Source organism: Bufo bufo, chromosome 8 (genome assembly GCF_905171765.1).
Source record: "Bufo bufo chromosome 8, aBufBuf1.1, whole genome shotgun sequence".
Classification (NCBI taxonomy): Eukaryota; Metazoa; Chordata; class Amphibia; order Anura; family Bufonidae; genus Bufo; species Bufo bufo.
In genome coordinates this window covers 132,592,643-132,724,023 of record NC_053396.1, presented here as the reverse complement: position 1 = coordinate 132,724,023, position 131,381 = coordinate 132,592,643, and the positions used below count along the sequence as shown (strand labels likewise).

Sequence of the window (131,381 nt, the reverse complement as noted above, 5' to 3'; positions counted from 1 at the left end):
CCTAATTTACATACTAACGGCAGACACAAATCTATCAAAAAATTATCAGAGCAGAAGCAGCAAAACAGAAATGTAAATGGTATATTTATTAACCATCAGTATAGTCAGAGGAGTGATGTCTCTAGATGGAGGCCGGGGGGCGCCAGTCACAACCAGGGGGATTGATCTTCACCACTAGTGGGCGCTTTTTTGGATGCAGCTTGTAAACCTTTGGGTCACGGCTCTCACGGCGGCTCTAATCCTCTGCCGCATGGAGGAGATGATGTTGCGTCGGTGTTTCTGTAGGTTCCGATCTTTCTCCTTGGCCTCCTCCATTACACGCTTGGCCTTCATCGCCCTTTCGGCCTCCTCTTCCTCTTTGGCAGCGATGTATTGCTCTATATCAATTTCATAGTCGCTGATGTCCATGTTTCGGAGGTTTTTGCCCATCTTGATCATCTTATCGCCGCTCACTTTCATCCACTTTATTGTAGCCTCCATTTCACTTTCCTTTGGGCCCATATAATCTTCCAGGTTCTGGAGACTTTTGCTTATATCTCAGAGGAGGGCGCCGAGGCTCTCTGGGCCGTAGTGGGCGATCACCGTCATGTGCGTGTTCACCTTTTCTTGCAGATCTTTTTTGCAATTTTCTGCCATGTCCAGTAGACAGGCTCTCCTGCAGCGCGGATGCTTTGTGCTGCAGGGAGTGGAGCTCCTGAGGGGCTCCGGCACCTCCATTGAGGAGGGCCCGATAAGTCTTGGACCTCGGATGAGGAAAGACAAGAGAGAAGTCCTGGTAATACCAGGAAAAATATCCAAAAAACGCCAAAATGTGGCAGTAGCACTGATCGTACAGAAGAGCAGACCAGCAATGGTCGCAGAGCCGTCCAGCCAGCTAGGTTCTAGAAGTGCGTTGTCCTAGGAGCCATTATGACATCATAGCCTGACATGTTCCTACTATTGGAATAAACTTTATTGGCAGGAGCAAAACCTTACAGCATTACCAGAACACAGGGTATTGATGGGGGGTGGACGGTAGTCTAGAGCAGGGGTACTCAACTAGTTTTATTAAAGGTCCACATACCTGGGTCTGCAGTCAGGTGAAGGTCCGAGCTGAACGCCAACAGTAAAGATGCCATCTTTTTAATGTCTTGCAAACTTTGTAGAACTATTTACATTCAGATTTATAATTGTTTTTAGTGTGAAAATTGGCATTTTTTCTCTTTCACCAGCCCTTTGAAATTCGGTACAAAGGGGGTGACTGCCATTCGAACACACTGGTGCAAATGCTCATCTGTGATCTGAGTGCGGTATCTGTTCTTCACCAGACTCATAGTGGAGAATGCAGATTCACAAGTGTATGTAGAACCAAACATAGTAAGGACATGGATTGTTATTTTTTGTATAAGTGGATATTTAGCTGGAATAACCAGTTTTGTCCAGAAGAAAACGGGGTCACAATCATTCAACTGAACTTTTAAAACAGCATCTTCTTGCAGATCAATTAGCTCCATCTGTAGGGTAGCAGAATTTGCCCAGGTAAAAGCATGATGGGCCTCAGTAGCAAAACGCCCAATGTTTTTTTACCAGATATGGATTTTTAATACATAGCAAAACTTCTTGGCCAATTGTGAAGTCTTGGAAGCGACTTTTAAAATTGTCAATTAGGCCTTGCATGAAGTCCCCATGGTTGGAGAATACACTTTCTTTGGTATTTTCTTGTTGGCTATATTCATCAAGCTTTGGAAAATGAAGCAAGTTCTCTTTAAGATCACTTTGAAAAACTTCTAATTTCTTCTGAAAAGCCCTCACTGCTTCCACAAAGTCAAAAATAGTTTGATTTTTGCCTTGTAGTTTTATATTTAAAGCATTTAAATGACTTGTAATATCTGCCAGGAAAGCAACGATTTCCATTTTGTCTTTGTTGCTCATACATGTCAAATATGCTTTTGCTTTTTCTGTCTTCTGTTCATCTAAAAACTTTTCCAGCTCTTTCCGAATCCTCCAAAAGCGTTCTAAAACTCTGCCCTTACGAAGCCACCTTACATTGTTGTGGACAAGTAGATCACTGAAGGCAGCATTGACATCAGTTAAAAAGTCTTTCAGCAGACGATGTTGAAGTGCTGAAGAGGCCCGGAGAAAATGAATCAGCTTCATGACATTTTCCAGGACATTTGCATGTTTTTCTCCAAGGTTAGCACACAAGATAGACTGGTGTATTATCCAATGGTAAGAAATCAAACTAGGATTGAGCACTTTCAAGCGTGGCACCAACCCTTTCTCTTTTCCTACCATAGCAGGAGCTTCATCCGTTACAACTGAAATAACTGAATTCAAGTTAATGTCCCTTTTCTTCAGCATTTCTGTAATTGCTCCATAAAGATCTTCACCTCTTGTGTGAGCATGGAGGGCAGTCATGCCAAGTAGATCTTCACAAAAATCTTTTTGTGTGTCGTCATAAAATCTAACAAATACCATGAGCTGGGCATTATCAGTTGCATCACACGATTCATCCACAGCTAATGAAAGGCAATCTGCCTTTTTCATTTTCACCTCAAGCTGGGAGAGCAGATCTTCTGAAATTATTTCAGTTCGGCGTGCTGCCGTGGAATCAGACAAGGGAATTTGTTAGATTTTTTTTCCCTTGAAATTCTTCTTTCTGTTTACCATCAAACATGGCGTCTACAACTTCTACCATACATTCTTTAACAATCTCTGCATCTGAAAATGCTTTTTTGTGTCCTCCTAAAATCCAAGCAACCCTCAGTGATGATTCAGTAGTTTTTTCCTGCTGGGACATTGAACTAACAAGACGCTTAGTAGAAGCTTGATATGATGCAGTTAACGAAGCAATTTTTTTTTTTCGTATCTCAGAATTTTGTGGATAATTCTGTTCAAAACTTTTATGTTTTGTTTCATAATGTCGTTTTACATTACTACTTTTTATAAGGGCCACTGTTTCGTTGCATATTAAACACATTGGCTTTTGGTTGGCAACATTCATAAGAATGAAACAATATTTCGCAGTCCATTCATCTTTGAAATCTCGATTTTCTGAGTCTACTTTTCTTTTTTTTGATGTGCTAGCCATGGCTTATTATATTGTGTTTGTAACAGTGGACAAATGTGGTGTCTATCTTGCCTGGGGCAGTGATGTATGGCTGGAGGATACCAGTCTCCTCAGCCAGAGTGTGGCTTGACTGGTAGGGCAATGCTTGGCTCAACTAGGCAACAATTGTTGTCTCCTACAGACCTGCTGCTAGATTTTCAAGTTGTTTCCTGAGCTGTCTTGTCTCTGTTGCTCCTCCTGGCAGCACTTTGATACTCCCCCTAGCAGCACTCTGATGCTCGCTCTGGCAGCACTTTGATACTCCCCCTAGCAGCACTCTGATGCTCGCTCTGGCAGCACTTTGATACTCCCCCTAGCAGCACTCTGATGCTCGATCTGGCAGCACTCTGATACTCCCCCTAGCAGCACTCTGATGCTCGCTCTGGCAGCACTCTGATACTCCCCCTAGCAGCACTCTGAAGCTCGCTCTGGCAGCACTTTGATACTCCCCCTAGCAGCACTCTGATGCTCGCTCTGGCAGCACTCTGATACTCCCCCTAGCAGCACTCTGAAGCTCGCTCTGGCAGCACTTTGATACTCCCCCTAGCAGCACTCTGATGCTCGCTCTGGCAGCACTCTGATACTCCCCCTAGCAGCACTCTGATGCTCGCTCTGGCAGCACTTTGATACTCCCCCTAGCAGCACTCTGATGCTCGCTCTGGCAGCACTTTGATACTCCCCCTAGCAGCACTCTGATGCTCGCTCTGGCAGCACTCTGATACTCCCCCTAGCAGCACTCTGATGCTCGCTCTGGCAGCACTTTGATACTCCCCCTAGCAGCACTCTGATGCTCGCTCTGGCAGCACTCTGATACTCCCCCTAGCAGCACTCTGATGCTCGCTCTGGCAGCACTCTGATACTCCCCCTAGCAGCACTCTGATGCTCGCTCTGGCAGCACTCTGATACTCTTCTGCTCCCTCTTGAAGCACTGTGCTACTCTGAAACTTTCCTGCTCCTTCTGTCTGAGCGTTGGTGTTCTATCTTAGGCTACATTCTCTCCCTCATAAGCCTAGGGCTGGATGATATGACCTAAAAATAAAATTTTGATGATCTTTAAATATTGCAACAGAATGAGATAATAGTACACGAAGGTCTCCATTAAAAATACACACTAGCTTCTAGTGGTTTTTATTTTTGGTTCACGAATCCCATGGATTTCACGTGTTTTTCACAAATTTTTTAGTTTTTTTATATGTTCTTACATTTCTATTACAACGGATATGTCAAAAATGTCAAAAAGTATGACTTGGAGCATACTGCATTTTAAACATCTCCAATGAACCAAATAAAAAAAGGTTGTCCAGTTTCAGAAAGTATCCGGACAACACTGAAGATTAGCCTGAATAAAGAATAGGATGGTACTTACCCTGCAACTCTAGAACTGACGCTCAAGTTTTCCAATCTGGGTTCTGTTTTCTCAGCTGCGATGGTGATGTCATGTCCATAACATGTGATCACTGCAGCCAAGCTGGCCTCTTGGCTGCAGCGGTCACTTGTGAAGTTGCTGTTGCACCCAAGTAAACAGAGCCTAGTAGGGAGAACCAGAACAGCAGTGCTGGATTTTCTAGGTAGGTACTGCTCTGTTCTTTATTGCATCCTATTCCTAAGTGTTGTCTGGTTTCTTATTCAAACTGAACAGCCCATTTAATGGCCAGACACTTTTTTGTGATTTAGCGATTTGGTGGTGTAATGGGCCACTTTTATTTTTTGGGATGCCAAAATAATTTTGGATTTTTTTTTATTTTTACATGACTCAATTTTTTGTGACACTTTCTTTGTTATTAAGTTTTATCACAGATTTTTTTTTTCCCTGCAGGGGGGAAGACCAAAGAATTTTTAATGTCTTTTAGAGTATTTTTACACCTGTGGCATGGCTATCCGGCAGGCTGTTCTGGCAGGTGAACAGCCCGCCGGATCCACCATGCCGCAAGTGCCCGTGTGCTGCCGCTCCGTCCCCATTGACTGTAATAGGGGCAGGGGGCGGAGCTACGGCACAGCACGGCCAGAGATTGCTGGTCTAAAAGTCCTGCATGTCCAACTTTTTAGTGTGGCGATCACTGCCGTGCTGCGCCATAGCTCCGCCCCCACCCCATTATAGTTAATGGGGATGGAGCGGCAGCACAGCAGTGCACGGTTAATTGCGGCATGGCGGATCCGGCGGATAGCCATGCCGAAGGTGTGAAAGTACCCTTAGCTTGCAAATTGACACTAACAGTGCTTTAACTCGCCAGATTTTGTGGCAGAAAATTTTGCAACTGAAAATCAGTTCCATTCATTTCAATGGGGCGGCAAGCACATGGATTTTTCCATGACTTCAGGTGGAACTGGTTTTCAGTCACGGAATTTTCTGCCACAAAATCTGCCACTTGTGTAGGTGCCCTATAATACATTATTAAAATAGGTTCCCTATTCTGTGTTGGTCATTTTGATATTTATGTAGTCTTGTGTGAATGGCGAGGATGTTTATTACAGTTTTGGGGAATTTTTTGTTTTAGTTTGTATGTGGTTCGACATGGTGCAGATTAGGTCAATTTCTGCACCTAAAGCAGAGTGTAAATGAAATTTGAGTAATCTCATTTACACTCTGGTGGTACTGTATTACGCTGTGGCTTATACGTATGAAAATCTGTGAGGGAAAAAAACGCACTTAGGGTGCTTTCACACTTGCGTTGTGAGGATCCGGCAGGCTGTTCCGTCCCGCTGGATCCGTCACACCGCATGACAACTGAAAGCATTTGTAGACTGATCCGGCTTGCGGATCCATCTACAAATGCATTGCAAGTGCGGATCCGTCTCGCCGTTTGCCGTGCGGAGAGACGGATCCGTCTTGTATTTTTTTTTCACAGTTTTAAAGGTCTGTGCATGCGCAGACCGGATGGACGGATCCGTCTTTCAGTCTTTTCTTAATGCCGGATCCGGCGTTCAGTCATGTGTTCCGGCATTTCAGGACGGAGATAAAACCGCACCATGCTGCGGTATTATCTCCGTCCTGAAATGTCAAAAAGACTGAACTGAAGACATCCTGATGCATCCTGAACGGATTTCTCTCCATTCAGAATGCATTGGGATAATCCTGATCAGTTTCTTTCCGGCATAGAGACCCGAGGAGAGATCTCTACGACGGAAAGGAAAAACGCCAGTGTGAAAGTACCCTAAGGCCTCTTTCACATTGGCGTTGTGAGGATCCAGGGTGCACTTCCGTCGCCGGAAATGTCCGCTGGATCCGTCACAACGCCACACACCTGAAAGCATTTGAAGACTGATCAGTCTTAAAAATGCTTTCAGTGTTACCATGGCAGCCAGGACGCTACTAAAGTCCCAGCTGCCATGGTAAAGTAGTGGGGAGCCGGGGGAGAAGATACTTACCATCCGTGCCCCTCCCGGGGTGCTCCACAATGACGTCACAACGCCCCTACGTTACACGGATCACGTGATCCATGCGATCATGTGATCCATGCGCGTGGGGCGCTCTGACATTATAGTGGAGCACCCCGGGTAAGTCCCAGAATTAGTAATCGCCACATTAGTGCCCCAGTAAGAATAATGCCCCCAGTAAGAATAATGTCCCCATTAGTGCCCCCTGTAAGAGTAATGCCCCCATTAGTGCCCCCCTTCTCTGCTTTTGCAAAAAATAAAAAATAAAATTTGCATTCACCTGGCTGCGGTGAACATTCGCTGCTGACTGCAAGCTCAGGACCGGTGCTCCAACGTGATGACGTCTTGTAGGTCCTGTCCTGAGCTTCTAGTCAGCAGGGAGTGTTCTCCACAGTGTGAGCAAATGGAGGTGGAGGTACCGTAATTTTATTTATTTTTTTACTAGCACAAGTAGCGGTGGAGCTAAAGGCTGTACTAATGGGCGTTCCATGATGGAAGCGCTCATTAGTAAGGGTACTTTCACACTTGCAGCAGGACGGATCCGACAGGCTGCTCACCCTGTCAGATCCATCTTGCCACTACTTCGCCGTGCCGCTGCTCTGTGCCAATCGACTATAATGGGGATGGGGGCAGAGCTACGGCGCAGCACGGTGAGAGGCCGCCAGACTAAAAGTACTACATGTCCGACTTTTTCGTCTGGGGGCCTCACGCCGTGCACTGCCATGCTGCGCCGTAGCTCCACTCCCGCTATAGTCAATAGGGAATGGCAGTCCGGCGAAATAGCGGCAGGACGGATCTGACAGGGTGAACAGCCTGTCGGATCCGTCCTGCCGCAAGTGTGAAAGGAGCCTAACAGTCCTTACAGGAAAATTCTGGCACCGGCAAGGGAACTAAAATACCAGCCTTGCTGGTGAACTACTGGCCGGGTGGCAACCCAAGCCACAGAACAGACATATGATAGTTTTGTTCCGCATCCAATTCCCATTATTGGGGGATTGGATGCGGCCCCTTAATTACAATGGGGCCACAAGAGATGCACAGGGCCGTCTTTAATATTGATTGGACCCTGGGCAAAAATTTACTTGGGCCCCCTGGATCCCGCCTTCCCACACCTTAGGCAATCACGCCCTCCACCACAACACACACACAAAAAATCCACACATCTGGTAGAGTACAGTGAATGACTGTAAATACTTCCAGTTCTGAAGACTCCAGCGGGTCAGGATCAGTGCTCTGGGCAGCTGGGCTCAGGCTGGAAGTGGGCACCGCTCTGCAGGAAGGAGACCAGGGCTCGGCTCACCCTAGTGTTACAGTGCACCCCAGCACCCCACAGTATGCAGTATAGCACCCTATAGTATACAGCAACCCACAGTATACAGTATAGCACCCTATAGTATACAGCAACCCACAGTATGCAGTATAGCACCCTATACTATACAGCACCACACAGTATGCAGTTTAGCACCCCACACTATACAGTACCCCACAGTATATAGTAGAGCAGTATAGCAGCCCACAGTATACAGCCCCCCACACAGTATACAACCCCCAGACAGTATACAGGCCCCCACACAGTATACAGTCCCACACAGTATACAGCCCACCACACAGTATACAGCCCACCACACAGTATACAGCCCCCCCCACAGTATACAGGCCCCCCCCCACAGTATACAGGCCCGCACACAGTATACAGCCCACCACACAGTATACAGCCTACCACACAGTATACAGCCCCCCCCAGTATACAGGCCCCCACACAGTATACAGCCCACCACACAGTATACAGCCCACCACACAGTATACAGCCCCCACAGTATACAGGCCCCCACACAGTATACAGCCCACCACACAGTATACAGCCCCCCCTCCACAGTATACAGGCCCCCCCCCCACAGTATACAGCCCCCCCCCCACAGTATACAGAGCCCCCACAGTATACAGAGCCCCCACACAGTATACAGCCCGCCCCCCCACAGTATACAGGCCCCCCCACAGTATACAGAGCCCCCCACACAGTATACAGCCCACCACACAGTATACAACCCACCACACAGTATACAGCCCCCCCCCCCACAGTATACAGCCCCCCCCCCCCACAGTATACAGGCCCCCACACAGTATACAGCCCACCACACAGTATACAGCCCACCACACAGTATACAGGCCCCCACACAATATACAGGCCCCCACACAATATACAGGCCCCCCACAGTATACAGGCCCCCACACAGTATACAGCCCACCACTATACAGTAGTTTACAGTATATTAACATAACAGCCCCTGTCACCTTTTTCTGATGTAATGTTCACACAAAAAAGCTCCACAGCAACACTCCTGGTAGGACCTGTGATGACCTCATAGCCATGTGACCAGTAATTGCTAGGTTACTGGTCACATGGTGATGATGTCATTAAGGTCCTGAAGTGATCACACACAACTTTAACACAGTACGATCATGATGCCTGGACCCCTGTGTAGCTGACAGCTTGACACCCGGGGCAGTGGCTAGCAGGGCTCAAGAGGCAGCTGCCTTGGGCCCCCCAGGAGCAACTGGGCCCGGGGCAGCTGCCCCTTTTGCCCCTTGGTAAAGACGGCCCTGGAGATGCAGACAGCACACTGTCTGCACACTGAAGCTCCGCCTCCTGCACGTACCAGAGTGTGCAGGAGAGGAGGAGCGCTACATGTCTCACTGCGCTCAGCGCTCTGGGAGTGGGACAGGAGGAAGTGCGCCGGTAAGCTCCTCCTCCTGCACGGTACAGTGTGCAGGAGGAGGAGCGCTCTGAAGGATGGCCGGGGTCCGGACAACTGGCGGCCGCGGTCCGTATTTGGACCGCGGTGCGCCAGTTGAGTACCCCTGCCCATGGTTGTCTAATTATGCAAATAGTATGCCATCTGGGGGTAAATTCTCATTCCTGGGCTGCCATACAGTCTGAAAGACAACAAAGGCCCAGTTGGCCAATCTGGCAACTTTTAATGTGTAAAAACTGAAATGGGCAAGCCCTAGATCTGAATTTGTAGTTTACAAAACCCTATAAAACCTATACATTGAGCAGGGGTACTGTTCTGCTTGTGAAACAATTGCTGAACACAAATATGAGTGTTTTTTTTGCTGTAAAAGCAAACAGTATTATGACAATCACTTTTAAAATGCCATGCAGAAGCAGAACTAAGAAAATAACATTTAATTTCTCACATTTTTTTATTTATTTTTTTACTCATATTAAATTATGTTCCATATATAAATATTTGTGAGCTTTTTCTCATGAACAAAATAATATATAATAAGTGTGGGTGCACTTCATATGACAAAATCTCCTTACTTTTCAGAGTTGTAAACATCCATTCATAAAAAATAAAAAAACAATGCAACATTTTCACACATGGCAATATAACAAATTCTCCCACCATATAGCTGCCAATTAATTAATACGTCTACAACTTTCATGTAGGTAGTGCTTTTCCAAAACCCCAAGACCTCTGTACCTTAGCCTTATTTATCTACCTCTTTTACATCACACATCAAACATAGTTGAAATTTGTAGTCATTCTAATTTATGTACAAAGCAATATACAAAAAAGGAAATATCGAAGATAAATGCTCAAATCACCAGGTGTTTCACTCAAAACCACACGGAGTGCAACAAATAAAATGAAATAGATAGTATGATGAGAGCATATAAAGTAGTGTATAAAACAATGTATAAAACATGCAATTTACCAGTGGCGTACCGTCAATAGAGGCAGACCACGCACTGGCTATGGGGCCCGTGAGGTTAGGGGGCCCGGCCAGGCTGCATGGCTCCGCCCCCTTTCCGACCTGAATACACGCTGCATTAGTTAACAGTAGAGGGATAAATACTGGCAATGGGGCGTTTGGGTCGGCAGCCCGGGGCCCAGTGTCAATGAGGGGTGTACATTGCCACCCCAAACGCCCCAGTGCCATTACATATTTACATTTGGCATTATACACAGCGCTAGTGCTGCGCTGACAACAGCAGGCTGGAAGGAGAGAAGGAGCAGGGAGAGTGAGCAGCCGCTTCCTCCAATCAGGAAGCAGCTCACTGCCTGATGTGCCCGCCCCTCTGTGAGGTCTTTGGTGGAAGTTTGCTCCCACAGCTAGCAGCGCGGTAAGTACCAGCCCTGCATTTACTGTTATCAGCAGTGATGCCCCACATGCTGACCCTCCTCTGGGTCTTCCTGCCTTCTCTATGCTTGTTAACCCCCAGCACTGCCTTCACCATTCCTAGGCTGTGTGAGAGGGCAGAAGGAAGCAGAAGCGCTCTGCATGATGGAGCTGAGGTGAGAGGAGCTGACAGCAGTGGGACTGTACTTACAGCTGTCAGGGTCAGACAGGAGCCTCTGTTCTGCTCACTGTAGTGCATACATTCTTTCATATGGGACCTGTGGCATGTGCTGGATGCTCCAGATAGACGACCTCTGAGTGAAGGATGGGACATGACTAAAATTGCTCAGCTCTGCTCCCTGTTAATAACAAAGGGAGAAGTTGAGCTGTGAGACCGAGATCTGATGCTGTGGATCTGCAGAAGATCAGTCCCAGGGGTCACATTGACCAGTGTGGACAGTCCTGCTGCAGTAATTAACCCTATAGGCTCTCCTCTGATTTACACCTATCATAAAATAAATAAAACTTAAAGGGTAAGGCCGAGTTCATGTCCTGTTTTTTCCATCCGTTTCATGTACATACAGTGGCATCTTTCATCATAGAGTTTGAAAGAAAAATGTATATGTTAACCTATACGTTTTTTCTACTGGACTCTGCAGGATAGAAAAGCATAGGGTGCAGCACTTTTTTATCCCCCCCCAACATTTAAGTAAAAACGGATGGCAAAAACGTGATGTGACCACAGCCTAACCTTTTATTTAGCTCCTAATGTACCCCGCACCTTCAGTAATCAGCTTTAATTATTAAACTTTTTATTGGGGGGGCCCAATTCTGAGTTTTGCTATGGGGCCCCATGATTTCTATGTATGCCCCTGCAATTTACCATGTATCTGGGTACTTCCTATAAGTATAAAACACAATACATAGTATAGCCTGTATATAATGTAAATAAATTATACGAGAAGAAAATGTCCCACTCACGTGGTGCTGAGCCGTTAGAAAGTGGCTCAGACTATCAGTGCATTTACCAATATATGTTTTGGAGATCAAATGCTGGAAACCAGATGTAAGTGTTCGCTGAAGAATCACTACTTCCCTTTGTGTTGCCAAGATAGACGCCAAATGAAGGGGTAGTTGCAGGAACAAAATACTTTAATGGTATTGGTAAAATATATATATATAAATATAGACAACATATACTGAATCTCCAAATAAAAGCCAACTGCACTCAGTGTCTTAACCACCTCAGCCCCCCTAGCTTAAACACCCTTAACCGCCTCCGGACCGCCTAACGCACGGATGCGTCCTGGAGGCGGTCGATTCATTCCTCCTGGACGCATCCGTGTGTCATCTCGCGAGACGCGAGATTTCCTGTGAACGCGCGCACACAGGCGCGCGCGTTCACAGGATCGAAAGGTAAGCGAGTGGATCTCCAGCCTGCCAGCGGCGATCGTTCGCTGGCAGGCTGGAGATGCGATTTTTTTAACCCCTAACAGGTATATTAGACGCTGTTTTGATAACAGCGTCTAATATACCTGCTACCTGGTCCTCTGGTGGTCCCTTTTGCTTGGATCGACCACCAGAGGACACAGGCAGCTCAGTAATAAGTAGCACCAAACACCACTACACTACACCCCCCCCGTCACTTATTAACCCCTTATTAACCCCTGATCACCCCATATAGACTCCCTGATCAGTTCACCCCCCTGTCATTGATCACCCCCCTGTCATTGATCACCCCCCTGTAAGGCTCCAATCAGACGTCCGTATGTTTTTTACGGATCCACGGATACATGGATCGGATCCACAAAACACATACGGACGTCTGAATGGAGCCTTACAGGGGGGTGATCAATGACAGGGGGGTGATCACCCCATATAGACTCCCTGATCACCCCCCTGTCATTGATCACCCCCCTGTAAGGCTCCATTCAGACGTCCATATGTTTTTTACATATCCACGGATACATGGATCGGATCCGCAAAACACATACGGACGTCTGAATGGAGCCTTACAGGGGGGTGATCAATGACAGGGGGGTGATCACCGCATATAGACTCCCTGATCACCCCCCTGTCATTGATCACCCCCCTGTAAGGCTCCATTCAGACGTCTGTATGTTTTTTACGGATCCACGGATACATTGATCGGATCCACAAAACACATACGGACGTCTGAATGGAGCCTTACAGGGGGGTGATCAATGATGGGGGTGATCACCCCATATAGACTCCCTGATCACCCCCCTGTCATTGATCACCCCCCTGTAAGGCTCCATTCAGACGTCCGTATGTTTTTTACGGATCCACGGATACATGGATCGGATCCACAAAACACATACGGACGTCTGAATGGAGCCTTACAGGGGGGTGATCAATGACAGGGGGGTGATCAGGGAGTCTATATGGGGTGATCACCCCCGTCATTGATCACCCCCCTGTAAGGCTCCATTCAGACGTCCGTATGTGTTTTGCGGATCCGATCCATGTATCCGTGGATCCGTAAAAAACATACAGACGTCTGCATGGAGCCTTACAGGGGGGTGATCAATGACAGGGGGGTGATCAGGGAGTCTATATGGGGTGATCACCCCCCTGTCATTGATCACCCCCCCCTGTAAGGCTCCATTCAGACGTCCGTATGTGTTTTGCGGATCCGATCCATGTATCCGTGGATATGTAAAAAACATATGTACGTCTGAATGGAGCCTTACAGGGGGGTGATCAATGACAGGGGGGTGATCAGGGAGTCTATATGGGGTGATCACCCCCCTGTCATTGATCACCCCCCTGTAAGGCTCCATTCAGACGTCCGTATGTGTTTTGCGGATCCGATCCATGTATCCGTGGATCCGTAAAAAACATACGGACGTCTGAATGGAGCCTTACAGGGGGGTGATCAATGACAGGGGGGTGAACTGATCAGGGAGTCTATATGGGGTGATCAGGGGTGAATAAGGGGTTAATAAGTGACGGGGGGGGGGGTGTAGTGTAGTGTGGTGTTTGGTGCTACTTATAACTGAGCTGCCTGTGTCCTCTGGTGGTCGATCCAAGCAAAAGGGACCACCAGAGGACCAGGTAGCAGGTATATTAGACGCTGTTATCAAAACAGCGTCTAATATACCTGTTAGGGGTTAAAAAAAATCGCATCTCCAGCCTGCCAGCGAACGATCGCCGCTGGCAGGCTGGAGATCCACTCGCTTACCTTCCGATCCTGTGAACGCGCGCGCCTGTGTGCACGCGTTCACAGGAAATCTCGCATCTCGTGAGATGACGCACGGATGCGTCCAGGAGGAATGAATCGACCGCCTCCAGGACGCATCCGTGCGTTAGGCGGTTAATTATATATATATTTTATCGATACCATTAAAGTATTTTGTTCCTGCAACTACCCCTTCATTTGGCGTCTATCTTGGCAACATGGAGGGGGACCACGGGAGGGGGACGCCGAGGGTGGGGGCACCCTCAGAGCACTATAGTGTCAGGAAAACCGCTTTGTTGAGAGTCACAGTCCACAGGCTCAGAAACAGTAATTGTCCATAAATCATAACAGCACTATGATTGCCCTCCCTTCCAACTGGATGAGGTTTATCTGATACCTGCAGCCTCCAGAAGCTGCTGCTGTCTCGCTGGCTGGTGTTTTAACTTGTACACAGCGCAACGTGCAGGAGGGATAACCGCGGGCGCACTGAGGTCATATCCGGCGGGCCGGCATTACAGGAACCGCACCAGCTGCTCTGACGTCCTGCCGCCGGATATCCTGTGATGTGCATCCGGCGGCAGGACGCCAGAGCAGCTAGTGCTGTTCCTGTAATGCCGCGGCCCGCCGGATATGACCTCTGTGCGCCCGTACAAGTTACAATAGAGGACCTTTAGCTCGGGCCGCTCCCGACGGCCTTTTGGCTGGCGGATGGGCCTATTTTATGGTAGGGGCCTGGAGCTGCAGCTCCATCAGCCCCTACGTTAATCCGGCCCTGGGTCTAGGATATTATTAAAAGTTACGTTGTAAGCTATTTAGGCTACTTTCACACTTGCCTTTGGGGTTCCGCTTGTGAGATCCGTTTGAGGGTTCTCACAAGCGGCCCCAAACGGATCCGTTCATCCCCAATGCATTCTGAATGAATAACGATCTGTTCAGAATGCATCAGTTTAGCTCCGTTCCGCCTCCATTCCGCTCTGGAGGCGGACACCAAAACGCAGCTTGCAGCGTTTTGGTGTCCGCCTGGCCGTGCGAAGCCAAACGGATCCGTCCTGACTTACAATGCAAGTCAATGGGGACGGATCCGTTTGACGTTGACAGAATATGGTGCAATTGCAAACAGATCCGTCCCCTATTCACTTTCAATATAAAGTCAGTAGTCCCTATTAATATACCATTGGATCAGAGTTTTCTCCAATCCGATGGTATATTTTAACTTGAAGCGTCCCCATCACCATGGGAACGCCTCTATGTTAGAATATACCATCGGATTTGAGTTAGATCGTGAAAACTCAGATCCGACAGTATATTCTAACACATAGGCGTTCCCATAGTGATGGAGATGCTTCAAGTTAGAATATACTAAGAACTGTGTACATAACTGCCCCCTGCTGCCTGGCAGCACCCGATCTCTTACAGGGGGCTGTGATCCGCACAATTAACCCCTCAGGTGCTGCACCTGAGGGGTTGATTGTGCGGATCTCAGCCCCCTGATCGGGTGCTGCCAGGCAGCAGGGGCCAGACCCCCCTCCCTCCCCAGTATTAAAAGCATTGGTGGCCAGTGCGGCCCCCCCCTCCCTCCCCAGTATTAAAAGCATTGGTGGCCAGTGCGGCCCCCCCTCCCTCCCCAGTATTAAAAGCATTGGTGGCCAGTGCGCCCCCCCCCCCCTCCCCAGTATTAAAAGCATTGGTGGCAGTGGCCACAGGCTAACAACCCCCCTCCCCCCATCCACCATACTGGGGAGGGAGGGGGATCTGGCAGCACCCGATCAGGGGGCTGAGATCCGCACAATTAACCGCTCAGGTGCGGCACTGAGGGGTTAATTGTGCGGATCACAGCCCCCTGTAAGAGATCGGGTGCTGCCAGGCAGCAGGGGGCAGTTATGTACACAGTTCTTAGTATATTCTAACTTGAAGCGTCCCCATCACCATGGGAACACCTCTGTGTTAGAATATACTGTCGGATCTGAGTTTTCACGATAGTGAAAACTCAGATCTGAAAAAACTGTTATGCAGACGGATCCGCACTGAACGGATACCATTGTTTGCATTTATAGGTGCGGATCCGTCTGTGCAGATACCAGACAGATCCGCACCTAACGTGAGTGTGAAAGTAGCCTTACTTGTAACCCTAAGGGTACTTTCACACCAGTTTTTTTCTTTTCCGGTGTTGAGTTCCGTCCTAGGGGCTCAATACCGGAAAAGAACTGATCAGTTTTATCCCCATGCATTCTGAATGGAGAGCAATCCGTTCAGGATACATCAGGATGTATCCAGTTCAGTCTTTTTGACTGATCAGGACGGAGATAATACCGCAGCATGCTACGGTTTTATCTCCGGCCCAAAAATCTGAAGACTTGCCTGAATGCAGAGGAATGTATAGTTAGTGCCGGAAATAAATACCGGAATGCCGGATCCATCCTTCCGGATGACACTGGAAAGACGGATCCGGCATTTCAATGCATTTTTCTGACTGATCACGATCCTGATCAGTCGGCATACATTTTGCCGGATCACTCTGCCGGGTGGTGTTGTTTTTAAGTAGTTATGCATTGAGTAGAGTTAGCATAAAAAAAAAAAAAAGTGATTTTGTGCCTCTTTCTGATCTAATAACAGTGGGTGGCAGATTGGGGGGTACAGTACTGTGGTGAATCCTTGCCCAGGGTGCCAGAAAGCCCAACTACACTCTGCCTACTGCACACAGTACAGGGCGGTCATGCTGCCCTCCGCTTGAAGCTTGAAGCGACTGTACACAAGTCTCCCTTTCTGTGGGAGTGGAGCAGCTGCACCACTGGGGGGACACCGTCCCGTCGCCTCCATAGATAGCAGCAGGAAGACACCCGGCGACTCTGCTTACAGCGCGACACCCGCAACACTTGTCATTCACAAAGCTACAGCCGTGTGCGATTGGTCGGCGTTCGTAGAAGGGGCGGTGCTTATCGCCCCATTGCCCAATGACAAGGAAGAGAACACCGAGCTGCTGTCAGCCAATCAAACACTTGCATCCAAAGCTCTACTGACAACCCAGGTTCTAAAAGACGGCAGGAGCGGCATGTGGCGGCTGGGCGTGCGTGTGCCGGCGGCTGGGCTGGTGTGCGGGAGCTGCGCCTAGCGGCTCGGTGCCAGTGCTGTACGGGCTATGGCCACCTTAAAGCGGGACTCCAGGCTCACCTCCTGGCAGAGCACGCTCTGTGGAGGACTGGCCGGGGTGCTGAGCCGCACCGCCACTGCCCCCCTGGACGTGGTGAAGATCCTCACACAGGTGGGGACCTTCCACTCCAAGCAGGGCTTCCTGGGCACTTTCCCGGCGCTGTACAGGGCGGAGGGGCTGAAGGCTTTTTGGAAGGGTAACCTGACTGCCTGTGTGCGCCTGTTCCCTTACAGTGCTGTGCAGCTGTCCGCCTACCACAGGTAAGTGACGCCCCCAGGTTCGGGGGTAGAGTGGTTGATGACGTGAATATAAGCTGGTGGGTCCCTCTACCCATGTGTGACTGGTATGAGTGGTGCGTTCTGTGCACATGGGCTGATGTGTGGGTACAAGCTCCTCATTGGATTGTATGTGTATTTATTGATATCGATTTTTGTGCCCTTGTGATACATAAATGTCTAATGACATGTCAATCCCCAGAAGGTGCCGTACTGAGGCCGTTCATGTGTGTAAGGGCTCTTTCACACTTGCGTTCTTGTCTTCCGGCATAGAGTTCCGTCGTCGGGGCTCTATGCCGGAAGAATCCTGATCAGGATTATCCTAATGCATTCTGAATGGAGAGTAATCCGTTCAGGATGCATCAGGATGTCTTCAGTTCCGGTACGGAACGTTTGTTGGCCGGAGAAAATACCGCAGCATGCTGCGCTTTTTGCTCCGGCCAAAAATCCGGAACACTTGCCGCAAGGCCGGATCCGGAATTAATGCCCATTGGAAGGCATTGATCCGGATCCGGCTTTAAGCTAAACGTTGTTTCGGCGCATTGCCGGAGCCGACATTTAGCTTTTTCAGAGTGGTTACCATGGCTGCCGGGACGCTAAAGTCCTGACAGCCATGGTAAGTGTAGTGGGGAGCGGGGGAGCAGTGTACTTACCGTCCGTGCGGCTCCCCGGGCGCTCCAGAGTGACGTCAGGGCGCCCCAAGCGCATGGATCACGTGATCCATGTAATCACGTCATCCATGCGCATGGGGCGCTCTGACGTCATTCTGGAGCGCCCCGGGAGCCGCACGGACTGTAAGTATACCGCTCCCCACTACTACTATGGCAACCAGGACCTTAATAGCGTCCTGGGTGCCATAGTAACACTGAAAGCATTTGGAAGACGGTTCCGTCTTCAAATGCTTTCAGTACACTTGCGTTTTTCCGGATCCGGCAGGCACCTCCGGCAACGGAAGTGCATGCCGGATCCCAACAACGCAAGTGTGAAAGAGGCCTAAATGTGCACGGATTTGTGGTCCTTTTAGGGCACTTTCACACTAGCGTTATTCTTTTCCGGCATTGAGTTCCGTCCTAGGGGCTCAATACCGGAAAAGAACTGATCAGTTTCATCCCCATGCATTCTGAATGGAGAGCAATCCGTTCAGGATGTCTTCAGTTCAGTGTTTTTGACTGTTCAGGACGGAGATAATACAGCAGCATGCTACGGTTTTATCTCCATCCACAATTCCGGAACACTTGCCTGAATTCCTGTTGAAATGCCAGATCCGTCTCTGTTGTCATCTGGAAAAACTGATCAGTTTTTGCGGTCTGCGCATGCTCAGACCACAAAAAAAATAAAAATAAATGCCAGATCTGTTTTTCCAGATGACACAGGAGAGACGGATCCGGCATTTCAATGCATTTGTCATACAGGTCAGGATCATGATCCGTCTGACAAATGCCATCCGTTTGCATACGTTTTGACGGATCCGGCAGGCAGTTCTGGCGACGGAACTGCCTGTTGGAATTCTCTGCTGCAAGTGTGAAAGTACCCTTACGGAAACAGTCTGTATGATGGCCGCATCTCCTGGGCCCAGCACGGATCCTCTGACCTGACTGTACCATACATATATTAGTAATGATATTTTTTATTGGATTATACTATGCTGATATTGTTTAAAAAATAAGTTTTAGTTAAAAAAAAAAGTGAAAAAAAACTAATTGTGGTACAGTCAGTTTGTATCTGATCCTGGGGCTATTGTGGTGTACTTGCATCATGTGAGAACACCAGAGACTGACTATCCTATCATGCTTAGGCAGCAAAATAAGAGATGAACACAATCTGGGCAATTTTTTTTATGATTTCATTTTACTCATATTGGGCTAAAAAGACTTTTTTTTTTTTTTTTTTTTTTTTTTACAGATTTTAGTTTATCTGCAGAGCATCTTGCGTTGAGTTTCAAATCTGAACCCATCAGGGAGCTGCTCTTTCATCTCATGCATAGTCCTTAGCTCTGAACTTCTGACAGCTCATAGCTAAATTCTTATGAAACCGATAATGTGACTAAGGCTGCTTTCACACTATCATTTCTATTTTCCGGTATTGAGACTCGTCGTAGGGTCTCAATACCGGAAAAAACACTTCCGTTTTGTCCCCATTCATAGTCAATTGGGACAAAACGTACTGAACAGAATGCTCCGAAATGCGTTCCGTTCTCATAGCAGAGAGCATGCGGTTTGCTTTCTGTCCTGGAATGCAGAGCAAGACGGAACCGGCATGACCCACAATGCAAGTCAATGGGGACGGATCCGTTTTCTCTGCCACAATAGAAAACAGATCCGTCCTCCATTGACCTTCAATGGAGTTCATGACGGATCCGTCTTGGCAATGTTACAGATAATAGAACCGGATCTGTTCAGAATTGATGCAGACGGTTGTATTATCAGTAACTGAAGCGTTCAGGATAGGTCATCAGTATCTGATCAGTGGGAGTCCGACACCCGGGGCAGCGGCTTTCTCACAGCTTTGCCTAGGCCAGTGGTGGGCAAACTTTTTTTAGTCAACTGAGCCAAATATCAACAAAACCGTGATTGAAATGTCTTTTAAGAGCCAAATTCTTTTCCCTACCTGGGAACTTTCACTACCCTCGTCACTTCCTGTTGTGACGCAGCACGTTCCGACGTTTGGAAGGAGGAGGTTCCTAATAGTGGGAGAAAATATGGGTGATATGAGATGTACACGCCCTCTCCAGCTTTGCTAGGTGAAATGGGGCCCAGGGGCAAAAAACAATAAGGGCCCCCCCAATGCACATTTCTCCAGTCCAAACAGAACCAGGGCGGCCGCGGCCCCATGGCACATTTCTCCAGCAGTGCCAGTGACTGCACATGCGCAGACATCTCTCTCATGACACAATGGAAACCGGACGGGTAGTTGGGGGGGCGGCACAGAATGGCACAATGAGCCACATGTGCCGCCACAGGCTGTAGGTTGTACACCCCCTGCTATAAGCCCCTAACAATATCTGCTTACACCACATCCAATCTGTAGTTAAGTGCAACAGGGGATGTAACAGTTTATTGCCGTGCACCATTGTATCATACATTGTTATATATTCCTGTTATTACTATGGTTATGTATATAAACCCAGGTCCTGGATCAGTATGTGCTTGTCCGTTCTGTGTATCGCCCCCATGTTTCTGGGTTACTGTAGGTTAAGCCTGTGTGCCAGTGAGGGAGGGGCAGAAATCGGGACGCCTTCCTGCCCTCTAATCCTGATCTCAGCCGTATCATGTGAGGGAGACATCACCCACGCAGTATGCAGCTCAGGCGGTGCTGCCTGCAGGCCTTCTACCAGGTCACGGGGACATCATGTAAAGGCATTTCTTCTGCAGGAACCATAAGATGATACCGTCAAGTCGTTGGTGTGATAAAATACAACCGTTACGGCATCTGCATGTGAGGCAGGGGCTGCACGGAGCTCATGTGACCTCTGTGAACAGCTGGATATTACTAGGATTGGTCACTTGTTATGTAATGGATGTAATGACACCGTGCTAGTAGTCAGTGAAAATAAGGGCTGACTCAAATTTGCTAAACGACGGCAGAGGAACAGCCTGCCAGACTTCCCCGGACACGGCCGTGCACCGCCAGACCCCCTTGACTATAATGGGATCCAACAGCGATTTGGCAGCTTTCTGTATAAGAGTCTGCTTCGTCTGGACAAAAAGCCGTGCATGCAGGACTCTTTGACCGACCAAAGCTGGCAGTTGTGCCAGAAAGCTGCCGGATCCTATTATAGTCAGTGGGTTTCGGCGGTGCACGGCCAAATATTACTGCCTCCGCCTTGTATCTCTTTTCTGATGGCTTCTCTTTAAACTGCTTGGACATATGTGCATATACTGTACATACAAGCGCAGATCTCTTTATGGCAATGGGAATTATGTAAAGTGGTGCTTGAAAGTTTGTGAACCCTTCAGAATTTTCTATATACAGTCCTGATCAAAAGTTTAAGACCACTTGAAAAATGGCAAAAAATCATATTTAGCATGGCTGGATCTTAACAAGGTTGCAAGTAGAGCTTCAACATGCAACAAGAAGAAATGGAAGTGAGACAAAACATTTTTTGAGCATTCAATTAATTGAAAATAACGATTAAACTGAAACAGGCTGTTTTTCAGCTGATCCAAATTTTAGGACCACATGTCTTTAAAAGGCCAAATCTGTGCAAAGATGTGGATTCATTGTCATTTTCTGTCAGGTAGTCACACGTTGTGATGGCAAAGGCAAAGAAACTCTCCCTTTTTGAACGTGGTCGGGTTGTTGAACTGCATAAGCAGGGTCTCTCACAGCGCGCCATCGCTGCTGAGGTGGGACGCAGTAAGTCATTTGGAATTTAAATGATCCTGAGGGTTATGGAACAAAAAGTGGAAGACCCAACAAAAATTTCATCAGCACTGAGCCGGAGGATCCAATTGGCTGTCCGGCAAGACACTGGACGATCCTCGACCCAAATTAAGGCCCTTACTGGTTCTGACTGCAGCCCCATAACCATCAGACGGCATCTGAGACTGAAGGGCTTCAAGAACAAAAAACGTTTTCAAAAACCTTGTCTCCTTGAACGCCACAGAACTGCTCGTTTGGAATTTGCAAGAGAGCACCAAACATGGGACATTCAAAGGTGGAAGAAAGTTTTATTCTCTGATGAGAAAAAATTTAACCTTGATGTTTTCCAATGTTACTGGCATGACAAGCAGATCCCACCTGAGATGTTTTCTACGCGCCACAGCGGAGGGGGCGCCATAATGGTCTGGGGTGCTTTTTCCTTCAGTGGAACAATGGAGCTTCAGGAAGTGCAGGGGCGTCAAACGGCCGCTGGCTATGTCCAGATGTTGCAGAGAGCATTCCTCATGACTGAGGGCCCTCGTCTGTGTGGTAACGACTGGGTTTTTCAACAGGACAATGCTACAGTACACAATGCCCGCAGGACAAGGGACTTCTTCCAGGAGAATAACATCACTCTTTTGGCCCATCCTGCGTGTTTCCCCGATCTAAATCCAATTGAGAACCTTTGGGGATGGATGGCAAGGGAAGTTTACAAAAATGGACAACAGTTCCAGACAGTAGATGGCCTTCGTGCGGCCGTCTTCACCACTTGGAGAAATGTTCCCACTCACCTCATGGAAACCCTTGTTTGGAAGTTGGATTTCTGTTTTTGTGGGGTGTGGGGGGGGGTTTAGTCCTAAACTTTTGATCAGCTGAAAAACAGCCCGTTTGTTTGTTCGTCGTTTTCATTAAATTGAATGCTCAAAAAATGTTTTGTCTCACTCCCATTTCTTCTTGTTGCATGTTGAAGCTCTACTTGCTAAGATCCAACAATGTAAAATATGATTATTTTTTTTTTGCCATTTTTCAAGTGGTCTTAAACTTTTGATCAGGACTGTATCTGCATACATTTGACCTAAAACTATATCCGATTTTTACATACATCCTAAAAAAGGGGCGCACTGGGGGGAAAAAATAAGTGGCCCCTTGTTGTAGACGGCTCCAGATTGACAGAAGGTGGGGCAACAGGTGGGATCAGCAATACCATAGCACAAAATACTGTCTCGGCAGAACCACACATACCACAGAGCAGCACAATATACTGCCCCGAAAGCTGTCCCTGTATGGTGTCCATCAATAGATGCCATTTTTTGTCCTCCTCCAGTTTTATCTGATTAAAGGGATTCTGTCACCAGGATTTCACTTACTGAGCTATTAACATGACCATCAGTCTTCATAATTTATATTACAATCTACTAGTATTACTGCCCTGTGTCTTGTAATTTCTCTGTAAAATCGCTTTTATTAATATGCAATTTACCTAAATAAGGGTCGGACAGCTGTCCGTTGGAGCCCAGCCGCACCCCTTCTCCTTGAGCCAACACCGCCCCACTGCCAATTTATTCACTTCTTATCGCCGACCTCATATGCCTGGTGCGCCGTAATCTCGCGCATGCTCTGTGGATAGACCTGTGAGCGCCCGCGCGGTGTCCTGACATCGGCCTCACAACACATTGCGCATGCGCTGACTGGTCTTTCTACGGTGCATGCACGAGATTACGGCGCACCAGGCATATAAGGTCAGCGATGAGGAGTGAATAAATTGGCAGTGGGGCGGTTTTGGGCTCAAGGAGCGTCCTGACTGCCATGGTAACCGATCAGAGCCCTGGGATTACACGGCTGGGGCTCTGATCAGAAGCTGCCACTGCCACCAATGAAGAGGGGACGGGAACCTGTGGCAACTGCCACCAATGATTTTAATACTGGGGGGTTGAGGGGGGCACTGCTCCACCAATTATTTTAACCGCCTCCAGACCGCCTAACGCAGGATCGCGTTCCGGAGGCGGCAGCCTGGCGCAGAGTCACGCATATATGCGTCATCTCGCGAGACTTCCTGTGAACGCGCGCACACAGGCGCGCGCGTTCACAGGATCGGAAGGTAAGCGAGTGGATCTCCAGCCTGCCAGCGGCGATCGTTCGCTGGCAGGCTGGAGATGTGATTTTTTTAACCCCTAACAGGTATATTAGACGCTGTTTTGATAACAGCGTCTAATATACTTGCTACCTGGTCCTCTGGTTGGATCGACCACCAGAGGACACAGGTAGCTCAGTAAAGTAGCACCAAACACCACTACACTACACTACACCCCCCCCCCCCCGTCACTTATTAACCCCTTATTAGCCCCTGATCACCCCATATAGACTCCCTGATTACCCCCCCTGTCATTGATTACCCCCCCTGTCATTGATTACCCCCCCTGTCATTGATTACCCCCCCTGTCATTGATTACCCCCCCTGTCATTGATTACCCCCCCTGTCATTGATTACCCCCCCTGTCAAGCTCCATTCAGACGTCCGCATGATTTTTACGGATCCACTGATAGATGGATCGGATCCGCAAAACGCATACGGACGTCTGAATGGAGCCTTACAGGGGCGTGATCAATGACTGTGGTGATCACCCCATATAGACTCCCTGATCACCCCCCTGTCATTGATCACCCCCCTGTCAGGCTGCATTCAGATGTCCGTATGATTTTTACGGATACATGGATCGGATCCGCAAAACACATACAGACATCTGAATGGAGCCTTATAGGGGGGTGATCAATGACACGGGGGTGATCAATGACAGGGGGGTGATCATGGAGTCTATATGGGGTGATCACCCCCCTGTCATTGATCACCCCATATAGACTCCTTGATCACCCCCCCTGTCAGGCTCCATTCAGACATATTTTTTTTTGGCCCAAGTTAGCGGAAATTATAATTTTTTTTTTTACAAAGTCTCATATTCCACTAACTTGTGTCAAAAAATAAAATCTCACATGAACTCACCATACCCCTCACGGAATCCAAATGCGTAAAATTTTTTAGACATTTATATTCCAGACTTCTTCTCACGCTTTAGGGCCCCTAGAATGCCAGGGCAGTATAAATACCCCACATGTGACCCCATTTCGGAAAGAAGACACCCCAAGGTATTCCGTGAGGGGCATATTGAGTCCATGAAAGATTGAAATTTTTGTCCCAAGTTAGCGGAAAGGGAGACTTTGTGAGAAAAAAATAAATAAAATCAATTTCCACTAAGGCTACTTTCACACTAGCGTTCGGAGCGGATCCGTCTGATGTTTCATCAGACGGATCCGCTCCGATAATGCAGACGTTCGGATGCATTAAAACTTAGAAAATTTTCTAAGTGTGAAAGTTGTCTGAGCGGATCCGTTCAGACTTTACATTGAAAGTCAATGGGGAACGGATCCGCTTGAAGATTGAGCCATATTGTGTCATCTTCAAGCGGATCCGTCCCCATTGACTTACATTGTAAGTGTGGACGGATCCGCTCGCCTCCGCACGGCCAGGCGGACACGCAAGCAGCGTTCAGGTGTCCGCTCACTGAGCGGAGCGGAGGCTGAACGCTGGCAGGCGGATGCATTCTCAGTGGATCCGCCTCCACTGAGAATGCATTGGGGCCAGACGGATGTGTTCGGGGCCGCTCGTGAGCCCCTTCAAACGGTGCGCACGAGCAGACACCCGAACGCTAGTGTGAAAGTAGCCTAACTTGTGCCAAAAAAAAAAAATTTCTATGAACTCGCCATGCCCCTCATTGAATACCTTGGGGTGTCTTCTTTCCAAAATGGGGTCACATGTGGGGTATTTATACTGCCCTGGCATTCTAGGGGCCCTAAAGCTTGAGAAGAAGTCTGGGATCCAAATGTCTAAAAATGCCCTCATAAAAGGAATGTGGGCCCCTTTGCGCATCTAGGCTGCAAAAAAGTGTCACACATCTGGTATCTCCGTACTCGGGAGAAGTTGGGCAATGTGTTTTGGGGTGTCATTTTACATATACCCATGCTGGGTGAGCTAAATATCTTGGTCAAATGCCAACTTTGTATAAAAAAAAATGGGAAAAGTTGTCTTTTGCCAAGATATTTCTCTCACCCAGCATGGGTATATGTAAAAAGACACCCCAAAACACATTGCCCAACTTCTCCTGAGTACGGGGATACCAGATGTGTGACACTTTTTTGCAGCCTAGGTGGGCAAAGGGGCCCACATTCCAAAGAGCACCTTTCGGATTTCACCGGCCATTTTTTACAGATTTTGATTCCAAACTACTTTGCACGCATTTGGGCCCCTAAAATGCCAGGGCAGTATAACTACCCCACAAGTGACCCCATTTTGGAAAGACACCCCAAGCTATTTCATGATGGGCATAGTGAGTTCATGGAAGTTTTTATTTTTTGTCACAAGTTAGTGGAATATGAGACTTTGTAAGAAAAAAAAATAAAATCATCATTTTCCGCTAACTTGTGACAAAAAATAAAAAGTTCTATGAACTCACTATGCCCATCAGCGAATACCTTAGGGTGTCTACTTTCCGAAATGGGGTCATTTGTGGGGTGTTTGTACTGTCTGGCCATTGTAGAACCTCAGGAAACATGACAGGTGCTCAGAAAGTCAGAGCTGCTTCAAAAAGCGGAAATTCACATTTTTGTACCATAGTTTGTAAACGCTATAACTTTTACCCAAACCATTTTTTTTTTACCCAAACATTTTTTTTTATCAAAGACATGTAGAACAATAAATTTAGAGAAATTTATATATGGATGTCGTTTTTTTTTGCAAAATTTTACAACTGAAAGTGAAATTTCTTTTTTTTTTGCAAAAAAATCGTTAAATTTTGATTAATAACAAAAAAGTAAAAATGTCAGCAGCAATGAAATACCACCAAATGAAAGCTCTATTAGTGAGAAGAAAAGGAGGTAAAATTCATTTGGGTGGTAAGTTGCATGACCGAGCAATAAACGGTGAAAGTAGTGTAGGTCAGAAGTGTAAAGTGGCCTGGTCTTTAAGGGTGTTTAAGCTATGGGGGCTGAGGTGGTTAAAACTGAGGGGGGGTGGACTGCGCCACCAATGATAATTAACCTTAATACAGGAGGTGGGTGCCGGCAGCTGAATCGCATAGCTGGGAGCTGGGTGGGATCAGCGGCAGTTAACCCCTTAGGTGCCGCACCTGAGGGGTTAACTGCTGCTGATCGCGGCTATGTGATTCTGCTGCCGACACCTGTATTTGTATTAAACGTTAACTTTCATTGTTGGCGCAGTGCGCCCACCCCTCCTCCACCCCTCTCTTCCTATTGGCAGCAGTGGCACAGGGGGAGGGAGAGAGTGACTCCTTCTCCCCTGTGCTGCTGAGGAGAACACTGCGCGCTCATGTTCTGACTGCACTGCCTAGTATCGATTTAAATGTCAAATCCCGGTATCGTATCGGTACCGGGACAAAAGTATCGATTGGGTATCTATATTTTGATACCCCCAACAACACTAGAATGCAGCTCTCACTAGTGCCACAGCCCCTTCAAACAGCGGTGGTGCTGAGAGTTGGACCTCCGCCAATCTGATATTAATGACCAAGGCCTCATTCACACATATGTGGATTTTTACAGACCACAGTCCGTGAAAACCCGTCCTGCTGAGTGCATGAGCACACGTCGTGCGATTCGTGCCTCCACTGTACAGTAATACACTCGTATAGATCATACGAGTGATTACTGTATGGAGGCAGCGGCATGAAGCGCACGGGATCATAGCAACCAATGACTCCGTGCACTCAGGACGGGTTTTCACGGAACGTGGTCCGTGAAAATCCACATGTGTGGCTAGGTCATCAATTTCATGAAACTGAAATACCCCTTTAAGCACGATAAGTCACTTACTTATATATATTTATTACTGCTTCAGTCAGTATGTCCCCTGCTGATCTGGTTTTTCACACTACATTTCGGTCCAGTCCCAACACAGCTGCTGATGGAGAGACATGAGACCAGACCCGTCCATCATCTGCCTCCATTAAATGACACGGAGCATGGCACAGGAGGCTATGGCATTCGCTGTGTTTAATGGAGGCTGGCGCTGCTCAGCAGAGGACTCCTGGCAGTAACTGTAATAATGTATTAGTAAGTGGCCTATTGTGCTGTTATTAAAGTGATGGTATTGCAGCCAACCCCTAAAATATAGGCGAAGTGTTCAGTTATATGTACCTGATGGTGGCGGGAAAACTACCGCTGCACAAAAATATACATAATGTCCACATTACACCAAAAATGATGGTGCATGGAGAAAAGAGGGCCTCCATCCATCCTACAGCATGAAGGGTTGGTTCAACCACAAGAGGTCATAAGACTTGGGACTCCTCTCAGAACGACAGTGCCATTAACCCCTTCCCACCCAGCTCCATACATGTAAACACATTGCTAACCTTTTGTTGGGGAAAAAACACTATTCGTAGAATATTTTTCTCAAGGGTAGTGTTTCCCCTTGCGGAGATGTCTGCTGGCATAGGGAGTCTTATAGGTAGTGAGAAGGTATGGAAATGAGCCCTTTTCCAAAAGGAAGAAAACTGTCTCTGCAAAGCCACCTATAGGTACTTACCGTGTAAGTCCATATCCAGCCTGTTAGAGAGCCTTGAAACATGACTACGGATTGTACTCAGTTATCCTAAAACAGTAGTTTCCTAGAGCTGCCTACCCGGGAAACTGGATCATGGTGAGGGCTCCTGCACGTGACAAAACACTGAAACTAATAGAACAGACCTATATTAGTCCGTAATGTGGACAAGAATAGGACGTGGACATGTGCTATAATTTTTCGAGCGGCACCGAACCGATGCAGAAAGTGAATGGGTCCGCATCCGACTCACAAAAAATGCCGATTGGATGCAGACCCAAACCACTCCGTGTGCCTGAGCCCTAACCATGTAAAAGCTGCCATCGTTGTTTTTTGCATGCTGCAGGTTTTCTCCGTGAAATGGAGATGAATACTCCAACTGCTAAATCACAGGGAGGATGTGAACTCTTCCTTATACGTGACTTAACTTTTTTTTTTCCTAGGCTAACTGTGATGTTTATGGATGACTTGGGGCAGATATCACAGTGGCAAGCTATAGTTGCTGGGAGTGTGGCAGGGATGTTGGCGGCTGTTGTAATCTACCCGACCGATGTCGTCAAGACTCGTCTGATTGTCCAGAACAGCATGGAGCCCACGTATAGAGGGATAATTCACGCTCTGTGTTGTGTGTATTATCAGGAAGGATTCCGCTCTTTATACCGAGGGGTTTCTCTTTCCGTACTTGGTAAGATGTAAAAGAAGCCCTTTCATCATTCATTGTTTTAGTTTATTACTGTTAACCCCTTTCACAGCTACGATCCATGCTCTTTTACTTGTGCCCTTGACAAGTTCAGACTTTGCAGGATCTTTTGGTTAGTCCTCATGCACATGGCTGGCCTATGGCTATCTATATTGAGGCTATCCAGTCTTGTGTAGATAAAGCTTATTCGTTGTCACAACTTTCTAATATAACGTTTTGGGTATTTTTTTTTTTTTTTTAATCCTTCTCAAGTTCTCTGCTTCCTGTCAATGTGAACAGAAGTTTTCTTGTACACATTTAGTAGCTGAAAACAGATGCAATTTAAAACACTGTTAGCAAAAGTAAGAGCAAAAAGCAAGAAGGTATGTTCAGTTGTCTGTCTGTGGCTTGCCTGTCAGGAAGCGGTACTAGCTAATGGGGAAATGGTAAGTAATTAAAGTGCAAAGTTTCATAACTTTTTTTTTTTTTTTTTTGTCTACAATTCTTAAAGGGGTTCTCTCATTTCAGTAAGTGGCATTTATCATGTGGAGCACTTCCTAATGTATTGTAATTGTCCATATTGTCTCCTTTGCTGGCTTGATTCATTTTTCCATCACATTATACACTGCTCATTCTCGTTCATTCCATTGGGGGACACAGACCATGGGTATAGCTTAGAGATATTACTAGGAGGGACACTATGCAAAAAAAGAAGCTCCTCCTCCTCGGGCTATACCCCCAGGCACCTCCAGGAGAACTTCAGTCTTTGCTTAGTGTCCGTTCAAGGAGGTTGACATTTATTCTTCTCCTGTTTGTTATTTTTTTCTGGTTTCAGATGGGGACGCAGGTCAGCATTGCGCTTTCCTGGCCCCTGTGGAGGGTCTGCCACGGTCTTCTGAAGGTTCCTGGCTACCTCCCATTCCCCCACAGAAGAAAAGTGGATCCAGGCTCGACATGTTAGCTCTGGCATCCCACCAGCTGCTGGGACACCTGCTGCCTACCCTCCACCAGAGCACTGCTCTCCTTGATTGGAGTCAGACGTCTGAAGAGGTGAATCCCTGCTGGTCTGGACATCGAGGGAGCATGCTGTGCAGATAAGTATTGCCTGCTTCAATCTCCCTCCTTTCCCCCCCCTCCCCCCACCCCTTCATGTCGTCTGTCTGGCGCTCTGTGACCTGAGGTGAGCTAGAGAAGGACCGGCTGGGGGCATTTTTTCCCGTTGGGAGGGGGCCTTTCTGGGGAGGGCTGGTGATTCCACTGATACCTGCCTGCAGCTCAGACTATGGCCGCATCGGCGGCAATCTTGGCACTGAAGGAGTGTATTTTATCTTATGGCCGCTGCGCTCTCTGCAGCTCCCGCCGGCCTGCTCCTCCCGATATTAACCCCCGCTGCGCCGTTTCTGGCGAAGGGGTGTATTTGAAATGCGCGCGCGCGCGCTTATTTCGCGCGCTTATTTCGCGCCGCAATGACGCGTCCAAGGGGGCGGAGCCTCGGCGTCCAGCTCTGTCTCTCCCTACGCCGGAGACTCTGCTGGATTGCGGCCGTGCAGCTCCTCAGTTCTCGGTGACCGGAGACTTCTGCTGTTGCCTGGGTGGTAGGAATTGCAGCAACCTGGTAGGAAATCTTTTTTGGAATACCATCATGCCTAAACCTGGGGCCCCTAAGCCTTCCAAGGCTTCCTCTCAGGCTCCACTGGAGTCATGTAAAATATGCCTTAGGCCTTTTTCTGTCACTGGTTCCTGTGACTCATGCCCTGCTCCCGGACAGGATCAGCCTCCTTCTCTTGCTCAGCCCGGTCCTCCCTCTGCCCCTGCGGATCCAGCGGTACCCGCCTGGGCCTCCGCCATGTCTAATGCGGCAGCTGATCTGGCCTTAGTTGCCAAGGCAGCCATGTCCTTCATGGAGCGCATGGCGGCTACTACTCCAGTGGCATCCACCACTCCATCCCCTCTCAGCGACTCTCACAGAGGGCGTCTGACTTCTAAAAGGCAGCGTGAGCGGCAGCATTCCTCCTCGGATGACTCCGCTTCTCCCCCTCGCCTTGAGGCATGCCCGGTTGACTCTCCCCCTCGCAGGGAGCGCAAATCCGATGGGGAATTGTCCGGATCGGACGAAGTCACGGAGCGGGAACCCCTGCCTAAGCTTTCCACCATGGTAACCGAGTTGGTGGCAGCTGTCCGTGACACTTTTAATATACAAGGGGATTCTCCTCCCTCCACTAGTCGGGAGTTCTCCCTTTTTCCACCCAAAAAACAGGAGTCCGCCGTGTTCCCTATTCACGAGGAATTCACTGCGGTCCTATCAAAAGCTTGGGATCGTCCTAATCAAAAATTTTCGGCCACCAAGCGTATGGATACGCTTTATCCTTTTCCAGCTGACACAGTGGAAAAGTGGACTTCTTCCCCTAAGGTAGATCCTCCGGTGGCCAGGTTAGCCAAGAACACGGCCCTTCCCGTCCTAGACGGTTCCTCTCTGCAGGATGCGGTGGACAGACGTTTGGATTCACTTTCCAAGTCCATCTTCTCGCTGGCGGGCGCTTCCCTGCGACCGGCCTTTGCGTCGGCTTGGGTCGCCAGAGCCCTTACAACGTGGTTGCAGCGCCACCACCAGGATCTGTCAGAGCAGGACGCCTCTGCAGATACTCTGGATTTTATCATCCAGATGTCTCAAGCGTCTAAATATCTCTGTGAGGCTTCAATGGACATCGGCTCCCTCTTTGCCCGTATTTCGGCCCTCTCTGTCATTCAGCGCAGGGAGGTCTGGCTGAAGGTGTGGGATGCTGATGCCTCATCCAAGCGATCCCTCGCTAACCTTCCCTTTGAAGGGTCCAGGCTCTTTGGGGCTCAACTAGATGAATTCATTTCTGCCGCAACAGGGGGCAAGAGCACTCATCTACCCCAGCCCAGGACCAAGCGTCCCTTTCGGTCTCGGCCTTCAGGTTTCCGGGGCCAGTCCTTTCGTCGCTTCTCCACTGCCAGGACGCCGTCATCCTCATCGGCAGGGGGGTCCCAGGACTCCCGCAAGAAGCCTTTCTTCAAGCCCCAGCCTTCTTGGCGGCCTCGGGCGCAGTCAGCCCGTCCTCCTGCTCCCAAGCAACCCTCCGCATGAAGGGGTGCCCCCACCCCTCGTGGTGGGGGGCCGTCTGCTCTCCTTTCAACAGGTCTGGAGGGCTCACGTTCAGGACGCCTGGGCTCTGGAAGTGGTGACGTCCGGCTACAAGTTGGAGTTCGCGTCCAGCCCGCCGGAACGTTTTTTCCCTTCTCGCGTTCCGGGGGATCCAGCCAGGGCCTCGGACCTCTTTTTTGCGGTCTCCTCTCTTCTGGACCGTGGTGTCATTTCCCCCGTTCCCCCAGAAGAGCAAGGGACAGGTTTTTACTCAAACCTGTTCGTTGTTCCAAAGAAAGAGGGGTCAGTGCGTCCAATCTTGGATCTAAAACTTCTCAACAAGTTTCTACGGGTGCGGAAGTTTCGCATGGAGTCCCTTCGCTCCGTTATTGCTTCTCTGCTTCCAGGAGAATTTCTCGCGTCTGTGGACATTCAAGACGCCTACTTGCACGTCCCTATTGCAGAGTCCCACCATCGCTTTCTGCGCTTTGCCATAGGGGGGCGTCATTACCAGTTCGTCGCCCTACCTTTTGGGTTGGCAACCGCCCCTCGAGTTTTTACGAAGATTCTGGCGCCTCTCATGGCGCTTCTTCGCACCAGGGGCATCTCTTTGTTACCATACCTAGACGACATCTTGATAAAAGCTCCGTCTTTTCCACAGGCCGAGGACAGCATCCGAATCACGGTTCAATCCCTGGAACGGTTCGGATGGCTGATCAATCTCCCCAAGTCCTCTCTGCACCCCTCCCAGAGACTTTCGTTCCTGGGGATGATCTTGGACACCTCGATTTCTCGGGTGTTTCTTCCAGATTCCAAGGCTTCCCAGATTCGTCTGGCAATGGTGCTCCTTCTACGCTCTCCACGTCCCACCATTCGGGAGTGCATGCGGGTGCTGGGCCTTATGGTCTCCTCTTTCGAGGCGATTCCGTACGCCCAATTTCACACTCGTCCGCTACAACAGATGATCCTTGCCCTCTGGAACAAGAACCCTCGGGGTCTAGACACTCCTGTTCGTCTGTCCCGGCAAGTTCGAGCGTCTCTCCCTTGGTGGCAGTCTCCCCTGAACCTGAAGTCCTTCCTTCCGTTCTCCTGGACGATAGTCACCACCGACGCCAGCCTCATCGGTTGGGGAGGTGTTCTCCGGAACCTCACAGTTCAGGGTGTCTGGTCGACGGAGGAATCCCGTCTCCCGATAAACGTTTTGGAATTGAGGGCGATTTTCCACTCCCTCTCCCATTGGACTCCTCTCCTGGCGACTCGCCCGGTGCGGGTTCAGTCGGACAATGCCACGGCTGTGGCTTATGTCAACCATCAGGGCGGGACTCGCAGTCGGGCAGTAATGCGGGAAGTAGCGAGGATCCTCTTATGGGCGGAGTCTCATGTTCCAGTATTGTCGGCAGTGTACATCCCGGGAGTCGACAATTGGACGGCGGATTTTCTGAGTCGCACCAAGGTGGATCCGGGAGAGTGGTCTCTCCATCCGGAGGTGTTCGAGGACATCTGCCACCGATGGGGCCGTCCGGACGTAGATTTGATGGCTTCCCGGCTCAACCACAAGGTGCCGGTGTATCTTGCCCGCGCTCGAGACCCACGGGCGGACGGGGTGGACGCGCTGGTATTTCCATGGCAGCGGTTCAGCCTCCTTTACGTCTTCCCTCCGATTCCTCTGTTGCCGAAGGTGCTGCGCAAGATCGAGGCGGAGGGGATACCAACCATTCTCGTCGCTCCGGATTGGCCTCGTCGCGCCTGGTTCTCCAGCGTCGCTCGTATGTTGGCGGACGTCCCGTGGCCTCTGCCCGACAGAGAGGATCTCTTGTCTCAGGGGCCGCTCTTCCACCAGAATTCACGGCAGCTGCGTTTAACGGCGTGGCTGTTGAGACCGCCATCCTGAGGAAGAGAGGCTTCTCTGATGCGGTGGTAAGAACCATGATCAGGGCTCGAAAGCCGGCTTCTTCACGAATCTATTATCGCACCTGGAAGGCCTTCCTGGTGTTTTGTGAGAAATCGGGCTACTCGCCCCTACGTTTCTCTGTCCCAGTGGTGCTGTCTTTTCTCCAGTCCGGCCTCGACATGGGTCTGTCGCTCAGTTCTTTAAAGGGTCAGGTTTCTGCTTTGGCTATCTTTTTTCAGAGGTCCATTGCCTTTTTGAGACCTGTAAAAACCTTCCTGCAGGGGGTGGCGCATTCGGTTCCTCCGTATGTGCCTCCCTTGCCCCCCTGGGATCTCAACTTGGTTCTGCGCGCCCTTCAGGCGGCGCCTTTTGAACCTCTGAGGGAGATCTCTCTGGTTTTACTCACCTGGAAGGTAGTTTTTCTGGTGGCCATAACCTCCATCAGGCGAGTTTCGGAGCTGGCCGCACTTTCCTGCCGGGAACCTTTTCTGGTCTTTCACCAGGATAAGGTGGTGCTCAGGCCGGTGCCTTCTTTTTTGCCCAAGGTGGTTTCTCCCTTCCACCTTAACGAGGATCTTGTCCTGCCCTCTTTTTGTCCTTCTCCGGTGAACCCCAAGGAATGTGCTCTCCACTCTCTGGACGTCGTCAGGGCCCTGAAGGTGTACCTGGGGGCTACCGCTTCCTTCCGGCGTTCAGACTCTCTCTTTGTGATTCCTGAAGGGTCCCGTAAGGGCCTGGCGGCTTCCAAGGTCACCGTGGCGCGGTGGATCCGTTCCGCTCTTGCTGCGGCATATCGCGCTCGCGGCCACGTTCCGCCGTCGCGGATTACCACTCACTCCACAAGGGCAGTGGGTGCTTCCTGGGCTAGACGCAATCGCGCATCCGTTTCCCAGTTGTGTAAGGCGGCCACTTGGTCGTCCTTACATACTTTCACAAAGTTTTATCAGTTACACTCTCTGGCCTCGGCTGATGCTGCTCTTGGGCGCAGGGTATTGCAGGCTGTGGTTCCGGTTTGACTACTGGACGTTTATTCCTGGCGGTGTTGGATTTGTTCTTTTTTCCCACCCCATGGACTGCTTTGGGACGTCCCATGGTCTGTGTCCCCCAATGGAATGAACGAGAAAAGGAGATTTTTGTGAAACTCACCTGTAAAATCTTTTTCTCGTAATTTCCATTGGGGGACACAGCTCCCGCCCCCTTTTTTGGTTTACGCCTTAGGGTGTGCTGTGTGATGGTTTCCATAATGTTTTGTTTCCGTTCTCCTTCTCCTACTGCTTTTGCAACGACTGAAGTTCTCCTGGAGGTGCCTGGGGGTATAGCCCGAGGAGGAGGAGCTTCTTTTTTTGCATAGTGTCCCTCCTAGTAATATCTCTAAGCTATACCCATGGTCTGTGTCCCCCAATGGAAATTACGAGAAAAAGATTTTACAGGTGAGTTTCACAAAAATCTCCTTTTTCCAAGGTTACGACCACCTTACAATCAAGCAATGGTGGTCGTGCTTGCACACTGTAGGAAAAAGCGCTGTCTTATGGGTACTCCCGCCTGCCCACCCACCAGAGAGGCCAGTGCCTTTTCCTATAGTGTGCAAGCACGACCACACGGTGGTCATAACCATGGAAGCGAGAAGCGTGTAATGTGATGGAAAAATGAATCCAGCCAGCAAAGTAGGCAATGTGGAGAGTCACATACATTAGTAAGTGCCTTGCATTAACTTTCTCTACATGATAAATGTTATTTGTTGAAGTGAGACAGCCCTTTAAGCTTTATATACATAAGACTTGAACACTTCCACCAATTCAGCAAGGAGGTGTATCCACAGAAAGGGAAAGTAGTCCGTCCACACTTAATCTTGATATTTACTTCCTCTTGCTTATAAATGCAACTAAACATGTAAAGTATACAGAGAATGCTGCTCCTTTTATTCCGGCTAGAAGTTAGGGTCCATTCACACGTCCGCAAAATGGGTCTGCATCCGTTCCGCAATTTTGTAGAACAGGTGCTGACCCCTTCACTTTCAATGGGGCCAGAATGTGCTGTCCACATTTGCGGATCCATGCTTCCGTTCCGCAAAAAAATAGAACATGTCCTATTCTTGTCCACAATTGTGGACAAAAAAAGGCATTTTTATGAGCGTGCCGGCGATGTGCGGTCCGCAAAATGCGGAATGCACATTACCGGTGTCTGTGTTTTGCGGATCTGCAAAATTCATACGGTCGTGTGAATGGATCCTTATAAATGAATTACTAGCAGTTTTCAATTTTGGTTCAGTTGGGTGTTACCAGTTTGGGGTGTGTCCCTGCACAGTTTGACACTGGCAGTACTGATTGAATAGTGTTAAGCCTCATTCACATGTCAGTGTTTGGTCAGTGATTCCGTCAGTGATTGTGAGCCAAAACCAGGATTGGAGCCTCCAAAGACATAGGGAAAGATCTGTACCTGTTCTGTGTTTAGACCAACCTGGTTTTGGCTCACAATCACTGATGGAAATCACTGACCAAAACACTGACTCTGTGAATAAGGCATTAGACTGGGCAGGCCCCCCCCACCCCACCCCCCCAACTTGTAATACCCAGATGAACCTTTATGGCAAACTGCTGGCAATGCATTTATAAACGTCTAGTAGGAGTAACAGAGGACTGGTGCAACATAGTGTTAAGAATAACTGCTCAATGCTCCAGAAGGGTTATTACTTGGGCAGCACTTTAGCCACTTCTAACGGCTTCTGCTACTTTTGTGTAGCTCTCATTCACTACAATGAATGGCTGTTTCCATAAGCCCGGCCAGTGGCCACCTAGGGCCAGCGCTTAGTACTTTCTCACCGGGAAGCATCTATTATGACGCTCTGTTGTGCCATTCCTTTATTATTCCTGCTAGAAGTTATAAATGAATTACTAGCCGTTTCCAGTGAAGGTCAGAGTGTGCAGAACTTGGCTGTTTTCATAAGCCTGGCCACCTTGGACTGGCGCATAGTCCTGTCTCTGCATGAAGAGTGAGATGGGACATACCTTTAACATAAATTTAATTTAAAGAGGACCTTTCACTGGTCCTGACATTACAATATTAGTACCTGGCAGTGTAGGGCACAATCAGTAGATGTCCACGCTGCCCAATCGCAGCGTAGCGTGTCACAGCCAGGAAGAAATAAAAGCTCCCCTTCTCCTTGGCTGTGACGCTCTCCACTTGAGAAACACGGCTGTCTCTTACTCCTTGTACGGATGCTGTTAGATATCATACAGGGTGGGAAACCAGAACGGGGGGCACAGCTCCCCAACATAGCAGCCGGTCTGAATAAAAAGGAGCACACGGACATCTACTGATCATGCCCTACACTGCCGGGTACTAATGTCAGGACCAGTGGAAGGTCCTCTTTAAGCAATAGGTCACATTCCCTTAAGTGCAGCCTGGTGAACCCAAAGACATTCCCCCAAGAGTCCTATAATAATTAATGTGCAGCCTCCACAGTCCTTCAGGTATCATACCTTTCAGTGCAACTTTATATGATATTCCCATCTGTAGTAATCCAGATGACAAAGCAGAGAATCACTAATTTGGAAAGGTTGGTGTAGCACAGTGACTCGCATAATGCCTAAAGATCCAAAGTGGACTTGTGTAATGTATTTGTCAGCATCCCTAGGATTGGAGCCAGAACGGGATTTTGGAGGAGTAACCCATTACTGAACACATCCAGTGTTTATCTGCTCTTCAGTATGTCTAGAGATCACGTATCCGCCATAGGAAATCCTCATCTGCACAGACAATGCTCCAGGACTCCCACAGAGAACCTTTGTATCAGTCGTGATCTATAATCGCCAGGGCTTTCATTTGATTGACTATAGTGTGCTCTGATTCCTAACATTACTACTCATTTACTATTATGATTCCACGTGCTTTATACTACAGAAAGAATACATTGATGGTAAAGGATATCAAACTGTCCATTTCAGGAGCCGTTCCGTTTTCTGCTGGTCTGTTCTTTATGAATATGAGTTTGGATAAGATTTGGCAGGAGCCCGGGGGCCGTTTATCGCCAGTCCAAAATTTTGTAAAAGGATGTCTCGCTGCAGGAGTGGCACAGACAATGTCTTTTCCCTTTGAAACTGTGAAGAGAAAAATGCAGGTAAATTGTCCTTTCTCTGCACGTTGCCTGATTGTGATCGCATATTCTTTTCCAGTCTCTTGTCCAACATGTAGATGAGCAGCCTGGTCGAGTGGAGGTCCTAGAGCACGTCTAAAAGAGGCCACACCTTAGATTTACTGATCGTTCGACTCTTTCACTGAACCTGTCCCATACACATGCATGCTTAGCGAAGTTTGAGAACAAAGGATCAGACAAGTTGAAGTCCAGCAGGCCAGATCTTTCTTTTGCAGGACAGTTGGGACACCCCTATACACATTAGATGGTTGCACGGTCCTGCCAAAATTGACAGGTTGATCAATATCTAGTGTGTATGCACCCACACTGAACACTGACCCATCTACCAATGTCAATGTAGAAAGGACCGGCACTTACACGAGGTAGCTTTTTAGAATGCGGGATTTATTGTCACATATCAATAGTGATGCGTTTCGGCACGAAACCTGCCTTCGTCAGACTGTAATAGTCTGATGAAGGCACGTTCCGTGCCAAAACGCGTCACTATTGATATGTGACAATAAATCCAGCATTCTAAAAAAAAAACTAACTCGTGTGACTGCCGGTCCTTTCTGCATTGCCGTTTCCTGGGACGCCAGTCCACCGACACATGCACCACCACGCCATTAATTCGCAGTGCTTAACATCATATATTCCATCTACGTAGAAAATCTCACATTTGTAAACTGTCACTCCGTTCCAAGAAAACGTCAGCATGTACCATCCTGCTCTGATTTTGCCACATGATTCATCCACTCAAGTGAATAGGTCTGGGGGGGAAAACAGATTGGACTTCATACAGAACGGGTCTGTGCACGTTTACAACATCATCCGTGTTCACAGTCTGGAACATGGACCAGTTTCCCATCATCTGTGTGAAAGGGGCCTAAAGAACAGATATTAAAGGGAATCTGTCACCTAGTTTTACCCTATAGAGATGTGGACATGCACGGATAGATCTCCGCTAGCATGTCCGCAATATACCTGTCCCATATCTGTGTGGTTTTATTTTGTTTAAAAAATGATTTTATAGAGCTGTAAATTAGCTAAGTAAGGTGCCCAAGTCGTGGTTACTTACGGTTAAGGAGCCCAGCATCGCCCCTTGTAAAGCAGTCCTACATCCAGGAATCTCCTCCTTGCTCAAAGTTACAGTGCCGTAATCTTGCGATGCGTGAGCTTGCGCATGCGCAGTTCGTTCACTGATGCTGATGCCAGCAACGGGAATGAACTCTTTGCCGGCACTGCATGCACTAGCTCGCGCATCGCGAGATTACGGCACTGTAACTTTGAGCAAGGAGGAGATTCCTGGATGCAGGTGGTGCTGGGCTCCTTCACAGGGGGTGTGGCTGGGCTCCTTAAAGGGGTTTTCTCATCTCAGACAATAGGGGCATATCGCTAGGATATGCCCCCATTGTCTTATAGGTGCAGTTCCCACACCTATATTGAGAACGGAGCCCTGAAAGTGAAGGAGAGCGTACTGCGCATGCGCAGCTGCCCTCTATTCATTTCTATGGAGCCGCCGAAAGTAGCTGAGCGCTGGCTTGGCTTTTGCCGTCTGCCCCATAGAAATGAATGGGAGCATGCGCGGCACGCTCCCATTCACTTCTATGGGAGAGGTGGGGATTATCGCTTGGTGGTGGATGGACCCCGGGAAATCTGGGGTCCTCCAGCCACAGAACCCCCTCTCCGTTCTCGATATAGGTGTGGGTCCCAGCGGTGGGACCAGCACCTATCAGACAATGTGGGCATATCCTAGTAATATGCCCCCAGTGCCTAAGATGGGAATACCCCTTTAACCGTAAGTAACCACTCCTTGGGCACCTTACTTGGTTAATTTACATATCTATAAAATCATTTTTTTTAAAACAAAATAAAACCACACAGGGCTATGGGACAGGTATATTGCGGAGATCTATCCATGCATGTCCGCGGCTCTATAGGGTAAAACTAGGTGACCGATTCCCTTTAAATAAACTGATCTGAAAATCAGGGCTGGTGGAAACATGGTAATAATGTGACTGAGGCACCTTCATTGGTGAGTGGTAGGGTGTAATCTGTATGCCCCTTTTATGTATGGTGACCACGTATTTACAGGCTCTGCATAGAATATCTACTTCATGAGGCCGAAGAAATGTCTTAAATGTTAAATTATCATCGGAAACGCTTCTGATCCACTGTGGGGAAGTTCATATTTTCCTCGGCGCCTCCACAACGGCACTCACAGGAGGGTGTCCTCGCCCCCAGGACAGGACAGGAAACAACGTAGAAGCTGAAGATTTAAATGGCCTCCTCCCCCCGCTTACCTAATCAGTAGTGAGAAATGGTTGTAGAGCAGCACAAAATGGACCTTCTGACCTGTCTGGAATGCATCAGCCGTGATGGAGCAGCCAATCCAACGCCGTCCCATATGCATAAGTAGATAACAGAAGATTTCACAGCAGCATATCCAGTGTGACTTTTATTGGGGACCAAGAGTGCACACACAAGTACGACGTTTCGGCTACACAGTAGCCTTTCTCAAGTATACTGGTACAAAATCAATCAAACATATAAATACCCTAATAAGCCCCCCATGTGACAACATATATCCAATAAGCTCAAGCTGCTATTTAATGACACCTGTGTGTTAATTAAAATGATCACTGCTGCCAATAGAAATGTTGCTGAAAAAATCAAATGTACTTGGTGCTCATTAGACAAACTCCAACTGCGTCCTTGTATTGGCCACACATGTCAGCGTCTCCATGGGCCCATTGCACATGTCCGTGATGTCATCGCGTGGATGCATGGGTGGGGCGCCGTCGCCACAAACTGCAAGAAATCTGCACCCATCTAGACACGAGCACCGCATGTGAACCAATAAACATCGCAGTTATCGGTCACATATCAGGCGCGTCATCAGTCACATGACCATCACCTGACCCACAAAAGGTCCTGGAACGCTGTAAAAAGATAATAGATCTATTATGTAAACCACAATTACATATTTAATGCACCAAAAAGCGCAATCATATTTCCCATATGTATCCTAGTGTGGTCTACATACAAAGTGGACAATTGAGTAAAGTGTCGATATAATTGGCCATTCAATCATATATGGGGAAAATAGCAATGCCATTATCCACAAGTGTTACTATAATTAGGACGCCAGAAAGAATATACATAAAATACAATATAAAAAACAATGAGTAACCATGTACATTGGGGAGCAGATGATCATACAGGTGATGTAATTGAAAAAGTATATCGACACTTTACTCAATTGTCCACTTTGTATGTAGACCTCACTAGGATACATATGGGAAATATGATTGCGCTTTTTGGTGCATTAAATATATAATTGTGGTTTACATAATAGTTCTATTATCTTTTTACGGCATTCCAGGACCTTTTGCGGGTCAGGTGATGGTCATGTGACTGACGCGCCTGACATGTGACCGATAACAGCGATGTTTATTGGTTCACATGCGGTGCTTGTGTCTAGACGCCCATGCATCCACACGATGACATCATGGACATGCGCAATGGGCCCATGGAGACGCCAACATGTATGGCCAATACGAGGACGCAGTTGGAGTTTGTCTAATGAGCACCAGGTACATTTGATTTTGGAGCAACAATTCTATTGGCAGCAGTAATCATTTTAATTAACACACAGGTGTCATTAAATAGCAGCTTGAGCTTATTGGATATATGTTGTCACATGGGCTTATTAGGGTATTTATATGTTTGATTGATTTTGCACCAGTATACTTGAGAAAGGCTACTGCGTAGCCAAAACGTCGTACTTGTGTGTGCACTCTTGGTCCCCAATAAGTCACACTGGATATGCTGCTGTGAAATCTTCTGTTATCTACCCTACCTAATCAGTCGTTGTTTTGTGTCCTCAGGAATACGCGTGGAAGCCTCTCCTGGAATGCCGGGAAATTTTTTTTTGCAGCGATCGCCCAGCCTTGCCTCCTTCCGGGGGGTCCTTCCCCACGTTCATGTGGGAGGGCTGGAGCAGGGATCTGGTTCCCCGGGGACGCTTGGCCTCCCTTACCTGTTCCTGGTAGTAAGCCCTGCTTGCAGGCTTCCCCGGGCGCGCGTGGCAGTTTCTCTGGAGGAACTATCGCGGGATCCGGCGTGTGACGTCATTAGGCGAGAATCTCGAAAGTGGGTGGAGCTTCCGGCGGCGCGGCGTTCAAATTCATGGGGATATATTCAAATGTCCTCCTCGCTCTACGCTGACAGCATGCTGGCCCCGGGAGACATGGAGACCGCCTGTGGATCCCTCTGCCTAAGCCCGGTAAGCCTCCTCCCTAAGGAGAGATATGGTCACTGCCTGCAATTTTTTCCTTTTACGCCACTAACAGGGTGCTTTAATATATTACTTATCTACCACCGCTGATGGGTCTTTGCCTCCTTAAAAGTGCTGGCCCTATTGAGTGTAACCCTTCTTGATTTTAGGCCAGAGAGACCTCGATCCCAAAGCCAACCAGTGGAGACTTAACGTGCAAAAAATGCGCCATATGCAGGAAGGCCCTCTCCTCTAAGTCTAAAAAACCGCTGTGCCCCAAATGCACAGAGAAGATTTACTGATGAATCCCTTTTCCTTCCTCGAAACTATGAGGTCCATGATAAAAGAGGAAGTTAGTACTGCCGTGGACTCAAGAATGCCTCCATCTCCAAGCCATCTACCTCGCAGAGATCTTTGGCCTCTGATACGGCCTTTGACTTGGACGAAGGGGCATTATTCTCCAAATCCTCCTGCTCTGATGGCGCAGGGGAAACCTCTATTTCTGCCACAGGAGACTGACGGGCTCTTAAAAATTAGAGCAACCATGAATATTGAAGAAGGGAAGGAACCACATTCTATACAGGATCCGATGTTCCAGGGGTTAGAACGAAAGAGAACCTTGCCAATTCACAACAACATCAAAACGCTTATTTCAGGAGAATGGAAGGATCCTGAAAAAGATCAGCCATCACCAGCTCCTTTAAGCGTAAATACCCCTTCTCAGAGTCTGATTCAAGCTTGTGGGATAAGACCCATAAGGTGGATGCTCCGTTGGCCCGAATCTCAAAGAGAACCTTGCTTCCCTTTCAGGATACTGGTCTCCTTAGGGATCCTATGGATAAGAAATGTGAAAGCCTGTTGAAAAAATCTTGGGAAACGAGTACAGCTATGTTGCGTCCAGGTATAGCATCTACCTGCACAGCAAGAGCGCTTTCAGTTTGGCTGAACCAACTGGAGGACCATATGGCGGCGGGTATGCCACGATAAGAAATACTGGCTTCCTTGCCAACTCTAAAGAAAGCATCCAATTTCCTGGCTGACTCCCCGGCAGATTTAGTCAGACTCTCCGCTAGATCGGCAGCCCTGTCTAACTCCACCAGAAGGGCAATCTGGCTCCGAACATGGTCAGGGGACACGAGCTCAAAAAATCGTTTATGCTCTATCCCAGGCATCCTCAAACTGCGGCCCTCCAGCTGTTGCAAAACTACAACTCCCAGCATGCCCTAACAGCCTACAGGAATCGGCCTACAGCAGGGCATTGTGGGAGTTGTAATTTTACAACAGCTGGAGGGCCGCAGTTTGAGGATGCTTGCTCTATCCCATGTGAAGGTGACAGATTATTTGGCTCCACCCTGGATGACATCTTGGATAAGGCTGCGGATAAGAAGAAAGGGTTTTCAACGGAAAATTGCTACTTCCAGCAAAGGCGTTCCTTTCAGAACCAAAAAAGATCCAAGATGGACCCTAAGAAAAATGATAGTTCAGAGGTGGTAGGGGTAGAGTATTTCTTTTCAACCCCGAGAACTCCTCAACCTCAAAGCAATGACTCCAGTTGCCAGGTTGGGGGGAAGACTGAGGCATTTCGCTACAATCTGGGAAGATTTAGGAGCCTCCCCGTAGACACCTTAAGACAAGGCCTAAGGTTGGAACTTCGTTCCTTCCCTCCCGACCGCTTCCTAATCAACAAGAAGCTACCTCAAAAAGAAAAACAATCCTGCCTGGAATTAGAGATTTTATCTCTAGTTCAGAAGAACGTGATTCGTCCGGTCCCGAAGGAGGAGCAAGGCAAAGGCTTCTATTCTCCTTAATCCAAAAGCCAAATGGGTCATACCATCTAATACATTTAAAGGGTCTAAACGGATCTATTATATACAAACGCTTCAAGATGGAATCAAAAAAGTCCACAATAAACATTCTACCACAAGATTGCTTCATGGCGACCATAGATCTGCAGGACGCCCATTATCACGTTCCAATTTCAATCAGCCATCAGAAGTTCCTCAGAATTGCCGTCTTCCTAAAAGATCAACGCTTTCATTTTCACTTTACAGCCCTCCTATTCGGGCTCTCTTCAGCCCCAAGGGTATTCTCGAAAATAATGGCAGAAGTCACCAAATTCACTCCACCTAAAAGGCATACAAATCGTACCATATCTTGACGATTTCCTGATGGCCTTACCATCTGTGGAAATCCTCCAGTCACACCTGGAAGAAGTCCAGAATTGTTTCTCCACTCTAGGCTGGATTATAAATTTAAAAAAATTCGGACTTTATTCCGAAACAAAGGAAGACCTTCCTGGGAGTCCTTTTAGATTCCCATCTGTTAATGTCTTTTCTTCCTCAGGGGAAACAAGACTATCTGCTCCTAAAGATTTCCCAGTTTTGCAGCCGGAATATATCATAGATACGGAACATCATGACCATCCTGGGGCTTCTAACATCTACAATCCCGTCTGTCAGGTGGGCCCAGTTCCACACAAGAACTCTACAGGCGTTCCTTCTATCCTCCTGGGACGGCACCGCCTCTGCCCTGGAAAAACGAGTGATCATTCCAAGGTCAGTAAAAAATCCTTGATGTGGTGGAAAATTCGAAAGCACCTTCAGACGGGGGTTTTTTGGCAACAGGGGGACCAGATTGTAACTACGGATGCCAGCAGTACAGGCTAGGGGGGTCATGCAGACGGAAATGTAGTCTAGGGCACTTGGGGAGCAGATTTTGAACATGCCTCCTCAAATCTAAGAGAACTCTTGGCTGTTTACAACGTAATTGTCTCCCTTCACACCCCCTCATCACCAAAAAGTATTAAACAGTTGCATATTTGAACAAACTGGGGAACCAGAAGCCACAAAGATCTTCTTCTGTTGGGCAGAAAAGAACCTCACTTCTCTAACTGCTATACATGTCAGAGGAGAAGATGACAATACGTTGGCAGACTTCCTTAGTTGCTAGGCCCTAAGAGAAGGAGAATGGTCCTTGAATCCTCAGGTTTTCTGTCAATTATGCCTCAGGTGGGGGACGCTGGAATTAGACCAGTTCGCCACAAGGGTCAACAAACTGACCAATCAATTTTGCTCCCTCTCCCAGGGCATCATCCACTTTGGGTAGATGCCCTGTCTCGACCGTGGCCCAGGTGTCGTCTTTACACCTTCCCTCCCTTCAGTCTGATCTCCAAAGCGCTGATGAAAGTGGAGGAGGAGGGGGCCAAGGTGATCTTCATAGCCCCCTACTGGCCAAGAAAATCGTGGTTCCCCCTAATACTCAGGCTTTCCGCAGGAACCTTTTGGACTCTACCATCCACGCCGGATCTCCTACACCAGGGGCCAGTACATCATCAGAGTGTCAATCTAAGCCTGACTGCTTGGAGACTGAACGCGAGGCCCTAAAGAAAAAAGGTCTCTCAGATGCAGTAATTACCACTCTCCTGCTCAGTAGGAAGCCCATAACGTCAAAAATATACCTGATGACCTGGAATGCTTTTCTGTCCTTCTCGGGTAACATGATCTCCCCGGAGATTCCTCAAAGTTTACAATTTCTTCAGGCAGGACTTGATAAGGGCCTAAGACTGTCAACACTCAAGGTACAGGTTTCGGCCTTAAGTCCATTCTTGGACATTAAATTGTCAGAATCCCCATTGGTCAGGTGCTTTCTAAAAGGTGCTATGAGTGTCCCCATATCTCGTCCTACTGTTGCGCCCTGGGATCTCAACCTGGTTCTTTCAGTTCTAATGTATCCTCCGTTTGAACCAGTTGACGAAATCCCTCTGACTACTCACGCTCAAGACTGTTTCTTACGGCAATAACTGCCAGAAGAATCGGGGAAATCCAGGCTTTTTCCTGCAGGTCTCCATATTTAGTAATCCTGGATGATCGTATAATCCTAAAACACTGTCCTGCCTTCCTTCCCAAGGTTGTTTCCAGATTCCATTGCAAGCAGGAAATCTCTCTACCTTCCTTCTGCCCTTCACCATCCTCTGAGAAAGAAGGTATCATAACCTGGATGTGAAGAACCGTTCTGTGCTACCTTAATAACACTACCACCTTCAGACGTTCTGACCAGTTGTTTATCCAGTTCCAAGGCCCCAACAAAGGTTGCGCGGCGAGTAAGCCAACTATAGCCAGATGGATTAGAAGCATGATCAGATCAGCCTATTTACAGAAGAATCTTAAACTTCCCGAGGGTATTAGAGCTCATTCCACCAGAGCAGTATCCTCCTCATGGGCCGAGGCCGCATCAGTCTCGTTGGATCAGATTTGCAGAGCAGCCACATGGGCCAACCCTATGACTTTCTTTAACCGCCTCACGTCCGCCCATAGACTATAAACGTCCTATGGGTGGACGTCTATTTCTGACAGCACGTTTTAAAACGTCCTGTCAGAAATAGCAGCTGCACGCTAATCGTGCAGCTGCTGATCGGGTTGCCCGCTGTCAGTGAACGCAGGGCAACCCTAAGACAAGGCAGGGACAGTTCCCAGGTGTCCCTGCCTTCACGATCGCTGCAGACACAGCGCTCACCGAGCGCTGTGTCTGCAGAGCAGGAAGCGCTGTGCGCTTCCTGTTCCGGCCCGGCGGTCATGTGACCGCCGGGACCGGAGAGTGCAGGGGCTGTGTGAGGTCTCTCAGAGACCTCGATCAGCCCTGCTCTGAGGCTGTACAGCGCTGGATTGCTGCTGTACAGCCTCTATAGGGGTGCATTTGTCCTGTAACTGGGGCTACTATGTCAGCCCCAGTTACAGGAGAAATCAACTGTGAAAAAAAAAAGAAAAAGTGAAGCAAATGTCCCCCAGAGGTCTTGTATGACCTTATGGGGGACGAAAAGTGTAAAAAAAAAATATAAAAAAAATAAAGGGTTGAAAAAATAAAATAAAATAAAGTTTCACATGTAAAAAAAAAAAAAAGTTCCCAAGTTAGGAATAAAAAAAAAAGTTAAAAATATAAAAAATAAAATAAAATAGACATATTTGGTATTGCCACGTCCGTAAAAACCAGCTCTATAAAAATATCACATGACCTAACCCCTCGGGTGAACACCGTAAAAAAAAAAAAAAAAAAAAACTGTCAAAACAAGCAATTTTTGTCACCTTGCATCACAAAAGGTGCAACACCAAGTGATCAAAAACGCGTGTGTCCCACAAAATAGTACCAATAAAACCGTCACCTCATCCCGCAAAAAATGAGCCCCTACATAAGAAAATCTCTCAAAAAATAAAAAAACTATAGCTCTTAGAACATGGAGACACTCAAACATCATTTTTTTGGTTTCAAAAATGCTATTATTGTGTAAAACTTTAATAAATGAGAAAAAGTATACATATTAGGTATCGCCACGTCCGTAACAATCTGCTATATAAAAATGTCACTTGACTGAACCCCTCAGGTAAACGCTGTAAAAATAAATAAATAGAAACTGTGCTAAAACAACCAATTTTTTGGTCACCTTGCCCCATAAAGTGTTATAATGAATGATCAAAAAATCATATGTACCCAAAAATAGTACTAATAAAACTGTCACCTTATCCCCTAGTTTCCAAAATAGGGGCACTTCTTGGGAGTTTCTACTGTAAGGGTGCATCAGGGGGCTTCAAATGGGACATGGCATCTAAAAACCATGTGGAGTTCCTTTTCTTCTGCGCCCTGCCGTGTGCCCATACAGCAGTTTATGACCACATGTGGGGTGTTTCTGTAAACCGCAGAATCTGGGTAATAAATATTGAGTTTTGTTTGGCTGTTAACCATCGATGTGTTAAAGAAAAAAATTGATTAAAATGGAAAATCTGCCAAAAAAGTGAAATTTAAAAATTTGATCTCCATTTTCCTTTAATTCTTGTGGAACGCCTAAAGGGTTAACAAAGTTTGTAAAATCGGTTTTGAATACCTTGAGGGGTGTAGTTTCTACAATGGGGTCATTTATGGGGGTATCCACTATGTAGGCCCCACAAAGTGACTTCAGACCTGAACTGGTCCTTATAAAGTGGGTTTTGGCAATTTTCTTATAAATTTGAAGAATTGCTTCTAAACTTCTAAGCCTTCTAACGTCCTAAAAAAATAAAATGACATTTCCAAAATGATGCCAACATAAAGTAGACATATGGGGAATGTTAAATAATAAATATTTTATGAGGTATCACTTTCTGTTTTAAAAGCAGAGAAATTGAAATTTAGAAAATTGCGAATTTTTCAAACTTTTGGGTAAATTTGGGATTTTTTCATAAATAAAGGTGAAATATTTTGACTCAAATTTATGACTATCATGAAGTACAATGTGTCACGAGAAAACAATCTCTGAATGACTTGGATAAATAAAGGCGTTCCAAAGTTATTACCACATAAAGTGAGATATGTCAGTTTTGCAAAATTTGGCCTGGTCAGGAAGGGGGCAAATGGCCCAGATGGGAAGTGGTTAACCATTACAGGTTGAACTTTTATAGAAACCAGGACTTGTCCTTTGGTCGCAGAGTACTATCAGCTGCAGTCCCTCCCTAAGCATATTTACTCTGTCAATCCTCCTGTGAGTGCCGTTGTGGAGGCGCCAGGGAAAAGAGATAATTACTCTTTACCGGTAATTGGTTTTTCCAATAGCCTCCTCAACGGCACTGGGATTTTCCCACCCTGTTATATATTTTCGTTGATTATTACTATAATGATGTAATTATCCTTAGTTATAATACATATTGTTTCTTGCATCATTTCCGTGTCCACTCATTGATTGATTGGGTAAGGGGGAGGAGGCCATTTAAATCTTCCGCTTCTACGTTGTTTCCTGTCCCGGGTGGCGGGGACACCCTCCTGTGAGTGCCGTTGTGGAGACTATTGGAAAAACCAATTACCTGTAAGAGTATTTCTCTTTCCTGCACTTACTGGATTAATATCAGGGAATTTGTATTTTTACAGTTGCAAAAATATTTCTTAAAAAATGTGACACTTCACTTTAACTCATTTGTGACCACTCATCCGCCTTATTTGACAGTCTCCGCCAAACGATCCTTAGGCTAGACTGCCACCTTTTTATGGCAGCCTAGTCTAAGCGCTGGGCGGAGGAGGCTCATGCAGCTCCATCTGCGCTACCGTACAAAAATGGCTGGGCCGCTTTAGAAATCAATTTTACCTTTTGTCACTCCCATTTCCTCATAGATTGTAAGCTCTTGTGCGTAGGGCCATCACTCCTAGCGTTTCAATTACATATTTGCCAGTAAACCTGTGATGTCTATTTTGATTTGCACGTGTACCCTCTGAATTGAAAAGCGCTGAGGAATATGGTGACTCTGTATAAAGATTATTATACATCAGTACAAAAAGAAAGAAGATCCGGACTAGTCAGTAATATGTCTGGTGCTGTATTTGCACTACTTTAGTCTTATTAGTTTAGGACTTTTGCATGAATAGTCAGTGCCAGGTATGGGACACACGATGTCGCTGTGGCTTGTGCGTTCAGCGCTTCAGCTCAGGGATTTCCTTCTGTAATCCTTTACTGCCCTGAGGTGACTTGAAAGCTTGGTGAAGAACATCATGTGGCCACTAGATGGGGCTAATGGAAAAGAAAGTTGTCATTCCTGATGCCCTTGACAAGTCGGCCTTGCCGTCAGCGCTTCTTATCCTTGTGCCTGTCTTTTTAGCACCTGCATGTTAAGGTGTGTATCTGGTTACTAGTGGAGTAATGGCTCTACGTTACCTAGTGGTGCACAAAGAGGAAAAATGTCTCAGATTAAAGTTTTTGGTGCATGCATTTTTTTATTTTATTTTGCAAAATTAAGTTTTACAAAAGTAATAAATGCAGAAGTGCATGCACTGAAAATGTTACCCTAAGCAGTGATCTCTGCTTAACACCCACAGCAGGGTAATGCTGCCCTTATGCATACAGACAGCTGTACATGTGTGGGCAGAGTTCAGTGCACCCAGGGTTGTAATGTATAAGGTAGCTGTAAAGGTGCGTGTAATGTCATGTAACTAAAAGGAATTGTGGGATATCGTGTTTTTTCCTCGATGAACCGATTCTCCAGAATTGCTTCATTGGGAATACAAGTATTCACTGCAACAGGCATGTCAAGAGAGCGGACTATTGTATAAAGGGGTTATCCTATGAGTAATGAAAACCTAGAACCAGCCCTGTACCTCCCATGGATCCAGAGCTCTCCCCATTCATGGCTCCAATTGTTCGGCTAGATTCATTTCAAGCTGGCATATTAGGGGACGTGTCCTTTCTACTGCAGCTGGTGGTTGAAGGCTAGAACTAGGCATCTATGTATGTCCACCTCGGTCAGCTGGACAGAGAATTTAGAAAAAGCAAACAGCAGGTGGCGCTATACAGAGATTTCGGTAAATAACTCTGTGGGGGAGATTTATCAAAACTGATGGAAAGGACAACTGGCTTAGTTGCCTATAGCAACCAGTCAGATTCCACCTTTCATTTTCCAAAGAATCTCGGGGGGAAAAATGAAAGTTGGAATTTGATTAGTTGCTATGGGTGTCTAAGCCGGTTTTCATTTAGACCAGTGTTGATAGATCAATTTTTTTTTTACTACATGCAATTACAAAAGTCTTCAGATCCAGGTGCTGGTTTGAAAAATGTAGAGTATTTATCATGGCACAACCGCTTTAACTGTTATAGAAGTAATACAGAATAATAGATCCTGGTGTAGAGCATTGTGCTACGAAGGGTGCAGGACAAGCTGAACGGAATATCCAACAACTACATTAACCCCCTTAACCCTTTGGCTACCAGAGGTTTTTTCGGTTTCATTTTTCTTCCTTATTTTCTATGAGCCATAACTTTTTATATTTCCAGTCACATAGCTGTATGAGGGCTTATTTTTTGCGGGACAAGTTGTACTTTCTAATGCCACCATTATGGCTTAACCACCTCAGCCCCCAGTGCTTAAACACCCTGAAAGACCAGGCCACTTTTTACACTTCTGACCTACACTACTTTCACCGTTTATTGCTCGGTCATGCAACTTACCACCCAAATGAATTTTACCTCCTTTTCTTCTCACTAATAGAGCTTTCATTTGGTGGTATTTCATTGCTGCTGACATTTTTACTTTTTTTGTTATTAATCGAAATTTAAACGATTTTTTTTGCAAAAAAATGACATTTTTCACTTTCAGTTGTAAAATTTTGCAAAAAAAAACGACATCCATATAGAAATTTTGCTCTAAATTTATAGTTCTACATGTCTTTGATAAAAAAAAAATGTTTGGGTAAAAAAAAAATGGTTTGGGTAAAAGTTATAGCGTTTACAAACTATGGTACAAAAATGTGAATTTCCGCTTTTTGAAGCAGCTCTGACTTTCTGAGCACCTGTCATGTTTCCTGAGGTTCTACAATGCCCAGACAGTACAAACACCCCACAAATGACCCCATTTCTGAAAGTACACACCCTAAGGTATTCGCTGATGGGCATAGTGAGTTCATAGAACTTTTTATTTTTTGTCACAAGTTAGCGGAAAATGATGATTTTTTTTTTTTTTTTTTTTTTTCCTTACAAAGTCTCATATTCCACTAACTTGTGACAAAAAATAAAAACTTCTATGAACTCACTATGCCCATCAGCGAATACCTTGGGGTCTCTTCTTTCCAAAATGGGGTCACTTGTGGGGTAGTTATACTGCCCTGGCATTCTAGGGGCCCAAATGTGTGGTAAGGAGTTTGAAATCAAATTCTGTAAAAAATGACCTGTGAAATCCGAAAGGTGCTCTTTGGAATATGGGCCCCTTTGCCCACCTAGGCTGCAAAAAAGTGTCACACATCTGGTATCTCCGTACTCAGGAGAAGGTGGGGAATGTGTTTTGGGGTGTCATTTTATATATACCCATGCTGGGTGAGAGAAATATCTTGGCAAAAGACAACTTTTCCCATTTTTTTATACAAAGTTGTCATTTGACCAAGATATTTATCTCACCCAGCATGGGTATATGTAAAAAGACACCCCAAAACACATTCCTCAACTTCTCCTGAGTACGGGGATACCAGATGTGTGACACTTTTTTGCAGCCTAGGTGGGCAAAGGGGCCCATATTCCAAAGAGCACCTTTCGGATTTCACTCCTCATTTTTTCCTGAATTTGATTTCAAACTCCTTACCACACATTTGGGCCCCTAGAATACCAGGGCAGTATAACTACCCCACAAGTGACCCCATTTTGGAAAGAAGACACCCCAAGGTATTCCGTGAGGGGCATGGCGAGTTCCTAGAATTTTTTATTTTTTGTCACAAGTTAGTGGAAAATGCTTATTTTTTTTTTTTATTTTTTTTTCATACAAAGTCTCATATTCCACAAACTTGTGACAAAAAATAAAAACTTCCATGAACTCACTATGCCCATCAGCGAATACCTTGGGGTCTCTTCTTTCCAAAATGGGGTCACTTGTGGGGTAGTTATACTGCCCTGGCATTCTAGGGGCCCAAATGTGTGGTAAGTAGGTAAATGACCTGTGAAATCCGAAAGGTGCTCTTTGGAATGTGGGCCCCTTTGCCCACCTAGGCTGCAAAAAAGTGTCACACATCTGGTATCTCTGTATTCAGGAGAAGTTGAGGAATGTGTTTTGGGGTGTCTTTTTACATATACCCATGCTGGGTGAGATAAATATCTTGGTCAAATGCCAACTTTGTATAAAAAAATGGGAAAAGTTGTCTTTTGCCAAGATATTTCTCTCACCCAGCATGGGTATATGTAAAATGACACCCCAAAACACATTCCCCAACTTCTCCCGATTACGGAGATACCAGATGTGTGACACTTTTTTGCAGCCGAGGTGGGCAAAGGGGCCCATATTCAAAAGAGCACCTTTCGGATTTCACAGGTCATTTTTTACAGAATTTGATTTCAAACTCCTTACCACACATTTGGGCCCCTAGAATGCCAGGGCAGTATAACTACCCCACAAGTGACCCCATTTTGGAAAGAAGAGACCCCAAGGTATTCGCTGATGGGCAAAGTGAGTTCATGGAAGTTTTTATTTTTTGTCACAAGTTAGTGGAATATGAGACTTTGTATGAAAAAAAAAAAAAAAAAAAAAAATAAGCATTTTCCACTAACTTGTGACAAAAAATAAAAAATTCTAGGAACTCGCCATGCCCCTCACGGAATACCTTGGGGTGTCTTCTTTCCAAAATGGGGTCACTTGTGGGGTAGTTATACTGCCCTGGCATTTTCCAGGGGCCCTAATGTGTGGTAAGTAGGTAAATGACCTGTGAAATCCTAAAGGTGCTCTTTGGAATATGGGCCCCTTTGCCCACCTAGGCTGCAAAAAAGTGTCACACGTGGTATCGCCGTATTCAGGAGAAGTTGGGGAATGTGTTTTGGGGTGTCATTTTACATATACCCATGCTGGGTGAGAGAAATATCTTGGCAAAAGACAACTTTTCCCATTTTTTTATACAAAGTTGGCATTTGACCAAGATATTTCTCTCACCCAGCATGGGTATATGTAAAATGACACCCCAAAACACATTCCCCAACTTCTCCTGAGTACGGCGATACCAGATGTGTGACACTTTTTTGCAGCCTAGATGCGCAAAGGTGCCCAAATTCCTTTTAGGAGGGCATTTTTAGACATTTGGATACCAGACTTCTTCTCACGCTTTGGGGCCCCTAGAATGCCAGGGCAGTATAAATACCCCACATGTGACCCCATTTTGGAAAGAAGACACCCCAAGGTATTCAATGAGGGGCATGGCGAGTTCATAGAAATTTTTTTTTTTGGCACAAGTTAGCGGAAATTGATATTTTTAATTTTTTTCTCACAAAGTCTCCCGTTCCGCTAACTTGGGAAAACAATTTCAATCTTTCATGGACTCAATATGCCCCTCACGGAATACCTGGGGGTGTCTTCTTTCCGAAATGGGGTCACATGTGGGGTATTTATACTGCCCTGGCATTCTAGGGGCCCTAAAGCGTGAGAAGAAGTCTGGAATATAAATGTCTAAAAAATTTTACGCATTTGGATTCCGTGAGGGGTATGGTGAGTTCATGTGAGATTTTATTTTTTGACACAAGTTAGTGGAATATGAGACTTTGTAAGAAAAAAAAAAAAAAATTCTGCTAACTTGGGCCAAAAAAATATCTGAATGGAGCCTTACAGGGGGGTGATCAATGACAGGGGGGTGATCAATGACAGGGGGGTGATCAATGACAGGGGGGTGATCAATGACAGGGGGGTGATCAGGGAGTCTATATGGGGTGATAACCACAGTCATTGATCACGCCCGTGTAAGGCTTCATTCAGACGTCCGGATGCGTTTTGCGGATCCGATCAGTCTATCAGTGCATCCGTAAAAATCATGCGGACATCTGAATGGAGCTTTACAGGGGGGTAATCAATGACAGGGGGGTGATCAATGACAGGGGGGTGATCAGGGAGTCTATATGGGGTGATCACCACAGTCATTGATCATGCCCCTGTAAGGCTTCATTCAGACGTCCGGATGCGTTTTGCGGATCCGATCCATCTATCAGTGCATCCGTAAAAATCATGCGGACATCTGAATGGAGCTTTACAGGGGGGTAATCAATGACAGGGGGGTGATCAATGACAGGGGGGTGATCAGGGAGTCTATATGGGGTGATCACCACAGTCATTGATCATGCCCCTGTAAGGCTTCATTCAGACGTCCGGATGCGTTTTGCGGATCCGATCCATCTATCAGTGCATCCGTAAAAATCATGCGGACATCTGAATGGAGCTTTACAGGGGGGTAATCAATGACAGGGGGGTGATCACCACAGTCATTGATCATGCCCCTGTAAGGCTTCATTCAGACGACCGGATGCGTTTTGCGGATCCGATCCATGTATCAGTGCATCCGTAAAAATCATGCGGACATCTGAATGGAGCTTTACAGGGGGGTAATCAATGACAGGGGGGTAATCAATGACAGGGGGGTGATCAGGGAGTCTATATGGGGTGATCACCACAGTCATTGATCATGCCCCTGTAAGGCTTCATTCAGACGTCCGGATGCGTTTTGCGGATCCGATCCATCTATCAGTGGATCCGTAAAAATCATGCGGACGTCTGAATGGAGCTTTACAGGGGGTTGATCAATGACAGGGGGGTAATCAATGACAGGGGGGTGATCAGGGAGTCTATATGGGGTGATCAGGGGTGATTAGGGGTGATCAGGGGCTAATAAGGGGTTAATAAGTGATGGGGGGGGGGGTGTAGTGTAGTGTAGTGGTGCTTGGTGCTACTTTACTGAGCTACCTGTGTCCTCTGGTGGTCGATCCAAACAAAGGGGACCACCAGAGGACCAGGTAGCAGGTATATTAGACGCTGTTATCAAAACAGCGTCTAATATACCTGTTAGGGGTTAAAAAAAACACATCTCCAGCCTGCCAGCGAACGATCGCCGCTGGCAGGCTGGAGATCAACTCTCTTACCTTCCGTTCCTGTGAGCGCGCGCGCCTGTGTGCGCGCGTTCACAGGAAATCTCGCGTCTCGCGAGATGACGCGTATATGCGTGACTGTGCGCAGCGCTGCCACCTCCGGAACGCGATCCTGCGTTAGGCGGTCCGGAGGTGGTTAAAATGTAGTGGGAAAGAAATTCCAAATGGGGTGGAATTGGGGGGGGAAAAAAAGCAATCCTTTCAGTTTTACGGGTTTTGTTCCCACAGCGTTTTGTTTATGGCAAAACTGACCCATGCCCTTCATTCTCTGGGTCAGTACGATTACAACGATACCCCATATGTATATTTTTTTTATTTTTTTTTTACATTTTTCCATATTCTGACCCCCCCCCCCCCCCCCCAACTTTTTTTTATGCTTATGTCTACTGAGCTGTTTAGGGGCTCATTTTTTGAGGGACAATTCATAGTTTTTATTAATACCATTTTGGAGTGTGCATGACTTTTGGATCACATCTTATTTCATAATTTTTTTTTATTGGGTAAGAAGCAATAAAAAAAAATGCAAATCAGCCATTTTGACCCTTTTTTTTTTTTTCTGTTACGCCATTCGCCGTATTAGTGTTTTTTTAATTTATTTTATTTTTTTGTTTTTTATTTTATTATGGGCGTTTTTCTGCCGCGGTGATACCCAGGATGTTTATTGTTAGGTATTTTTTTTATTATACGGAAAGGGGGGTGATTTAAAACTTTTTTTAATATTTAAACTTTTTTTAAATTTGGCATTTTAAGGCTCATAAAAGACCTTTTTATAAATGATCTTTTTTTAATTTTTCATTTTGACCTATAAGGGATTTAAAAAAGAGAATTTCTTTGCATTTTGCTAATTTCTTATGTTGGCCTGCCATCTTGTGGCCAAAATAAGAATTGCAGCATTAGGCCTCATGCACACGAACGTTCTGTTTTTTTTGCGGTTCGCAAAACACAGAAGCCGCCCATGTGCCTTCCGTAATTTGCAGAACAGGCGGCCCATTGTAGAAATGCCTATTGTCCGCAAAACTGACAATAGGACATGTTATATTTTTTGCGGGGCCACGGAACGGAGCAACGTATGCACCCAAGCTGCAAAAACTGCGACTCAGTTGCGGACCAGAACAACTGTCGTGTGCATGAGGCCTTAATGCTCTGAATTTCTTCATAGAGACTCTGCGCATGTACTGAAGTCCCGATTGGCCGCACGGGGCTTCAGTACTAAGCCCGGAAGCATGAGCTTCTGGGTTTTTGCGCATTCATCTCACTTGATCACAGCATTTAATTACCGCAATTGGCATTATTGCCGGTTGTGGTAATTAGCTGCAGGTCTCTGATGTTTGAAACGGCAGAGACTTTCTGGCCATGACGCCCGCTGCACGCGAGAGTGGGCATCATGCTTGCACAGCGCTACCAGCACCGTACATGTACGGCCCTGGTAGCGAAAGGGTTGAAGGGGTTTTCCGGTTCACATCCACATCCTTTAAAACTATCATGGGAGGAGCTATAAACTAGCTGGGTGTTGGGGGCAGTGATAGGGGAGTATCTATGTAACTAGCTAGTGGGAGGAGCTATAAACTAGCTGGGTGTTAGGGGCAGTGATAGGGGAGTATCTATGTAACTAGCTAGTGGGAGGAGCTATAAACTAGCTGGGTGTTAGGGGCAGTGATAGGGGAGTATCTATGTAACTAGCTAGTGGGAGGAGCTATAAACTAGCTGGGTGTTAGGGGCAGTGGCAGAGAAAGGAGAAGCGTATCGGGAGTTTGGCTGGATACAGCAATAGGAAGTGTTACATAAAGGATTTAAAGAAACTAGAGTGATTGGTTTATGTAAATAAACTGGTCAGGAGAAAGCGTGGGAAGATGTACATGAGGTAAATAACTACAGTAACCCATTTGTTAAAACCATAGAAATCCCAGAAAATCCCTTTAAAGGGGTTCTTTACCCTTTTCTTACTGGTGGTCTTTCTTCTGGATAGGTAATCAGCATCTGATCAGTAGGGGTCAAACAGCCAGGACCCCTGCTGATCAGCTGTCAGAGAAGGCAGTAGCGCTGCGGCCTTCTCTCTACTTCCTGCAGGCGAACGACGTCACTAATTTGTCATATGGCCTAGTAACCGCTCAGCCCCATTCACTTCAATACACCCAGGCCAAGTGACATTCATGATATCACTGACCTGCGGGAAGCTGCAAGAAGGCCATGGCGCTATTACGAGCGCTGCTGCTTTCTCTGACAGCTCATCGTCGGGGTCCTGGGTGTCCGATCCCTGTCATTCAGATGCTGACCTATCCAAAGGATAGATCGTCAGTAAAAAAAAAAAAAAGGGTAAAGAACCCTTTTAAGGATACAGAAATTTCTTTTCATCCCTGTCTTCTAAGGCTACTTTCACACTAGCGTTCGGGGCTCCGCTTGTGAGTTCCGTTTGAAGGCTCTCACAAGCGGCCCCGAACGGATCCGTCCAGTCCTAATGCATTCTCAGTGGAGGCGGATCCGCTTAGAATGCATCAGTTTGGCACCGTTTGTCCTCCGCTCAGCAGGCGTACACCTGAACGCTGCTTGCATCGTTTGGGTGTCCGCCTGGCCGTGCGGAGGCAAACGGATCCGTCCAGACTTACAATGTAAGTCAATGGGGACGGATCCGTTTGAAGTTGACACAATATAGCTATTTTCAAACGGATCCGTCCCCCATTGACTTTCAATGTAAAGTCAGAACGGATCCGTTTGGATTATCATGAACAAAAAAAAAAAAATATATTTTTTTTTTTTTTGTTCATGGTAATGCAAACGGATCCGTTCTGAACGGATCTAAGCGTTTGCATTATAGGTGCGGATCCGTCTGTGCAGATACCAGACGGATCCGCACCTAACGCAGGTGTGAAAGTAGCCTTAGCCTTACATTTATTTTTATTTTTTGAGGCGGAACTTAAAAAAAAAAAAAAAGCAAGCTTTGCAACTTTTTGGCCTTTTTCACATTGGCGTCCCAGATTTGCTCCGGATGCATCGCGTGTGCATTCGGGAAACCTGTGCAAGTGCGCACGCAATTTCAGTTAGTTTTGACTGCAGTTGCGTTCAGTTTTTCTTGCGGGTGCAATGCATTTTGCACGCACGTGATAAAAAAACTGAATGTGGTACCCAGACCCAAACCTGGGTTAGGGGTTCTGTAGATTTTTAGTTCCCAATACAGAATGCTTACTAAAATGTGCCTTGAGGGGTTAAAAAAAAAAAAATTAACTCTCCTCATCCTCTTGTTCGCGAAGCCGGCATAGTCTTCTTTCTTTTTTCAGGACCTGCAAAGGGACCTTTAACGTAATCGCGCTCACCACGTGGTGAGCACGGTGACGTCAGCGCAGGTCTTGCTGAATGAACGCATCAGTTCAGATAATACAACCGCATGCATCTGTTCAGAACGGATCCGTTTGTATTATCTTTAACATAGCCAAAACAGATCCGTCTTGAACACCATTGAAAGTCAATAGAGGGCGTTCTATTGTCAGTGAAAACTGATACATCCCCATTGACTTACATTGTGTCTCAGGATGGATCCGTTTGGCTCAGTTTTGTCAGACGGACACAAACGCTGAAAGCAGTGTTTTGGTGTCCGCCTCCAAAGCGGAATGGAGACGGAACGGAGCCAAACTGATGCCTTCAGAGCGGATCCTTATCCATTCTGAATGCTACTGCAATACCCCTGTATTTCAATGTATTATGCCTCTGTCATGATGACAGGCATGTTATTAGTCCTCCAACCTGTGGCTCACTTCTGGGAGACTACCATTCCCAGAATTTTGAGACTTGTAATTTCATAGCAACTAGTGAGCCACATGTTGGCAATCCTTAGAACAAAGGTTTGGGCCCACAGAAATCCAACATGCTTGATTCCGGTTTTCCCTGATGGCAGCCACAGGTGGACATTGATGATGCCACATAGAGCTTAGATTGTAAGTAGGATTTATCTAATGTGTGTGTGGTCCACGTGAGTATCACTTTTAGAGCTGCCAAATGTACAACTATAGCCCTCTTGGTCCAGTCTTTTAAAGAGGACCTGTAACCTTTCTGTACATCTGTTTTTAGCAACTACTTTGATCCCCTTTGTAATGACCATTCTGGAATGTCTATTTTTGACTCTGCCATTGCTTTGTTACTCCTAGAAGTTCTGAATGAATTACTAGCAGTTTGCAATGAAGGTCCAGTAGGGCGTTATCAGTTGGGAGCGTGTGCCTGCACAGTATGACACGGCAGCACTAATTGGACAGTGTCACACTGTGAAGAGACACGCCCTCAACTGGTAACGCCCATCTGGACCTTCATTGCAAACTGCTAGTAATTTATTCATAACTTCTAGCAGAAATAATAAACAATTAGCACAACATAGTCATAAGAATACAGTAGATGTCCCAGAATTATTATTTGGGGAATGCAAGTAGTGGCTGAAAGACACGTCAGGAGAGGTTACAGGTCTGTAAGCTCCATCTCTTTTGATATTTCCATATTACATATTGGATATTATGTAGGGGTTGCCGGTGACTCGTCAGTTAGATATCTACGTGATAAGTCATGCAGTTTACAAACACACATGGAGCGGAAGGTCTGAAATTTCACAAGCGTTCAGCATAAGCCTCCTGGGAATGTGAAGCCTTCTGGACTTTGGCCATAACAGAAGTCTACTATTCCCATGTACTCTGTGTACAGACCACCACTCCTGCCAAATACATCTCCACTAACATAACCTGCATCCATATCCAATATCTGTGGAACATCTGAGCTGGAAATGACACTTTAATATTGTAATTGGGGCACATCAAAGATCACATTTACGAACTGCTGTACCGGAGAGATGGGTTATACCATACAATTGTTATAAAGGTTTGTATGTCCTGTTCCACAATAGAACATCACTTCTTACTTTATGTATTATAAATGCATTTGTGTCTAAGGCTACTTTCACATTAGCGGTTTCAGTTCCGCTGTTGAGATCCGTCATAGGGTCTCAATAGCGGATGAAAACGCTTTAGGCTACTTTCACACTTGCGTTCAGAGCGGATCCGTCTGGTGTCTGCACAGACGGATCTGCTCCTATAATGCAGATGTTTGGATCCATTCAGAACGGATCCGTCTGCATTATAGTTTAGAAAAAATTCTAAGTGTGAAAGTTAGTCAGACGGATCCGTCCAGACTTTACATTGAAAGTCAATAAGGGACGGATCCGTTTGAAAATTGAGCCATACTGTGTCAACTTCAAACGGATCCGTCCCAATTGACTTACATTGTAAGTCTGGACGGATCCGTTTGCCTCCGCACGGCCAGGCGGACACCCGAACGCTGCAAGCAGCGTTCAGGTGTCCGCTTGCTGAGCGGAGCGGAGGCTGAACGCTGCCAGACTGATGCATTCTGAGCGGATCTGCCTCCACTCAGAATGCATTAAGGCAGTACGGATGCGTTCGGGGCCTTCAAACGGAGCTCGCAAGTGGAGCCCTGAACGTTAGTGTGAAAGTAGCCTTAGTTTTGTCCCCATTCATTGTCAATGGGGACAAAACTAAACTAAATGCACCAAAATGCATTCCGTTCCGTTTGGTTGCGCTCCATCATGGACAGAATAATTCTGCAAGCAGCGTTTTTCTGTCCACGATGTGGTACGGAGCAAGACGGATCCGTCCTGACCTACAATGTAAGTCAATGGGGATGGATCAGTTTTCTGACACTATAGAAAACAGATCCGTCCCTCATTGACTTTCAATGGTGTTTATGACAAATCCGTCATGGCTATAGAAGACATAATACAACCAGATCTGTTCATGACGGATGCATGCGGTTGTATTACTGTAACGGAAGTGTTTTTTGCAGATCCATGACGGATCTGCAAAAAACGCTAGTGTGAAAGTAGCCTAAAAATGTTGCATGTAATAAATATGATGTAATAAACTCAGATGCAAGACGTGCAGTATAAGTTGTCACTTTTATTCATGCTTTATACCTTTATCCAGTCTAAAATTATTAGATTTTTATAATTTACTATATTTTCACATCAACACCATCACAAACCTCAAAAACCAAGGCTGTATTACTTGTTGTAGGATGATGGGCCTGGGATTGTAGAGTGGGACATAAAGGTCATCCTAGGCTTCTTAGGGAAACTATCTCACTGGAGTAGGTAATGGGAGCAAGGTGTGATGGTATAAGAAAACCAGAAACTCCTCCAGCATGGCACAGAGTGCTCAAATCTGAGGAATATGTGACTTCGGCTTGGACAACATGGTGAATTGTAGCTGTGAGACGGGTGCAGCAGTGCAAGATTAAGGATAGTGAATTTGGGTGTGATCCACAAGTAACTGAACATGACCATCTGCAGAAGTCCAAACCTGTTGGATATCTGTGTGATCATTGACTGTCATTAAAGGGGTTGTGTCACTTCAGCAAGTGCCATGTATCATGTAAAGAAAGTTAATACAAGGCACTTACTAATGTATTGTTATCCATATTGCTTCCTTTGCTGGCTGGATTCATTTTTCTTTCGCATTATACACTGCTTGTTTCCATGGTTACGACCACCATGCAAGTCATCAGCGACTCAACTATAGGAAAAAGTGCTGGCCTCTCTTGTGATTGTGCGCATGAGAGCTCACATGGGCTGTTGCTTTTTTCAGCAGTGTGCAAGCACGACCACCGCTGATGGATTTGCAGAGTGGTCGTAACCATGGAAAAGAGCGGTGTATAATGTGATGGAAGAAGGAAGCAATATGGATAATCACAATACATTAGTAAGTGCCTTGTATTAACTTTCTCTACATGATAAATGCTATTTGGTGAAGTGACACAACCATTTTAAGTGCACTGGCAACACAACATTTTCAGTCTCAAATGAATTATGCTATGATTAATGTAAAAAATGAAAAATCAAATGTCATATAGTACAGAGATGCTCAACCTGCGGCCCTCCAGTGGTTGCAAAACTACAACTCCCAGCATGCTCTAATAGCTGTAGGCTGTCCAGGCATGCTGGGATTTGTTGTTTTGCAACAGCTGGAGGGCCGCAGGTTGGGAATCCCTGATATAGTACATAATGCCTTTCTAACAAAGTGGAACCAGCCCTGTACCTCACATACTTTTTATTGCAACTGTATGTGAATCCTTTGGAATGATATGGATTTCTGCACAAATTGGTCATAAAATGTTCTCTGCTCTTTATCTAAGTCACAACAATAGTCTGCTTAAACTAATAACGCACAAAGAATTAAATGTTACCATGTTTATATTGAACACACCATGTAAACATTTACAGTGCAGGTGAAAAAAACCTTTAGAGGCTGAGTGCCCAAACTGCAACCCAAAACGCACTTTTTTATCGCAAAGTGCCAACACAGCAATTTAACCTGAATACCAATATAGTTTATCTTCGATATCATTTAGCTATAATATCCTGCCTACATTCAATGCACTGCCTGTGCTGTTCATAGTGCCTCTTGGGCTGAAGAATAGCAGGAAAACTCTAAGGCATATTGGTACACCATAAACTTTTTCCAGGGTGCTGGTGCCCACAGAGAGGGCTCTGAGTGCCGCCTCTGGCACCCGTGCCATAGGTTCGCTACCACTGCCCTAGACTAATGACATCTCCCAGAGCTAATTGGAGTGAGGTGTCAGCCAACTCGAGTCCAATCCATGAGCTGAGATTAAAGGTGTTGGTTACAGCTGCCCTGCACTATAAAAAACACACACCAGTTCTGGGTTTGCTTTTCACAAGAAGCATTGCCTGATGTGAATGATGCTCACACAAAAGAGCTCTCAGAAGACCTACGATTAAGAATTGTTGACCTTCATAAAGCTGGAAAGGGTTATAAAAGTTTCTCCAAAAGCCTTGCTGTTCATCAGTCCATGGTAAGACAAATTGTCTATAAATGGAGAAAGTTCAGCACTGCTGCTACTCTCCCTAAAAGTGGCCGTCCTGTAAAGATGACTGCAAGAGCACAGCGCAGACTGCTCAATGAGGTGAAGAAGAATCCTAGAGTGTCAGCTAAAGACTTACAAATGTCTCTGGCATATGCTAACATCCCTGTTAGTGAATCTACGATACATAAAACACTAAACAAGAATGAATTTCATGGGAGGATACCACAGAGGAAGCCACTGCTGTCCAAAAAAACATTGCTGCACGTTTACAGTTTGCACAAGAGCACCTGGATGTTCCACAGCAGTACTGGCAAAATATTCTGTCGACAGATGAAACCAAAGTTGAGTTGTTTGGAAGAAACGCACAACACTATGTGTGGAGAAAGAGGCACAGCACACCAACATCAAAACCTCATCCCAACTGTGAAGTATGGTGGTGGGGGCATCATGGTTTGGGGCTGCTTTGCTGCGTCAGGGCCTGGACGGATTGCTATCATCGAAGGAAAAATGAATTCCCAAGTTTATGAAGACATTTTGCAGGAAAACTTAAGGCCATCTGTCCACCAGCTGAAGCTCAACAGAAGTTGGGTGTTGCAACAGGACAAGGACCCAAAGCATAGAAGTAAATCAACAACAGAATGGCTTAAACAGAAGAAAATACGCCTTCTGGACTGGCCCAGTCGGAGTCCTGACCTCAACCCGATTGAGATGCTGTGGCATGACCTCAAGAAAGCGATTCACACCAGACATCCTAAGAATATTGCTGAACTGAAACAGTTCTGTAAAGAGGAATGGTCAAGAATTACTCCTGACCGTTGTGCATGTCTGATCTGCAACTACAGGAAATGTTTGGTTGAAGTTATTGCTGCCAAAGGAGGTTCAACCATTTATTAAATCCAAGGGTTCACATTTTCCACCTGCACTGTGAATGTTTACATGGTGTGTTCAATAAAAACAGCGGCGCAGGCTTGTAACGTCAGTGAGTTTCGGCCGCCCGCCCTGCTCTGCCTGCTTCAGGACATTTAGTAAGTAGTACAGATGGGGCTGGGGATCGGAACTTCAATGAAAGCGATTTTATAAAATGTTTAGGCAATAAAGCAGTGAGTGAGCGGTGGGGCCGGAGTACAGTGACCGCACCGGCCCCGCCGCATTTGCATGACACCGGCCCCTCCCACAGGTTATTAGGGCATCTGTGGATGCCACTATTATGGGGTGGGGGATATGTGGATGGCACTGTTATGGGGTGGGGGATCTGTGGGTGACGCATATATAGCAGTGCCATCCACAGATCCACCCCCCATAACTGCCATCCACAGATCCACCCCCCATAACTGCCATCCACAGATCCACCCCCCATAACAGTGCCATCCACAGCTCACCCCCCCCCCCCCCCCCGTAACAGTGCCATCCACAGATCACCCCCCGTAACAGTGCCATCCACAGATCACCCCCCCGTAACAGTGCCATCCACAGCTCACCCCCCCCCCCTAACAGTGCCATCCACAGATCCCCCCCCCCCCCATAACAGTGCCATCCACAGATCCCCCGCCCCCCATAACGGTGCCGTCCACAGATCCCCCCCCCCCCATAACGTGCCATCCACAGATCCCCCCCCCCCCATAAACGGTGCCATCCACAGATCCCCCCCCCCGCCATAACTGTGCCATCCACAGATCCCCCCCCCCCCCCCATAACGGTGCCATCCACAGATCCCCCCCCCCCCCATAACGGTGCCATCAACAGATCCCCCCCCCCCCCTCATAACGGTGCCATCCACAGATTCCCCCCCCCATAACGGTGCCATCCACAGATCCCCCCCCCCCCCCCATAAACGGTGCCATCCACAGATCCCCCCCCCCCCCCCCCATAACGGTGCCATCAACAGATCCCCCCCCCCCCCTCATAACGGTGCCATCCACAGATTCCCCCCCCCATAACGGTGCCATCCACAGATCTCCCCCCCTTCCCCCCATAACAGTGCCATCCACAGATCCCCCCCCTTCCCCCATAACAGTGCCATCCACAGATTTCCCCCCCCCCCCCCCCCTTCCCCCATAACAGTGCCATCCACAGATCCGGAGAGATCCCTTTTCATTGCTTAATTATTTTCCTAGATTTATTTCAGGCTGGCATCTCAGGGGTGTGTTCCTTCTCAGGGGGAGAGTCCTTTTAACGCAGCTCTCTCCCTATCACAGCTCGGGGGGCATGTCCTTTCTGCTGTAGCTCTTTCCCTGTAACGGTCATGGCTTCTAACAGAAAATATGGCTGGTGACAGTTAAAGAGTTAGGGCTCATGCACACGACCGTATGCTCTCTGAGACATACGGTCCGTGAGCGGACAATTGTGTCCCGGAGCGGCATACATCGTGCGCACGGGAGCGCACAGCATCATGGGTTACTATCCGTGGGACTATGATATTATGAGTGCCGGACAATAGCCCCGCGGGCGACCTGATGCGCACAGCATCATAGTAGCCTATGATGCTGTGCGCACGATGTATGCCACTCCGGGACATATGGCCCTTAAACTGAACATGTGTGACCACCTCAGTGATGTAGATTAAGAAATTAGGATAAAAACTAACAGCAGGTGGCGCTATACAGATACATTTTAGTAGCTCAGTTGCTGTACTAAATGTCAAATTCAATGTAATTGCAAAAATATTCAGAAAAATGGTTTGAAAAATGTAGAATATTTTTCATGGTAAAACCCCTGTAATGTCAAGCACCCACATGTCGCCATGTAGCCCTAGCCTTATACAGTAGTAAGAAATTGAGTAGGATTTTAGAGTTGCTGCTGTAAACTGAGTATTGGTCTTGGAGACCAAAGCAACAGCCTGGATTGGTGGTATATGTACAAATGTCTTTTCTGGCCTGTAAATCCGGCTGCTCCTTGACCTTTTGTAAAGACCTTATTAGACCAGTTTCTGTGTAAGTTGTAGATGGTTCCCATGTAGCTGAAGGACGACAGATTCACCTTTGATCAATCTGTCAGCATGAACCTCCCAACCCCGCCACTGGAATATGCTGGTGTATCGCACAGTAGGCGGTAGTGGAATGCAGAGACAAATGTGCATTTTGCTCATAAGCTGTACAGTAACCATCATGTCTGAATAGCCCTTTAACAAATTAATATAGCTAATTTTTTTTTTTTTAAGCTGGCCATACACTTAAAGGGGTATTCCCACAGAATATGCTATAAATGTCTAATAGATGCAGGTCCCCCCTCTGCAGCCTGCACCGATCTGAATGAGGGGGTGAATGGAGAGGTGGGGAGCTGTCTCCATTCACTTCTATGGAAGTCATGGACACTGCTGAGCTGTGACTCCCATAGAAGTGAACACAGAGCCATCTCTGCATTTACTCTGCACGTGGATGTATCAGCCAACAGGAACCTCACCAGTTGGGATGGGGATCAGGGAGCCACATTCTGGAGATGCAGGTCCTCAATTTATTAAGACATGTACAGTATATCCTGCCAATATGCTGTAAATGTCCATATACAAAAAAAGTTTATTAAATTAAGGGGGTTGTCTTACTTCAGCAAGTGGCATTTATCATGTAGAGAAAGTTAATGCAAGGTACTTACTAATGTATTGTGATTGTCCATATTGCTTCCTTTGCTGGCTTGATTAATTTTTCCATCACCTTGGTTATACATGGTTACGACCACCTTGTAATCCAGCAGCGGTGCCCGTGCTTGCATACTATAGGAAAAAGTGCCGGCCTCTCTGGTGGTCAGGACCGTGGGAGGTCACATAGGCTGGTGCTGGTTTTTCTATACTATGCAAGCACGACCACTGCTGCTAGATTGCAGGGTGGCCGTAACCCCTGGATATGAGCAGTGTATAATGTGATGGAAAAATTAACCTAGTGAGTGAAGGAAGCAATATGGATAATAACAATACATTAGTAAGTGCCTTTCGCTACATAATTTGGGGGGGGGGGGGTTACTATCTCTCCTTAGAGAGCAGGAGGAGACTTATAGGCCATACATGCTCCTCTGCAATTCTGGGAGGAAAAGGATGCAAGTGAGCTCTCAACAAGCTCTGCCTCCAATGCCACCAGATGTAAGGCGGCTATCCCATAAGTCAATGTTTGACCCTTTAAGTAGGCCTTGAGACATGACTCTGATATAGGTCTATTTAAAGGGTAAAACATTGACTCATATAATAGCCGCCTTACATCTGGTGGCATCAGAGGCGGAGCTTGTTGAGAGCTCATTTGCATCCCTTTCTCTACATAATAAAAGCTATTTACTGAAGTGACACATCCCCTTTTAAATGCTTCGAAAAAGTGTTATAATTTACAAAATGTGGTGCTAATGATCTGCATCATATTTATGGTATAATTTTCAGAGTTTTTTTTTTTTTTTGCTCTGCAAATTATTATACAATAGATTTGAAAATAAGATGCATCAAAGGGGCGTGGTGCCCATACCTTGGCAGAACTTCTTGCTGTATTGATCTCAGTAATGTAGCTGATGACAAAGTATTTCTTCATCAGTCTCACATCCTGAAAGCATGGACTGCAATGTACTATAAAAGGATTAATAGACAAGAAGTCTGGTGCATGGAGGAAAAGTTAATAATCTTAAAAATACTTACATTGGACAATTAAATAATCCCAGGCACCATATCCACTGTGGAGGAGATTGCTGCATGTAAATGCAGTGGTCTCCTCCACTGACAAGCAGGTGTTTGCTGAGAAGGAACGTTTCCTTCCTGACAATTGCCTGCTGAATTGTCCCTTTTACACCGGACCTATATACATTAGATCGCTGTCCAACAAATGTTAAACCAACAGCTCTTCCTCCGACTTCCCCAATACATCAACGTGTGTGTTCAGTGGGGGGGAAGAGGGTAAGCAGCTATCCAACATCTGACACCAGCTTATCTCCTCTGAAAACAAAATGATTGGGCGTGTTGAAATTCAACTGCATGATTCTTCTTTTCCTGACACGTCTTGTCGGGGGAGAGTTGGGAGACCTTCATACGCTTTAGATGTTTAGCCCAGTTTTAGCCCCCAAATTTTTTAATAGACCTAATCATGTTGGGTAGAGATGAGCGAATCAATTCTAACAAACACGTTTGTCTCTTTAGCAAGACTTCTTCACCTATGGGTGCTGTGCCCAGAGGTGGAGAAGCGCCCACCTGCCGCCCCCAGAGGTGGAGAAGGCTGGCTAATGAGACAAATCGATTTGCTCATCTCTAGTCTTGAGTTTTTTGAGGACTATAAATGAAGCCTAGGGCCATGCAAGGCCTTGGTTCAATATCTGCTGTACCATCCATCTAGGCTCTACACTGGAGTTCTGTCTCATGAGCCCAGGAATGTAGTTATCTGTATTTATTATAGCTCCTCTCTGATAATAATTAGGCCACTAATTTACGGAGCTCCATCCCCTCCCGATTGCTGTACTTTCTGCTGACTATTCACCTTGGTTGAAGCATTAATTCCTCATAGTTTTACTCCAAGAGCATGTTCTCTAGGCATGTGTGCCCTGCTAGTTATAAACCGGAATTACCTGTTCGGGTGTAGCAGAAGAGATCTGAATAGAAACTAGAGACAATCCAGTGGGACAGGGCTCCAAGCAGCGTTACTTATGTCTAATACACAATCCTTCATCAGGTTATGGAGATGCAGCCTAAAAACATCCAGTAAAGCTTTGTCCACATCTGCGTATGGGCATTCTGGCAGGAGCAGAATTGTTATATCCAGCATGGCCAGATCCCTAGTCACTATAATGGGATCTGTTGGGTTGCCTGCATGAATGCCAGGAAAAATACCATAACCTAAAGGGAAAACAGAAACCAATCACACACAGCAAACTTGAATTACTTTTAATTACAAAATTGAGTTACATTAATGGAATTGAAGTTTGCTGTGCTTTTTTCCTTGCTGGAAGGAACTGCAGCAGAAACGCAGATATGTTGCAGAATATGCATACTTTTTTTTTTTTTTTTATTATTCTTTTTTTATTCTTTTTTTTGTTTGCGACATCCAAAACGCAGCACTGTCCCCTAAGGCTCCCAGCCCACGTTGCAGATTACGTCCAGTGTTTCTGCGAGGATTCTCATGTTGAAAAACCACAGCGTAATCTAGTACCAGCAAAGTGTATGAAGTTTCACAAATCTCATGTACATTTTGCATTTTCTTTTCATGTGGAAAAGGCTTTGACGTGTGGGTTTAGAAATGTTTAGAAACGTGTGGGTTTTGTGCAGATTTAACTTTTTTCAATGCATAGGCAAGGTCTGCAGCAAAACCGCAAGGAACACATGAAATCCAAGCGAAAATTTGTGTGAAATTTCTGCAAGACAGCCGGCACCCGTGTGCAGGTAGCCTAAGGGTGCCTTCACAAGCAGTAGATTTTGGTGCAGAAATCCGTTCCATTCATCTGAATGGTATTGTTTGCAGAAATCCATGTGCTTCCTGCCCAAACACCTTTCAGGTGGATGAACGGTAAATTGATTTTCAGATACAGAAAAATTTCTGCACCAAAATCTGCTGCGTTTTTGAAGGCACCGTAACATTCAACTGGTGAATCAAAGGCAGAACAGAGTTTATTATACTAGCCTTAAAAAAGAAAAAGGCCCTTTTTTGACCGGCCGTCAAAATATTTAGTCGGGCAGGTCTGGGGTGTGCGAGGGCTGGGACTCTGGTCCTGGCAAATTTACTAACATTTACACCTGCATAAGGGTTGGCGAAAAATTACTTCACCCAGGGACTGACTGGTTTTTACACCAAATGCACCGACTGCCATAAATGCGCTTAATTTATGACCCCCGTTTTCTTTAATTTTCCTTTAGTGCATTTATAAAAGTGGGAAGGAAGAAAAGGTTTTGGGGTTGGTTGTGATTTTAAAATTCAGATGTGGGTGAATCTGGCCTAGGGTTGGTGTCCCGCTTTAAAAATCTGAAAAGTCAGGAGGTATTAATCAGTTGGAAGAATCATTTCTCCATGCAAGCAACAAATATGAACTTAACCATCACTGAAGTTTTGTAGTTCCTTTGGCGATTTAGCATCATGGAAGTTAATAAATGTTTACATTGACATTCATGAATGTTTTTGTTTTTTACCTTTTATTCTCACAGGCACAAAGCCAGATTCTTTCTCATTGTGGAGGGGGTGATGTCCACTTCAATGGTGTGCTTGATTGCTTTAGACAAATTGTGAAAACAAAGGGTGTGCTTAGTCTTTGGAGTGGACTGACTGCAAACTTGCTTAAGGTAATCTTTATGGTCTATCATAATTTATGTCATGTTTAAAATGGTTCTCCGGAGCAATTTAAAATGGCCTCCAGCGACGTGTCCTAGAATGTGAGCGGGCTGGTTCCCACCACTTGCAGAGCTGCCAATGGGGATGGGGGGGGGGGGGGGGGGGAGTGAAAGGGAAAGGCCTACTACACCCTATTCTGTGGCACTTGCATATACTACATATTGGTGAGCATTCCTGTCAGACTGCTCATCCATGATGGCATATCGTAGACAGGGTCGTGTCCTCATCTATTGTTTTGCAGTTTAGTGAGGCTCCACGCCCTCGACACCACCCCCTACCCAGGCAGCACTGCAAGCAGATTCAACAAGTGATGTTTACATTGTAGGACGGGCCGCTGGTCGCTATTTTAAATCATCCTGGAAAACCCCTTTAAACTCATGTTTTCAACCACCCGACATTTCTACTAGAATCCTACTCCATGCAGGGATTTCTGGGATTTTGATCTGCTGCAAAAAGGTGCGGCGCTCCGTGAGGGCTTAGGCTTCTTCGTAGGCCAGTGATGTCTCATTTATTGGTCACATGGCCTAGGCACAGCTCAGTCCCATTCAAGTGAATGGGAGCAGAGCTGCGATACCGAGCACAGCTGCTTTCCAATTTGGACCGTGCTGCAGCTTTCTCAAGCAGCTGATTGTGGGGTCCCAGATGTCAGACCCCCAAGGTTATCATATTGATTATACTAAGGATAAGGGGAACACTCTGTGATCAACCTTTTGTCAAGAGGTCCGCCAAGGGGTAGATTTAATAAAATACCATTGTGTACACCAGCATTACATGACATGTGTCAAGTGTATGCACCTTAGGGTCCATTCACACTTCCGTGTGTGTTTTGCGGATCCGCAAAACACGGACACCGGCAATGTGCGTTCCGCAATGTACAATTGCGGACAAGAATAGGACATGTTCTAATTTTTTCAGGATCGGAATTGTGGACCCGGAAGTACGGGTCCGCATTTCCGGATCCGGGCAGCACATTGTGCGGCCCCATAGAAATGAATGGGTCCACGATTCCGTTCCGCAAAATGCAGAACAGAATTGCGGACATGTGAATGGACCCTTAATTGTGGCTTATTTGGGGCCGCCCATGTGCCAGAACTGAAATCTACTCCAGCCAGTAACTGGAGTAAATTTCTGGTGTAATGTGCACATATTGGTAAATGAGTCTGGCTTTGGAGGTCCTGCCTGTTGGAAGAAGCTAAAAAAATAAATTTCAACAAGCGGACACCTGCAATAAAATTTGCAATTTTTCTACACTAGAAATCTGGCTTGGAGAAAATGTATTATGGCTCTAAGTCTCTTCAGTGCATATTGGGTCCACATAACCTTGGATGGACAAGTGTACTCTAACAGTCTTTCAAAAAATGACTTGCTTTCAATACAAGCTGCTGTGAAATGTACTGTACATCATTGTTTGGGATTTTGCCTGGGTTTCCAGGAGTGGACCATTAAATGGAAGCCCTGGGTAAAGGAACCCGCACCTATCAGACATTTATGACCTATCTTGTGTACATGCCATAAATGTCCAGATAGGACAACCCATTTGGCTGTGTGAATAGGTGTTGTCCTGCAGCTGGATATGATCTCTATAGGCAGAACAAAAGCGTTAGAAAGGCACTATGGCCGATATAGATGAAAATGGGCTTAATCTGTGCCATTTCTTTTTATTTTGCTGCATTTTTTTATTTTTATTTTTTTTAGCTATTTGTTAAATCTATAACATTTTACATTGGAGAACGTGCGGTGCTTTTGGTTTACTTTTATGGCTAATATATTTTATGCCAGCCTGCTCATGGCATGCAGATACATCTCCTAAAAAAAGATTAATTTCTTAAATATGGCTAAAAGTAACTCCCATCCATAATGGCTTTTCTAAAGTGCAACACAAAATGGCGCAAACAAATTTTTCTGGGCATCCGTTACGCAATTTTGCAGAGCGGGTGGGGACCCATTCCTTTTTTCAAAGGGGCCGCAAAAGATGCGGACAGCACACTGTGTGCTGTCTGCATCCGCATTTCCGTTCCGCAGCCCTACAAAAAAATAGAACATGTCCTTTTGTCCACAGCCACAGAAAAGGGATTTCTATCATAGTGCTGGCCATGTGCGGTTCGCAAAATGCGGAACGGACATGGCCAGTGTCCGTGTTTTGCAGATCACAAAACGGTTGCGGACGTTGTGAATGGACCCTTATTGTGACCCAAGGTATGTGGGGAAAATAAATGCCACAAAGCTTCATACAGGTGGGTTAAACTGTTGGGGCGAGCCGTGAAGCTTAGATGACCATACAACTGAACTGCCGGCTGAATGCTTGTTTGGCCAACTGCTATCTCTTCTGACCCTCCCATACATTAGCATGCCCTGCTCAGCCAACTCTCCATATGAAGAGAGGGCAAAACTCTGCCTCCAGGAGTCTGACAGTGTCTTATCTCCCCAAGAACAAAAGGATCAGGTAGTTGAAATTCAACACACCCAGACCTCCTCTCCCCAACAATCAGCGTCGGAGAACATCTGCGTGTTCAGCGACACAGATCTAACATGTATGGCCAGCTTTAAAGATAACCTGTCATCAACTTTATCCTGACCTCACTGAGGGCAGCATAACATAGTGACAGAAATGCTGATGTCAGCGGTGTGTCACTCATGAGCTAAAAGTAAGTGGTTGCTGAGAACCGGCATCATAATCATTGCAGCCCAGGCCTTGAAGAGTCAAATCTACTTGGGGATAGTCCTGGTTATTCCTAATCTCCTGCTCTCTCACCCGTCTGCTGATGATTGGCAGTTCTCTCCTAGAGAGAAAGGGAGAAAACTAGGTAGAAGACTATCAGTCATCAGCAGGTGGGCAGAAATTCATGAATAACCAGGACTCTTCTCAGGTGGCCGTGACTCTTTTCCAGGCCCAGTCTGCAATGATTGTGATGTTGGTTCTCGGCAACCACTTACTTTTAACTTCTAAATGACAGACCGCTGAAATCAACTCACCTGTCTCTACTTTATTCTGCCTTTAGTATGGGCAGCATAAAGTTGATGACAGGTTCCCTTTAAGGGCTCATTCAGACGGCCGTATGCTGTCTGCAAAAAAAGGATAGCATTCAGTATTTTTGCGGACCCATATACTTTAATGGGGCCATGTCCTGATTTTCACAGACAAGTATAGGACATGTTTCATTTGTTTTGCGAAACCATGGAATAGAAAAGGGCCCCATAAAAGTGAACTGGGTCAGCATCTAATCCGCAAAAAAAGAATCTACATTTTTGCGGATAGCATACGGCCATCTGAATGAGCCCTAAGTCTGCGCTCTTCTCGCCTGTGAGTGGAAACATGTGATATAATGAAATAACTCATGTGAATATACACTACATCCATAGCACACGTCTCCCTGCCTATCAACATGTTTTAGAGCATCCATGTCCCTTTCCCCTCAATGAAGCTTAAAATATTAAGTTTTTGGACCCTATATATCCATGATTGTAGAGCACAAATTTTGGCCTCCTTGCTATGGGATGAAAATAATAGCACAATACATTTATAAAGGCAGAGTTCTGGTCTGATTATTATTCCCCCCCCCCCCCCAGCAGCTTAATTTTCCATGCATTTCAAGCTGTGTTCTCCAATAATGTCCATTCTCCATTATACTGACAGGTTGTTCCTTATTTCGGTTTGATGTTCACCACGTTTGAGTACAGCAAGCGGTTCTTTCTATATCGAAATGGTTACATTGTATCCCCGTTGAGTAACCAGCTGACACCGGGGGTGGATCAGAGCCTTGGACCCCGAGAACTGGAGGAGCTGCGCAAGTTTTTAAGACATAAGAATTTTGCAAACAGGAATCCATCCCTAAAAAGCTGATTACGGAGGAGAGGAAAAAAAATTGAAAATGCAAAGTATGTTTATTTGTGTGTTGGTATTAAAGGTTTTACAAATTGTATTATTTAATAGCAATCCAACTGCACATTTCATTAGAATCTTTTGTGGTCAAACATTATGGTGGAATGGGTTAACCTCTGTAAGGCTGGGAATGCTCATGCTGTTTTCTGATCAAAAGCCAGAAGGCGTCCACGCACAGAAGAAGAAAAGTCATCTTCTGACTCTCCCCTGGCAAATGATGTCGGGGGGGGGGGGGGGTATTGGGCATCTTGAATTTTAACGCCTGATCCTTTTGTCCTGAGGGAAGATGTGCTACGGCCAGAGATGTCTAGCTGCGTCTTACTCCCCTATTAAACACATCCATGCTTGGCAGAACCGAGCATTTGGGTGTATGGAGGAGTTGGGAGGATTAGTTGTCGGCATTGGCCAACAATCTATTGAAGGTGTATGTACGGGCACATTCAGTCTTTTCTTTGTTTCCCATTCTGTTGAACTTTGGCTCAAAAAACTGCCCCAAAAAGTGTTTGGTTCCAGTCTAATAAAACACTGTTGCTGTATTTTTATTCATATTTGCAATGTTGACTGCTTTGTCACCAGTACTGCATGTTCCGTATATGACTGTTACAGGATAAGAGACATATTATGCATTACAAAGTATAAAGGGAATCGGTCAGCTCCATATTTCCTATTTAAAGTACATAGAAGGGATTCCCTACAGCAGTCCTAATGTGGTTTTGCGCTGTGGGATTCCCTCAAACGTTACTAGTGAGCGATTTTAAGGAATTTTAGAAGGACTTGCCTGAAGTGAACAAGCCTTCATGTTCGATAAATCTGGTCATCGCTCTCTTCATGATGTGATGTTCCATCAGCGGCCATAAGGGCATCTTGTATAAAATAAGCAGACATCTTGACCTATACATAATGGACTGATTCTGCCATACTAAGGACTGTGGTTCATTTGTCACTTGCATTTATACCCTAAACTCGCAGCACAGTTTACAACATGCGTCGCTACAGCAGTATTTTGTATCTGCCCTTTGTTAATCTGTGTTTTCCATTGTACTGCATACATTTTGTATGTTGTGTGTATACTGTACCACTGATTACTGTATATTTACCTGGAGATAATTCATATATTTGTCATAAAATGGTTTGAAATTGCAAAATACTGTACAAACTGTAGAAAATGTAAATGCACATGTCCAATAAATCTGTGCAGTGTAAATAACTATTAAATTATTTTCTATAATATAACTTAGGCTACTTCACACTAGCGTTGTTTTAATATCCGGCGTCAATTCCGACACCCGGAACTGCCCGCCGGATCCGGAAAAAACGGTGAAAACGGATTACATTTGAATCCTTATCAGGATTTTGATCACAATGAAAAAATGCATTTGAAAAAACGGATCCGCCATTTATGGACTTTAACTTTTTTTCACATTTTTCGGGCTTAACATGCAAAAGCCGGATCCGTTTTGACTGAACAACTCAGTGCCAGATCCGGCGTTAATGCAAGTCAATGGGAAAAAGGCCTGATCAGGCGTTCAGTCAAAGTGTTCAGGCATTTTGGCCGGAGGTAAAAATACCTGCATGCTACGTTTTTCTGAAAAGCCTGATCAGTCAAAAAGACTGAACTGAAGACATCCTGATGCATCCTGAAGGACTGACTCTCCATTCAGAATGCATGGGGATAAAACTGATCAGTTCTTTTCCGGATTTGAGCCCCTAGGACGGAACTCAGCGCCGGAAAAGAAAAACGCTAGTGTGAAAGTAGCCTAAGTCTTTGTGTATTGAAAGGTAGGTTTAGGAATGTTGGATGCACTGCAAAAGAAAGTGTTGCCCAGGGCAAGCTGTCGTATGATTTTTAATTTTTTTTTCCGATGTCAAAATAGGTCATCAATGTCAGATTGGCGGCCATAATGGAAGTGCTCACTAGTATGTATTAAGTGCAGGGAGCAGGTGAAGCGCTGTGAATGCTGCCAGTACTCGCCCTCCTTTGTCTTCTCGGGGGCCGTGCTGCACTGCTGGTCCTGACCGCGTACAGCGTCGGGACGTAGTGCGCGCACTAGGACCTGATGCTGCTTGCAGTCAGATAGTGCAGCGCGGGTGGGAGAAGACAAGGGAGTGAGACTGAAGCAGTGATTGCAGGAGAGGTAAGATTCTTTATTTTATCTCTGATCTGAGGTTTGATGGGGGTCTGGGATAAGTCTGATGGGAATTTCACATGGGGAGGTTCTGAACTGAGTTTTTGATTTGGGGGTCTGATCTAAGGATCTGATGTGAGGTCTGAGAAATTATCTATTTTTCACCTCTAAGACAGGGATGCGTCTTATCAGGTGCGTCTTATAAAGCGAAAAATACGTTAAATGCTTCTTTAATATGGTTCCTATGTAGCTTTATCTACTATTCTGGAGCCCACTCCATACAGTCAGTCACCCAGAATACTTGTCTGTACCCACAGCCACCTACAGTCAGCAATGGGATTCGTACATCTCCTCCCCCTACATCGGAATTTGTCAGGGAGGTTGCTCCAAACGTCTTGGGGAAACTAACCACATCTTCTGTGGATGTAAGTTTGCTCATTTCCTTCTGTCTTTTCATGTAATCCCAGACAGATGTGATAATGTTGAGATGAGGGCCTCACTTCCAGGACTTGTTCTTTACATTGAAGATGGTCCTTAAAGACATTGGCTGTATGTTTAGGGCTCTTGTTCATGTTGCAGAGTACAATTTGGAGTCCACAGATACCTCCCTGATGGTATTACATGATGGAAACCTGCCTGTTTTCTCAGCACAGAAAAACAGGCAAATGATGAGGACTGGAGACAGTGGTCTGCCAGGGAACTTAGTGCAGCAGACAAGACGGCATCATGCTTGCTTCCCTTTGAAATGTTTGCATTGGACTGCATCTCAAACCTGCATACAGTGTACCCAAAGCTGCCCTCCACCATCGTAAACAATGTAAAGGGGTTGAACACCATTGTATTTCTATTTAATCAACCTGAAAACAATAAGTTAAACCACTAGAACACAGATGCATCAAAGGACAGATGCAGTGAGGAGCACTTGCCAGGGTGTGCTATCCTGAGCATCACAGGTAAAAGGCACCACTTTTGGGGGAATGGCCTACTGTAGCATGGAGTGAGACGCACCTCAGAGCGCTCCTGCCAGCATTATGAACCATCCTGCTGCTCACAAACATCTGGTGGACAAGGAAAGCCCTGAAGGGTGCCTGGATGAGAGAGGATTCTCCTGCACTGCTCATATGAGCGGCATGAATGCCAAAGAGGGGGAAGAACAGCGCGTGCTCAGACAGAAGCGGATCACAGCCAACCTGGCGCGGGAGGAGGGCCAACATGAGTGGTGAGCCGGAGGGCGTCAGCGTGTCTCAGATTTGCCAGGGTGTCGGGGCGAGGGGGGAGGACTGGTCCCAATGTACAGTGGCAGCGACAATGTTCTCTTCGGATGAAGGGGAGAGAGATGATGGATGCCAGGTCCCTACTTCAAAAGAAACCCCACTGGAAATAAACCCCCCCCCCACAACCCCACTGAACAAGAGCCCACTCCTTAGCCTCCTGCACACGACCGTTTTTTTTTCCCGTTTACACTAGCCGTTTTTTGCGTTCCGTATACGAACCATTCATTTCAATGGTTCCGCAAAAAAAACAATGTACTCCGTAGCATTCCGTTTCCGTTTTTTTTCCGTTCCGTTTAAAGATAGAACATGTCCTATTATTGCCCGCAAATAACGTTCCGTGACTCCATTCAAGTCAATGGGTCCCCAAAAAAACGGAACACATACGGAAATGCATCCGTATGTCTTCCCTTTCCGTTCCGTTTTTTGCGGAACCTTCTATTGAAAATGTTATGCCCAGCCCAATTTTATCTATGTAATTACTGTATACGCCATACAGAAAAACAGAACATAAACGGAAACGGAACAACGGATCCGAGAAAAACTGACCGTAAAACACTGAAAAAGCCATACGGTCATGTGCAGGAGGCCTTAACCTCTTCAGGACACAGGGCGTGCTGGTACGCCCTGTGTATTTTTGATCACCGCGGTGATCGGAAGCCGGTGCCTGCTCAAATCATTGAGCAGGCACCTCGGCTAAATGCCCGGGGGGGTCCCCCGTGACCCCCCCCCCCCATGTCGGCGATCGCCGCAAACCGCAGGTCAATTCAGACCTGCGGTTTGCGGCTTTACCTATTGTGGCGGGCGGTGCCATCAGGTCCCCATGCTGCTGTAGGGGGACCCCTTTCATGGAAGGCAGTGCGATGTCTAAGGAAGGCATCGCACTGCCTTCCGGTGAAGAGCCTGTGTGATCCAGCCCCCTGGATCTCACAGGCCGGAAGCTGTATGAGTAATACACACAGTATTACTCATACAGCCAATGCATTCCAATACAGAAGTATTGGAATGCATTGTAAAGGATTAGACCCCCAAAAGTTCAAGTCCCAAAGTGGGACAAAAAATTAAGTTAAAAAAAAAGTTGAAAAAAATTAAGTTTTCCCCCCCAAAAATTTTGTTTCAAGTAAAAATAAACAAAAACGACATTTTCCCCAAATAAAGTAAAAAAAAATAGGGGGGGGGGGAGTATACATATTGGGTATCGCCGCGTCCGTATCGACCGGCTCTATAAACATATCACATGACCTAACCCCTCAGATGAACACTGTAAAAAATAAAAACTGTGCTAAATAAACAATTTTTTTTGTCACCCTACATCACAAAAAGTACAATAGCAAGCGATCAAAAAGGAGTTTGCCCACGAAAATAGTACCAATCTAACAGTCACCTCATCCCGCAAAAAATTTGCCCCTACCTGAGACAATCACCCAATCACCGGCTCTATAAAAATATTGCATGAGCTAACCCCTCAGATGAACACCGTAAAAAAAGTAAAATTAAAAACTGTGCTAAATAAACCTTTTTTTTTTTTGTCACCTTACATCACAAAAAGTGTAATAGCAAGCGATCGAAAAGTCACACGCACCCCAAAATAGTGCCAATAAAACCATCTCATCCTTCAAAAATCATACCCTACCCAAGGTAATCTTTTTTTGCTTCAAAAATGAAATAATTGTGTAAAACTTACATACATAAATAAAAAGTATACATATCAGGTATCGCCGCGTCCGTGACCACCTGGTCTATAAAAAATACCACATGATCCAAGGAAATCTGCCTTCCAAAAACCGTATGGCATTACTTTCCTTCTGGGCCCTGCCGTGTGCCCGTACAGCAGTTCACGACTATATATGGGGTGTTTCTGTAAACTACAGAATCGGGGCCATAAATATTGAGTTTTGTTTGGCTGTTAATCCTTGCTTTGTTACTGGAAAAAATGGATTAAAATGGAAAATTTGCCGAAAAATTGAAATTTCATCTCCATTTGCCAATAACTCTTGTGGAACACCTAAAGGGTTAATGACGTTTTGTAAAATCAGTTTTGAATACCTTGAGGGGTGTAGTTTCTTAGATGGGGTCACTTTTTAATCAATTTTTTTCCAGTAACAAAGCAAGGGTTAACAGCCAAACAAAATGCTATATTTATTGCCCTGATTCTGTAGTTTGCAGAAACACCCCATATGTGGCCGTAAACTGCTGTACGGGCACACAGTAGGGCGTAGAGGGAAAGGTATGCCGTATGGTTTTTGGAAGGCAGATTTTGCTGGACTGGTTTATTTACACCATGTCCCATTTGAAGCCCCCCTGATGCACCCCTAGAGTAGAAACTCCATAAAAGTGACACCATCTAAGAAACTACACCCCTCAAGGTATTCAAAACTGATTTTACAAACTTTGTTAACCCTTTAGGTGTTGCACAAAAGTTATTGGCATATGTGGATGAAATTTCAGAATTTCATTTTTTTGCCAAATTTTCCATTTTAACCCATTTTTTACACTAACAAAGCAAGGGTTAACAGCCAAACAAGACTGTATCTTTATTGCCCTGACTCTGCTGTTTACAGAAACACCCCATATGTGGTCGTACACTACTGTACGGCCACACGGCAGGGCGTAGAGGGAAAGGAGCGCCGTGTGGTTTTTGGAGGGCTGATTTTTATGGACCGGTTTATTTACACCGTGTCCTGTTCCAACTCCCCTGATGCACCCCTGGAGTAGAAACTCCCTAAAAGTGACCCCATTTTGGAAACTATGGGATAAGGTGGCGGTTTTGTTGGGACTATTTTTAGGGTACATATTATTTTTGGTTGCTCTATATTGCATTTTTGTGAGGTAACTTTACCAAAAATTTGAAATTCTGAAATTTTATCTCCATTTGACATTAACTGTTGAGGAACACCTAAAGGGTTAATAAAGTTTGTAAAATCAGTTTTGAATACCTTGAGGGGTGTAGTTTCTTAGATGGGGTCACTTTTTTAGGGAGTTTCTACTCTAGGGGTGCATCGGGGGGCTTCAAAAGGGACATGGTGTCAATAAAAAAGGCATCAAAATCGGCCTTCCAGAAACCATGTCTGTCCTTTCCTTTTGCGCCCTGGCTTTTAAGTGATACAGCAGTTTACTACCACAAATGTGGTGTTTCTGTAAACTGCAGTATCAGGGTAATGAATATAAAGTTTTGTTTGGTTGTTAACCCTTGCTTTGTTACCGGAAAAAACGGATTGAAATGGAAAAGTGCCAAAAATAGCTGTTTTGGCACCGTTTAAACATTTTTTCTTTTTTGGACCGTGTTAACCTGGAGGGTTAGGTCATGGGGTATTTTTATAGAGATTCTTACGGACACGGCGATACTTAATAAGTCTACGAGAATCGTTCTCTGCTGGGCCTGCCTGTTAGCATTCAAAATCTGGTGCCTGCGCCGCGGCCGTACCTGTCTTCAATCGGCGCAGGCGCACTGAGAGGCGGCCGATCCATCCTCAATGCGCCTGCGCCGGGTGTAGATGTGACGTCATCGACGCAGGCGCATTGAGGATGGAGCGGCCGCCTCTCAGTGCGCCTGCGCCGATTGAAGACAGGTACGGCCACGGCCCAGGCGCCAGATTTTGAATGCTAACAGGCAGGGCCAGCAGAGAACGATTCTGTTCCCTGGCCCTGTCAATCACAATGCGGAGGGGGGCGTCTTTAGGATCGGAGGATGCGGCTGCTACCAGCAAGTAGCCGCCCTACTTGCTGGTAGCAAGGTAATTTGCATATTTTAAAAGCATGTTTTAAACAAAATCTACAGGACCAAAATGATTAATTTGATTATGTAGGCATAAATCGCAGTGTGGGGATTATAAGTAAGCAAAAAAAAAAAGGTTTAGTGGGGTGACAGAAGCCCTTTAAACTTTTTGTTATCTCAAGGTGACAAAAAAAATCTTTTTTTTTGCAGCTTTTTTTTTTTTTGGACTGTGTTAATCTGGGGGGTTAGGTCATGGGGTATTTTTATAGAGGAGATTATTACCGACGCGGCGATACCTATTTTGTATACTTTTTTGAAATTATTTTAGTTTTACAAACTTTTTGAACAAATTTTTTTGGGTGTCTCAAGTCTGAGAATCATTGTTTTTATCGATTGTCAGTGGCTAAATGGAAAAGGGGATTATAAATTTAGTACTCCATGGAAGTGTGGTACTCCCTGAAGCAACCAATAATGCAGAGGCCCGGATGATCTGGGCATGTGTCACATTGAGTAGTGGTGTCCTTCCGTATCCCCCTCCTGAGTCCGTCCCTTCTTTCCAGTATGGGGGACCACACCTGGAAAGTGTTGGCCAGGGACGATCCGGGATCCAGCGACCAGTTCCCGAGGTCCTCCAGCCTGCTCTTTCCCGGTCCGAAAAGATCAGGGCCTTGAGGACTGCCTCATAGAACTGCAGGAATTTCCCTGTGTTGCCAGAGCCCTGGAACAGTACAAAAGAGTTGTACATGGCAACCTGCACCAAGTAGACCGCAACTTTTTTGTACCATGTCCGCGTTTTGCGCATGGCGTTATATGGCTTGAGGACTTGATCAGAGAGATCAACTCCTCCCATATACTGATTGTAGTCGACGATACAATCGGGCTTGAGGACCGTTACCACGGTACCTCGCACAGGGACAGGGTTGATGCCGTTACTGTGAATTGTGGACAGTACAAGGACATCCCTCTTGTCCTTATATCTGACCAGCAGCAGGTTTCCACTGGTAAGGGCTCGGGTCTCACCCCTGGGGATAAGTACCTTGAGGGGGTGGTCAGGGAGGCCGCGTAGATTTTTTGGCACGGTCCCACAAGCGGACGTGGATTTGGCGGCGAGGGACCTGAACAAGGGGATACTAGTATAAAAGTTATCCACGTAAAGGTGGTAACCCTTATCTAGCAGTGGGTGCATAAGGTCCCACACAAGTTTCCCGCTAACACCCAGAGTGGGGGGGACACTCTGGGGGTTGAATACGGGAATCTCTCCTCTCGTACACACAAAACTTGTAAGTGTACCCTCACAAAGTTTGTACAGCTTCACGCCGTACCTTGCCCGCTTTGAGGGAACATACTGGTGGAAAATTTAGTCTCCCCTTGAACGCAATGAGAGACTCATCAATCGCGACCTCCCTTCCAGGTACGTAGGCCTCCAAAAATTTGGCCCCGAAGTGATCGATGACCGCCCTGATTTTGTACAGGCAGTCATAGGCAGGATGGGGGGACATGCTGCATTATCTGCATAGTGCCAGATGGAACTGTGGAGGATCGAAAGAGAGGGTGTTGGGTGCAGATCAGGGGGTGCAGTCTGGAGATCGGGCAGCAGGCTCCTCTATCTGCGTAGTCCAACGGCCGAATGGATGAGGAGAGGAGAGAACGGGGGAGTTAACTGTCACCATCACCTCACAGGATCTAAGTATGGTGATTGGTGGTGTATTATCACATCACCGATCTCCATCCTGTTCCGGGTTATCGGGTCACCAGAGACCCGAATAACCCGGAAACGCAGCAAACCGCAGGTCTGAATTGACCTGCGGTTTGCTGCGATCGCCGATGCGGGGGGGGGGGGGTCACAGGACCCCCCTAGGCATTGTGCCAGAGTGCTGCTACTTCTGTGGCCAGATATATAGCTAACTGATATATAGGTAGTTGACACACACTAAGAATTGCTCATTGTTGTTAGACTATCTGACTGAACCATGAGATAGCGGCAGAGGAACTGACCCACTAGTGCTAGCTGAAATTGCAATCTGACTACCTATATGCTAAAGCTGCAGCAGTGGAACAGATTTTAAAACCTAGGTCTGCCCCCTGACATGTTTCGCCAATGAGGTATATAAGAGGTACTAATGATGATGGATGGGAAAATAAGCCAATGAAAGTCCCCCAACATCACCTGTGAAAAGGTGAGTCGGGTTATAGGCACCAATAGCCTTGTCAACTTACCGTGCTTGAAATCCCTCCTATATCGCCGTATGGCTAATCTCAGAGCAGCAGAGGTGGTGCCCGAATCAGGTGCTGCACATGGTCTGCGCAGCATCAAGATGCGCATGGACTTAGAGAGAACCGGGAGCCAACTGCATTGCTGCGCATGCTCTGCACCCGGACTTTGGAATAAGTGAAGGATAGTGCATTAGTTCTTCATGATTGTCACTCCAAAGCCGGAGTGGAATATCTCATCATTACCTCATCAGTATCAATACCTTAAAAAGAATGTGAGAAGTGACTCTCATAAGGCAGACAGTGGCCTAGAAGCTAAGGTTCAAATTGACAGTTATTTGGTAATTTTCATATAAATTTAACAACTAAGGCCTAAAGAAACAAAGAATAAGTGAAGCCTTCATTTAGCCCTTTTGGGCTCAGACTATCTAGCCTGTAGATCCATTTGGTTTCTTCCTGCAGTAAGATTCTGTCCAAGTCTCCTCTTTAAGGCCAAGTGTTTTCTTACAGATCCCCCAGAAGGACAGGCACTTGGGATCCCCAGCATGAAATTGTCTCACATGTCTCGATATAGTGGTATCCGCTTTCGTATTGATACTACTGATGTGTTGGCTGATGCGACGTCTAAATTCTTGTATTTTACCTACGTAGAGTTTGTTACATGGACACTGGGCTATATAAGCAATGCCTGTCTGACAGTTTATAAACTCTCTGATTTGGTATTTTTATTGTCCAGGGGGTGTGTGTAAATCTTAGTCTTTTTCAGGAAGGGACAAAAGGTACATCTGCCACAAGGGAAGGTACCCACCACCTTTCATTTTAACCAGGTTGTTTTTTTTTGTTCCGATTGATAGAGGCTATGGACTAATATCTCTTTGAGGTTTTTCCCCCTCCGATGTGTAATGCTGGGTCGTGTAGTGATAACATCTCTCAGATAGTTATCTGCCTGAAGTACATGCCAGTATTTATTTAGTATTTGGTATACTTGATGATTCCGGGCATCATATGTGCCAATACACCTGATCATTTTGGAGGTGAAAACCTTAGGCGCACTGCATAATGTGTCCGATCGTCTGGTGTTTTTAACACGTGCATAGGCCCTGTGTAGGACCTTTTTGGGGTAGCCCCTTGCTCTAAATCTGTGGTAAAGATTATCATACTCACAACTGAAGCTAGAGTGCAATTTCTCCTGGCTCTGATGTATTGCCCTGTTGGGATGCCTTTTTTTTAGAGAAAGATTGAGGGTGATAACTCTGCCAGTGCAGCAGATTATTCGTAGCAGTTGGTTTACGAAATATCTCTGTTAGGATGTGGCCTCCAGAGTCCAAAGACAGCCACAGGTCCAGAAATCTCAACGTATGGCTGTCTATTTCGGAAGTAAACTTCATCCCTATATCGTTGTGATTTAGTGATTTGACAAACTCATGAAATGAATCCGTGGTGCCATCCCAAAGGATGAGTACATCATCGATGTACCTGCCCCAAAATAAAATGTGTCTAGTGAAGGTGTGAAAATCAAGTGTGAAAACAAGAGTTCTCCCACCACCCTAAAAACAAATTAGCATAATTTGGTGCACATTTACTTCCCATTGCCGTGCCAATTAACTGTAAATAAAAGTGATCATCAAACCAAAAATAATTGTGAGTGAGCAGAAACTGTAGCAAAGACAAAATGAGTTTGTTATGTGCATAAATTTGTGTCCCCTTAGTGAAAAGGAATGAAGTGGCTTGAATGCCCAGATCATGTCTGATGCTTGTGTACAAAGCTTCAACATCCATGCTCGCTAATTTTGTGTTGTCTGTGACCTGAAGCTCTTGGAGCCTGGTGACCACATCCTTAGTATCCTTGATGTAAGATGGTACGCTAGGGACAAATTGTGAAATACATTCACCCACATATTAGCTGACATTCTTTGTAAGACTACCGTTACTGGAGACAATTGGTCTTCCCGGCATCGGTCGTCTTTGTTTATGCACCTTGGGGATCACATAAAGAGTGGCGATCGTCTGATGTGAATTATAAAGAAACTTGTACTCGTCTTTAGAGATGAGGTTATCATTTCTGGCTTTAACAAGTATTGTTTTTAATTCCTTGAGGAATTGTTCTGTAGGATTACTTTCCAGTTTTTTATATATATATATATATATATATATATATATCAGTCTTAGAAAGTAGTTCTTCCACCATCTCTTGGTACAGTGACTGCTCCATAAGGACAATGTTACCACCCTTGTCAGAGGGTTTTATAACTAACTCCCTATTTTTAGTTAATTCCTGTAGGGCCTGTCTCTCTTCCAGATCCAAATTGTAAGTGCTGGGTAAAGTGCACCTTTTAACCACCTCAGCTCCCCTAGCTTAAACACCCTTAATGACCAGGCCACTTTTTACACTTCTGACCTACACTACTTTCACCGTTTATTGCTCGGTCATGCAACTTACCACCCAAATGAATTTTACCTCTTTTTCTTCTCACTAATAGAGCTTTCATTTGGTGGTATTTCATTGCTGCTGACATTTTTACTTTTTTTGTTATTAATCGAAATTTAACGATTTTTTTGCAAAAAAATGTCATTTTTCACTTTTAGTTGTAAAATTTTGCAAAAAAACGACATCCATATATAAATTTTTCTCTAAATTTATTGTTCTACATGTCTTTGATAAAAAAAAAAATGGTTTGGGTAAAAGTTATAGCGTTTACAAACTATGGTACAAAAATGTGAATTTCCGCTTTTTGAAGCAGCTCTGACTTTCTGAGCACCTGTCATGTTTCCTGAGGTTCTACAATGCCCAGACAGTACAAACACCCCACAAATGACCCCATTTCGGAAAGTAGACACCCTAAGGTATTCGCTGATCGGCATAGTGAGTTCATAGAACTTTTTATTTTTTGTCACAAGTTAGTGGAAAATGATGATTTTTTCTTTTTTCTTTTTTTTTCTTACAAAGTCTCATATTCCACTAACTTGTGACAAAAAATAAAAACTTCTATGAACTCACTATACCCATCAGCGAATACCTTGGGGTGTCTTCTTTCCAAAATGGGGTCACTTGTGGGGTAGTTATACTGCCCTGGCATTCTAGGGGCCCAAATGTGTGGTAAGTAGTTTGAAATCAAAATGTGTAAAAAATGCCCTGTGAAATCCTAAAGGTGCTCTTTGGAATGTGGGCCCCTTTGCCCACCTAGGCTGCAAAAAAGTGTCACACATGTGGTATCGCCGTATTCAGTAGAAGTTGGGCAATGTGTTTTGGGGTGTCTTTTTACATATACCCATGCTGGGTGAGATAAATATCTTGGTCAAATGCCAACTTTGTATAAAAAAATTGGAAAAGTTGTCTTTTGCCAAGATATTTCTCTCACCCAGCATGGGTATATGTAAAATGACACCCCAAAACACATTGCCCAACTTCTCCTGAGTACGGCGATACCAGATGTGTGACACTTTTTTGCAGCCTAGATGCGCAAAGGGGCCCACCTTCCTTTTATGAGGGCATTTTTAGACATTTGGATCCCAGACTTCTTCTCACGCTTTAGGGCCCCTAAAATGCCAGGGCAGTATAAATACCCCACATGTGACCTCATTTTGGAAAGAAGACACCCCAAGGTATTCAATGAGGGGCATGTCGAGTTCATAGAATTTATTTTTTTTTGGCACAAGTTAGCGGAAATTGATTTTATTTTTATTTTTTCTCACAAAGTCTCCCTTTCCGCTAACTTGGGACAAAAATTTCAATCTTTCATGGACTCAATATGCCCCTCACGGAATACCTGGGGGTGTCTTCTTTCCGAAATGGGGTCACATGTGGGGTATTTATACTGCCCTGGCATTCTAGGGGCCCTAAAGCGTGAGAAGAAGTCTGGAATATAAATGTCTAAAAATTTTACGCATTTGGATTCCGTGAGGGGTATGGTGAGTTCATGTGAGATTTTATTTTTTGACACAAGTTAGTGGAATATGAGACTTTGTAAGAAAAAAAATAAATATTTCCGCTAACTTGGCCAAAAAAATGTCTGAATGGAGCCTTATAGGTGGGTGATCAATGACAGGGGGGTGATCAGGGAGTCTATATGGGGTGATCACCCCCGTCATTGATCACCCCCCTGTAAGGCTCCATTCAGACGTCCGCATGATTTTTACGGATCCGATCCATGTATCAGTGGATCCGTAAAAATCATGCGGACGTCTGAATGGAGCCTTACAGGGGAGTGATCAATGACAGGGGGGTGATCAGGGAGTCTATATGGGGTGATCACCCCCCTGTCATTGATCACCCACCTATAAGGCTCCATTCAGATGTCCGTATGTGTTTTGCGGATCCGATCCATGTATCAGTGGATCCGTAAAAATCATACGGACGTCTGAATAGAGCCTTACAGGGGAGTGATCAATGACAGGGGGGTGATCAATGACAGGGGGGTGATCAGGGAGTCTATATGGGGGTGATCACCCCCTGTCATTGATCACCCACCTATAAGGCTCCATTCAGATGTCCGTATGTGTTTTGCGGATCCAATCCATGTATCAGTGGATCCGTAAAAATCATGCGGACGTCTGAATGGAGCCTTACAGGGGAGTGATCAATGACAGGGGGGTGATCAATGACAGGGGGGTGATCAGGGAGTCTATATGGGTGATCACCCCCGTCATTGATCACCCCCCTGTAAGGCTCCATTCAGACGTCCGCATGATTTTTACGGATCCGATACATGTATCAGTGGATCCGTAAAAATCATGCGGACGCCTGAATGGAGCCTTACAGGGGAGTGATCAATGACAGGGGGGTGATCAATGACAGGGGGGTGATCAGGGAGTCTATATGGGGTGATCACCCCCCTGTCATTGATCACCCACCTATAAGGCTCCATTCAGATGTCCGTATGTGTTTTGCGGATCCGATCCATGTATCAGTGGATCCGTAAAAATCATGCGGACGTCTGAATGGAGCCTTACAGGGGAGTGATCAATGACAGGGGGGTGATCAATGACAGGGGGGTGATCAGGGAGTCTATATGTGGTGATCACCCCCATCATTGATCACCCACCTGTAAGGCTCCATTCAGATGTCCGTATGTGTTTTGCGGATCCGATCCATGTATCAGTGGATCCGTAAAAATCATGCGGACGTCTGAATGGAGCCTTACAGGGGAGTGTTCAATGACAGGGGGGTGATCAATGACAGGGGGGGTGATCAGGGGAGTCTATATGGGGTGTCACCCCCGTCATTGATCACCCCCCTGTAAGGCTCCATTCAGACGTCCGCATGATTTTTTAACGGATCCGATCCATGTATCAGTGATCCGTAAAAATCATGCGACTGTCTGAATGGAGCCTTACAGGGGGAGGTGATCAATGACAGGGGGGTGATCAATGACGGGGGGGTGATCAATGACAGGGGGGTGATCAGGGAGTCTATATGGGGTGATCACCCCCCTGTAATTGATCACCCACTATAAGGCTCCATTCAGATGTCCGTATGTGTTTTGCGGATCCGATCCATGTATCAGTGGATCCGTAAAAATCATGCGGACGTCTGAATGGAGCCTTACAGGGGAGTGATCAATGACAGGGGGGTGATCAATGACAGGGGGGTGATCAGGGAGTCTATATGTGGTGATCACCCCCGTCATTGATCACCCCCCTGTAAAGCTCCATTCAGATGTCCGCATGATTTTTACGGATCCGATCCATCTATCAGTGGATCCGTAAAAATCATGCGGACGTCTGAATGGAGCCTTACAGGGGAGTGATCAATGACAGGGGGGTGATCAATGACAGGGGGTGATCAGGGAGTCTATATGGGGTGATCACCCCCCTGTCATTGATCACCCACCTATAAGGCTCCATTCAGATGTCCGTATGTGTTTTGCGGATCCGATCCATGTATCAGTGGATCCGTAAAAATCATGCGGACGTCTGAATGGAGCCTTACAGGGGAGTGATCAATGACAGGGGGGTGATCAGGGAGTCTATATGGGGTGATCACCCCCCTGTCATTGATCACCCACCTATAAGGCTCCATTCAGATGTCCGTATGTGTTTTGCGGATCCGATCCATGTATCAGTGGATCCGTAAAAATCATGCGGACGTCTGAATGGAGCCTTACAGGGGGGTGATCAATGAAAGGGGGGTGATCAATGACAGGGGGGTGATCAGGGAGTCTATATGGGGTGATCAGTTGTTCATAAGGGGTTAATAAGTGACAGGGGGGTGTAGTGTAGTGTAGTGTAGTGGTGTTTGGTGCTACTTTACTGAGCTACCTGTGTCCTCTGGTGGTCGATCCAAACAAAAGGGACCACCAGAGGACCAGGTAGCAGGTATATTAGACGCTGTTATCAAAACAGCGTCTAATATACCTGTTAGGGGTTAAAAAAATCGCATCTCCAGCCTGCCAGCGGCGATCGTTCGCTGGCAGGCTGGAGATCCACTCTCTTACCTTCCGATCCTGTGAACGCGCGCGCCTGTGTGCGCGCGTTCACAGAAATCTCGCGTCTCGCGAGATGACGCATATATGCGTGACTCTGCGCCAGGCTGCCGCCTCCGGAACGCGATCCTGCGTTAGGCGGTCCGGAGGCGGTTAATCTGCTTCAGCTCCTTAGTGACCAATTAGACAAACGTATCGATGTTCCCAAATTGAGAAAAAGGTGGAGTAAATTTGGATCTTGGTTTTAGGGAAGAGAGGGGAGGCTCTATCGTGTCGATGGCTGTGACATCAGAAGTGTCAAGTGATTCCAGAATAGCCAAAGTGGCTTTTTCTTGTTTTTGTAGGTGGTGAAAGTCTCTTTCTTGTTGTTCGTGAGTTTTATGTAATGCAAGTTTGCGAGCAAAAAGGTTAATGTCTTTAACCCACATAAAACACTCAAAACCTGGGGTGGGGGTAAAAGACAACCCTTTACTTAATAATTTGGCATGTCTATCTTCTAACTGAAAACTGGACAGGTTGTACGTCCATTTGTCCCTGTCCCTCAGTTGCACTCCCTGGGATAAAAAATAGAGTTCACCGAGGGTGCAGTTGTCACTAGTGCAGTGGGACCAAGAGTTTGTGAAGACAGTGAATAGGAGAGTAAGGGACCAGACAAAGACGTGTATTGTGCCATATTTGGTTGCTGAGGTGTATCTGACATTGGCCCACTCAGTTTTGGGGCGGTAGAGGTGAACATAGTGACGTCCCATGTCTGGGCTACACCTGATGGAGTTGTTGAGGGCTGTGGGGCAGGTGCTGTTCTTTGTGTATACGGTACGCAACCTTTATTTTTGTGCCCGTTTGTCTATTGAATTGATTTCTGGACAGTTGTTCTTCAGGACCAGACCAATCAGATTCTGAGATATTAGTCTGTGATGTTTTTTTTTTCAGGTGACCCAGTATTAATTTTGGAGATGTAAATCTGGCCTGTGTCAAAGTCCCTTCTATCTCTGATGTATTTTGTATGCTTTCTGTCTTTAATTTCCGTTTGAAATGACTCAATATTATTTTGCAGACGTGATTCACATTGGACAAAATCTGACTGCTGTCCGAAACTCTGAATTTGTGCTATTTCTTTCTCTAACTGGATGGTAATTCTGGACAGGGCTCCTCTTTCATATTCTAGGAGATACTGTAACATGCGCAGAGAGTTTTCTGTCAATAACTGCTGCCAGCCTTTAATAAACACAGCATCCTCTTGATGTAAATTGGGGACGATATTAATTCTCATCCCCCTATAAACTATACCTTGTTGTATGTAGGTCTCCAAACTGGTAATGTCACGGCCACGGTTTTGGCCGTGACTCCTGGGGAGCCGCATACTGTTGCCCGCGGTTTTGGGTTGTAGTGTCAACCGCAGCTTGAGGCATAAGGTTGTTAGCTTCAAGTGCGGTTGGCCGGAGGGGGGGGGGGGGGGGGGGGGGGGGGGGGGGGGGGGAGGGGCAACAGCTATGTGTGCGGTTCCCTCGGAGTTGTGTGCGCGTTTGTAAGCACTTTTGTATGTCTGTGTGCACTTTGTTTATGTTTGGTGTGCACTGACATTTTCCCATCACTGTGGCAGTCCGTAGCAACGTTTGGTTGTATTATGGACATGTGGTGGCAGTGTCCCGGCCTTCGGGCTGACTCCCAGGACACGCTTGCCACCCATGTCGTTGCCTGCGGCAACAGCCACAGTGTGTTTGTTGTTTGGACACTTCCCCTTTAAGTTATGTTTTCCCTTCTGTGGTTTTGGAAGGGTTAACTCCCTTTCAGTGTGTGTGAGTCACGGGGTGTGTCTGATTGTTGGGTGTGGCCTCTTGGCCCTATAAAGCCTCAGTTGTAGGCAGTAGCCAGAGAGGGTGTTTCAGCCATGCTGGCTGTAGACATCCTCCTGGTTACTTACCAACTGCCAGTGGGGGCCAAGCTTCTGGTCATAAGTAAAGATATATGTCCTTTGGTGTCTGGAAGATGTGTTTGGTTTTATGTTTCTTTATTGCACCTGTGGTCCTGGGTTCCCGTGTGTTGTGTGTTTGTGTGCTGAGTCCTGCTGTCTGTGGGCAGTACATCCACATGGGTTCCAGGCTTTGTGGTCTGTGGTAGGTCACTGTTATGCTTGTGGCAAGTACCTGCCATTGCCATAGGTTGCATTTGTTTCCCCTTGCTTGCAGCTTGGCCAGTGAGACTCCTGTTCCTCCGTATCCAGAAGGAACAGGATGTCTTACTCTGACTCCTAGCCCAGGGACCGGTCGGAGGGTAAGTTAGGGCTCCGAGGTTCCTGCGCATGGGTCCTCCTACCTTCAAGGTCGGCCCATGCAGATAGGAGTTAGGGTCAGGTTAGGGACGCTGTAGGAGGTGACCTGCTCCCTAATCCTGTCTGTCCTGGTCAAGCAGCGACCATCATCTTTTGGCACACGGCTGAGGGTTTCCCCCATCCTCAGCCGTGACAGGTAATTTCCCAGAGGGACCTAACATATTGCTTGTAGGTTTTATAAATTTCTCTGAAGGCTGACTGTCACTGGTGTTAATAGGTAGGCTTACTGTAAAAAACACTTATTTCAAAGTCCGGCGCATCCCCATGCCACGCAGAGCATGCGCAGCACTGCAGTTGGCTCCCGTGTCTCTCTAAGTCCGTGCACATCTTGACGTTGCGCAGAGCATGCACAGTACAGCATTTGGCTCCCGGATTTTTCTAAGTTGGTGCACAGCGCCCCTGTGCGCAGCACCTGATTCGGGCACCACCTCTGCTGCTATATTATTAGCCATACAGAGATATGGGAGGGATTTCAAGCGCGGTAAGTTGACAAGGCTATTGGTGCCTATAAACTGACTCATCTTTTCACAAGTGATTGTCACGTGTAATGGGGAAGAGTAAAACACCAGATGCACACAAAAGAAATAGACAACAGTCTAGGCCTCAAAAGCTAAGGAAGATGGATGGTAATCTCCTAGTAATCCCTAGGCCTTTCCCTAACTTCTGCCAGTATGAGCAGATCCTGATGGTGGAAATGCTCATACGCCGGATACCTATGCCCTGATAAAACTGACGAGCCCTAGGATAGGTAGCAGGAGACAAGACAGCTGGTTCCTTCCCAGATGAAGAAACCAGTGTCTCCCTGAGGCCTAGAACCAAAACGCACCAGAGAACAACAAACAGAACAGGCAACTTGTACTTAGCTTTGAGATGAATAGAGAAGCAGAAGATCCAAGACAAACAAGCTCTAGCAACTCCAAGAGGAAATATCCACTGCATGGTCAGCAGTGTGAGGCAGACCTAAATAGAGCCTCATCACAGATAACAAGCAGAACCTGAGGAGAGGTGAGATCCTGGCACACAACAATATACAAGAGGAAAACAGAAAGACCTGTCATATAGCCTCATGTGCAGCAAGTCTATCCAATCTTCTAACCTCTGTCACTGGAGAGACCGTGACATCCCCCCCCCCCCCTTCCCTCTATGGCCAGGACCAACCTTATCAGGATGCTCCCTGTGAAAGGCCTTCACAAGGCGACTGGCATTCACGTTGGTCGACGGAACCCACATTTTTTCCTCTGGACCGTAACCCTTCCAGTGTACGAGATATTGAAAAGATCCACGAAGAATACATGAGTTCACTATTCTGGCAATCTGAAACTCAAGATTACCATCCACCATGACGGGAGGGGGTGGCAGGGAGGACGGTTCAGCAGGTTTGACATATCTTTTAAGCAATGACTTGTGAAACCCATTATGAATCTTCAACGCCTGCGGAAGTTCAAAACGAAAAATCACCGGATTAATAATGACAGAGATCTTGTATGGCCCAATAAACCTTGGCCCCAACTTCCAAGAGGGTACCTTCAACTTAATGTTTCTTGTGGACAGCCACACAGAGTCAACCACTCTCAGGTCCGGACCACTCGTCTCTTGTCAGCCATACATGTATACTTTTTGCCTATTTTAGATTGTTTTGAATCTTCCGCCAAATAGATGACAATGAAGAGGAGAATCTTTCTTCTTCAGGTATACCAGAATTCTCAGTACCAGAAAATTTGCCAAACTGCGGATGGAACCTATATGCACCAAAAAACAGCGACTTTTGTCACGGTATGTGGGGAAAGGAAGAACACCAAGTAAACAAACTACAACAGTAACACAGACTAGGCCCCAAAGCTAGTGAGAAAGGGGAAGGTAACCTCCTATTTATCCCTGAGCCTCTTCCTGACTGCTAACAGTATGAGTAAATCCTAATGGTGGAAGAACTCATACACCGGAACCTAAGACCTGATGAAACTGACACAAACCCTAAATTAGAGAGCGGGGATGAGACTGCCGGGATCTTCCACCGTGAAGGGACCAGCGTCTCCCTGAGACCTAGACACAACACACACACAAAGTAGAAACCAAACAAGACTTAGCTTGAGATGAGTAAGAAGTAAGAGAACTTCAAACAACCAGCTTAGAACTCTAGAAGGAAATAACAACCGCAAGGTCTGCAGTGAAAGGCGGGCTAAAATAGAGCCACTAAACAGCAAATGAGCAGAACCTGCCTACAACAGACAGCAAGGAAAAACAGAAAGACCTGTCAGATAGACTCATGTGCTGCAAGTCTATCTGATCTTCTTAGACCTCTCACAGGGCAGGCAGTGACAGTACCCCCCCTCCTACGGGTGACCTCTGGGCACCCAGGACCGACCTTATCCGGGTGTGCCCTGTGAAAGGCCTTCAGAAGGTGACTAGCACTGACATCAGTTGCCGGAACCCACATTCTTTCTTCTGGACCGACACCCTTCCAATGTACAAGGTACTGAAGGGAACCACGAAGAATACGTGAGTTAATTATTCTGGAGATCTGAAACTCCAGATTACCATCTATCATGACAGGAGGAGGTGGCAAGGGAGATGGTTCAGCAAGTTCCACATAGTTTTTAAACAAAGATTTGTGAAACACATTATGGATCTTCCAAGCCTGCGGAAGTTCAAGACGAAACGCAACTGGCAGATATCTTGTGAGGACCAATAAATCTTGGGCCCAACTTCCAAGAGGGTACCTTCAACTTAATGTTCTTAGTGGACAACCACACTAAATCACCCACACACAGGTCCAGACCAGTCATACGTCTCTTGTCAGCCATACGTTTAGATATTTTGACCATTTTTTTCAAATTGATTTGAATTTTCCACCAGATAGATGACAATGAGGAAGATAATCTTTCCTCTTCAGGTATAACAGAGGACTCAGTCCCAGAAAAAGTACAAAACTGAGGGTGAAACCCATATGCACCAAAAAATGGTGACTTATCAGTGGACTCCTGTCTACAGTTATTCAAGGCAAACTCAGCCAAAGACAAAAATGAAGACCACTCTTCCTGATTCTTGTAGACAAAACACCTCAAATAAGTCTCTAGATTTTGGTTAGTGCGCTCAGTTTCTCCGTTCGACTGAGGGTGAAAAGCCGAAGAGAAAGACAACTGAACTCCCAGACGAGTACTCCAGAACCTGGAAACAAATTGCGTCCCCCTATCAGATACCACATCAGAGGGAATGCCGTGTAATTTCACAATGTTATCAATAAACACTTGAGCAAGAGTTTTGGCATTGGGCAATGGTAAAAAGTGCGCGATCTTACTGAAGCGGTCTACCACCACCAAAATCACAGTCTTCCTAGATGAGCTAGGTAAATCGGTGAGGAAGTCCATGGACAAATGTGTCCAAGGACAGGATGGACAAAGGAAGAAGAGATCCTGAAGGCCGAGTATAAGTCACCTTGGCACGTGCACAGGTCTCACAAGCTGCCACATAGCCCTCTTACGTAAACCTGGCCACCAGAATCTCCGAGAAATAAGATCTACCGTAGATATGCACACAGGGTGTCCCGCAAGGACAGTATCATGATGCTCCTTGAACACCTTGTGTCGAAGCCCAGAAGGAAGAAACAACCTCCCTAGAGGACAGGAATCAGATGACTCACCTTTAGCTCCCAACACCTCCGCCTCAAGTTCAGAATAAAGGGCAGATACCACCACCCCATCAGCCAAAATCGGAGCAGGATCCTCCAAATCCCCCCTCCCGCCCCAGGAAAACTACGTGACAAAGCATCCACTTTGACATTTTTGGCCCCAGGGCGATAAGTGACCACAAAATTAAATCTGGTAAAAAACAATGACCATCTGGCCTGCCTTGGGTTCAGATGCTTCGCTGATTGCAGGTAAGCCAGATTCTTATGGTCAGTAATTACTGTAATGGGATGAATTGCTCCTTCTAACCAATGGCGCCATTCTTCAAAGGTCAATTTAATGGCCAGCAACTCTCTATTACCAACATCATAATTTCTTTCGGCAGAAGAGAGGTTTTTTTAGCAAAAAAAAAAGCACAAGGGCGCCATTTGCCAGGAGAAGGACCCTGCGACAAAACTGCTCTGACTCCCACTTGTGACACGTCAACCTCCACAATGAAAGGTTGAGACACATCGGGTTGCACCAGAATGGGAGCAGAAGCGAAACATTCCTTTATTGCAGAAAAAGCATGTAATGCCTCTTCCAACCAGACTGAGAAGTCCACACCTTTCTTGGTCATATCAGTCAAAGGCTTGACAATAGTGGAATAATTCAGGATACATTTTCTGTAGTAATTAGTAAATCCCAAAAACCGCATCAGCGCTTTCTGATTCTCAGGTCGATCCCAGTCTAATACCGCACGGACCTTTTCGGCATCCATACAAAAACCTGAGGAAGAAAGCAAGTAACCCAGGAACTGCAGTTCCTGAACAGCAAACACAAATTTTTCCAACTTAGCATACAACTTATTCTCCCAGAGGATCAATAATACTTGTCTTAAATGATCCTGATGAGTCTCCATATCGGGCGAGTAAATTAGCATGTCGTCGAGGTAAATAACAACAAACCTCCCCACCAAATGATGAAAAATTTCATTGATAAAGTGCTCAAAGACCGCCGGAGCATTAGTCAAACCAAAGGGCATGACCAAGTTCTCTAAGTGGCCCTCAGGGGTATTAAAAGCCGTCTTCCATTCATCCCCCTCCCTGATTCTTATCAGATTATAAGCCCCTCTTAAATCCAACTTGGAAAACACCTTGGCTCCAACAATCTGATCGAATAAATCTGGGATCAAGGGAAGGGGATAAGGATCCTGGACAGTGATAAAATTTAGCTCCCTGAAATCCAAACACGGTCTAAAGGAACCCATTTCTTTTTTTTAACAAAAAAAGAAGCCGCCAGCCACAGGTGACTTAGGCTGGGTGTCACGGATGTACTTGGGGAGAACACCAAAAGACAACAAGAAGGAAGGGAAAAGACACTAGGCCTCACCGCTAGGGAAGGAAAAGGGTCACCACCTATAAAACCCTGCTCCTGGCCCTAACTTCTATCCGTATGGGCACCTCTCGATGGTAGAGATGCCTTCTCTGACTCCCCATCCATGCTTCTAAGAGTAAGAGAACTAGATCTATTAGTTAGAACCCTTTTTTTTTCTTTTTCACCTTGAGGTTTAATATGAGGACAAACGTTAATAAAATGTCCTTCTTTTCCAAAGAAGAAACAAAGTCTTCTCTGAACCCTGAGGTTCCTATTACCAGGGCCTGAAGAGACCTATCCCAACTGCATAGGCTCATCACCAGACCGATCGGTAGAGAAAAGGCCCAGGACTGAGCATCACCTTTCAGCAGAGAAATAATCCCCACTTTTCGTCCCCAAAGGAGATCAGACGCAGACAAAAATACAATTTACAAGATTCTCTGAAACAAACAAAATTATCACTTCCCCCAGAAAACCTGTCTGGGAGGGCGACCTTAGGTTCAAGGCTGACCTGGTTCCCACTGGCTGAACCAGACGCCTGAGAATCCTGAAACTGTGCTACAGAATGACGGAGGTCAGCTACCTCCAAAGATAATCCCTGCATGCGATCAACTAGTGCATTAACAGCATCCATATCTGCACAGAGCAAGGAGAATAATGACGGTAAGGGCGGTTGTTAATGTCACGGTAAGTGGGGAAAACAAGAACACCCAATAACTAAAAGTACAACAGTAACACAGACCTAGGGCCCCAAAGCTAGTGAGGAAGGGGAAGGTAACCTCCTAGTTATCCCTGAGCCTCTCCCTGACTGCTAACAGCATGAGCAAATCCTAATGGTGGAAGAACTCATACACCAGAACCTAAGACCTGCTGAAACTGACAGAAACCCTAAATTAGGTAGCGGGGATGAGACTGCCGGGACCTAACAGGAGGACTTAGCTTGAGATGAGTAAGAAGTAGGAGAACCTCAAACAACCAGCTTAGAACTCCAGAAGGAAATAACAACCGCAAGATCTGCAGTGAGAGGTGGGCTAAAATAGAGCCACTAAACAGCAAATGAGCAGAACCTGTGGAGAGGGGAAATCCTGCCCAGAACAACAGACAGCAAGGAAAAACAGAAAGACCTGTCAGACAGACTCGCGTGCTGCAAGTCTACCTGATCTTCTTAGACCTCTCACAGGGCAGGCAGTGACACTTATCAGTGGACTCCTGTCTACAGTTATTTATGGCAAACTCGGCCAATGACAAAAATGAAGACCACTCTTCTTGATTCTCAGAGACAAAACATCTCAAGTAAGTCTCCAGATTCTGGTTAGTGCACTCAGTCTGTCCGTTCGACTGAGGATGAAAGGCAGAAGAGAAGGACAATTGAACCCCCAGACGAGTCAGGAACGCCTTCCAGAATCTGGAAACAAATTGAGTCCCTCTATCAGACACCACATCAGAGGGAATGCCGTGTAGTTTCAAGATGTTATCGACAAACACTATGTACCATTAGGTAAACCTGATAATGGTATAAAGTGCGCCATCTTGCTGAAGTGGTCAACAACCACCAGAATCACAGTTTTTCCAGAGGAATTAGGCAAATCTGTGATAAAGTCCATGGACAAATGAGTCCAGGGTCGGGATGGGATAGACAAGGGAAGTAGAGATCCTGAAGGCCGAATATGAGTCACCTTGGCACTCGCACAAGTCTTACAAGCTGCCACATAGCCCTCAACACATTTACTTAACCCTGGCCACCAGAAATCTCCGGGAAATGAGATCCACAGTGGATCTGCTCCCAGGGTGTCCCGTAAGAACAGTATCGTGATGTTCCTTAAACACCTTGTGTCGTAGTTCTGAAGGGACAAACAACTTCCCTGGAGGACAGGAATCAGGTGCCTCTCGCTGGGCCTCCAACATCTCTGCCTCATATTCAGAATAAAGGGCGGATACAACCACCCCATCAGCCAATATCGGAGCAGGATCCCCCCCCCCCTGGAAAAGCTATGCAACAAGGTATCCGCTTTGACGTTTTTAATCCCAGGGCAATAAGTGACAATGAAATTTAATCTAGTAAAAAACAACGACCATCTGGCCTGCCTTGGGTTCAGACGTTTACCCGACTCCTGGTAAGCCAGATTTTTGTGATCAGTAAATACCGTAATGGGATGAATCGCTCCTTCCAACCAAAGACGCCATTCCTCAAAAGCCAATTTAATGGCCAGCAACTCTCTATTACCTACATCATAATTTATTTCGGCAGAAGAGTTTTTTTTGAGAAAAAAAGCACAAGGGCTCCATTTGCTAGGAGAAGGACCCTGCGACAAGACTGCTTCAACCCCTACCTCTGATGCGTCAACTTCCACATTGAATGGTTGTGACACATCAGGTTGCACCAGAATAGGAGCAGAAGAAAAACATTCCTTTATCGCTGAAAAACCATGTAATACTTCTTCAGACCAGACTGAGAAATACGCGCCTTTCTTAGTCACATCAGTTAAAGGTTTAACAACAGTTGAGTGATTCAAGATAAATTGATGGTAGTAGTTGGTGAACCCCAAAAATCGCATGAGTGCCTTCAGATCCCAGTCCAGCACAGACTTTTTCCGGATCCATATGAAAACCCGAAGATGAGAGTAGGTACCCCAGAAATTGCAGTTCTGGGACCGCAAATACACACTTCTCCATTTTAGCATACAATTTATTCTCTCTTAAGATCTGTAAGACCTGTCTAACGTGATCCTCATGCGTCTCCATATCAGGGGAATAAATTAAAATATCATCCAGATAAACCACCACAAACCTGCCACCAGATGATGAAAGATGTCATTGAAGTGTTGAAAAACAGCAGGAGCATTGGTCAAACCAAAAGGCATGACCAGATTCTCAAAATGACCCTCTGGAGTATTAAAGGCCATTTTCCATTCGTCCCCTTCCTTGACTCTTATCAGATTATATGCCCCCCTCAAATCCAACTTGGAGAACACCTTAGCGCAGACAATCTGACTGAATAAATCTGGAATCAAAGTAAGGGGATAGGGATCATGGATACTGATGCGATTAAGCTCACGGAAGTCCAAACATGGCCTAAGAGTTCCATCCTTTTTTCTTTTTTTTTTAACAAAGAACCCTGCAGCCACTGGTGATTTGGATGGTCTAATATGACCTTTAGCCAAACTCTTTGTAATATACTCTCACATGGCCACTCTTTCGGGTTCAGAAAGATTATAAAACTGAGACTTTGGCAACCTAGCTCCGGGAATAAGGTTGATGGAGCAGTATAATTGAGGGGGCAACTCCTGCTCTCCACCCTCAGAGAAAAAATCTGAAAGGAAAGAAGGTAACATTTAAGTAGTTACAACAGAAAGCGACGTGCTGAGACAGTTGTCAAGGCAGTAATCACTCTCATCAAGAATCTGTCTTGCTTGCCAATCGATGGTAGGGTTATGTTTGGTTAACCATGGTAAACCTAGCACCAGAGGAGCAGGCAAACCCTCCAGCATAAAACCTGAAATAGATTCAATATGAGAATCTCCCACCTTTAGGCGAATGTCCTGCACCATTTGAGACAGACACTTTTGAGAGAGAGGGGCGGAATCGCAAACACAGAAATATTTTTGTCTAATGCGCTTGTTGTCAAACCATGCATATGGACTAACTGGCCATCCGCTAGATTAACCCCTGCCCCATGTCAATAAATACTTCAATTTCCATGGTTTTAAAGTCTAGCGCCACCTTGGCAGGCAGGAGAAATTGGGTACTACCGGTAAGTGACAAAAGTACACATTCTCATATTCCCCACCCACACTACCAAGAGTGAGAAGAGGACTAAACACATATTTTTTTTTTTCTTTTCACCTTGATGTTTAACATAAGGACACACGTTAACAAAATATCCTCCTTTACCACAGAAAAAGCAAAGTCTTTTCTTAACCCTAAAGTTTTTATCACCTGGTCCAGGAGTGACCTACCCCAATTGTATTGGCTCATCACCAGACATGAACTCGAGTGTCTCTTTACCCAGAGTGTCAGAAGAGGCCTCTTCCCCATATGATAGTACGTCCCGGGCGAGAGTAACTTTAGATCTCTCCCTCAGGCGTCTATCAATACGTACCACTAGAGACATGGCCGCCTCCAATGATTCTGGATTTTCGTGAAGTGCCAAGGCGTCCTTCAGGTTCTCAGACAGCCCTTGACAGAATTGACTACGGAGAGCTGGGTCATTCCACTCCGTATCAGTTGCCCACCTCCTAAATTCAGAGCAAATCCCTGCCGCAAACCAAGCAACTTAGATTTGGCCAGGGAAACCCGATCTGGGTCATCGTAAATAAGTTCCAGAGCTCTAATAAACTTGTCTACCGACCGGAGGGATTGTGATCCGGTTGGCAAGGAGAAAGCCCAAGACTGAGAGTCACCTTTAAGTAATGAAATAATAATCCCCATTCTTTGACTCTTGTCCCCAGAAAAGTTAGGACGTAGTCTAAAATATAATTTGCACGACTTCCTGAACTGAACAAAGTTGTCATTTCCCCCGGAAAACCTATCCGGGAGAGCGACCTTAGGTTCAGGGCAGGCTTGGTTCCCACTGCCGGAACCCACCACCTGTGGTCTCAAAAATTATGCAACGGCCGTACGGAAGTCAGCTACCTCCAAAGACAGCCCCTGCATACAATCGACCAGTGCAGAAACAGTATCCATAGCTGCACTGAAAAACACAAAGGATAACGTTTTTTGGGGCGGTTGATAATGTCACTGGTAATGGGGAAGGGGAAAACACCAGATACACACAAAATAAATAGACAACAGTCTAGGCCTCAAAAGCTAAGGAACAGGAATGGTGACCTCCTAGTAATCCATAGGCCTTTCCCAAACTCCTGCCAGTATGAGCAGATCCTGATGGTGGAAATGCTCATACGTCGGATACCTATGCCCTGCTAAAACTGACGAGCCCTAGGATAGGTAGCAGGAGACAAGACAGCTGGTTCCTTCCCAGATGAAGAAACCCATGTCTCCATGAGGTCTAGAACCAAAATGCACCAGAGAACAACAAACAGAACAGGCAACTTGTATTTAGCTTTGAGATGAATAGAGAAGCAGGAGATCCAAGACAAACAAGCTCTAGCAACTCCAAGAGGAAATATCAACTGCATGGTCAGCAGTGTGAGGCAGACCTAAATAGAGCCCCATCACTGATAACAAGCAGAACCTGAGGAGAGGTGAGATCCTGCCAAACAACAACATACAAAGAAGAAAACAGAGAGACCTATCAGATAGCCTCACGTGCAGCAAGTCTATCCGATGTTCTCACCTCTGTCACGGGAGGGACCGTGACAGTGATGTTGGGGGACTTTCATTGGCTTATTTTCCTGTCCATCATCATTAGTACCTCTTATATACTTCATTGGTGGCGAGCGCCTTCAATTCTGCCTGTTACCCCTGAGCAGGGGAGCACCCAGGAATTTTGTCTAGGGGGGGTCCGAAAGGCAATAAATGTGGCACGTGCAGTGTGCTATGCCAATTCTTTTGCCTGCCCATTTTTTAAAGCCCCCTTCATATTTAAAAATGGGGGGCGCGTAGTGTACTGTGCCGATTCTTTTGCCTGGCCATATCTAAAAGCCCTGTAGGAGTTGAAAAACATGGGGCGCTCAGCGCGCTGCACATTTTTAGCCCCGCCCATTATTAAAAGCCCCTCTTACATATAATAGGCCACTCCCAACAAACACTGTACAGCTGGAATTCTATTGTTGAGGCCTGTCTCTACACATCATACGGAGAGAGGAGGACCTTTCCTGGCTGCACTGCCTGCTTCACATTATACAATAAACAGCAGGCTACAGCCAGGAAGCTCCTCCGCTATCCTCCCTCCCCAGATCCTGCTCAAGGCTTGTGGTTCCCCCCACCATCTGCCACCCGCCCGTGGCCTGCTGTCCCCCTTGGCCGTCCTCACCCAACTCTGAATCCTCCTTCTGCAAATGGCAGGAGGAGGAGCCGGAGCATCTCCTCTCCTACATAGCGCCCCATACCTCTTACATCCAGTGATGCCACCCTTATTGTAGACGTTCTCTTTTCTCATCTTCTCTATTCAGACCAGACAAACAGACAGTTTCCCACATTTCAACCATCTTCACATCTTCTGAACACCCTTTCCTGCCACCCCCAATACTTTACTGCAAAAACAGTCCCCCTGGAAATACTACTACCACACAGATAGTGCCCTATTCAGCAATTATTGGCACACAGTGCTCTAAAAAATAACTGCCCAGACACTAATAGTATAAAGATAATGTCCCTCAAAAATAATTGTGCTAAGCTGATACTGTGCCAGGGTGCCCCCCAAAGTAACAGTCCTCCCTAAAATCCCACCAATAGAAATAATTCTCTACCAGAGCACACTTAGTAGTAATAATGCCCCTATAGTGCCCATAGTAATCATGTTCCTCATAGCCCCCAGTAGTAGTAAAGCTCCCCATAATACCCCCTAGTAGTAATAATTCTCCTTATATGACAGTACATGAAATACCCCCGCTTAGTGCCCGCAGTTAAGCTAATGTCCCCATAATGTCTGCCAGTATAAAATACCCCTATATAGTGCCCCAGTAAATGCCCTCATAGTGCTTCTCTCCCCTTCCCCATAGTGTCCCCCATAATATGCCAGTAAAAAAATGCCCCTTCTTAGTGCCCACACCAGATGCCCCAATAGTGCTCCACCCCCCCCATAGTGCCCCCAAATAATGCCCCATAGTGCCGCTCTCCCCTATAGTGCCTCCCATAATGTGCCAATAAAAAAGCCCCCTTGGTGCCACCAGATGCCATAGTGCCCCCCATAATGTGCCAATAATAAAGGCCCCTTTAGAACCCCCACTTCCCTATAGTGCCCCCAAATAATGCCCCTATAGTGCCACTAGATCCCCCATAGTGCCACTCTCCCCTATAGTGCCCCCCATAATGTGCCAATAAAAAAAGACCCTTTAGAGACCCAAGATGCCCCCATAGTGCTCCTCTCCCTATGGTGCCCCACCCCATAATGTGCCAGTAAGAAATGCCCCCATAGTGCCCCCCAAAATGGGCAAAAAATAAATGCCCCCAGTTCCACCCCAAAAAAAATGGGGCTGTAAGAAATGCCAGATGCCCCCATAGTGCCAGCTCCCCCCCCCCCCCCTTAAAAAAAACCCCACTAATACTTACCTTCATCAGCAGTGATGCGATGCAGGCATCTTCCAGCCTGTGTGCTGCCTGGCGGAGCAATAATAATGACGTCATTGCGCCGCCTGAGCCGGCCTCTGATAGACTGCAGGCATTAGTGCCTGCGGCCTATCAGAAGAACAGGAAAGGCTACTTTCACACTAGCGTTCGGGGCTCCGCTTGTGAGCTCCGTTTGAAGGCTCTCACAAGCGGCCCCGAACGGATCCGTCCAGCCCTAATGCATTCTGAGTGGACGCGGATCCGCTCAGAATGCATCAGTCTGGCTCCGCTTGGCCTCCGTTCCGCTCAGCAGGCGGACACCTGAACGCTGCTTGCAGCGTTCGGGTGTCCGCCTGGCCGTGCGGAGGCAAACGGATCCGTCCAGACTTACAATGTAAGTCAATGGGGACGGATCCGTTTGAAGATGACACAATATGGCTCAATTTTCAAACGGATCCGTCCCCCATTGACTTTCAATGTAAAGTCAAAACGGATCCGTTTGCATTATCATGAACAAAAAAACAAAAAAAATTATTTTTTTTTTTTGTTCATGGTAATGCAAACGGATCCGTTCTGAACGGATCTAAGCGTTTGCATTATAGGAGCGGATCCGTCTGTGCAGATACCAGACGGACCCGCTCTGAACGCAAGTGTGAAAGTAGCCGAAGGGAGACGCCCCCCCACCGCTGCCGGCAAGTAGAACCAAGGCCGCGCCGCCTGTGGTGATTGCTGGTGCTGCCCTGAGGGATAAAAAATAATAAAAAATATTCACTGCTTGTTCTAGGGGGTGGGGGGGGGGGCGGTTCAGACCCGCTGCCCCTGAGGAAGCCAGGTCACTGGCGAAACATGTCGGGGCGGCCTACTTAGGTTTCACTGCTTCAGCTTTAGCATATAGGTAGTCAGAATGCAAGCACTAGTGGGTCAGTTCCTCTGCCGCTATCTCGTGGTTCAGTCAGATAGTCTAACAATGAGCAATTCTTAGTGTGTGTGTCAACTACCTACAGTACAGACCAAAAGTTTGGACACACCTTCTCATTCAAAGAGTTTTCTTTATTTTCATGACTATGAAAATTGTAGATTCACACTGAAGGCTGACTATGAAGGCATCAAAACTATGAATTAACACATGTGGAATTATATACATAACAAACAAGTGTGAAACAACTGAAAATATGTCATATTCTAGGTTCTTCAAAGTAGCCACCTTTTGCTTTGATTACTGCTTTGCACACTCTTGGCATTCTCTTGATGAGCTTCAAGAGGTAGTCCCCTGAAATGGTTTTCACTTCACAGGTGTGCCCTGTCAGGTTTAATAAGTGGGATTTCTTGCCTTATAAATGGGGTTGGGACCATCAGTGGCGTTGAGGAGAAGTCAGGTGGATACACAGCTGATAGTCCTACTGAATAGACTGTTAGAATTTGTATTATGGCAAGAAAAAAGCAGCTAAGTAAAGAAAAACGAGTGGCCATCATTACTTTAAGAAAAAAAGGTCAGTCAGTCAGCCGAAAAATTGGGAAAACTTTGAAAGTAAGGGCTATTTGACCATGAAGGAGAGTGATGGGGTGCTGCGCCAGATGACCTGGCCTCCACAGTCACCGGACCTGAACCCAATCGAGATGGTTTGGGGTGAGCTGGACCGCAGAGTGAAGGCAAAAGGGCCAACAAGTGCTAAGCATTCTTGGGAACTCCTTCAAGACTGTCGGAAGACCATTTCAGGGGACTACCTCTTGAAGCTCATCAAGAGAATGCCAAGAGTGTGCAAAGCAGTAATCAAAGCAAAAGGTGGCTACTTTGAAGAACCTAGAATATGCCATATTTTCAGTTGTTTCACACTTGTTTGTTATGTATATAATTCCACATGTGTTAATTCATAGTTTTGATGCCTTCATAGTCATGAAAATAAAGAAAACTCTTTGAATGAGAAGGTGTGTCCAAACTTTTGGTCTGTACTGTATATATCAGTCAGCTAGCTGTTAATACAGGTAGCATTAGTGAATGCACTTTGAGGTGATAGCTAATCATCTAGGTAGCTAACCTGTGTTAGACAGAAGCAGTGAGTAAAGCCTCAGCTCCTTACGTCTGTCCGTGCAGTAACTGACCAAGAGGGCAGGAGAGTGACCATTGCTGCAGAGCGCACATCTCCACCACAAATAAGGCTACTTTCACACTAGCGGCACGGACCTCCAGCAGGCTGTTCCGTCGGGTGAACAGCCTGTCAGATCCATCCTGCCGCTAGTGACCGTGTGCCCCCGGACTGCCGCTCCGTCCCCATTGACTATAATGGGGGCGAGGGTGGAGTTCCAGCGAGAGGCGTGATCCGTGGATTCTTTGTCACCTCTCTAACTATCCTCCTGGCCAGCACAGGTGTCACTTTTAGCTTCCGACCACGTCCTCTGAGATTTTTCACAGTGCGGAATATCTTGTATTTTTTGCTCAAATGTAAATAAAAGCTGAGAAATGTTTTCCCCACAATAATGCCTCTTGTACATCGTCTTATTATCTTTTGGGAGACACCGATGTCATTTCCCGTCAAAATATTACTTGCTGGTTAAATAAAAGTAACTTTAAGTCAAAATTTGCCCGGGGTATGAATAATCATGGGCAGCACTGTAGATCTTACATTGATCTGGGTGAAGTGAAGTAATGAGCCCTTGTGGTTCCGTGTCCAACCTACTGCTCCATTCACAAATACAACCGACACCACTTCAGCTGGGAGGACGCCTCCATGGTTACCACTACGTAAGGTGTAGTGACTTTGAGGGGGGGGTTTACTACACATTAACGTCGTCACCTAGCAACCCACCCCCCACGTCATCCTTCCTCAGCCCTATCCGCCCTGTATTAGCAGCCCCTCCCCCTCCTTCTACGCTGCGCGGGCGCCGCAAAAGGAGACATTCCATTCCCGGCTTTACGTTGCCGCCCCCCTTCTCCTCTGACCAATCAGCTGCCAGAGAGCTCGCTGTCCCCGCCCTCTTCCTCCCCACCAGAACATTGCGCGCTATAAAAGCCGGCCATTTCGTCGGCTTTCTCCCCAGCCCTCGGAAGCTCAGTGCTGCAGCAAGAGCCACACGCCTGTCCATCCAGCGATCACCATGACCGACGCAGCCATCTCCTTCGCCAAGGACTTCTTGGCCGGCGGTGTGGCCGCTGCCATCTCTAAGACCGCTGTAGCACCCATTGAAAGAGTCAAGCTGCTGCTGCAAGTAAGGACCGGAGCGGGACGGGTCATTGAATGGTGTCTGGGTGGTCGGGCTTATAGTCCTGAGTGGGAGTGCGTGGGGGTATGCGGTACCGCAGGTGATGCCCGTCGCATGCAGCGTTATCAGGGAAGCCGGGCCTACGTAATCCTCAGTGTCCTTGACTGCGGACCCTGGATGATGGGGGTTATGAGTTGTGGATGATGGGGGGGGGGGATATTGATTTTTGCTATCGCGATCTGCTGTGGGGGCCGATGACTGTTTCCCTGCCTTGATCCCACTGCTCGGCCAAGGTCGCAGCAAGGAGACCGTAGTAATCGCCTGCATCAGGCCGGCCTCACTAATCCCAGGTAATTGCGCTGCTGCCTGGCCGTGGCCTCTGCAGCCAGTAGAGACCGCAGTGCCCTCTTTCTAATGAAAGCCGCGCCGTGAGGATGAAGGCCTGCGCTGCTAATCACACCCGGCCACTGGCGGCCTCCTCCAATGACTTGTCCTTCCAGATGGAGGCTGCGCTTGTGTAATGACTTCCCGGGCTTCTCCCCGCCCCCTCCTCCACCACGTGGTTGCGGCCGCACAATGAATGGGAGGAGGTCACCATTTTGAGGTGCGCGCAGCTGGAGGGGAGACCCGGGCACCTCACACCGGCCTCTATCTAGTGTAGCCTCCGGTTGGCGGAAATTGAAGGCTTCATTTTTACTTTAGATTGCTAGTTTTCTATTTAAACTCTAGGGGTTCACACCTTTAACCCTTTGTCTGACATTACTATGCAGTTTCAGAGAATTTCCAGTTTGCCCTGGAGGGGGTTATGTTGTACCTTAAAGGTCATTGCCTCCTTAGACCGGAAGTCAGGATGGTGACAACCTTCGGCCTTCTATAGGAGTCTTTTTCCCCGAATCCTGAAGCGCAGTGTCCTATGTCCTCCTGGGCCGTTACTCCTTCATACAGGGCAGATAATGCTTCCAGTTGGTGGTTATTTTACAAAATTTAAGAATTTATTTCCCGTATGAAAATGGTCTTGGGTTTTCTGAGGACCTGACACCTGGGAACCCCAGTGATCAGCTTTTTGGGGCCATGGTGGTCCAGTGAGCTCATCCTTGCAGATTACAAGGCACAGAACCATCCATGGGATTGAGCCACAGAACCATCCATGGGATTGAGCTGCTCTTAGGCCTCATGACCGATGGTCACAACATCAGTGGCCTAGGAAGAAGCTGAGATACTGACCTTCAAAACACTCCCAGGAGTCAAACCTCTGCTGATGTGATATTGATGACTTGTGCTGAGGATGGGTTAACTGCATGAGGTCCTGTGAAACCCCTTCAATTGTTAGTTTAGTACATGGTTGCCACAATTGCAGTACTTTCTATAACTTGAGTTTTGTCTTTCTAGGTCCAACATGCAAGCAAACAGATCACAGTTGACATGCAATACAAAGGAATCATGGACTGTGTTGTCCGTATCCCCAAAGAACAAGGCTTCTTATCCTTCTGGCGTGGTAACCTTGCCAATGTGATCAGATACTTCCCAACCCAGGCCCTGAACTTCGCTTTCAAAGACAAGTACAAGAAGATCTTCCTTGATAATGTTGACAAGAGGACCCAGTTCTGGCGTTACTTTGCTGGAAACCTGGCCTCCGGTGGTGCAGCTGGTGCGACCTCTCTGTGCTTTGTCTACCCACTTGACTTTGCCAGAACCCGTCTTGCTGCTGATGTGGGCAAAGCTGGTGCTGATAGAGAATTCAAGGGTCTTGGCGACTGCTTGGCTAAGATCTTCAGATCCGATGGGCTTAAAGGCCTGTACCAGGGCTTCAATGTGTCTGTCCAGGGCATCATCATTTACAGAGCCGCCTACTTTGGCATCTATGACACAGCTAAAGGTGAGGCTTGAGTTGCTGTGAAGGCTGAGTAAATCCACATGTGTGGCTCACCATGTTCATGATGTAAACCTTTCTTCCTCCAGGTATGCTTCCAGATCCTAAGAACACACACATCTTTATCAGCTGGATGATTGCTCAGTCAGTGACAGCAGTGGCCGGTTTTGCCTCCTACCCATTCGACACAGTCCGTCGTCGTATGATGATGCAGTCTGGAAGGAAAGGAGGTATGAGAATCATTGCATCTAGCTGTACGATGCCTAGCATTGGGTGTTGTCCTTTACATTGGTGGCTTTGGAAGGCCTGATTGTCTATAGGGAGTGACTTGGTGGTTGGTGATGGGCTTGTCCAAGTTGCTGATTTAACTTTTTTCTTTTTTCTTTGCAGCTGATATCATGTACTCTGGCACAATTGACTGCTGGAAGAAGATTGCACGTGATGAAGGCTCAAAGGCTTTCTTCAAGGGCGCTTGGTCCAATGTTCTGAGAGGAATGGGTGGTGCTTTCGTGCTAGTCTTGTATGATGAGCTGAAGAAAGTAATCTAAACATGTCCCCATGTCTGTGACCTGGCATGCTGTAAAATGTAACATACCAAGAGCGTTCATGGACTTTCTATTTTTTTGTCAAACACACCTTTTATTTATAAGTTGTAACTGGTTATCTTACTGGTTAATGTTGGGAACCAATTTGATTACATCTCACCAGCTTTCCATGTTAACATAAATCATTCCCTTATACCCAAGTACTTCCTTCGGCGCCTGCAGTGAACCATCTGTAGTGCGCCTGTGGTAGTATGGGCTGACTCGTTGGGACTCAATGCTCCTTTATTTTTTATTTCAGTCATTCATGTTTTTAAGTAACTTAGGTTGGAGGAAATAAAAAATATGGAACCATCTCTTGTGTGTTTTTATGACTTCAGGAACTGTTTACCAGGTCCAAACCTGGAACTATATTTTGCCTTGGGCTAATAAAGTGGAAAATTCAAACTGAGTTTTTGGTCTACTGATATAATCTTTACCCCTCTGAGGCTGTGAAGGTTGGCCGGCATGTATGATCACTAGCAGATAGTTATGGATGTGGTAGTTAACACAGCCTTTAGGGCCCCTTCACACTACCATATTTTTGTGTCTCCATTTGTTCTGTAATTTTGCCGACCCATTCATTTCAATGTTGCCACAAAAGATGCAGACAAGAACATGAATTTCTATCATGGAGAAATGTGTTTTACAGTCTGCAAGAAGTGATGTGAATGAGCCCTTATAGTTCAGTTATAGATGGCAGTCAGACCAGTCTTTCAGTGCTGAGAACTGTCCTGCACATGGTTTCACTGTAGGTGGCACAGACAAACTGCTGGCACTTGTGGTGAGACTGTACACAGCCTTGCCATACTGTCTGTCCTTGGCTGCAATGCGGACCACTGCTCTGCAGTCATGTGTAAGGACATCCTCCTGACATTCAGTATTAGGCACAGCCTATATGCCCATTAGTTACCTTTTTACCATGTAGAACAGTCAAGTATTTGGTAAGTGAGCAACTGGGTGTTGTAAACCCAATTAACGGGTACAGCAATCCAGGTCAGGCCTAGTATTGAAGTGAATAGGGTTGCAGCAAGAGTTGCACATGTGTAGACCGCATTCCCTGAAACTAATTTGGGGGTTTCAGTTGAGGCACACATGCCACCCCATTCATATAGATGGGGTCCTGCCCACAGAAGCAAGCTGTACCCCTATCGTGTTAGGCTGCAGGCACAGGGTCTCCAAACCACAGCACAACTCTTCCACTCAATTAATACAACCTGCTGCATCCGTTCAGAATGGATCCCGTTGTAGCTTGAAAATGAAGAAACCGGGTATGGAACCACAACCATTGACTTGCATGGTTTTTGGTGCCTGATTCGGCTTGTTCAGTTTCCCAAGCTGGCTGCAGCGGTTTTGTTTGTGGCAACGCAACAAACTGGGACGGAACGCATTCTATGCACTTTTCGGTTTGTTCAGTTTTCTCCCCATTGACAATAAGTGGGGACTATACTAAAGTGCTGTGGTTTTGAGCCCTTAGTCTTGATGTAAGATCTCCAGCAATTCAAGTGCTGCAGTTTTGAGTGTAACCATAAGAAAACTACTAATACTCCAACACAAATATTTATATGAATGCATGTTTTTCCTGCTTGGTTGTGGATTTAACATTTTTAATATCTTCCCTTGCAGTGATTAATAACTAACCCTTTTGCTGGGGATCCATGTCCCCCAGATGTTGAGTTTAGTATCCGGAATAGCAGTGACAAGTGAAGCTAATCCTCTGGCACTGTGTTGGAGACTTGATACAGGGATATGTCTTGTTAACAAGCTGTTGAGCTGTAAATATTAAGCTTTCAATAGCTGTGCTGGCTTCTTGGACAAGACATGTCCGTTTTGAATACCAGTCATACTTCTGATGTAGGAGTCGAACAGCCTCCATGATCAGATGCCACCGGCAGACACGTGACTGCCAAAATGCATACTTGTGATGTAACACTACATGAGCTGGCTGTAGTGCAGAGCAAAAATACCCTACGAGAATGTGCGTTTAATTGGCTTGTATGACAACATAAGCAGTTTGCAATGTCGGACCAAACAGTAAGGCCCCTTTCACACGAGCGTGACGGATTAAACTGAAGTTTTACAAGCAACATCTCTTAGCAACCATCAGTGAAAAACGGGATGCAATGTGTTTTTCACACAGCCCCATTCACTTCTATGGGGCCAGGGCTGCGTGCAAAACGCAAAATATAGAACATGCTGCGATTTTTCACGCAACGCAGAAGTGATGCGTTAAAATCACCGCTCATGTACACAGACCCATTGAAACTAAAGGGTCTGGATTCAGTTCAGGTGCAATGCATTCACGTCACGCATTGCACCCGTGTGGAAAACTCACTCATGTGAAAGGGGCGTAAGAGTCAAAGGGAAACATATGTCTTAAATTAAAACACAAAACATCTTTAAAGGGGTTGTCCCATCTTAGTTTTTTATGGCTGAAATAATCCAGAGTAAACGCCAATCCGGTGAGGCAGGGCGATTGTCCTCTTCTCCGCTGTTACCGTAACTCCCATGGCAATGAATGAAAGCTGCGCAGACAACGTAGTTTGCGTTGCTCCCATTCACGGTTACGGCTGGCCGCTCAGATGTTTTAGTAATCCTGGTCACCCCGGGCTGCTGCTTACTGTGGGTTGTTACCATCTTAGAAAGCAGCTCAAATCCACTTCAAAAAGTAATGTGGCGAAATGGAAGTCACATGTGCACATGGTGGCGGTTTTCTTATTGAAATCAATGGCAAGTTGTTGCCGTTTTGATTTTGGATTACGCCACAGGAAATTTCAGGTTTCCATGACTGAATCAACATTTTTGAACATACTGAGACTAGCTGTATGCTATACTATTCTTGCGGATCTGTAATTTGCGGACCGCAAAAAAACGGCACGGCCGTGTGAACGAGCCCTAAAAAGGTGATGAAAATTGTGAATGTAGCCTTAGGGTCAATTCACACATCCGTAGCAATACACCCGGCCGGCACCCCCATAGAAATGCCTATTCTTGTCCGCAATTGCTCTCCGCATCCATTCCGTCTCCATAGAGAATGAATGGGTCCGCACCAATTCCGCAATTTGTGGAACGGATGAGGACCCATTATTACGGATGTGTGAATGGAGCCTTAGGCTACTTTCACACTATTGTTTTGGCTTTCCGTTTATGAGATCTGTTCAGGGATCTCACAAGCGGTCCAAAACGGATCAGTTTTGCCCTAATGCATTCTGAATGGAAAAGTATCCGCTCTGAATGCATCAGTTTGCCCCCATTCCGTCACTATTCCGCTCTGGAGGCGGACACCAAAATGCTGCCTGCAGCGTTTTCTGTCCGCGATGTGGTGCGGAGCAAGACGCATCCGTCCTGGCACACAATGTAAGTCAATGGGGACGAATCCGTTTTCTCTGACACAATAGAAAACAGATCCGTCCCCCATTGACTTTCGATGGTGTTAATGACGGATCCGTCATGGCTATAAAAGACCTAATACAACCAGATCCGTTCATGACGGATGCATGCGGTTGTATTATGGTAACGGAAGCGTTTTTGCAGATCCATGACGGTTCCGCCAAAAAACGCTAACGTGAAAGTAGCCTTAGGCCTCATGCACAAGACCGTGGTGTGTTTTGCGGTCCGCAAAACACGGATGGCGTCCGTGCGCGTTCTGCAATTTGCGGAACGGCACGAACAGTCTTCAATATAAATGCCTATTCTTGTCCGCAAAGCTTGGACAAAAATAGGACAGGTTATATATTTTTTTGCAGGTCCACGGAATGGAGAAACGGATGCAAACAGCACACGGAGTGCTGTCCGCATCTTTTGCGGCCCCATTGAAGTGAATGAGTCCACATCCGAGCCGACAAAACGGCGGCCGTGTGCATGAGGCTTTAGGGTGGTTTCACGCATTTTTTTTTTTTTTTTTTAATACTGCAGGTTTTCAAGCAGCTTTTTTGTTCTGTACATAAAGACAGAGGAGGATCCAAGAAGAAGTGTCCTTTATATTTCAGGTTCATTTTGAATCCATTATATTTTAAATGTATTTAATTGAATAGAATATGTAATAACCGTCCCAGACTATTTGTTACTTGCTTAGAAAGAAAATAGAAAAGATTTTTGGAAAGGCAAATGTGTGCAGAAGGACGTACTGTGCAAAGTGAAACTTGCTGAGGCCTACAAGTCGACATCCAGGCCTGCACCTTGCACGGGATATGACCTCTATGAAGCAGACAGTCACCGCTGAGGGAGAGTTTCCTTCTTATTGGCTGCGAAGGGAACAGCCCAGGAAGTAAGACGTTTTCTGTTAACTCTTCAGGGTAAGTCCACTTCTGAGGAAATCTCTGCAGCGCCTGCCACATGACTCACTGCAGCAGATCAGCTGGAGACACTGCCAGCTTTCCCATGTGCAGAGGACAAAACCTGCTAAATGTGGATGAGGCGCGCTGTCCGTGCAAAATAAACCACTTTAATCAATTAGAAGAAGCAGAATCGAATCACTACTTATAGGAGCTCCTTCACACATAGTATTGTCCCTGGTGGGTTTTTTATGAAAGCCAAAACCAGAAGTGAATAAAAATAAGAAGAGAAGCTGTGTCTGTCCTTAAGGCCTCATGCACAAGAAAGTATTTTCTTTCCGTGTTCATTCAGTTTTTTTTTCGGACCATATGTGGAATCATTCACTTCAATGGGTCAGCAAAAAAAAAAAATGGAAATGACTCTGTGTCCGTTCTGCAAAAAAAATAGAACATGTCCTATTCTTGTCTGTTTTTGCCCATATTGTTTGTTTTACCACCTGGAGTGAAAGCAAGTATAGTAAACTTTAAAGAGGACCTTTCACCGATTATTACCCTATGAACTAACTATACAGACATGGAGAGCGGCGCCCGGGGATCTCACTGCACTTACTATTATCCCCGGGCGCCGCTCCGTTCTTTTGCTATGCCCTCCGGTAACTTTGTTCACTAAGTTATAGTAGGCGGAGATACCAGTCCCTAAGTTATGGTAGGCGGAGTCTGCCCTAGCGCTTGCTCACAGCCTGGGAGGTTATTTTCTCCCAGGCTGTGAGCTCTGCAATGCGATTGGCCAGCGCTAGGGCAGACTCCGCCTACCATAACTTAGGGAACGGAGATACCGGAGGGCATAGCAGGAGAACAGAGCGGCGCCCGGGGATAATAGTAAGTGCAGGGAGATCCCCGGGCGCCGCTCCACATGTCTGTATAGTTAGTTCATAGGGTAAGAATCGGTGAAAGGTCCTCTTTAATGTCACTTTCTCTGCAAAGCTGTATGGGGGAAAAACATTGATAAAAGTTGCCAGTGCACATTGCACATTCCCTATGTTGTTTTTTTAAGCAGCACAAAAAAAAAAAATCAATAAAGGTCTAGAGCAGTGTTTCCCAACCAGTGTGCCTCCAGCTGTTGCAAAACTCCAACTCCCAGCATGCCCGCACAGCCAAAGGCTGTCCGGTCATGCTGGGAGTTGTAGTTTTGCAACGGCTGGAGGCACATTGGTTGGGAAACACTGGTCTAGAGAAATAAAATGCCTGGCAATGTGGGAAAAAACACCAGCCTCAGTGCAGTCATGTGATTTGAAAGTTATGCAGTGGCATACTATTGATGACTTACCTGCAGAATAGGTAATCAATATCAGATCTGTGGGAGTCCGACTCCCTGCAGCCCCTCTGATCAGCTACTTGAAGGGGTAGCGGTGCTCGTGAGACTGCCGTTAACTCTTCAAAGTTTATCTGCATGTCGTCAACTTTGTAATTACAACTGCTCCTTCCCATTCAAGTGAATGGGAGAGGAGGCTGTAATTTTTATAGCACCCATTGAAATCAGTGGTTGACCACGTAACACACGTCATGTCACACATTAAATCGGTTTTCTGGTCCATTATTATTGGTGGCCTGTCCTCAGGATAGGCTATCAATATCTGATTGGTGATGCGTTCTGCGGCCTATTCATAGCATACCGAGGAGAGAGCTATACATTGTATATCGGCTGTGCTCGGTATTTCAGTTCAGTCCCATTCACCTGAATCGGACAGAGCTGCACAAATGCCATATGACCATTGGACGGTCCTTCAAACAGCTGATCGTTTAGAGTGTCAGAAGACAGACCCCTGCTGATATGATGTGGAGGATAGGTCATCTATTTAAAACCGCTTCAGGATGTTGCCGCGCACAGTTGTGTGCGCTGTATTTTTTTTAGCCTGGAAAAACTCAAAATGCCTTGCTCAGTACTTTTTGTAGCAATTTTAAGGTGTTTTTGCCCATAACGTGTGTTTTAGCACCACAGCATATAATTTCCCAAAAATACCATTGGCCCGCAAAATGCACGTCAAGGATGAAAAAGCTCCATTAAAAAAAAGATGTGTTTTTGTCCTGCGTTTAATACTTCCCCATAGACCATAACATATCAAGCTGCTATTTTTTTAACTAAAAAATGTTGCAAAAACAGTCAAAAAGGCACCAAAAACTGCAAAACCCTTCAAAAATGCCCCCAAAAACTGTGACACAAACTTTAAAGGGTAACAGTTTTCATAAAACTTTTAATATGTCATAGAGACATAGCAAAAGTTTGGTTGAGACCCCCACCGATCTCTAGAACAAGGAGAGAGAAGCACTCACATAGCTTCCTCTCCTGCAGCAAGAAGAGTGTGATATCTCCTGCAGTTAGGAGAGATAGCACAATATGCAACCTCTTCTCTCCAGGGATCAGTGTATTTTCTGAGACTTTTTAACACTGATGACCCATCATCAAGACAGGTTATCAGTATCTGATTGGTGGGGGATTTGAACCTGGGACCTCGACTGATCAGCTACTTGTGAAGGCATCAGTCCTTGCTGTAGTGCCACCGCCTTCTCCTTGCACACCAAGCACAGCGCTGTACATTGTATAGTGGCTGTGCTTGGTATTGCAGCTCAGCCTCATTCACTTCAATGGGTCTGAGCTGCATCTAGGCCATGTAACCGATGAACGTGACATCACCTGGCCTATACAAAGCTACAGGAAGGTCATGGCAAATAGCTGATCAGCGAGATAAGTCATCAGTATAAAAGTCTCGGAAAAAGCCCTTAACGCCCAGCGCTGTAATGACCTGCTCTATAAAAATATCACATGACCTAACCCCTCAGATGAACCCCGCAAAAAAATATAAATAAAAACGGTGTCAAAAAGCCATTTTTTGTCACCTTACATCACAAAAAGTGTAATAGCAAGCAATCAAAAAGTCATATGTACCCCAAAATAGTGTTAATCAAACCGTCACCTCATCCCGCGAAAATGATACCCTACCTAAGATAATCGCCCAAAAACTGTAAAAACTATGGCTCTCAGACTATGGGGACACTAAAACATGATTTTTTTGTTTCAAAAATGATATCATTGTGTAAAACTTACATAAATAAAAAAAAAGTATACAGCGAAAGTTTGGGCAACCTTGTTAATCGTCATGACCTGCCTAATTTTGTTGAAACAATGATAGCACACTTTCTGTAAATCCAATAAACTTCATTTCACTTCTCAAATATCACTGTGTGTGTCTCCTATATGATATATCTAACTGACATTTTTTATCGTAACAACCAACAATTTATACAGGAAAATCATGACGATTAACAATGTTGCCCCAACTTTCGCATGCCACTGTACATATTAGGTATTGCCACGTCCGTAACAACCTGCTCTATAGAAATATCACATGACCCCCCTAAAATAAAAAGAGAAAGTGTCAAAAAAGCCATTTTTTGTCACAAAAAGTGTCATAAAAAGCGATCAAAAAGTCATACAGACTCCAAAATAGCACCAATCAAACCGTCATCTCGCAAAAAATGAGACCTTATCTAAGACAATCACCCAAAAAAATAAAAAAAACTAGGGCTCTCAGAATATGGAGACACTGAAACATGATTTTTTTAATAAATAAATGCTGCTATTGTGTAAATCATAAATTAATAAAAAAAAGTATACATATTAGGTAATGCCACGTTCGTAACAATCTGACCTTTAAAAATACCACATGATCAAACCTGTTAGATTAACATTGTAAATAACAAAAAATAAAAACGGTGCCAAAACAGCTGTTTTTTGTTATCTTGCCTCACAAAAAGTGTAATATAAAGCAACCAAAAATCATATGTACCCTAAAATAGTACCAACAAAACTGCCACCTTATCCCGTAGTTTCCAAAATTGGGTCATTTTTTTGGAGTTTTTACTCTAGGGGTGCATCAGGGGGTCTTCAAATTTGACATGGCAGCTTGAGTTTTGTTTGGCTGTTAACCCTTGCTTTGTTAGTGGAAAAAAATTGATTAAAATGGAAAATCTGCCAAAAATGTGAAATTCAGAAATTTCATCTCCATTTTCGATTAATTCTTGTGGAACACCAAAAGGGTTAACAAAGTTTGTAAGATCAGTTTTGTATACCTTGAGGGGTGTAGTTTCTAAAATAGGGTCACTTTTTTGGAGATTCTACTCTAGGGGTGCATCAGGGGGACTTCAAATGTGACATGGCAGCTTAAAATTATTCCAGGGAAATCTGCTTTCCAAAAACCATATGGCGTTCCTTTCCTTCTACGCAATGCCGTTTGCCCGTACAGCAGTTTACGACCACATATGGGGTGTTTCTGTAAACTACAGAATCAGGGCAATAAGTATTGAGTTTTATTCGGCTGTTAACCATTGCTTTGTTAGTGGAAAGAAATTGATTAAAATGGAAAATCTGCCAAAAAAGTGAAATTCTGAAATTTCATCTCCATTTTTCATTAATTCTTGTGGAACACCTAAAGGGTTAACAAAGTTTGTAAAATCAGTTTTGAACACCTAGGGGTGTAGTTTCTTAAATGGGGTCACTTTTGGGTGATTTCCATTATGTAAGCCTCAGAAAGTGACTTCAGACCTGAACTAGTCCTCAAAAAGTGGGTTTTTGGAAATTTTCAATTTCAACATTTGCTTCTAAACTTCTAAGCCTTCTAACGTACCCAAAAACATAAAATGGCATTCACAAAATGATCCAAACATGATGTAGACATATGGGGAATATAAAGTAGTAACTATTTTTGGAGTTATTACTTATCTATTATAAAAGTAGAAAAATTACAATTAGCAAATTTGCTAATTTTTCTAAAATTTTGGAAAATTTGGTATTTTTTTTATAAATTTTTGACTCCATTTTACCACTGTCATGAAGTACAATATGTGACGAGAAAACAATCTCAGAATGGCCTGGATAAGGCTACTTTCACACTTGCGGCAGAGTGATCCAGCAAGCAGTTCCTGCCGGATCCGGCAATCTGCATGCAAACGGAAAGCATTTGTAGACAGATCCGGATGCGGATCCGTCTTACAAATGCATTGCAAGAAGGGATCCGTCTCTCCGCATGTCATCCGGAGAAACGGATCCGTTATATATATTTTTTACATTTTTACTGGTCTGCGCATGCGCAGACCGGAAGGACGGATCAGGCATTGCGGTATTTTTAATGCACTAATACATTTCTATGTAAATTAATGCTGGATATGGCATTCCGGCAACTGATCCGGAATTTTGGACGGAGATAATTTCAGAAGGCATGGGGGATGAAACTGATCAGTTCTTTTCCGGTATTGAGCCCCAATGACGGAACTCAGTGCCGGAAAAGAAAACCGCTAGTGTGAAAGTAAAAGCGTTTTAAAGTTATTACCACATAAAATGACACATTTTACTAAAAATAGCCTGGGCAGAAAGGTGAAAAATGGCTTGGTCCTAAAAGGGTTAAGCTTTATTATTTTGATATTTCCATTTATTACATGTTCCTTCGTAAATTTATTAGCATTATCTAAGTTAATAAAGAGAGTACAAGGCACTCGCAAGAAATTCCCCCATTTCTTGAAACTGTTTCTGCAGTGATCGTCACTTACTATCTGCATTTGATAAATGAGGCCTATGTATGAAACAGAGATCAGAGTGCAATCCAATATAATGGTGTCGGCTACAGGGACACCGTCCCATGAATGTCACAACCTGAGGGTGTGTTCCTTCTGTCATAGTGTGCGGACCCGGGCTTGGCATTTCCACGTCACACATGGCTATGTGCCAAGGTGAAGCCTTGTCCATGCTCATTCCTCAGCAGTAATACAGCAAGTTATGGCGTGTAACACACAAGTGAAAGATCAGTCGGGCGTGTCCTTCTCCTAACTTGGAAGGTCAAAGTGACAGAGAGAGGTCCACTGTTTATAATAAGTCCACTTTGTAGTGTCTTGTGTCCTCCTTGCCGCTGTCTTGCTGTATCTGGATTGAGGAGACCTGTTCTACTTGCAGTCTCTGGCCGGGGGCAGGTTTAAACCAGATATCCTATAGGTGCCGCCTGCCCTTCAAGAGGAGTTTGAGGACACCTTGCCAGGAAGACACATCCCAGAATTAACTAGTGGGACGTTTCAGTTTTTTTTCCCACTGGACAAGTTTAGACTTTGCTGGGTAACAGGCTAGAACTTATGTGAGCTGAAACAATCTGTTGTATTAGGCCTCATTCACACGGCTCAGAAGCTGTACGACAGCAGGGGAATAAGGCCTCATGCACACGACCGTGTCCGAAAATTGCAGATCCGCAAAACACGGATGCCGCCAGTGTGCGTTACGCAATTTGCAGAACGTACATAATAGAAATGCCTATTCTTGTCCGCAAAACAGAGTGTTGTCCGCATCTTTTGCAGCCCCACTTAAGTGAATAGGTCCACATCCGAGCCACAAAAAATGTGGCTTATATGCGGATCAGTGAATGAGGCCTTAGAGTATAGTGACACGTGAGACATGTGGCGAGTACGATTTCCATTAAAGTCAATGGAGGATAAGTTGCGCACAACGCAAAATCCAACATGTCTGGAGTATGTTAAGTACTGCATTGCGACACCATAGAGAAATGTCACACAACTTATTTGTCACATGTCACCATGTAGCCGTACAATGGGTGCCTTGTGTACAGTAGGGAGCAGCACCAGACGGAGCAGTTTCTGACAGAGAAGTACTTGATCAGAGGCATAGGGAGGTAAGGTAAGGCCTCGTACATACTTGTGGGTGCCCTATTATGTCCTTGTATAAAACAGAGGTGCCATACAGCCATGTGCATGATGCCGTCATCTTGCCAATCATTATCCCCCCCCCCCCCAAAAAAAAGAAATGACAGAAAACAATTGATGCTTTTGGATACTGTTGTCATAATGCAAAACCTGTAAAAATCATAATTGAAACAGAAATATGCAATGGACAGGTGTGAACAGACCCTAAGCAAATTACTTAAAGAGGACCAGTCACATTCTTGATGTGTCTGTTTTAGTAAATACTTGCATTCCCATCCAATAACAATTCTGCAGCGTCTTTTCATATAATTCTTTGTTGTTCCATTCCTCAGTTATTGCTCCTAGAAATGTATTAAGTGTTTGTGCGTCTGTGTGTGTGGGGGGGGGGGGGGGGGTCACCCTTCACAGGCTCATATTTGCAACACTGAGGCCTGCACACGACCGTTCTTTTTTTCGTTTACTGGACGTTTTTGGCGTTCCGTATACGGTCCATATACGGAACCATTCATTTCAATGGGTTTATATATAAATTTCTTTTGACAGGGGAGTAGTGACCCCTAACTGAGAACGTGTGCTAGTGATACAAAAACTATCAATAGACTTACTTTGACTCTGGGAACAGCAAAGTGGTTTCTATACTTAAAAGGCACTGGGCAATTCTGACTATGGACCCTGACCTCACACAGGTAATTAGGAACTATCCACAAGTAACGTACCGCAAAGGGAGAAGCCTACGAGATCGGCTAGTCCATAGTCATTATGAGGGTCCAAAAAGAGAAGGCACATGGCTAGACCGTAGGCCCCTCGGTGTCTTCAGATGTGGTTCCTGCAAAGCATGCAAGTTTATTAATCTATCTAAAACAATAACTTGCTCGGTGACCCAACGACCTTTTGTGATTCGTGACTTCGCCAATTGTAAAACCAAAGGCGTAGTTTATATTTGCCAATGTAGCTGCCCACTTGACTACATTGGCAAAACAAAGAGGGAATTACGGAGAAGAATCTGCGAACACCTGAACGACATTAAAAAAATCAAAAGACACCCCGGTGGCCCACCATTTTAACAACTGCCATAAAGGGGATGTAAGCTCGGCCCGTTTCTCGGTGCTGGAGGTGGTCCCTTTCCCTGAGAGGAGAGGTGACTGGGACAAAAGGATTCTCCAAAAAGAATCCTCCTGGATCTATTGCTTTCAATCCCAGTCCCCCCTCGGTCTTAACGAAAGACTAAACTTTGCATGTTTTATCTAATATCCTTCTTGTCTTAGTGTTAATCTTGACATCCCTCAGTAATCTTTCCAAATATCACTGGTATGTGACCCAGGGTTCTGGGCTGATCAGTGCGAAAAGCACCACTAAAATAAGGGGTATTTAAGACTGAATCCCCATATCTAATCAATAACACTACCTTGTACCTCTTAATTTTATCAAAATCAATATAGAGGTAGGTGTGTGGATGTATCATTATTAATATCTTCCTTCAGTATCATATTGTGCTCTTTGCCATGTGATTCATTACTGTTCAAAGCAAAAATAGGGGGTTGTCCCTGAGGGCTCTCTAAAATTATTGCGCCCCCAGGTTATTTTTATTATCTGGTGGCACATTCATACCTAGGGCATGCCATCCACAGCCGCTCTTGTTTTCAGCTTTTACTTACTGGCTCGTTTATTAAAACCACCTGCGATTCCTTCTGCATTGACAGCACGGCCCCTGTTATCTTCCGGTGCCGGCGTCGGGCCCTATGCGGCTCACGATGCGTTCCACGGTACCGGAAGTGACGTAGGCCGGAAGTCCTGTGCGTTCCACCATGCGCTCCAGGAGACCGGAAGTGGTTTCCGGCGTCCGGACGCATCTATCAGACCCTATAAATGGGTTTTATTTCCACTTGCACTCCACCTGGGCCCAAAGTATGCTACTGGGGGAGCCAATGGCCAGCATCAACACCATGTAAGTTCCTTATGCTACTTGAATCTGCAAGAGTTATCTATAGAGCTGTGAGTAATGTTAATATATACTGAAGTGTCCCTTTGTATATACACTTTTTTCAGGTATCACGTATTGATGTAGCTATCTTGCCATCTGGTAATACTATATCTACGCCTCCTCCTATGAACATCTATAGCTAAGTATTGTTCCATCTATATTAACGCTATCATTGGTCACATCTGTATCTTTACTGGACTCTGTCCTTTTCTACCTACCTCCTGATGAGCCTGATTTTATACAGGTGAAACGCGTTGAGGTCTGTGTAACAAGATGTGCATATTTTAAAACGTGCGTATTATTTTTCTGAGAGGATTGGTGATTTCCTGAGTATCTGGATCCCTCCCCACTCCTCCTTTCTGTATATGTTTATTTGAATCTCGGAGAGGACGGGTGGTGACTCTGATCACCTGAGCCACCTGTCTTTCCCCCGTTATATCTTGATATTATCGTTGTATACCTATCATTATTCCCTGGCTAGGGTCAAACTAGGGAGTTGACAGGTATAGGTTCGGGGACAGGGAACCTCCCCCATCAGGGGGTTACCCTGGGCTGAGCAGTATTTAGGGTAAGCATCCAGTCTGCCCTGCCCTCTTTCCCTCTGACCCTATCGTACTTATATAATAATTTTCGATTTTGATCCTCGAACCACCGTAAGTCTATTGATAGTTTTTGTATCACTAGCACACGTTCTCAGTTAGGGGTCACTACTCCCCTGTCAAAAGAAATTTATATATAAACCTTTTGAAATTGTAGTACTCACTGTCGGTATATACATACCTATACCCACTGTATCACCATTAAAGTTATTTTTAAAAGTCACTTATTCTGAATAGCGATATACTCAAAAACCCACGTGACAATATAAATCTAATAATAATCTAAACATTAGGCACTTTTTTCATTCATTTCAATGTTTCCGCAAACAAAAACGGAATGTACTCTGTATGCATTCCGTTTTTCCGATTTTCCGTTCCGTTGAAAGATAGAACATGTCCTATTATTGCTCACAAATCACGTTCCGTGGCTCCATTCAAGTCAGTGGGTCCGCCAAAAAAAAACGGAACACATATGGAAATGCATCCGTATGTCTTCTTTATTCGTTCCGTTTTTTGCGAAACCATCTATTGAAAATGTTACGCCCAGCCCAATTTTTTCTATGTAATTACTGTATATGCCATACGGAAAAACACAACGGAAACAAAAAAACAGAACGGATCCGTGAAAAACGGACTGCAAAACACTAAGGCCCCTTTCACACGGGCGAGTATTCCGCGCGGATGCGATGCGTAAGTTGAATGCATTGCACCCGCACTGAATACCGACCCATTCATTTCTATGGGGCTGTTCACATGAGCGGTGATTTTCACGCATCACTTGTGCGTTGCGGGAAAATCGCAGCATGCTCTATATTTTGCGTTTTTCACGCAACGCAGGCCCCATAGAAGTGAATGGGGTTGCGTGAAAATCGCAAGCATCCGCAAGCAAGTGCGCATGCGGTGCAATTTTCACGCATGGTTGCTAGGTGACAGTCTATTCACTGTATTATTTTCCCTTATAACATGGTTATAAGGGAAAATAATAGCATTCTGAATACAGAATGCTTAGTAGGTGATCAATTGAGGGTTAAAAAAATAAATAAATAATTAACTCACCTTCTCCTCTTGTTCGCGTAGTTCCCGGTCTCTTCTTTACTTCTTTAATGATGAACTACCGGCTAGGACCTGTGGTGACGTCAGATCACATGCTCCATCACCACGGTGATGGACCATGTGACTGGAGCATGTGACTGGAGCATGTGATCTGACGTCACCAAAGGTCCTTTAGCCCACAGCTCATCATTAAAGAAGTAAAGAAGAGACCGGGAACTACGCGAACAAGAGGAGAAGGTGGGTTAATTTTTTATTTTTTTTTAACCCTCAATTGATCACCTACTAAGCATTCTGTATTCAGAATGCTATTATTTTCCCTTATAACCATGTTATAAGGGAAAATAATAACATCTACACAACACCTAACCCAAGCCCGAACTTCTGTGAAGAAGTTCGGGTTTGGGTACCAAACATGCGTGATTTTTCTCACGCGGGTGCAAAACGCATTACAATGTTTTGCACTCGCGCGGAAAAATCGCGGGTGTTCCTGTAACGCACCCGCACCTTTTCCCGCAACGCCCGTGTGAAAGAGGCCTAAGGCCTCTTTCATACGGGCGTTGAGGGAACATGCACGATTTTCCGCGCGAGTGCAAAACATTGTAATGCGTTTTGCACTCGCGTGAGAAAAATCGGCATGTTTGGTACCCAAACCCGAACTTCTTCATAGAAGTTCGGGTTTGGGTTAGGTGCTGGGTAGATTGTATTATTTTCCCTTATAACATGGTTATAAGGGAAAATAATAGCATTCTGAATACAGAATGCTTAGTACAATAGGGCTGGAGGGGTTAAAAAAAAATATAATAATAATTTAACTCACCTTAATCCACTTGCTCACGCAGCCGGCATCTCTTCTGTCTTCTTTTTTGCTGTGTGCAGGAAAATAACCTGTGGTGACATCACTCCGGTCATCACATGGTCCATCACCATGGTAAAAGATCATGTGATGGACCATGTGATGACCGGAGTGACATCACCACAGGTCCTTTTCCTGCAAACAGCAATAAAGAAGACAGAAGAGAAGCCGGGCTGCGCGAGCAAGTGGATTAAGGTGAGTCTGCAAAAAAAATAAAAAATGCGGATGGCACATGGACCGCATCTGTATTTTGTGGATCCACCTTGCAGTCATCTTTACAGGACGGCCACTCCTAGGGAGAGTAGCAGCAGTGCTGAACTTTCTCCATTTATAGACAATTTGTCTTACCATGGACTGATGAACAGCAAGGCTTTTGGAGATACTTTTATAACCCTTTCCAGCTTTATACAAGTCAACAATTCTTAATCGTAGGTCTTCTGAGAGCTCTTTTGTGCAAGGCATCATTCACATCAGGCAATGCTTCTTGTGAAAAGCAAACCCAGAACTGTACAGGGCAGCTGTAACCAACACCTCCAATCTCATCTCATTGATTGGACTCCAGTTGGCTGACACCTCACTCCAATTAGCTCTTGGAGATGTCATTAGTCTAGGGGTTCACATACTTTTTCCACCTGCACTGTGAATGTTTACAGGGTGTTTAATAAAAACATGGTAACATTTAATTATTTGTGTGTTATTAGTTTAAGCAGACTGTGATTGTCTATTGTTGTGACTTAGATGAAGATCAGATCACATTTTATGACCAATTTGTGCAGAAATCCATATCATTCCAAAGGGTTCACATACTTTTTCTTTCAACTGTATAATGGCATTGGTTCTGTAGTGTGTTGCATTAGGAAGGTCTGCCCTAGGGCTTTCTGAGAGCTCGACATGTAAAAGCCCGGTGACAGGAATGTGCTCACCTATGAACACGGCTCCTGCTTCCAAGGACGCAGCTTTATTGACAGATCAGCGGCCGTGACTCTGGTAGTTACAGGTCCTACAACCTTTGTGCATGGAGCGGCCATTTACCACTTGGAGTATTTCTTGCGGTGATAGAAAATAACTAAGCATACTTTTAAAAAAATCTGAAAGAAATACTGAATACGTTTTTCAAAACTCAGTACTCCATTCTAAGGGTTAATGCACACTGTTGTAGATTTGGTCCACATCTGATCCAAGTGTTGTTCGGATTGGATGCCGACCCATTCATCTCAACCCATGTAATGTCTGCATCTGTACGTCCGTTCCGCGGCCCTGCAAAAAAGTAGAACATGTCCTATTCTTGTTCATTTTGCGGACAAGGATAGGACATTTTGGGTCATGCACACCGGCGTAAGTGCTTTGTGTTCCGCAAATTGGAGATCCACAAAACACGGATCCCGGCTGAGTGAAAGCCACCATTTTTTTTAAAGTTCTGTAGAAATGTCCTATCCTTGTCCGCAAAATGGACAAGAATAGGACATGGTCTATTTTTTTGCAGGACTGCAGAACGGCCGTGCGGATCCGGAAAGCACACGGGAGTGCTCTCCACATGTTTTGCGGCCCCAGTGAGATGAATGGGCCCGCATAGGATCTGCAAAAAAACATGGACTGGATGCCGGCTGAAACTACGGCCGTGTGCATGAGCCTTTTTATGGAAGTTTAAAAAAAATGGTGGCTTTCGTTCGGTCAGTATCCGAGTGTCAAAAATAAATGATACATCATTTGCTCATAAAGAGAACCTGTCACCACCAAATGCAGTGCAATCGGCAGGCAGCGAGTTATAGAGCAGGAGGAGCTGAGCAGGTTGGTATCTACTGTAGTTTTGCGGGAAAACATTCAGCCAAACTTGGAATTCATACATTTAAATCTCTACTTTATCAGAATTTTAAACCACCCCCGTGTACATCTATCGGTGACTGACTATACAGTATATGTATACACACTTAGGGCTCATGCACACGACTGTTGCCCGGCCGTGGCCGTATTGCGGCCCGCGTACGCAGGTCCACAATACACGGGTCACCAGCCGCGTGCATTCCGCATCACGGATCGGTCCGCAATCCGGGAGATGTGGAACGGTGGCACGGATCGGAAGCCCACGGATGCACTACAGAGTGCTTCCGTGGGTTTACTGTACGTGCCTCCGCACCGCAAAAAAGTTGTGCATGCACTAATTCAAGTGAATTAGTCCGCGATCCACATGCGGCTGCCCCACGGTCGGTGCCCGTGCATTGGCAACCGAAAATTGTGGCAAGGAGCCCTTACGTTCATGGGCATGATAACACCTCATCGTGTACACCTGAAGTCAGAAAAAGCAGACCTGTGACATGACTGTTCACTTTATATCTGTGCCTTATGGAGACTAAAATAATTATTTAATTTTCATATTCTGAACTTACTGCCAAAGATGGTCATGGTGGAGTGGGGCATAATAGTTACTTGTTACACCAATGGTTAACTTGTAGATCACAGGAACATGGCAGTTAAAGGGGTTGTCTCACTTCAGCAAATGGCATTTCTCATGTAGACAAGGTTAATACAAGGCACTTCCTAATGTACTGTGATTGTCCATATTGCTTCCTTTGCTGGCTGTATTTATTTTTCCATAACATTATACACTGCTCGTATCCAGGGGGTTATGACCACCTCATAATCCAGCAGCGGTGGTCGTGCTTGTACACTATAGGAAAAAGCTCTGGCCTTTCTGGTGCTCGGGCCATTGGTGTGACTATAGGCACGCATGCGCAGCAGCTCCTCTTCCACCTCATATGCAGCTGTGGCAGTAACTCCTGGATAGGAAAGGTGTATAATGCTATGGAAAAAATGAATCCATCCAGCAAAGGAGGCAATATGGACAATCACAGTACCAGGGATCTCAAGTCTCCCTGAAGTTCAGGGAGTCTCCCGCTATTAGATAGCGGCTCCCTGACACCCGCATGTGAAACAATATATCCCGGAAAGGTTTACTGATAGCAGAGCAGAGAGATAGATAAGAGAAGTGACAGATGACACAGAGTTTAGATTACAGGTTGAATTAACCCTTTAGGGTCAAATTGGCTTCTCAAGGAGATATATATGTTAAAGGCATCCCTTCTTCTGTCTCATTCAGTAGCTATAGAACTATTGAGAGAGATGTATTTTTTTTAAATACATTTACACATTTAACCCTCCATTTTAATTATATTATTTACCACAGTGTTAAATCCTCTCCCCCCCCCTCCCCCCCGGATGCTTGTTTTTTTCCTACAGTGGGGTAGATAATTACACACAGGGTTCACTTGCTTCTTGTCAGCTCTGCGAATGAACCGATTCATGTGAAAGATCCGAACTTCCCATCTCTAGTTTACTCGCAGTAAACCTTTCCGGCAACCTGTAGCAGTGTCCCCTTCTCGGCGCGTGCGCACAGTGCAAGAAGAAGCCGATGACAGAAGTCCGCAACGGCGCATCAGGCTGAGCCTGTGCGCAGGCGCGGGATCTCAAAGCGGGAGGAGGGGGAGGGAGGAAGAGGCGGCGCTTGGCACGAACGGCGATGCGTGTGGCCGGGCCCCATGCATCCACAGACCACCCCTGCTTGGGCACCTTAATTCAATGATTGACAGGTTAGTAAAACCTGATTTTCCGCAGAATAAAGCCACAAATAGCTTCTATAAGGCCACCTTAGAAATCAGAATGCTACCCTGGACATGAGCAGATGTTTAGCTCACAGGGCTTATAGGTGGTGACAGAATCCCTTTAATCATATACAGGGTAATGAGCCCCGTACTCCACACCATAGAGCAAAGTGTGCAGATACTGATAAGTTTGGAAAATGTAATAAAAAGTTTGTGAAAGAAAAAAAAAGAAAACCTCCCTGAAATGAGAAGTGCACCTCCCTGAAATGAGTTTTTGCAGGTTGGGATGTCTGAAGTACATTAGTAAGTGCCTTGTATTAACTTTCCTTAAATGATAAATACCATTTACTGAAGTGCGAGAACACCTAGATCTTCAGATATAATAGCATTAACCCTAGGTCAGTAGATATGTCGATACTCATCCCTGTTCCCCTGCTGTGTGCTTGCAAACCATACTTTATATGCATTGAGAGGACTTTTCCTGCAGTCCTCGCCATCATGTGCACATGCTCATGAGTCCTGTCAGTGCATTCCACAGAGGGGCAAAGGGGATGAGTATGTACGTACAAGTTACTGATCTGGATTCTTCATCAGCAGCACTATTCATGTATCGCTGTACTGAACAGCACTTGCTGGAGGTGAGATTCCCTTTTAACTTTTTAAAATTATGCTCTTCTACATGCATTGCCTCAGTCTCTGAAACAGTGCTGTCTACAGATGCATCTTTGTTTTTGGGTGATATGAGCTAATTTGCATACTTTTCCTATGGAGCACGGCCTGAAAGTATTTCTCCACACACCACACTTCAGTCAGAGCCAGCACCCCACCCACCCCCTAAGCAGCATTTTATTTTAAAAAGAACGTCTCGTGCATTTTAGATTAGTTAGGCCTCTTTCACACTTGCGTTGTCCGGATCCGGCGTGTACTCCACTTGCGATCACGTGATCCATGCGCTTGGGGCGCCCTGACGTCACTCTGGAGCGCCCCGGGAGCCGCACGGACGGTAAGTATGCTGCTCCCCCGCTCCCGCTACACTTTACCATGGCTGCCAGGACTTTAGCGTCCCGGCAGCCATGGTAACCATTCAGAAAAAGCTAAATGTCGGGTGCGGCAATGCGCCGAAACGACGTTTAGTTTAAGGCCGGATCCGGATCAATGCCTTCCAATGGGCATTAATTCTGGATCCGGCCTTGCGGCAAGTGTTCAGGATTTTTGGCCGGAGCAAAAAGCGCAGCATGCTGCGGTATTTTCTCCGGCCAAAAAACGTTTCGTTCCGGAACTGAAGACATCCTGAACGGATTTCACTCCATTCAGAATGCATTAGGATAAAACTGATCAGGATTCTTCCGGCATAGAGCTCAGACGATGGAACTCTATGCCGGAAGAAAATAACGCAGGTGTGAAAGAGCCCTTAGTTGTATGTAAGTCTGCAGAAGTAACATAACGGGGCAGATTTAGGCCCCTTTCACACGAGCGTGACGGATTAGGTCCAGGTGCGTTCAGTGAAACTCGCACCATTTTGCAAGCAAGTTCAGTCAGTTTTGTGTTCAGTTGTTCAGTTTTTTCCGCGCGGGTGCAATGCGTTTTGATGCGTTTTTCACGCGCGTGATAAAAAACTGAAGGTTTACAAACATCTCTCAGCAACCATCAGTGAAAAACGCATCGCACCCGCACTTGCTTGTGGATGCAATGCGTTATTCACGCAGCCCCATTCACTTCTA

At 45.9% G+C, this 131,381-nt stretch overlaps 2 protein-coding genes across 3 annotated transcripts; both read left to right on the top strand.

Moving 5' to 3' along the window:
- The first annotated feature begins 16,800 nt into the window (after window positions 1-16,800).
- Window positions 16,801-82,941, top strand: SLC25A43 (solute carrier family 25 member 43). 2 transcript variants are annotated; one of them, XR_005773982.1, is made up of 6 exons: window positions 16,801-17,201; window positions 28,632-28,873; window positions 37,809-37,981; window positions 70,616-70,750; window positions 74,434-74,867; window positions 82,926-82,941. XR_005773982.1 is itself a non-coding variant. In XM_040406007.1 (5 exons), exons 1-5 carry the CDS (start codon window positions 16,930-16,932, stop codon window positions 74,638-74,640), a joined length of 1,029 nt encoding a protein of 342 aa, XP_040261941.1. In that variant the 5' UTR covers window positions 16,801-16,929; the 3' UTR covers window positions 74,641-75,894. The 2 variants fall into 2 exon arrangements, 1 of the variants encoding a protein (XP_040261941.1); XM_040406007.1 differs by lacking the exon at window positions 82,926-82,941 and having other exon boundaries at window positions 74,434-75,894.
- A 25,004-nt stretch (window positions 82,942-107,945) lies between these two features.
- On the top strand, window positions 107,946-110,859 carry SLC25A5 (solute carrier family 25 member 5). The gene is made up of 4 exons (XM_040406008.1): window positions 107,946-108,103; window positions 109,487-109,973; window positions 110,057-110,197; window positions 110,358-110,859. The coding sequence occupies exons 1-4, from the start codon at window positions 107,993-107,995 to the stop codon at window positions 110,513-110,515; spliced, it is 897 nt and encodes a 298-aa protein (XP_040261942.1). The 5' UTR covers window positions 107,946-107,992; the 3' UTR covers window positions 110,516-110,859.
- Window positions 110,860-131,381: the final 20,522 nt, after the last annotated feature.

Coding starts and splice junctions, on each gene's coding strand:
- SLC25A43 (XM_040406007.1), top strand. CDS start 16,930: ATGGCCACCTTAAAGCGGGACTCCAGGCTCACCTCCTGGCAGAGCACG. Junction 17,202..28,631: donor CAGCTGTCCGCCTACCACAG/GTAAGTGACGCC, acceptor TTTTTTTCCTAG/GCTAACTGTGATGTTTATGG. Junction 70,751..74,433: donor TGACTGCAAACTTGCTTAAG/GTAATCTTTATG, acceptor TTATACTGACAG/GTTGTTCCTTATTTCGGTTT.
- SLC25A5 (XM_040406008.1), top strand. CDS start 107,993: ATGACCGACGCAGCCATCTCCTTCGCCAAGGACTTCTTGGCCGGCGGT. Junction 108,104..109,486: donor GAGTCAAGCTGCTGCTGCAA/GTAAGGACCGGA, acceptor TTGTCTTTCTAG/GTCCAACATGCAAGCAAACA. Junction 109,974..110,056: donor CATCTATGACACAGCTAAAG/GTGAGGCTTGAG, acceptor TTCTTCCTCCAG/GTATGCTTCCAGATCCTAAG.